General features: G+C 42.5%; 1 protein-coding gene and 1 pseudogene across 1 annotated transcript; one reads left to right on the plus strand and one right to left on the minus strand.

The window, feature by feature from the left end:
• Positions 1 to 16,148: 16,148 nt before the first annotated feature.
• Positions 16,149 to 86,697, plus strand: LOC115077582 (olfactory receptor 5V1-like). Its single transcript, XM_029579879.1, has 4 exons — positions 16,149 to 16,176; positions 16,390 to 16,625; positions 38,845 to 39,009; positions 85,729 to 86,697. The coding sequence occupies exons 1-4, from the start codon at positions 16,149 to 16,151 to the stop codon at positions 86,695 to 86,697; spliced, it is 1,398 nt and encodes a 465-aa protein (XP_029435739.1).
• Positions 86,698 to 128,108: 41,411 nt separating this feature from the next.
• LOC115077583 lies at positions 128,109 to 129,062 on the minus strand (annotated as a pseudogene).
• Positions 129,063 to 144,179: the final 15,117 nt, after the last annotated feature.

Raw genomic sequence — 144,179 nt, forward strand, 5'->3', positions numbered from 1 at the left:
TATTTTCGGAAGTATGTCTCTTGTCTAGCACTTGAGCATGCAGTAAAGCCCAATGGTATCCTGGCGAAACCTTTTTGGAGCTGCTGCCACTGCCACTGCCAATGCTGCTAGTGCTTACAGGTATTAATGCCTCATCCAGCTGCCACCAATGTGCTGTTAGAGATAAATATGCATGCATTGCATTCATACTAGTCCAAACATCAGTGGTGAGATGGATGCTCCTCCCCTTTGCCCTTGCCATCATAATCTGCATTTCAGCACGACATTTTCTGTATAGGGAAGGAAGCACCTGACGGCTAAATGTACTTCTTGAAGGAAGTTTGTAGTAAGGGGCGAAATAATGGAGCATCCGCTTAAATCCCTCATTTTCTACAATCTGCAGCGGCTGATCATCCAAAGCAATCATTAGAGCAATATGTCGTGTACCCACTTTAGACATTGCCTGCTTCCTGCTCTGTGACATTGCAGAAGAACACCACCCCATCTGCTCCATGGTAGCTTGCCGCTGCTGCTGGGGATGAGGAAGAGGAGACTGCTGCTTCTGCAGATGCACACAATCTGTATCTTCTTTATCTTTAGTACTACTACTTTCCTTCTGTGGCTGCTTCCCTGTTGCTTTACTTGAAGCCTGGGCAAGCACAGTGGGACCAGCTTCTTCTGCAAGCAACAGTGCTCTATGTTCTCTTTCAAGGTGATATTTCATGTTGCTGTTAGTAAGATGTCCAATAATTCTTCCACGGCTCACCATCTTTTTACAATGGATACATTGTCCAAATCTCTGGTCAGCCACAACATGATAATGATTCCAAATCTTTGATGTCCTTGTACTGTTCCTTACTCTAGGCTGGATACTTGTCATTTTCATACTAGTAGTAGAAATAGTAGTAGTAGTAGTAGTCACACGTGGATGTTCAAATGGTGTAGGGGACAGGGTACCAGCAATACTGCTGGCACTGGCAGTAGTTGTTTGTTTTGCAATCTGACTAACATTGTCATTGCTTCTGTTCTCCTCCTCCTCCTTCTCCTCAGAATGTTTACTAGCCAAAAACTCCTGATCATCCTCCTCCTCCTCCTCCTCCTCCTCCTCCTCCTCCTCAATATCTGATTCATCATCATCATCCAATACTTTCTGTAGCACCATTCTTTCATCTAATCTTTTCACCTTTCCCTCAAATTTTGCTCGTTCCTTCCCTTGCAACAAGTTTCCTTGCACTTCTACATCCTCTTTCTTCTCAAAAAATCGCAGTTTTTTCCTAGGGACTGGCAGACAGCTCTTTCCAGTAGCACTATCACTAGCAACACGTTTTTTTCCAGAGGGTACTGGTAGGGGCATTATGATTCTGTGGTCAAAGAAATATATAATAAATATAGTACATTAAACAAGTTAATAAATTAGTTTGGTATTCATTTTTAAAACTTTATTGAGCTAATAGCATTAGCTAGCTAGCTATTGCTAAGGCTACCCCCAGACCACAGGACAAAGAAGGATATAGTGATTATTTATTAGTCAGTGAGTGACACTGACAATTGATAATTTGATATAGTATACTTACTAATATATTATATTGCAATTTATACCATGCATTGGCCAGAGCATCAAACTGCAGCAGACTGAGACTGAAACTAGGCTGCAATACTTCAGTTCACTCATTACACTAGCCTCCTGGCAGGACTGGCTAGTGGCTAGGCTTTTCTGCATTGAGGTTAGAGAAGTCCTATTCCTATTTTTTCATATCCTTTTCAGGCCTATTCTGTTCTTTGAACTAAAATAACTTCTCCCTCCCACTTCAAGTCTTACCCACAAATCTCACACAAGGAGCAGAAGCCTCAAGCCAAGCACAAGATACGTAATATAGGATATTGGACAGACTATTGGCCAATTATAGGTTTAGTAGTAGAATTGATTTGATAGTAGTGACTCACTGGCTTTAATAGCTAGCCAATATAGCCAGTGACACTAGGCTAATAGCCAAGCTAGCTATTAGCCTAGTGTCACTGGCTATGGCTAGCTAGCTATAAACACTATTAGTGATAAATCTGGTAGATTACACATACATCTATATAATATTGATAAATATTATATAATTTTATATCTTTATAAATCTATTAAAACTCTACTGCTGCAATGTTCAGAAAGCAATCAACGCACCTACCTTAGTACCTTCACCTTGTCCTTTATAAGCAAGCACTGCTGCTGGACTGGAGTGCTGGTGCCTGCCTATGCCTAGGCTAGGAATGCTGCGAACGAAGAGCTCACTCAAGAAACAGAAAAAAAGAGTAGAGCTCAGCTCAGCTCACTGGTTGTGGCTATTGGCTATTTTGGCTAGTGGCTTGGCTGCTACCAGTAGCTAGCTATATGCTACTGTGGCTAGTGGCAATGGCTGGCTACTGGCTGGCTGCTAGTATCATAGGCTGATACTAGTATCAGCTAGCTAAGCCAGCTAGCAGCTAGTACCCCTTAATAACAATAAAGGCTGTATAATATTAACTAACTATCAAATCAACAGCTGCAGCTAGCTATAAACTGATTGACTGATGTTTTCTCCTCAAACCCACAAAACAAAAGCAACACATAAGCAGAGCACCCCTTATTATATAGCTATTATTGCTACCTATTGACTAAAAGTAGGAGGGAAAATAAACCTATTAATTTAAGTGGCCAATTCAAAAATGATGCAAATGAATATTATGCATAATATATCAAACAAATTCTAGTCACATGATTGATGACATAATCACAATATCCACAGACACACTACTACAGTAGGATTAGAACTTCAAGCTAATAGCTCTATCCCCCATTCCCATTCCCCATCCCCCATATAAAACAATCTGTAAAAAACAGCACCTTGGCTGTTGGTAACCTTGGTAATGAATAAAAAAACAAGAAGACACCCAATAGGAATACATATTCAACCTTCAATTTTAAAAAAAGTGTCAATTTAGTATCAATTTACGTTAGTGCGCACTAACATATATCACTGCGCACTGCCATGTACCTAGTGCGCACTAATAATCCGTTAGTGCGCAGTACGGTGAGGCGCCATGTACTGCGCACTACGTCCAGCGACTGCGCGCTAACGGATAGTCCATGCGCACTAACATCCGTTAGTGCGCAGTAATAAAAAACCGACTTTAACCCGAAAATTCGTGGAATTTTGATTCTTTTTCCCAACTTCCCCAACAATGACGATTTAGACAATGTCGTTGGCATTGGCTAAATCGTGAAAAACGAAGGCACATCTCTAGTAGCTATACGAGCTTGCACATATAAGCCACCAGCTCACTGTGGCCAAATATGACGGTTGCTTGGGAATACATATAGAGTTCTTTTTCTATAACCAAATCTTATTTTCTTGTTTGTTGTGGATTTTTGGTTATTCTTGAGTCTTTTGGTATTACTATTGTTTTGTTTTACAGCAGGATGCCCTGTATTTTAAAATGAAACAAATGGCAATGAGTGAAATTTATTCATTTTTCTTTCATTTTGTTTTCAAAATAAAAGAAAAGAAACAGAACATTTAGTTAACATTTCCTGTTTTTGTTTCAACTGATGCACATCCCGAGTATCTTCTGGTAGGAGGAAATTAAGAGGCCATTAGTATGTGAGACTGTAGGCCATAACTCATTGAGGGCAGGTAGAGTTGCCAGCATCTTATAGACCATTCTTAGCTAAAGCAGAAGACAATTATTAAAGGCAGCTTCCTAGCTAATTACACTCTGAGAAGCAGAGGAACTGAAGGATTTCATACAGAAAAGCCAGGCAAATCTCTTGAATAATATTCAGTCAATGAAAGAGGGCTAGGAAACCCTCCATCAATTTTCTCACCATAGAGAGAGAAAAAGAGAAAGACAGAAAAAGGATTAATGGCTTATAGGCCAGCTTTCAAAACTGTCCAAGGTATACAATTTGAATATGTAAGTAGGCCCGCACAGATTTATGCAAGCTTTTTTTTTTTTTTTAAATTCCTTATTTATGAATTTTTCAATAAATCACAAAAAATGATTTACAGAAACAGAAAAATAATGGTTTCAGGTAACCAAACAGATAGCTTAACTAAAAAAAAACAAACAAAAGTATTCAATATAAATACATTACGTTACACTAAACCATACCTTATTTCAAATCAACCTTGAGAGATATGCAGGAATATCAGAAATTACAGGGAGATTATTAAATTAAGTTTCATAATCAAATAGGGCTAATACAGAAACTGGATATATTTCAGTTATTATTAGACACTGGGGATGAGGTTGTGATCTTCCGTTGTTCTATAAAGTTTTTTAAATGTTCAGGAGCAAAAAAAATAAAAGCTTCATCTTGCTTTGATATTAAACATTTACAGGGAAATCTTAGAACAAAAGAGAAACCCAAAGCAATGACCTCTTGACGGTAACCCAAAAAGGATTTCCGCCTCTGCTGTGTAGATGCAGCCAAATCTGGGAATACCTTAATATCTTTGCCCAGATAGCTGATAGGGAATTTGGCAAAATATTTTTTCATCACAAGATTTATATCATTAATAGAGGAAAAATTTTCCAACAATGTACCCCTATCAATTACCTGTGCTGAAGAATCCTCAAGAAAATTGGTTAAATCTCCTTGAAAAATTTGATCAGATGGTTGTAATAACTGATTCCTTGGTTTAGGCAAATAATAGAAGTTAATTACCACTGGGGAGTCCTCTAAAACAAATCCAAGACGTTCAATTAGAAATTTCTTAAGGGAAATTAAAGGAGCTTCCCCAATTATCCTGGGGAAGTTCAGGAATCTCAAATTTAGACGTTTGGAGTTGTTTTCGAGGTTTTCAACTCTCTTTGTAATATTATCTCTATCTTTCAAGACTGCTATTTGGAAATCTTGATTTTTCTTATCTTCCAATTCTAAACTTTTAATCTTTTCACCAGATTCTTTTATTTGTTTTTGAATTTGAAGAACATCTTTTTAATTCCCAGTATTCATTGCTTCTACCTTATTCTCCAAACTTTTTATATTATTGAGCACTCCCGCCGTCATGTCCCATAAAGTGTCTAATGTAACCACCTCGGGGCGGTTCAATGGGATAGGGGATGTCCTGTTGGCCAGCTGTGTCCCAAAACCCTCCTGGGGGGACAACATCTCTAATCCTCCTACTGCACCTTCAACATCCACAGCTTCTTTGTAGTTACCTACAGAGGCTTCTCCTAATGTCCCATATCCGGGACTGCAAGCTTTTTTTTATAAACTGTGTGATGGGAGCCCTCTGGGGATAGGGAAATGCCTACAGTACCTGAATGTAATACACTTTGAGGTGCTGAAAGGTTGAATAGAAATCAAATTAAATCAAATCAAATCAATACAATAACATACCAGGTATTTCTGCCCCAAAAGTACACATATGTTTATGTACATAGGTAGATTTGTAATGCAGAAACAAGTATACTTTCTCTATTCATTTGGAAAAAGATAGACACATTTTATACATGAAATAATGTTATACATAAAATAATTATAATAATTTGTGTTTAATAACTCACAATTAAATGTGGAGGAAGGTATATTGTAAAGTAATTGCATACCATTCTGAAAGCATTTGGTAGTGTGCCTGAGATTGAGATCAACATGGAGACAGCAACTGGCCCATAATCCTCTGCTAACTTAGCCTTTCTGGCTATGTGAACTTTAATGCCCTACTGAGGCTGACCTGGAGAAATTCCAAGGACACCTGGACAGCAGTTGAAGCTGGCGACAATTTGTGATGCCTAATTATAGGGTCACAAGAGCAGAAGGCAAAGGTCAGAACTTCAGGCTAGAATGTCGATTACAGGGGCATCTATATCAGAAGCATCATAAGCGTGTTTGGCGCATAACAGTGCATACTTGGAATCACTAGTTCATCCAGACCATTATTTCACGTAGACCTCTAGCACTTTACTAGGAACTCCCACCAGTTCACCCAGACCTCCCACCCAAAAGCTACAAACAACAGACAAGCATCATTCCAATAGCATGAGTGCATGATGTCAAATTCCAGTGTATGTGCACTTGCACGCGCATACATGCATATACAGGCACCTGTGTGCTCGTCTGAAAGTTACCATCTGTATTAGTAGTTGCAAATCTCTATATTTCAGTAGAGGAACAGGAAACTGGAAAATGTACTGAAGAGTTAGATGAATGCCAGCTGAGCAGCTATTATGTAGAGATTTCATCAGACTGACAATCTTTCCTCTGACCAGCAAGTAAATTAATTTCTTAAGACAATGAAACATAGAAACATAGAAATGACAGCAGAAGAAGACCAAACGGCCCATCCAGTCTGCCCAGCAAGCTATGCACTTTTTTTTTCCATCTTGTTACTCTTGGCTCTTAGTACCTTTTAGTTCTATTTCCCTTCCACCCCACCATTAATGTAGAGAGCAGTGCTGGAACTGCATCCAAGTGAATATGTAGCTTAGTTAGTGGTAGTAACCGCCGCAATAGGCAAGCCACACCCATGCTTTTGTTTACCTGACTATGTAATTCAGTCCTTGTTGGTTGTTATCTACATATAGATCCCCTCCTCTACATTCCCCCTGCCGTTGAAGCAGAGAGCCATGCTGGATATGCGTTGAAAGTGAAGTATCAGACTTTCTCCCCTGCCATTGAAGCAGAGAGCTATGCTGGATATGCGTTGAAAGTGAAGTAATAGACTTTCTCCCCTGCCGTTGAAGCAGAGAGCTATGCTGCTATGCTTTGAAAGTGAAGTATCAGACTTCCTCCCCTGCTGTTGAAGCAGAGAGCTATGCTGGCTATGCTTTGAAAGTGAAGTGATACTTCACTTTCAAAAAATGATACCCTCCTCCCACTTCACTTTCAAAAAATGTGTGAACTTTAATGCCCTACTGAGGCTGACCTGGAGGAATTCCAAGGACACCTGGACAGCAGTTGACACCTGGACAGCAAGGACACCTGGACAGCACTACACTTTCAAAAAATACCCTCCTCCCACTTCACTTTTAAAAAATGATACCCTCCTCTCATCCCTCTGAAACCATTCCCACCAAACTCCTCCTAGCTATCCCCAAAGTCATTGCCAAACCTCTCTCATCTATCTGCAGCTGTTCCTTAGAACAAGGCACAGTCCCCAATATTCTAAAACAGGCTGTGGTGAAACCCATCCTTAAAAAACCTAGCCTTGATCCTGCCATCTTAGCCAATTTCAGACCTATCTCTTACCTCCCATTCCTATCTAAGATCTTGGAAAAACTAGTCAACTCTCGCCTTTCTGACTACCTAGAAAAACACAACATCCTTTCAGCCACACAATACGGCTTCCGTAAAAATCTGAGCACTGAAAAATTGTTTCTATCCCTGACTGACACCATTATCAGAGGATTTGACTCTGGGAACTCATTTCTTCTTGCCATGTTAGACATTTCTGCTGCATTTGATACCGTTAACCATATCATATTAATCAACATTCTCAGTAACATCGGAATCTCCGGCACCGCTCTCTCCTGGATCAAATCATACTTACAAGATCGTCACTACACAGTTTCCACTGGCAATAATGAATCCGACCCAATAGCCTTGACCGAGGTGTTCCCCAGGGCTCCTCTCTATCCTCCACCCTATTTAACATTTACATGCTCCCCCTCACCACCCTCCTTACCAATCTTTATCTAGCAGATGACGTCCAAATTCTTTTCTCCTTCACCGATTCCCTCCAAACCGCTCTTCAAAACTGGGAATCATGCCTGTCTGCAATCAACCAACTACTCACTGACATGCACCTCGCTCTCAATCCACAAAAAACAGAACTCATTATCATCTCCAACAAACATCCCTCTCCCTCCATTCCCCTTGCGTACTCCACCACCTCATTCCCCCCTCACACCCTTAGCCTTCGTGTCCTTATTGACAACCAGCTCTCTCTTAAACCCTTCATTAAATCTATCCTAAGTGACTGCTATTTCACTGCAAACCATCAAGAAACTCAGACCCCTCCTATACTTCACTGATTTTCGTACAGTACTACAATCTATTATCTTTTCTAAAATGGATTACTGTAACGCACTCTTCCTTGGCCTTCCTGCCACACACACAAGACCATTACAACTCTTGCAGAATGCCTCAGCTCGTATCCTCACCAACTCCAGAAAACGTGACCACATCACTCCTACCCTCATCGACCTCCACTGGTTGCCAATACAATCCCGCATCATTTTCAAAGGTCTTTTCCTTATACATAAAAGCATTACCAATGAAAACACTGACTGGATAAACACCCCACTTCTTCTTCGCACCTCTACTAGACCAACCCTTACTACCCTCCAAGGAACTCTACGTACCTCCTCTATCAAATCCACTAAACTAATCACCACAATGAACAGAGCCTTTTCCTTGTCTGGCCCCACCCTATGGAACTTCATGCCCCCAGATTTATGCACTGAAACCTCTACACCCAAATTTTAAAAAAAGCTAAAAACCTGGCTGTTTCTACAGGCCTACCCTTCCTACGAAAACCACCCCCCTGACGACCCACTCAGCTGCGGCTAGCACCTTTACATTGTATTACCTTTTACAATATGCTTCTACCTCCCCTCGTGTTAATACCTAGTTAAACTACTCATCCCGCTCCTCTCTCCCCCTTCTACTAAAACCTTTGGAACATCCTTCTGTTGCCATATTGTTCAATCGCAAATCCTGTAATTTTCTTTGCCTACCCAGATCCTCAATCATTTTATGGACTCCTTTTCTAATCTGTTTATGGACGATATACCACTGAATCCTGTAAATAGTTACTAGTTTTTCCAGGTTATTTTGTTAGTTCTTGTACGCATAGTTCCTGTTCCATGTAAAGGCATTGCCGAATAGTCACAAGTTATATGTAAACTGATTCGATGTGCAAACGGTTGTCGGTATATAAAAAACTTTAAATAAAATAAAAAAATAAATAAATAAGTATCAGACTTTCTCCCCTGCCATTGAAGCAGAGAGCTATGCTGTATATGCATTGAAAGTGAAGTATCAGACTTTCTCCCCTGCCGTTGAAGCAGAGAGCTATGCGTTGGAAGTGAAGTATCAGACTTTCTCTCCTGCCATTGAAGCAGAGAGCAATGCTGGCTCTGAGTTGAAAGTAATGTATCAGGCTTATTTGGTTTGGGGGTAGTAACTGCCATAACAAGCCAGCTACACCCCGCTTTTTTGTGAATGCAAATCCTTTTTTTTTCCACATTTCCTCTTACCGTTGAAGCTTAGAGCAATGTTGGAGTCGCATTAACCATGTGTATGTATATTGAATAAGGGTATTATCTCCAGGTAGTAGCCTTCATTCCCACAAGTCATCCCCTCTTCATTCACGTCCTCTAGACTTGATGGATCCACAGTGTTTATCCCACGCCCCTTTGAAGTCCTTCACAGTTCTGGTCTTTACCACTTCCACCGGAAGGGCATTCCAGGCATCCACCACCCTCTCCGTGAAGAAATACTTCCTGACATTGGTTCTGAGTCTTCCTCCTTGGAGCTTCAGCTCGTGACCCCTGGTTCTGCTGATTTTTTTTCTGATGGAAAAGGTTTGTCGTTGTCTTTGGATCGTTAAAACCTTTCAAGTATCTGAAAATTTGAATCATATCACCCCTGCTCCTCCTTTCTTCCAGGGTATGCATATTTAGATTCTTCAATCTCTCCTCATAAGTCATTTGATGAAGACCCTCCACCTTTCTGGTCGCCCTTCTCTGTACCGCTTCCATCTTGTTTCTGTCTTTTTGTAGATAGGTCTCCAGAACTGAACACAGTACTCCAGGTGAGGCCTCACCAAGGACCTGTACAAGGGGATAATCACTTCCCTTTTCTTACTCGATATTCCTCTCTCTATGCAGCCCAGTATTCTTCTGGCTTTTGCTATCGCCTTGTTACATTGCTTCACCAACTTCAGATCATTAGACACTATCACCCCAAGGTCTCTCTCCTGCTCCGTGCACATCAGCCTTTCCCCCCCATCGAATACAGTTCATTCGGATTTCCACTCCCCATATGCAGGTTATCTTCCCTTGGTGCACATGAAATATAGCACTAACTCCCTTTTCACCACTGATCACCTCCAAACCACTCATACGTCTGGGATTCCAGGAAGATTCCAAAACTCCTGGAGACCCTGGAACTCCACTGTGGAGTCTCTGGAATGCTACACTGGAGTCTCAGCCACCTTCTTAGGATAATGGAAGAGAAGAAAGGTAAGGGTGCTAAAGTGGGTCCCTCTCCACAAGACACCCCTGCATTGGGAGTGTCTGATAGCAATTATACCCTTTACACATCAGTGACTGTGAAGACACAGATGCTTTTATTGAAGACACTTTTAGAATCATCCTTACATCAGTTTCCAGCCATTGAATGTAACTGCAGGTTTGTCATCAAATGTATTTATTAGCATTTACAACCTGCCAGTGACAAAGCCCTAGGTGGTGAACAATTTTACATATATAAGCAATAAAAGAAACCAAACAGACTAAAACAGAATCAGATGAACAATATAAACTGATGGAGAGAACTTTACTGTGACAAATTGTTACAATGCATGCCTGAACACATAGATTTTTAATAATTCCTTGAAACTCTTAGTGCAAGTTCTCAATTGCAGTTTCTGATGGAGGGAGGGCCACAATAGTGGGAGCCACAATGGAAAAATCTTGTTCTCTAGTCTCTGCCAGGTGGGCTAGGCAAATAGTAGGAATGTTCAACAGCCCTCTTTGAAAAGAACATAGCCACCTTGATGGGTTGTAAACCAGAAGCAGAGCATTCACCCATGCCACGAGTTAAGTGCCAACAGTTTATGCTCCATATAGCCACTTCATAGGTTATGTGCCATTGAAGAGGCAGCCAATGAAGCTCAGATAGCACAAGGGAAATGTGGTTCCTCAGACTTCAATCAGAAATAAGCTGTGCGATCGCAATTCTGCAAAAGTTAAAGTGTCCTCCTGGATTGCTGAGCATGCAGAGTCCCCTGTTTAGTCAGACTCAGTACCCTCCCCTCCCCTGTGTAATCACAAGTTCAGCATCAATTCAAACAACCATCACACAAGCACAGCCATGTCCCTAACATCTGGCCACCCAGGTCTACATGGCCTTTAGAGAGCTTACCCTGTCATACCGACCTGAACATGAGGATCTCATAGCTTGCCAGTCAGAGCTGATTCTCTGAACCCTTCTTAATTATGTTCCATTTAGCCTACACTATCCAATCCAGAACATCATTCCATGCATCCGCCACTCTCTACATAAAAAATACCTCTTGATGTTGCTCCTCAAGCTAAAGTCTTGGAACCTCATGTCTTGACCCCCTTGTTCTAGAACTTCCTTTCCATTGAATAAGCTTTGTTCCTGAGTTGTATTGATACCTTTCAGGTATTTGAATGTCTCTGCCATATCTCCTCTGTCCCTCCTCTCTCCTAGGTTGTACATTTCTGTTATTTTTAAGCCACAATTCATAGGAATTCTTTCATGGACCCCACACTATTTTGGCTGCCCTTTTCTGTATCTCCTATACACTATAAAATCATGGAAAACTTATATAAAGCAACTTTATTATTGATGCTTTACATCAGATGATCATAATAAAATGACCTACCCCATAGGGCTGTAGGACCAGGAACAATAAACATTAACCTAAAGAAAAGATACATAGCAAAGACAATGCATCATGGGGTCATGGCCCAAATGGATTTAGCAGCCAACTTAATCATTCCCAACTCAACAGATTCTTCATTCCAATGATGCAAAAGCCATCACCAAGAAATTAAATGAAGAGCTTAAATTGTAGTTCAGAGTCGGTACCAAGGGTCTTCCTTCTCTTAGCAATCTTCAGAACCTGCATTTTTCATTTCTGCAAATTGTGAATAGGTATTTATTTATTTATTTAAATAATTTATATACCGGAGGTTCCTGTATAATATACATATCACCCCGGTTCACAAAGAACAGTAACTATTGCTACAAATAGCGGTTTACATAGAACAGAATAAAAGAAGTTTTGCATTGAAACAAGAACTAAGTAACAAGTTTTTACATTGAAGTCAGCATGTGTAAATTTCTGATTAACAAAGGAAGAAAAAAAAATAGATCTGAATAACTCGTTGTGGGCTTGAAAAGACTTTACTTCGTGTTCTTGGTTCTAGGGGAAAGCTTGTTTGAAAAGCCAAGTCTTAAGTTTCCCTTTAAATGTAGAGTGGCATGGCTCCAAGCGAAGGTCTGGAGGGAAATGAGGTATATGAGATTCTTTGGCTCGACTGAAAGTCTGAAGTGTGAATAAATCCCTTCTAACTAGATCCATTCTGCAATTGCTCAGCTGAGAAATTGGTTCTTTCTGCTTTGAAGTCAAGGCTGTATATAATACTGAAGATTGTGGATGGTGTGCTGTCTGCATTTAACTTGCCTGTTCTGCATCCATCAAGGAAGTTGCACCATTTCAGTTTGATCTGTATCGTACATAGGACTGAGGATTCTTCTCTTTCAGTGATACAAGTTTTATTTCACCTCGCAAACTCTGGGATACATTTTGCAAGCCTTAGTCAGGATTTATTTCTGAAGCATAAGGAATTTTTCTGGTAGGTGGGCTGGATTTTCAGACTCCTAAAAGTGTGTGTGTACTTTCACAATGCATGTACGTTTAGAGACATTAAAATGAGGCATTCTTACTATATTATTCATTTCAAAAATAATATCAGTAAATGTAAGGAAAAATCTTCTTTGCCTGGACGGATCGACAGCAGTGAAGGCCTGTGCGATCGGCGCCCGGGACCCATCGGGTTAAGGCCTTGCTTAATTGCTCTCTTACCACGAGGGGGCCCGCGCACCGACCACGAGGCTCTCCTTACCGTCCACACGACCGCTGCCGGACCTCCTACTCCTTCGGGTCTTCGTCCCACCTCTTCCGCAGAAATGACCAATGCACGGAGGCGGGGACAACCGGCCAATCGAAACAGCCCTCACTGGGCTTTAAATTTCCAGCCCAGCTAGGTGCCACGCGCCGAGCGTCACACACCGAAGGAGTGCGTCAAAGGGGCTCGCCCCTTCGTGCACCTTTGTGCACCCCTTTGTGCACCCCTACAATAAAAGATAAGTGTTGTTGTCAAATTGGAATTCCATGAATACCCAAAAAATTCCCATTCTCAAATACTCCAACTATGCTCTTAATTCTATGAGAATTAAACACAATCCAACTTCCTACAACTCTCTAATCCCTATCATGGCCTCCCCCTTTAATCAAATCTTAGGTTTAATGACATTCTCTATTCTACTACTGAATTCTAAATCTAACCTGAAAAAGGTTTCTCTCATTTGTGATATCCTGACTGACGAATCCCCTGATATTTGTGCAATAACAGAAACATGGCTAAGGAACACAGATACAGCCATAATAAACCAATTACCTACTGATTCATACAATGTTTTCTCCATTCCTAGAAGTAAAAGGAAAGGAGGTGGACTCCTCCTGGCTGCCAAAAAGAAATTCAACCTCACTCTACAATCCATCTCACCGCCTAACAAGATTGAAATTGGCCTCTTCAAATCTAAGGTCTTACAAATCTGCCTAATCTATGCTCCCCCAGGCATTCTAGAAAACAACCCTTCACCACTTACGGAATACATCTCTAAATACATAGCCATTAACACCCCTGCCATCATCCTAGGAGACTTAAATCTCCACTTTGACTGCTCTCCACTCTCACCATCCTGCGAAGCCACCCTGACCTCCTTAAATGCACTAGGATTTAAACAACATATTTCAAACCCCACCCACAAAGCAGGACACACCTTGGATGTTATTTTTACAAATTCCCTCATTCAAACAGACTCTCCTAAATGCACTCCCATTTCGTGGTCTGACCATTACCGGATTGACACATCTGCACTATGAAGCTTTCCCTCCACCCTCCTCGCCATAATAAAAAGACCATTACATTGCAAACCTGAAGATATTATTGACCCTATAACAATAGGTCTAAGGAATTTAGACCTCTCTGATGCCAACTCAGCTGTTTCCTCATGGCACCAAATCACCAGTGATATAGCAAATAAGCTCTGCCCTCTTCTTACTAAAGAAATCTCCTCAGAGAAGAAAGATAAAAAACCTGGGTACTCTCCTGAGCTTAGAAATATGAAATCCAAACTACGAAAAACAGAAAAGAAATGGTGTAGATACCAAACAGCATCATTACTTTCAAAATTCCGATCACATCTACACGAATACCGTAAAACCACAGACAAAGCTAAGAAAGACTACTATTCGTCAAGGATCCATAAATACCAGTTCAACCCACGTGCTCTTTTCCAATATGTATCTAGCTTCATCACCCCCCCTTGCAAATATTAATGCAGAAAATGAGGGTAAGAACAAATGTGAGAATCTAGCCGCTTATTTTCATGACAAAATTGATACACTTATGGCATGTTTTAATAGCTTGCCCTCTACCACCATTGCTGCAGATACCAACACACACATTAACTCCCCCACGCACTACTCTCCCACACACAATCCCTACCAAACTTTACATTTCTCAGCTACCCTTTCTAACTTTGAAACCACTAGTGTAATAGAAATCGAAGCAATCCTCAAGAAGATCAAACCAGCAACGCACCCCTTTGATACCATGCCTACAACAACTCTCCTTGCTATTCCTACTATGATAGCCAAACCGATCTCTGATATCATTAACAAATCTATCACCACTGGACTGGTACCTACACAACTTAAACATGCCAAGTAAAGCAGACTCTCAAGAAATTGGATTTGGACCCTACTGAACCTTCTAACTTTCGTCCAGTCTCAAACCTCCCTTTTCTATCTAAAATAATAGAAAAAATTATCAATAAGCAACTTATAGAATTTCTAGATGAAAATCAACTACTCTACCCCTCCCAGTATGGATTCCGCAAGTACCATAGCACTGAAACCCTCCTTCTATCACTCTCAGAAACCATCCTAAAAGCCCTTGACACTGGTCACTCTTACATTCTAGCGCTACTTGACATATCTTCTGCATTCGATACGATTAACCACAATACCCTTAACCGCCTCGCCCAGATTGGCATTACTGGCTCCACCCTTTATTTATTTATTTATTTATTTAGGGTTTTTATATACCGACTTTCTCGATATATATATATATCAAATCAAGTCGGTTTCCATATAACACAACTGTCGCCGGGGGGCGTTACATTAAACAACAAACATAGTATTGAACAGAGAACGTGTAGCGTTACATTAAACAAGCAACAGAATATTGAACAAAAAATGTAAATCAATTCATATTAAGTATTAAATGTAAAATAAAATATATAAATGTAAAATAGACGACAAAAAATTTGATTAATAACCTGAATAAATGGTACGAATACTGCAAGATAATTGGTAGATAAGATTGAATTGTACAGGTAGAGTATACAGGAGACAGTGTTCAATGTTGAAAGACATAACCATGGGAAGGGGATCATAGCAGGTGGGCAATAAGTTCCTGAGGGTCCTGAGGGTGTAAGGTTGGTGGTGGACTTTATATTGCGCTATTTTGTTCTTTGACCTGTGTCGAAGTGTTCCTGCATTTCTGGAAAGGCTTGCCAGAAGAGCCATGTTTTAAGGTTTTTCTTGAAGGTTAGATGGCAGGTTTCCAGTCGAAGATCTGGCGGCAGTGAGTTCCAAAGGGTGGGCCCGGCTGTGGAGAGTGCTCGTTTGGCTAGCGAGGTTTTAATCGGGGGAGTATGTAGAGAACCTTTATAGTTATATCTGATAGGTCTTTTTGATGTGTGAAGGCGGAGTTGCGAGGTAAGATTTAAGTGGGCGCTTCCCATAATATCCTTGTGGATCATTGATAGTGTCTTGAAGGTGATTCTAGCTTTTATGGGAAGCCAGTGGAGGTAAAGCAGAATTGGAGTGATGTGGTCTCTTTTGTTGGTGTTGGTGAGTAGCCTCGCCGTGGCGTTTTGTACCATCTGTAAGGGTTTTATGGATGATAGCGGAAGACCTAGCAGGAGAGAATTGCAGTAGTCTAACTTGGACAGAATTAAAGACTGAACTACTAAGTGGAAGTCTTTGAAGTGAAGGAGTGGTTTCAGATATTTTAGTACTTGTAGTTTGAAGTAACATTCCTCGGTTGTGTTGTGGATGAAAGATTTAAGGTTGAATTGATTGTCGATGCGTACCCCTAAGCCTCTGACTGAAGGTGAGTGGTTGATAGGTGGTATTATGGATTGTGTTGTACTTTGGACGTTGAAGCTACAATCATTTCTGAGTGACAGGAAATACAGTGTAAAAATTGGCCGCCACAAATCTAAACCCAAAAAACTGCAACAAGGAGTACCTCAAGGTTCCTCTCTTTCTTCAACCCTGTTCAATATCTACCTCACCCCCCTCTGTCAACTCTTGAATAAACTAGGTTTTCTGAACTTCATATACGCTGAGGACGTGCAAATCCTCATTCCCATTAATGACTCCCTACCTAATGCCCTGAAACTCTGGGATGCTGCTCTTACTGAAATAAAGAATCTACTCACGGAAAACTTCCTGGCAGTAAACACTACTAAAACAGAACTACTCATTATTACTCCGCAGAACAATGCGTCCATCAATTCTTTTCATACGTTACAAACCAGCCCTGCCATGGTACAGCAGGTACGCAGCCTCGGCATATTCATTGACAACCATTTCTCTTTAAAACAATTCATATCGGCCACAGTCAAAAATGGATTCTTCAAACTACATACGCTGAAAAGAATTAAATCTCTTCTACACCCACACGACCTCCGAACAGTCCTACAAGCCACAATTCTATCAAAACTCGACTACTGCAACTCGATCCTCCTAGGACTGCCTAAAAATTCGCTACAACCATTACAGATGCTACAAAATGCAGCTGCACGTATACTCACCAATCCACACCGCCACGAACACATCATGCCTGCACTTCAATCCCTGCACTGGTTACCTGTAGCATCCAGGATATTGTACAAAGTACTTACCCTAATTCACAAATCTATCTATATCAAAGATATGCAATAGTTCTCTGATCATTTCACATTTCATAAATCAAATAGACCAACAAGAACAATTCACCAAACCAAACTCCAAACTCCCACTCTCAAGCATATGAAGCATGTCTCAACGAGGGAACGCTCATTTACTATTGCAGGTACTAACATTTGGAATAAAATGCCTTCCGACCTGCGCCAGGAGCCCTGCCATAAGAAGTTTAAACAAAACCTCAAAACCTGGCTATTTAAACAAGCTTACCCAGTATAAGAATGTCCTTAATCTGAACTGCTAATCTTTCCACCCCCTTTGTTATCCACATTTCCTCATAATTTCATCCTCTGGCAATCCTTTGTAAGCTATTTGTGTCCCCTAAATACAATCTCATTCTACAAATAGAATGCAATCTTGGACTCACCCGACTCATATTGTTTGAATATACCTAGATATTTATACTTACCTTCTATTTTACTACCCATTTTAGACTTGTTCAAGTTGCACTATTTGTTTCTATTTTACTTTGACTTAATTGTACTTGTTTTGTTCTATGGTGATTAGAATGTAAAGCTAGTTGCTGAATTATTGTTTACTGTAAACCGAGGTGATGTTTTCAACGTGCCGCGGTATATAAAAATTTATAAATAAATAAATAAATAAAATTATATAGAGAAAAAAGACCTGAAATAAACAAATGTAGGAAATATTCAAACCATGAATTGCAAATGCTCCAATAAAAAATGTAGGGGTAAGAGAAGAGATGTTACAAGATAGTGAAGCCTACCAAATTCAAAGGCTGGGGTCTTGAAAAGAAGATACATGCCCCCACAGTGCAAACCAAAGTAATCTAGCCATTCTGATCAGGGCATTTGGGGTCCATCCTTAGAAACTCTTTGTTTCAAAAATGTATATGAGTAGTACGCATAGTATTAATGCATTTACTATTTTCCATCATTCAATGTCACTTCAGTCTGTACATTACTTTAGGCCAGTCCTCAAATGCAATGGGACGTATTTTAAAAGTGTTACACGCGTAAATCCAGTGGATGTAACCCTCATCATGGAGGATTTACGCTATTTTAGAAAGGCCCGGTGACATGCGTAAAGCCCCGGGACATGTGTAAGTCCCGGGGCTTTACAAAAGGGGTGGTCCAGGGGTGGGGTGGGGCAGGGATGGGCAGTCCAGAGGCGGGGCCGAAGGCCTCCGACAGAGCAGCCATTGCCTCTATGTTGGAGGATCATGTGCCGGCAGCCTGCCGGTGCACATGACTTGTGCCTGCCCAGAGGCAGGCTCAAAAGGTAAGACAAAGGACAGGGTGGGGATTAGAGTAGGGCTGGGGGGGGGGGGGGCAAGGTTAGGGGAAGGGGGTGGGAAGGTCAGGTTAGGGGGAAGGGAAGATCCTTTCCAGGCCACTCTGAATTTGGAGCGGCCTGAGAGGGAAAGAGGAAAGGCAGCGCGGCTCGGCGTGCGCAATGTGCTCAATTGTGCACTCCCTTGTGCGCGCTGAGCCCTGATTTTATAACTTACGTGCGCCTGCGTGGGCAAGTTATAAAATCAGGTGTACATGTGCGCGCGCCAGGTAGCGCACGCATATGTAGGCTGTGTGCGCTTCTTTTAAAATATACCCCAATGTCTGCAGGTACCTTGTATTGAAAAATCAGCTGGGAATGTGTGGGATGAAGATTACACAAGCACCATTCAAGTTAGATGCTCTGTTAAAATTGTATCCTTCTGTATAGTTTGGTGCACTGTTGCCTGTACAAAGCAATTGGGTTAATGTATTTCTTTCTTTCTCTCGGTACTTTGCTGATGCCTTCATCCAAGGTGCTTTAGAAAGCAACATAGTACAATGAGGTTTGAAGATAGGTAGTCAAAGAATATCAAGTAAGAGGAGTTAAAGGAGTAAAGTAATGAAGTGCATGATGTGCATCTGTTCAATTTGTCTTCAAGCATGTACAATTTTTACAGAACCACAATGAAGTTTTATGCACATAAAATGGAATTTACACGTGTAACTTAATCTGTCCATGCAGCAGTGGCGTAGCCAGAATTGATTTTTTGGGTGGGCACAAGGTTAACATAGGTGGGCACAAGGCATGCAGGTCTACTAGTTGTTTTCTTACTGATAAATAATGCCATATACTGCACCCTAGAATGGCTTTCTAAGTAGTTTGCAACAGCCATTATGTGTCATGTATGAAACTTTAAAATAATTTACTTCAATTATTTCAAGTATAGAAAACAATCAAATCCAATCATATAATAAAACAAAAATTAATGCATTCTTTCATGAACCATCTTTGCAGAAACCCAGAAATCTACATAAATACAATAAAATATAATTAATCATCAGAACAGGTGCAGCGCAAAGCTAGGGCAATTCACATTACAAGTAACATGAAAAAAAAATTCAAATTCTGGTGTAATCTCAGCAAAAAATAACCCTCACTGCTATTTTGTGAAGTAACAAACTCTTGCAAAGAAAGAGGCATCTGGAACCTTGCCAAACAATCACAGCACTGACTCTCAGGATTCAAACAGCAACCTTATGAAAAAGCAGCAATGCAAATACTACACCAGGCCCTAGAACATTAATACATCACCTACGGGAATAACAGAACAGGCTGGACTACTACTACAGAGAAACTATATGCTAGAAATACTCATTTCTGTCACAAACAGGCAAAACTGAGACCGACCCTTACCTAATATAGAAATAAGAGACTATAAATTAGAAACAGAAACATGTAGATAAAGCCAAAATAGAAAGCCTGAGAAACTAAAATGTCTGAACAGTGGAATACTTAAGAAAGAGCAAAATACAAAAATATAAGAATGCACATTCCCAAAGATGACATATTTAAATTGCTAACATCTCTCTCTCTCTCTCTCTCTCTCTCTATATATATATATCAAAAAAACCCCTACATTAAAAAATGTGGGGGAAACCTAGCACCTTAATGACTTCAATAAACTTATTTCAAAAATGAAGTATTGATTTTAAATAATCACTCCTTTATTGAAAACTAGAACATTTATCAAGAATTACATATAGTGAATTTTCAACATATCACAAAATACATACACATTTAAAATTTACATATAGTCCACTAAAGTATATCCCTCAAATCTCTCCTACTGCTTCCCTGAATCTTACCCTAAGCGGACCTTATATATCCTCATCCCATTGATGTTAATGTAGGTCTTTATTAATGAATACACCGCTAACATCAAACACCTTATATAAGTTTCTCAGATGGAAATCCTGTATACATTCAATAAACATGTATCCCTGGTGTATTCCATACTCCCAGTTCTATTATTCATCCCGACAAGGACCTCGTTTCGCCATTGCTGGCTTCTTCAGGGGAATACTCTTGTTAAGACCACCCATCAACAGATACCCAAAACTCCCGCCACTCGTGTCTACAATACATAAGATAATGTTAAAAAAAGAGAGAAAAACAATTTTATTTCATACTATAGTGTTTATATATAATTTAATCACATACATCCATTTAATCATAGCCATTATTAAAACATTAAATGTATTCAAATATTAATTTATGTTACCTAAACAGTAATGAACAACGCTGTGATTTATAAACACATTATCCTGAATCCCACTCCTACCTAAACTTGAAGGAGCGGATTCAGACAAAGCACACTCAATTCACTCCGGCTCAATGACTCCCATTGTTCATTATAAAAAACTCCCGAATATGAGTGCTTTCCTGTAAATTGAGTCAAACAAAAAATTCTTTTATTTAAACCTTCTCTTTGAACTAAATTTCAATAAAAACTCTCAAAACTTCATTACATGTACAATTCTAAGTCGGGTTTAGTCTTGAGATGCTCCCACATCGAAAAACATTATTACTTTACCTCTCCACTCCGTCACAAAACCGGCTTCCGCTCTTCTCCCCCCCCCCCCCCCCCAGGAAGATCGGTCGGCTGTACGCAGGAGGCCAGTGGCAGCAGGAGAGGCCAGCCGATCTTCCTGCTCTGGGGGGAGGAAGCGGAAACTGTGCGCGGCGCTTCCGCTCTCCCCCCCCCCCCCCAAACAGGAAGATCGGTCGGCCATACGGCCCGAAGATAGCAGGAGAGGCCAGCTGATCTTCCTGCTTTGGGGGGAGGAAGTGGAAGCTGTGCACGGCGCTTCCGCTCCGCCCCTCCCCCCCGCAAACAGGAAGATCGGTCGGCCATATGGCTATAGGACCGCTTCCCCACGTGTGCCGTGATGGCGTGCCAAGCATGGGTTCTCCTCTTCACTGTCGCGGGGATGGGATCCCGCGACAGCCTTGCAGTTCTGGTGTCAGTTGGGTGGGCCTGGGTCTAAATTGGGTGGGCAGCTGCCCACCCAGGCCCACCCGTGGCTACGCCACTGCCATGCAGTATTCATATTTTGCTTGTATCAGTGTGATTCTTAAGAAAATAAGAACATAGGAACATAAGAAATTGCCATACTGGGTCAGTCTGAAGGTCTATCAAACCCAGCATCCTGTTTCCAAAATTGGTCAATCCAGGTTACAAGTACCTGGCAAGTACCCAAACATTAAGTAAATCCCATGCTACTAATGGTAGCAATAGCAGTGGCTATTCACTAAGTCAATTTGATTAATTGCAATTAATGGACTTTTTTAAATCAGCTACACTAACTGTACTAATCACATCCTCTGGCAACAAGTCCCAGAGCTTAATTGTGCATAAGACACACTTTTTTTCCCCAAAAGTGGGGGGAAAATGTCTGTGCGTCTTATGGAGTGAATATAAAAAAAAATTAAAATCTAACAAAACCCCCGTCCCCTCCTGACCCCCCAGACCTTCCAAATTAATTTACTATAACCCTCAACCCTCCTGACCCCCCCCCCCCCAAGACCTGCCATAAGTCCCTGGTAGTCCAACGGGGGTGCAGGAGTGGTTCGGGAGCGATCTCCTGGACTTGGGCCATCAGCTGCCAGCAATCAAAATGGCGCCAATGACCCTATGCCCTTACTATGTCACCGACCATCGGCCCCTGTGACATAGTGAGGGCGAAGGTAGCGCCGGTGCCATTTTGAATACTGGCAATACGGCCCGAATGCAGGAGGTCGCTCCCAGACCCCCGCTGGACTTTTGGCAAGTCTTGTGGGGGTCAGGAGGCCCCTCACAAGCTGGCCAAAAGTCCCTGGGGGTCCAGCAGGGGTCCGGGAGCAATCTCCTACACTCGTGCCGTCTGGTGCCAGGAATCAAAATGGTGCCGATAGCCTTGCCCTTACTATGTCACAGGGGCTACCGGTGCCATTGGTCATCCCCTGTCACATGGTAGGAGCACAAGATGGCGCCGATGGCCATGTGACAGGGGCTGGCCAATGGCACCGGTAGCCCCTGTGACATAGTAGGTCAAAGGCTATCGGCACCATTTTGAGCTAGTACCAAAGGTGTGAGAGTGCAGGGGATGCTTCCCGGACCCCCTGCTGGACCACCAGGGAGTTTTAGTAAGTCCTGGGGGGGTCAGGAGGGTGGGGGGTTGTAGTAAATTTAATTTTAGCTGGGTAACAAATAGGATTAGGCGTATAACAGTGTTGGGGCGCGATACAGACGTATGCAACGTATCTGCCCCCCGATGAATACGTATCCCGAATGCAACGTATGGCGTCCCTCTGCACATCCCTAAAGGACATTGCAGAATCTTGTAGTTATTGAAAGTGCACTGATTCCTATAGAAAACAGCTCAGCTCAAAGGGCTGAACTGGTAGGATTAACTCAAGCATGGATTTTAGTGAAGGATCTTGGGGCCACTATTCACAAAATCACAATATTTGTCTGGGGTTATTCATGATTTTGTGATTATTTGGAAAAGTAGGGGATTTTTAACTTCTTCAGGAAGTCTTACTAGAAATAGCACATATGATAATTCTTTATTAGGCTTTATTTCTTCTCAAACAGTTAGCTATAGCAGTGTGCTAGACTTTCCAAAGAGACTCGTTTGAAGCAAAAAAGAAATGCAATGGCAAATGCAGCTGCTCGCCAAGTGCTGCTGACAGGGGACCTTCTTTTCCTCCTTCTGAAATAACACAACTGCTTTCCTTATAGATACCAGAGCCGATCACTGAAAAGGATCTTATCAGGTTACAAAGAGAAGCTACTGAAGACCATCTATCCTGGTAACACCAGGGATGCATTTGCACCCCCACTGGACTGTGGCTTGGACCAAATCAAGTCCTTTTTGTCACTATCTCCATTGTTCTTTACTTTGCCAGAGAGGTTCATTTCATTTCTCACTCTGGACAATTTTGGACCATTAGTGGGCACCAAATATGGGAAAAATAGTTCTAGCAATAACACAGAGATGTTCCACTTGTGCTTTTTATAATGTGGGGGAGGGATTATGAGTTGCACCCTCACATTTTCCTGCCCCTTGGGGTTCATTTGTGCACTGAAAAGGATTTCATAACCATGCCACAGGTAGTGAATTTAAGGCACATTTTAATAGTGGTCTGTATTTTTACTAGAACATTAAAAGCATTGCCAACCACTAAGGTGAATTCACAGACTATAGAAAAAAGAGAAATAAAACTGTTGATAGCAATCATTCCAAGATTTGGAATTCTAGAGGGGATTGAAAGTGATAGAGGCCCCCATTTCATTGGAGAGATAATGCAAGATTTGGGGATTACCCTGGGTATAAAGTTACATTTTCATACACTGTATATACCACAGGCCAGCAGATTGCTGGAGAGATGTAATCATATTTTAAAGAGTAAAGTAGAAAAATTACTCAAGAAACATCTTGGAAGTGGCCTGATGCTTTGCCTTTGGCTTTAATAAGCATAAGAAACACGCCTAACTGTATGCATGGACTCATTTCCCATGAGATATTGTTTGGTAGCCCTGTGCCTGTGCCTATATGCCGAAGTTGAGATGAACTTTCTGCAAGAGGAATTAATTCTACATTTTGTGTTACAATTGCATCTTCTGAAGAAAAAGGGGTAGATTTTAAATGTCCTGCGCGCATAAATCCTACCGGATTTACGTGCGCAGGGCACTCGCTCACCGGCGGCCTATTTTGTATAGGCCGCCGGTGCATGCAAAGCCCCGGAACATGCGTATGTACCGGGGCTTTGCTTGGGGGGCGTGTCGGGGGCGTGTCGAAAGCAACGCGGTGTTTGCGGCGGGTCCGGGAGCGTGGCCACGGGGGTGATTTCAGTCCGGGGGCATTCCGGGGGGCATGGCCGCGGCCTTCGGACCAGCCCCCCGGACCAGAACATGGCCGCCAGCAGCCTGATCGCGTGCGCATATTACGCCTGCCTTGGGCAGGCATAACTCGCGGAACAAAGGTAGGGGATAGTTTAGATAGGGCTGGGGGGTGGGTTAGGGAGGGAAAGGTGGGGGGGACAAAAAAAGAAGTTCCCTTCGAGGCCGCTCTGATTTCGGCAAAATCGGCAGCCTGCGTGCGCTTACCCCGGATTTTAAAAGATATGCGTGTCTACATGCGTATCTTTTAAAATCCGGCGTACTTTTGTTCGAGCGTGCGCGTACTTTTTAAAAATCAGCTCCAAAGGTTGTTGAACGGATTTCTATGGTATTCCAAGGACCGCTGAACACAGACTTTCTGGATATTTTATTTATTTATTTATTTATTTATTTATTTATTTATTATTTTAATGCTTTTGTTAACTGGTATTCGTCGAAACATCACATCGGTATCCAACCAGGGGACTTTGTATGCTACAAAGATTTTAAAAGAAAGCACTGTTTACAGGCAAGGTAGAAGGGAAATCATCAAGTACTGTTGGTGAGTGACTCTGCATTAAATAGTATAAGGCCCTGACTGTTGGGTGCACTTTAGCCATTGTGAGAAAGCTTATGAACTTTCCACAGTGAATGATTTTCATCAACCAGAGACTCGGCGGCAGTTCTCTGAGACTATTGATAAAGTCAGTGAACAGCCTACCTCCCACATCCACATGGGTGCAGAGCCCTCCAAGTGAGGTTGTGCTTTGGGGGACTGTCCAGCAGAATTATAGAGAACATCATCAACGACAGCGAGGCACGCCCAGCCCTGCAGACATTTAAACATGCTGGTACATCTTCAAGTCCTCACTTGTACCCTCATGGGAGTTTCAAGAAAATGGTCCTTCTTGTACATCTGAATTGGTTTTAAACTTAAGTAAAGTCCCAGTGCTAGTTCCATGAGCAGCCTCTCCCCTCTCCACCATCCTGCCTTGTGGCCAGAAGGCCGTCAACTCCTTCTCCATGCAGCCTGGAGGCCGCCACATTTTCCTTGCCATGCAGTGGCAGGGAGCAGCCGCCATTCCATCGCAGGGCTTGGACATCACCGCTGTTCCTCTAACAGTGGCAGCTTGCACCGCCGTGCTCTCTCCCCCCTCCCCCCTTACCGCATCACCATCCATCAACCACACATAACTCCAATATTGGTGAAAATAGGCCGCAGCTTTTATTAATTATTAATATAAAACCAAACTTTCGGTACCCGAGTATTAGTGCGTTCGTCAAATATGACCATACCGGGCTTCGTACCGGCGTCCGCCATTTTAGCCAGTCCGCCATACGCTCTGACCGGCCCCCCGCCATGTCCAAGCCATGGGGCCATCCCCCGGGCAGCCCACGCCCACCTCTACGCACTTTCCTTCACCTGTGACCACGGTTTGTCCACCGTGTCCTCTGGGCCCCTCCTGGCCCCCCCCTAACTCAGGTACCCCCGCCAACCCTGATTACTGCGACAATTGTACATTTGGCAATTCTCTTACTAACATTATCTTCTGACTATCTCCTCCTTACTGTCCCTCGTCCCCCCTCTCTTGCTCTTAGTTGGGTGGGTGGAAATGTGAGCGCCGGCCAGCGAAAAGGGCCTGGTCCGGCGCTTGCCCTGCCTTTAAGTCCCGAGGTCTCGCCCGAAGTCCCGCGAGACCCCGGGCCAGGATTCGCGCGCCTGCGTGCGCCCGCCCGATGACGTCACCGCGCCGCAGCGCGATGACGTCATCGCCCTCGATGCGCCGGTCCCTGAGGTCTCCGGCCGGCTTCGGCGCTCCATCCCTTGCGGCGTTTGCTCCCACCCGACCCCCCTCCACCCGGCCGCCGCGGTAAGACGACTCCGCGGGTGGGGGGGGTAGTGGGAGGGGGCAGTCGCTCTGCCGGCAAGCGCCCTGTTAAGGGGGCCCTCCCCGCAGGCGCTTGTCGATCCTTTATTTTGCAGCCAGGAGGCCGCCCACATCTTTCTCCTGCATGGCGGGCTGTGCCACTGTGCTTCCATGCAGCCTGGAGGCCGCTGACATCACCTTTTCCCCTGCACGGGGTACCTCAACATTCTGCTTCCTCCTCTGTGGCATGGAGCCAGCCCAGCCTCCTTTCTGCGGCCTGGAAGTCACCACTAACGCTGGGTCCTGGCTTTGCGGCCTAGTGTCACTTCTGCTCTGCCTCTGTGGCATGGTCACTTCTTTCCCTGGTCCTGCCTCCTTAGGCGCGTGGTCGCACCTCTCCTGTCTTCTTAAAGGGCCCGTGATGGGAGTAGTCCCACGGCCCCTCCTGATGATGTCATCCTAGGTGTTCCACTTAGGTCCTATAAAGAGGGCCCTTCATCGGTTCTTCACTGCCTTTGGAAAGAGCCAGTCCGCTCCTGGACTTCACTTCATTGACAGCTGCTTCAAGGCATTCTGTTCTTTATGAAAATTCCCTCATCTTCTTCTGTGTTCCTGGTCTTTCATCAGATCCTGTGCCTTCATCTCATCAGTTCCAGATGTCTTTGCCTTGATGTGCCTGATGTTTCAGATGTCTTGTTCGCCAGATGTTCTGATGCCCAGACATTCTGTCTCTCAGTGCCTCCAATGCTCTTGACTGATTGTCCTGGGGGTCTGAAGTCCAGATGTCCTGATGTTCCAGGTGTCCTGTTCTCCAAATATTCTGATGCCCAGATATTCTGTCTCTCAGTGCCTCCTTGATGCTCTTGAATGAGTGTCCTGGGGATCCGAAGTCCTAGAATCCAGATGTCTCAGTATTCAGATGTCCTTGTATCCAGATGTTCTAGTATCTGGATGTCCTTGTTTCTGGCATTGCCCTAGGCTCCCCCCGGCGGCTTGGGCTTGCAGTGTATCTGCCATCTCGCAGGTTGTGTCAGGTCTCTGAATTCTCTACTCTGGCCGGAACCCCCGGAAGACTGGGCTTGCAGGTATCTACCATGTCACAGGTTGCACTAGGTCACTGAAGTCTCTACTCCATCCAGAACCTGCTTTGAGTGTTGCCCGGATTCCATCGCATCCTGAGTTTTAACCCTGCTGTCCTTGTTCTCTCATCAAGTGTATTGCCTTATGTCTAGCCTGACCTTCTTTCCAAGTACCTTAATTTTGACCATGTCTACTTCATCTTGTTCCAGTACCATCACCTGTCCTTGACCTCTGTACGTCCTGTCGCATCTGCCATTCCAGGCGGCAGGTCTGAAAGGGCTCTTGAGTGGCCAGAGGGCTACCCCAGAGACCAGCATTGCATTGTTGGGTCTCTCTCGATGCGCTCAGGTTTGGCAGAGGTCAGGGCTCCTGCACTTCAGCATGTCTGCCCATGCTTGAACAAACCTTGCCTGCCTCAGCACTTCCTTGGAGCTCCTCTGCAGTCACGCCATGGTCTAAAGTCACACTACCTCTCCAGAATGGGGACTGCTCCTTAGTGCTCCCCTTAACACTCCCACAGCTGAGATTAGAATGGGAGGTTAATTTTTTTTTTTTTTGATCGTAAGTTAAGATCAACAGTTCCTTTTTATTAAAAAAAAATCTATGTTCTGCCACTGGGCCAAGTCTCACCCCTTGCCCTCTCCCCCAAATTCCATCAAATGATATGTAAGAGGGTAGAGAAGAGATTCAATTCTGGTACCAGTAATCCCTGGGTTTAGTGTCAGCTAATTTGGTACAGGATGAGGAATGGGGAGGTTCCTTTCAAACATAGCCCCTTCTTCTGTGGGGTCTGGAGTAGCCATCATACTTGTAATAGTAAATAACAGCTCCCTAGCTGCAGCTCAGGCTACAGGCCTTTATGGTTAATACGAAGTACAGTGGTAGAGAAAGAGGTTAATATATTGTTGTTTTGCAGGCCTAGTAAGAGAAGCCAAGCAAGCCCTGTTTCAGTGGTCCTGACCAGGGTCAGAATAGATCTTTCCATCCCAGTTCACAACATGGCTGGTTTGGATTGTTTCCTTTGGGTCCATTTTTTTAGACTTAAACTTTTTGATTGGTAGGAGCCTTACTGGAGACTGCATACTTCCTGGGCCCAGGCAACGGGGAACCCTGGGTATGGAATGTGCAAGGTTAGGGAAGACCTGCCCTGAAGTGGTGGTGACCTGCTGTAAGGAGACCCTCCATTGGTAATTTCAGTTTTTGAATAAATTAAGTTCAAGATCCAGGAGGAAGTTTTGACTGCCCTTCCTTCTTGCTTGAAGCCCAGAGAATCTGCTTCAGGCATCCCTCATATCAGGGATCACATCAAAAAAGGAAAAGATCTCCTTCTGAGAAGTCAACTAAGTAAAAGGCCAAGCTGAGTAAAAGGCAATGCTTCAATTGACCCTGGGGGGAGAGAGAGATTATCTCTCTGTGCAGAGACAGTCATTTGGTATTTAAGCCAGTTGGAAGGGGTGATCCAGCCATAAAAAAAAAATGTACCATCTGGGACTCTATTTGTCAAAAGCCTTGGAAGGTAGTATGTCCCTTGGCACTGGGACACATATTCCTGTACAGATCGAGGAATAGAGATTTCCATTATTTTATCATGAATTAGGCAAGTTCAACAAAATTGCCTAATTCGTCCTGGTTCGAGGGGACCCGAACCCCGAAACGGATTTTCCCTGAACTTTGGGGAAAATTCATTTTTTTGGGTTAGTGCTGGGGGGAGGGGAACATTTATTGAAAAAAAAACCACCCCAACCCTTCAATTTTACTTTATTAAAACCCTCCACCATCCTGATCCCTCCCCAAGACTTACTAAAAGCCCTGGTGGTCCAGTGGGGTCCCACCAGCGATGTCTCCCTCTCGGGCCATTGGGCCTACCACAAATCAAAATGGCACCAGTGCCCTTTGCCCTTACCATGTGACAGGGGCTACAAGTGCCATTGGTCGCCCTGTCACATGGAAGGAGAAATGGATGGCCCATGCCATTTTCTAAGATGGTGCCGGCTGTCCATTGCGCCTACCATGTGACAGGGGCTGTCCAATGGCACGGTAGCCCCTGTCACATGGTAAGGGCAAATGGGCACCGGTGCCATTTTGATTCATGGTAGGCCCGACGGCCTGAGAGGGAGACATCACTCGCAGGACCCTGCTGGACCACCAGGGCTTTTAGTAAGTCTTGGGGAGGGATCAGGATGGTGGTGGTGGTGGTGGGGGAGGGGGAGTTGTAATAAAGTAAAATTGAAGGATTGGGGTGTTTTTTTTCTGATTTGGTTTTTTTTTATTCGTTTTTCGGGTTCATTATCCCGATTCGTACCGCTGAAAAATGACCCATGGGAAAATGAAATTTTCCCATGAAGCACCCAAACCGAAATCTGACCTGACACAGAAAAATGAAGCTCATCTCTATTGAGGTGAAACCTGTAAAGAACATATTAAGTTGGGCTGTGGACCAGTGTTGTGACATTCTACTACAATTTGCAACATTAAAAATGTATTTGGACACTAATAAATTAGTTCCAGTTACTTCTTTGTAACTTTCAGCACATACAGTATCAGTAACTGTCATATCATTCAGGGGAGTCAGGAGAGGGGATTAGTCACCCTATACTGGGTCCAAGAGGACTTCTTTCCCTCCCAAGTTGAATGAACCTATACCCTGGGAAGGAAGGGAGATGGTACAGATAGCCAAGGTTCCTGCTCCAAAGAGTTACGAATTAGTTTATGGTCTTACCCATGCTGGGAATGCACACCTGTTGTGGGACTGGGCTGTGTCCCGGTCCCTCCACTCACCTTGGGGCCGGCCCGACAAGTGCGAGTTTGTCTTCGGCCTCCTGGGCCCTTTCCGCGACCTGCGGCGGCATCTCCACTGCGAGGGAGACGCCGTCAATCCCCCTTTGCTGGCCACGCCCCCTAGGCATGCACACGCTCAGGAGCTCTCCTCTTAAAGGGGCCAGCGTGGGAAAACTGTGGACAGCTCCAGGATGACGTCAGACGCTGCAGGGTATATTACCCTGCAGCTGGGATAGATCCTTGCCTTGCAACGAGGTTCTCAGGAGTTCCTGTTTTGCTAGTTGCTGTCTGCTCTTGGATTGCTTCTGTTTCCGACCCGGCTTGTTCCTGACTCCGTCTCCTGCCTCCGCCCCTTGGTTCTGGTTTCAACGTCCGTCTCCTGGCATCTGACCTCTGGCTCCGTCCCCGACTTCGTCTTCTGCTGCTGTTCCTGGCTTGGTACTGTCTCTGACCTCTGGCTCCGTCCCCGACTTCATCTTCTGCTGCTGTTCCTGGCTTGGTACTGTCTCTGACCTCTGGCTCCATCCCCAACTTCATCTTCGGCTGCTGTTCCTGGCTTGGTACTGTCTCTGACCTCTGGCTCCGTCCCCGACTTCGTCTTCGGCTGCTGTTCCTGGCTTTGTACTGTCTCTGACCTCTGGCTCCGACCTGGTTCCATCCACGACTCCGTCTTCTGCCTCATCCTTGATTTGGTCTCTCCTCCGACCCCCGGCTTCCGACTCAGCTGTCTTCCTGGTCTTCACTGGCCCAGAAGGTTCACCTAAGTCCCAGCGGCCGGGCCCCTACGGGCGCCTCCTGGGAGGGCTCCGGCTTCCAGGGCAAATCTCCAAAAGTCCCAGCGGCTGGGCTCCTACAGGTTCCTCCTGGGGGAGTACCGGCTTCCAGGGTGAAGACTTGTCAGTCACCAGGGCCCAACGTCGTCCGTCCTTTCAGCCTTCGCCGAGTCCTTGGTCGCATAGGACTCCACCGTGTCTCAGGGTCGAAGCCTTCTCTGAGCCTTCCGTGCCGCCTCCCGGTTGGGACGTGTGCTTGGTTCTCTACAGCATACCATCTTCTGCTCCAACCGGCCCAAGGGTCCACAACCGTAACAACACCAGAGTGGGGTTACATATATTTTCCAGTGTCCCCCCACCAACACACTCACCTCTAACAAACCTACATATTCCACCCTCCTGGAACCTTATTTTTCAGTGGCCTACTTCAATCCAGACCCTTGACTTCTGTTGTTGCTTATCACCTACAGTAGAAGCATAACTACCTCACTATAGCATATACTGAAGAAAAAATTGCCTGACTAAATAAGTACTGCTTTTTCTAGAACCATAGCAATAGAACAAAGGATAAAAATGTTCTTATAACTGGCAAACCTGTCAAATGGTAGGTTATCCTTCTCAAGAATGGGTTGACCTGTGGCTTTATAAGAGGCTTTCTTCAAGGAATCAGTAACCAAAAGTTCTGTGAATGAAATATTCAATATATCAATAAGAATTAAATAAAAATCCCAATCTTCATGTAGATAATCTAAAAAAGGTGAATACAAAGCCCTCAGTTTTGACATAATATTTTTAATCTCAATCTTAGAGACATATTCAAAACTCTCCCAATGGCTATCTTTGGACATGTGACAGGGTTGCCATTAAGTACCCTCTTTCATATGAGTCAATTAATGTTTGCATTTTACCCCCACAAAAATGAAAATAGAATTTTCAAAAGTATATTTATAATTTTTCCAGAAAAAATCTGCAGTAAAATTAGCAAGTTAATTGTAGGGTGACTTTCAAAGTGAAAATTTGCATGTACAGTGGTGGGGCCGCTTGGCAATAGTGATCATAATATGATCAAATTTGAATTAATTACTGGAAGAGGGACTGTAAGCAAATTCACGGCTCTCGTGCTAAACTTACAAAATGGAAACTTTGATAAAATGAGAAAAAATGTTAGAAAAAATTAAAGAAGCAGCTACAAAAGTAAAAAGTGTGCAAGAGGCGTAGTCATTGTTAAAAAATACCATCCTAGAAGCACAATCCAGATGTATTCCACACATTAAGGGGCGGATTTTCAGCGCCCTGCTCGCCGGTATGCCTACATTCAAAGAGGCCTACCGGCGTGCGCAGACCCCGGGACTCGCGTAAGTCCCGGGGTTTTCGGAGGGGGGCGTATCGGGGGCGGGCCCGGTCGTCGCGGCGTTTCGGGGGCGTGTTGGCAGTGTTTTGGGGGCGGGTACGGGGGCGTGGCTACGGCCCGGGGCAGTCCGGGGGCGTGGCCACGCCCTCCATACCCGCCCCCAGGTCACGGCCCGGCGCGCAGGAGGCCCGCTGGCGCGCGGGGATTTACTTCTCCCTCTGGGAGGCGTAAATCCCCGGAGAAAGGTAAGGGGGGGTGTAGACAGGGCTGGGCGGGTGGGTTAGATAGAGGAAGGGAGGGGATGATGAGGGGAGGGTGTTAGAGGATTCCCTCCAAGGCCGCTCCGATTTCGGAGCGGCCTTGGAGGGAACGGGGGTAGGCAGCGCGGCTTGGCGCGCGCCGGCTATACAAAATCAATAGCCTTGCGCGCGCCGATCCAGGATTTTAGTGGATATGCTCGGCTCCACGCGTATCTACTAAAATCCAGCGTACTTTTGCTTGAGTCTGATGCGCAAGCAAAAGTAGGCCAATTCGCGCTTTTTGAAAATCTACCCCTAAGAAAGGTAGAAAGAAGCCAAAACGATTACCGGCATAGTTAAAAGGGGAGATGAAAGAAGCTATTTTAGCCAAAAGATCTTCATTCAAAAATTGGAAGAAGGATCCAACAGAAGAAAATAGGATAATGCATAAACGTTGGCAAGTTAAATGTAATACGTTGATAAGACAGGCTAAGAGAGAATTTGAAAAGAAGTTGGCTGTAGAGGCAAAAATTCACCGTAAAAACATTTTTAAAGATATCCAAAACAGAAAGCCTGTGATGGAGTCAGTTGGACCGTTAGATGATCAAAGAGTTAAAGGGGCACTTAGAGAAGATAAGGCCATCGAGGAAAGATGAAATGATTTCTTTACTTCGGTGTTTACTGAAGAGGATGTTGGGGAGGTACCAGTACTGGAGAAGGTTTTCATGGGTAATGATTCAGATGGACTGAACCAAATGACGTTGAACCTGGAAGATGTGGTAAACCTGATTAAAGTAGTAAATCACCTGGACCAGATGGTATACACCCCAAAGTTCTGAAGGAACTAAAAAATGAAATTTCAGACCTATTAGTAAAAATTTGTAACTTATCATTAAAATCATCCATTGTACCTGAAGACTGGAGGATAGCTAATTAACCCCAATATGTAAAAAGGGCTCCAGGGGCGATCCGGGAAACTACAGACCAGTTAGATTGACTTCAGTGCCAGGAAAAATAGTGGAAAGTGTTCTAAAATTCAAAATCACAGAACATATAGAAAGACATCGTTTAATGGAACAAAGTCAGCATGGCTTTACCCAAGGCAAGTCTTGCCTCACAAATCTGCTTCACTTTTTTGACGGCGTTAATAAACATGTGGATAAAGGTGAACCGGTAGATGTACTATACTTGGATTTTCAGAAGGTGTTTGACAAAGTTCTTCATGAGAGGCTTCTAAGAAAAGTAAAAAGTCATGGGATAGATGGCGATGTCCTTTTGTGGATTACAAACTGGCTAAAAGACAGGAAACAGAGAGTAGGTTTAAATAGACAATTTTCTCAGTGGAAGGGAGTGGGAGGTGGAGTGCCTCAGGGATCTGTATTGGGACCCTTACTTTTCAATTTATTTATAAATGATCTGGAAAGAAATACGATGAGTCAGATAAAATTTGCAGATGATACAAAATAGTTCAGAGTACTTAAATCACAAGCAGATTGTGATAAATTGCAGGAGGACCTTGTGAGACTGGAAAATTGGTCATCAAAATGGCAGATGAAATTTAATGTGTATAAGTGCAAGGTGATGCATATAGGGAAAAATAACCCATGCTATAATTAATAAAACAATGTTAGGTTCCATATTAGGTGCTGCAACCCAAGAATGAGATCTAGGCATCATAGTGGATAACAAATTGAAATTGCGGTTCAGTGTGCTGTGGCAGTCAAAAAAGCAAACAGAATGTTGGGAATTATTAGAAAGGGAATGGTGAATAAAACGGAAAATGTCATAATGTCTCTGTATTGCTCCATAGTGAGACCGCACCTTGAATACTGTGTACAATTCTAGTCACCGAATCTCAAAAAAAAATATAATTACAATGGAGAAGGTACAGAGAAGGGCTTCCAAAATGATAAGGGGAATGGAACAGCTCCCCTATTAGGAAAGACTAAAGAGGTTAGGACTTTTCAGCTTGGAGAAGAGACGACTGAGGGGGGATATGATAGAGGTGTTTAAAATCATGAGAGGTCTAGAATGGGTAAATGTGAATCGGTTATTTACTCTTTCGGATAATAGAAAGACTAGGGGGCACTCCATGAAGTTAACATGTGGCACATTTAAAACTAATCGGAGAAAGTTATTTTTCACTCAGCGCACAATTAAACTCTGGAATTTGTTGCCAGAGAATGTGGTTAGTGCAGTTAGTATAGCTGTGTTTAAAAAAGGATTGGATAAGTTCTTGGAGGAGAAGTCCATTACCTGCTTTTAATTGAGTTGACTTAGAAAATAGCCACTGCTATTACTAGCAATGGTAACATGGAATAGACTTTGTTTTTGGGTACTTTCAAGATTCTTATGGCCTGAATTGGCCACTGTTGGAAACAGGATGCTGGGCTTGATGGACCCTTGGTCTGACCCAGTATGGCATGTTTTTATGTTTGTATGTTCTTACATTCCCTATGAAAGCTGACATAAAATCTGTGAATACTTGCTTTCCAAATTATGCAGTAAATGTAGAATGTTATTCTTATGAGTCAGAAGAGAATTAACAAGGTCTAGTTATCCAGGGATCAAATCCCAAAGAATCTATCAACCAATATATTCACTTCCAGCTAATCAGGCAATTCATGCCAGTGCTGCAAAAACTGTTGGCCAAGAAAGTAAGTGATTGTAATCTGTGCTAATGTTTTCCAGTATGATGTACCCTCAGTTTATAAATGCTTTCCTGTGGAATGTGCTTGACATCTAAGTCTTTGATATGATAATCCTGAAGTATGAATGATGTACTGTAACTGGATAAATTTCGCGCAAATTCATCATTGCTAATGTTCTCATCACTCCCAGAGAAAAATGTACAAAATATTTTCTGCTGTTGTCATAATATCTTTTGAGAGGAAGTTAAAATGTAGACCCAAGTGCTATACTAGACATTAAAAGTAATGGATAGAGTGGCTCGATCTGAGATGTGATTAAGGATGGCTCAAAATATGGCAAACCCCTGAAAAAACATCATCAGCTTAAAAATATGAAAGAAGGGGGATTTTAGTCTTTATTAAATGATTTGAAATCTCTTGAAAATTAAGGGCAAAATCCTGAAAATTACTGAAAAGCTAGTGTAAAAGCCTGGCATTAGATTACATAAAGAAAGGTAATAAAAACTAAGCTCTAATATTTTCCAGGATTTTCAAATAGAAGCAGCACTTAATACTCTAAAAGTTAGCATTTCAAGAACATTTTACATTCTTTTTGAAAGGAAAGGAATAAAGGAATGAAGTGCCCATGTTTGGTCATCTGTCTGTACCCATCTGTCTGCAGCTGAACACCACCCGGGATGTAAGGAACCCATTTGGAAGTTCTGTGTAATCTCAGATGGACTTAATGTTCTGTTCTGTGGTGCCACAGATGCAGAGAAGGCAATAAGAGCAGGTTTCACAAAACCTTCAATATTTATGTCATGAATTAAATAAAAATGAAAAACAACAAAGAAGGATCGTAGGTGCAAATTTTCCATAAGCAGCTTAGTGGAAAGAATCATGGTTACATTTGTACCTGCAAAAATAAAGCACATTTTAAATGGGAAGCAGACCAGGGATTTCCTTCCTCACATCCCACCAAAAGTTAAACAGGTACAAAAGTACCAGTGAATATTTATACCGGCTAGGATTGAAATGGATTTACATGAGGAAACATTCACATGCACATCTGAAACTTCAATGAATGTGCAGACTTTCCTCCATCAATGTAAACATATCTGCATGAGCTCTTCTTTTTATGCTGCTTCAAGTATGCACATCGTGAAATACTTTTTAGCAGCTTCACGATGGTGCATTTTGAGATAGCGTTCTTAACCTGCACACATCTGGATCTACACAGGTAATATCCTACACAGCTTTTGAATATATACCTCAGTAATGATCTCGTATAATTACAAAGAGAATTGTTCATCATATTTTTAAGACTCAATTTAAATAAATATATTTTCAATAAATGTAAAGTATCTAAAATATAGCTTTCAATTTTATTTTCCTAGGCACGCTTGCAAAAAAAAAAAAAAAGAAGGAAAACAACAAAAATGTGAAAAACAGTTACAATATAAGTGTGACTGTGTGAGCGTGTAACACAATACATTTGTAAATTTATATTTGTAATCATTCAACTGTTTCACTGTGATATGGTGATATATAACTATGTAACTCTGTACTGTAACTTTGCAAAATCTCTCTCAGACTGCTCAGTTATGTAAGTAGATGACAACATAAGTGTATTAATGTATAATTGTACAGATGTCCTGCTATGACTCCATAACTATTTGATTCTGTGAGTATGGGATTGTATTAAAGTGTTAATGTGTCAGTCTCTGACTGTGGGATTTCAGTCCCTCGGGAGATTTAGGCTGAAAAGGTTGATGGCAGTTTTTAGAGCTCTTTAAGATGATGGTCCTGTCTCCATATCCTGTAGGTTACAAGATATGTTCCTGGGAGAGCTCTAAGGTCAGCTGACAAGGGTCTCCTTCAGATACCCACCAGCAAAGAGCACATCATCAGGCCATACATAGTAGGGCATTCTCTATCACTGGCCATAGCCTGAGGAAAAAGTTACAGCAAATTACTGAACTGAAGCTCTTCAGAAAAAGTAAAGGCTCATTATATTCATTTAGCCTTCCCTTGAACCATTCTGTGTTTTAGTTACATCTGCCTCATCTGTTTTATTGTTTTTTTGAACTTTTATGCTACTTTATATTGTCAATCACTGCCTTTGTTTTATTGTATTATTGAATATTTATGCCATGTTTTACATTTTAATTGCTTTCTTATGATGCACTGTTGAGTATACTGCTTAGCTTTGATTTTTTTTCAAAATAAGCGATATATCATCATTTTCAAATAAGTAAATAAATAAAACATAATGATGTGCTCAGGAGATACTAAAGGCAGATGGATGGTAGAAAGTCAAATTTCCCACACATGCTTAAGTAGTTCTTTAGAAGAGTTTGCATAAGATAAAATTTATAGGGATGTGAATCGTTTTTTGATGATTTAAAATATTGTCCGATATATTTTAAATCGTCAAAAATCGTTAGAACCGCGATACAATAACAATTCCCCCGATTTATCGTCAAAAAATCATAAATCGGGGGAAGGGGGAGGGCGGGAAAACCGGCACACTAAAACAACCCTAAAACCCACCCCGACCCTTTAAAATAAATCCCCCACCCTCCCGAACCCCCCCAAAATGCCTTAAATTACCTGGGGTCCAGAGGAAGGGTCCCAGTGTGATCTTTTACTCTCGGACCTCCGTTGCGTTGTAGAAATGGCGCCGGCGCTACCTTTGCCTTGTCATATGACAGGTCAAAGGTAGCGCCGGCGCCATTTTGTTTTTTGTCCCTCGATGTCAGGAGCATAGGAGATCGCTCCCGGACCCCCGCTGGACCCCCAGGGTCTTTTGGCCAGCTTGGGGGGGCCTCCTGACCCCCACAAGACTTGCCAAAAGTCCAGCGGGGGTCCGGGAACGACTTCCTGCACGCAAATTGTTTTTCCGTATGGAAAAACGATTCGCGGTAGGAGATCGCTCCCGGACCCCTGCTGTACCCCCAGGGACTTTTGGCCAGCTTGGGGGGGCCTCCTGACCCCCACAAGACTTGCCAAAAGTCCAGGGTGGGTCCGGAACGACCTCCTGAAGTTGAATGGGGTGAGTTTTAGGGTTGTTTTAGTGTGCCGGTTTTCCCGCCCTCCCCCTTACCCTCCCCCCCACTGGACCCCAGGTAATTTAAGGCATTTTGGGGGGGTTCGGGAGGGTGGGGGATTTATTTTAAAGGGTCGGGGTGGGTTTTAGGGATGTTTTAGTGTGCCGGTTTTCGATTTACACGATATTTAAGAAACCCAAACTGCGACGATCCGATTCCCTCCCCCTCCCAGCCGAAATCGATCGTTAAGACGATCGATCACACGATTCACATCTCTAAAAATGTATCATCTCTTAGGTCCAGTAGATCAAAAACAGTGCAAAATGCCCTGATGCCAAATTGGTGGGCACTAAAACCTAAGATATGCATTTTATTTTGTTGTATATACATTTTATTGGACTCAGGGCTGCCTAGTTCTAGGGATGTGAATCATTTATCTGACGATCTTTAAAAATGACGTGGACCATCCAGTGCTCCTACCATGTGATAGGGGCTGGCCAATGGCACGGATACCCTGTCACATGCTAAGGGCAAAGGACCATCAACGCCATTTTGTTTACTGGCAGCCGACAGCCCAAGAGCAGAAGAATGTCCCCGGGACCCCCACTGGACCAACTGGTACTTAAACATTTTTGTTGGGGGGGTTGGAGGGTGCAGGAGGGTGCAGGATACTAAAGAAATAATTTTAAAGGGTCGGTCTGTGTGTTTGGATTATCAGCTTGGCGCAGCCACTAAAAAAATAAACAACGATTGGACCGTGGGAAAAATATTTTCCCAATGGTCCACGAATCTGAAACCGGAACCGATTCTGGTTTGATTCACATCTCTACCTAGTTCCTATTTGTTTCTCTTTCATTCTTTGTCTTCTTTTTCTCTTCAGCACATGATGGAGCATAAACAATGGGAAACTGGAAATCACAGCCGTGTGACAGAATTCCTGCTTCTGGGGTTCTCAGAGTTCCCAGAGCTGCAGCTCCCTCTCTTCACTATTTTCTCACTCCTCTACCTGATGGCCATCATGGGGAACCTCCTTGTTATCTGCATAGTATGTGCTGATCCACACCTGCACACACCCATGTATTTCTTCTTGGCCAACTTGTCTATCCTTGACATCACTTCCCTCGCGGTCACTGTGCCAAAATTACTTTTAGTCCTTCTGTCAGAGAGTAATATTATTTCTTTCACTGCATGCATTATACAACTGTATTGTTTTATAGCTTGTGTGGGGATAGAATTTTCACTTCTTGCTGCCATGGCTTATGATCGTTATGTTGCAATATGCAATCCCCTGCGTTATACCATAGTCATGAATAAGAGGGTCTGTGCTCTTCTGGCAGTTGTCTCATGGCTTGCAGGTTTAATAAATTCATTGCCAGAGACTATCTTTACATCCCAGTTTTCTTTCTGTCACTCCAATGTAATCAATCATTTCTTCTGTGAACTCACTGCACTACAGGAAATTACCTGCACAGACACCTCAAATATTCTAACTTTGACTTATATAGAGTCGGTTTTTGCAGGCTTCACCCCATTTCTCCTTACCCTGACATCCTACATCTTTATCATTTCTGCTATCCTGAGAATCCAATCTAGAGAGGGGAAAAGCAAGGCCTTCTCTACCTGCTCCTCCCACCTTACAGTCCTCATTCTGTTATATGGGACTATGATCGGTGTGTATCTGCAGCCCGGCTCAGCAAGTTCTCTGAAATCAAACAAGCTGGCTAATGCAGTGTATATAGTCACTCTCCCACTGCTAAACCCTTTGATTTACAGCTTGAGAAGTAAAGAGTTAAATGTGGCTCTGAAGAAAGCTTTAAACAGGAAATCAACATTGTCAGATACTAAACAGTATTCAAGCTATTTAAATCAAAATTGTTTTCAAGTAAACATGAGGTTAACCAAAACAATTACTCCTTGATCTTTCTTTTGTTTTATGGTTTTCAGATCCTGCCCTTCTTAATGAAATGTAGCAGGAGGATTTTTATATCTGAAGTGCCTGATTTTATACTTTAAAGCATTAAAATTCCCAGTTTCACACTATGGCCTGGATTCACTAATGCCGCAAGGCTTAGTGAACCCCTGAGATAACGGTGGGAGGAGGGGGGGTGAAGCAGGGGGAGGTTTTCCGCTAGCCAGCAGTGATCACACCTCCACGGTGCGATCGCTGCCGGCGTTGCGCCGAATAACTACACCATAAAAGGTGTAGTTATTTGGCGCAAAATAGGCAGCGAAAAGGCTCCTTACCTTTTCGCTGTCTACGCCGTCTTCATGGAGTCAGCCCCGGTGACGCCCCATCTCCTCCTCTTCCGGGGATGACTCCGCCTTGATGTCCCCTTCGTAGGCATGCGCTATGATTTCTATCTATCGCACGCTTGTGCTGGTAGCATAAGCGTGCGATAGCCTTAGAAAATGAGGCCCTATATGTCATGCTAGTTGTTGCAGAGTTTGTGACATTTAGGTTTTATGGGTGATGTTTATCAATGGTTTGTGTCCTTTATTATTGTAAGAGGTCAGAAATGGTCAGAAATGTTCAGGTTTGTTTCCTGATTTAGCTGGAGGGCCTCAGGGGTCTGTTGTGTCCTCAACCCTTTTCATTATTTATCCAAGGCTCCTATGTGACATCCTGGATGATGCATTCATATTTTATCACATTTATGTAGATGACATAGGGATATTCTTTTCGGTTCAGACAGAGATTCTAGAAAGATTAGAGTGGGTAACATCCATTATAGGATTGATAAAATCATGGGTGACTGAGAACCACCTAATGCTTAATTTTAGTAAAACCGATGCGTATGACTCTCATGTAAACTTCCTCCCCTGTAATGGCAATAACAATTCCCTTTTCTGAGCACTTAAGTGATTTGAGATTTTAATTAGACTTAGCCTTGACATGTAATAACCGTATTAGATGCACAAATGCACACAGTGCAAATCTCCAGGAATTGGTATCAGATCATCAGCGTGCTTAGGAACGTAATCCACAGACTCCTCCCACAATGGGCTGCAGACTGTATCATGTAGAAAGCACTGCAGGCAATGTCATTTACCAATTCCCAACCTACCAACTGTTTTGTGGGAGGAGGAATGGCCTAGTGATTAGATCAGTGGCCTATGAACCAGGAGACCAGCATTTGAATCCTGTTGTTGCTCCTTGTGACCTTGGGCAAGTCACTTTACCCTCCATTGCCTCAGGTACAAAAATTTAGATTGTAAGCTCTCTGGGGATAGGGAAATACCTACAGTACCTGAATGTAAACCAATGTGATATCTCGATTGAGATTAAATGTCTGTATATAAAAATAATAAATATATAAGCCTTTAATATTTATCAATAGAGAAACCATATCCAACTGTTTTATAATTAAATTTTGTACTTATCTCATTAGAAGTGATAAAAAGAATAGTACAGGGAAAAAAAACTATGATCATGTAGATGACCACTTCAGTGCTCAAATAAAAAAGGGCCTGGTCTTGATTTCTGCGCTGATGAACTTATTGCTTGTGGGATTGCCCAAATGTCAATTATGAGCTCTGATGATGCTATTGTATCCAATGTCCCAGTTGGTTAATTTGAGGGCATTCTGGGGGCATAACTGAGAAGAGGTGAGTTAGCTGGAGAAATTATCTGGCTAACTTTGATATTCAGAATTATCCAGGAAACTTATCCAGCTAACTCTGGTGTCCCAAATAGCTGTCCTAATGTTAGCCAGATAAACTTATATGGATAGCTTTAATGGCTAATCCACTGATATATGGGCTAAGTTAAGAGAATACATTTATTAAGCTAAATGGCCAAGCTGTACTGCTAACTAGCTGAGGCGCTGAATGTAAACCTCTTAATTGTTATTCACTTAGCACAGTTCCTCTGTTATAGCTGGATTATTGTCAAATAAATAAATAAAACTCACTTTCCAAGTCCTTGAGCATTTATTCAGTGTTTTCCTGTCCCATTTAATTGTTTAACCCTTCCCACATGTGGATGATGTTACAGTTTTTTGGTATTATCTGAAAACGAGCACACACTTCTCTTGTCCCTCTACAGTATTGCTAACAATGATATGGAAAAGAACAGGTACTAGCACCGAGCACTGCATAACCCAACTGATCACTTTAACTTCACCAGATTGGGCTTCATTAATTACCACTGTCTGCATTTGGTTACTAGGCCTGGAGCTACCGGATGTGCAAACTGTGCCACTGCATGAGACGGCACACCTGGAGGGGAAGAGGGGGTGGCAGGATCGATGGTCAACTGCAGGTGGAGGCAGAGAAAAAGATGTTGTCCATCTCCGGCAATCAAAAATGAAAACTCTGAATCCATCTTACCCTATTTGCAGGTCTAAATTTTCTAAACGGGGTAGGATTGATCCTCCAGCAGCTGCCCTACCTTCTGATTTGTAAATATAGCATCAGCTGACCAAATTGCAGGTGTCATGTTGTTATGCAGAGTTACCTCTGCACTTCTGCAATTCCAGACAAAAGAAATGGCACTGGCACAGGACAGCTGGTACCTTTTTACATACTGGCAGTTGGGATAGGACTGCCTGAATATTCTTCCTGCTCCATTTAGACATTTTGGAGCCCTGGATATGGTAAGCTGGATTTTAGGGGGTGTCATAGTTTAAAATTTGGATCACTAGTGGGAGATGGATTCTTTTCGATGTGGATGGGCCTTGGACACTGGACTTACATTGTGTAAAAGATAAAGCTACTGAAACATAGTTATAGTTTGCTTATTCAGGGGATATAATAGCTAGGGAGCTCATATGATTAGAAAGGGCACAAACAGCACTAGCTCAGGTTATTTTGGGGGACACCACTTCCCATGCACACCAAACTATACCTATGTGAGACAGTGTCAGATGCTGGAGTTGGGGTTGTGGGAATGAGGGACACTACCTCTGTACTATTTTAATGAAAAGGGGGGGTTCAAGGTGACTTGTTTGTGGGACTTCCTCAATTGGCAGCCCCAGGATGGGGATAGGGGTCAAGTTAGATCCCCCAGTGACATTTTTTACCTTATTGGGACGTTCATTTGGGTTGCAGGGACCATTAAATCTACCACAGGAACATTGGGACCCCCCTTGCCCAACCCTGTCCATATTGATATTACACTCCTGAAAATGCTCAGGAACGAGGACTCTGTAAACAAGCATTGCCTTCATGATATATTTGGACCATTTCATCTGCAAGTTGATGGATGAACTCCATCTAGTCATCGATGACTATCACTGTATCGAAGGTATATAGCTATGACAATGTTGTGGACTCAGTCCAATTTGCAGTGGATATAAAAAAATAATTTAAAAAAATTAGCTAGCTGTAGTTCAGTGGTTATAAAGTTAAAGTACAACTATGGAATTGATCCTGAGATCCCAGTTCTGGAAGAAGCAGATACTGAACCACTTACAAATGTTTGGCCTTGGGGTTGAGTCATTCTTGATTGCATTGTTGCAATAATTCATGCATGCAGCTGCCCAAATCTGGTAAGCTATTCCTAGAATTATGTGTGAAATAACAATGCAACACTCACGCTAATTCTATAGTGTTTTTATTTAACTTAAATTTAGTAACCACCCTTTTAAATTAGATGTATATTTACTACTAATGGTATCCAGGCTCTCAGCAGCTCACTCAACTAGCATCTCACTCTGTGAGAAGGTTTTTCCACTCAAGGTACCATCACTCAAAGGGGCAGCAAAATCAATTCATGGTCCTATACCAATCCACCCCATCCTACCCCAGTACCTACTCATTGTACTGTTTCAGTTGCTGTAGGTATCACTAAATGTAAAAATATCCAGATCAATGCCAGTCAGAAGATCTCCACTTGCACTTTAATAATTCCTAATTGCATTCTTATGCCTTACCTGCAAAAAACAGTTTTATTTCACAGCATCCCCCAATCTGGGCTGTATAAAAACTCCTAGCACAGACCCATATAACAGAATGATGACTGTAAGGTAGGAGGAGCAGGTGGGCCAGAAGGGCACAGACCCTCTTATTCATGAGGATGGTCTATCGTAGGTGAATGCATATCGCAACATAAAAATCTTATGCCATTGCAGTGAGAAGAAGTATGGATGGGCGTTCGTGAAAAATGAAATAGGAAATTAGATGAAGTTTCCTATTTTGTTTAATTTCATTATCAAGGTGAAAGTTTGAAAATTCAATGAAATTTCATTGTTTTTCTCATTTTGTTTTGAAAACAAAATTGATTTGTTGGGCCTAGGCCCAGGTCTGATGCTGGGGTCGTGGTGGAGGCCCAAGCTGAAAGCCATGGAATTGACCAATACCCCAAAATGAAAAATAAAAACCTACCTGCACCATCATGGATCCAGTATCATAGTCCAGACCATGCCATGCAAGTTGGTTAAAAGACAGGAAAGACAGGAAACAGAGAGTAGGATTAAATGGTCAGTTTTCACAGTGGAAAAAGATAAACAGTGGAGTGCCTCAGGGATCTGTACTTGGACCTGTGTTTTTTGATATATTTATAAATGATCTGGAAAGGCGTATTATGAGTGAGGTGATTGAATTTGCGGATGACACAAAATTATGCAGAGTAGTTAAATCTCAAGCGAATTGTGATGAATTGCAGAACTTTATGAGACTGTTAGTTGGGGCTTCCAAATGGCAGATGAAATTTAACATGGGCAAATGCGGTGATGCATATAAGGAAAAATAACCCTTGCTGTAGTTATATAATGTTAGGTTCTACTTAGGAGCTACCACCCAGGAAAGAGATCTAGGTGTCATAGTGGATAATACATTGAAATTGTCAGCCCAGTGTGCTGTGGTGATCAAAAAAGCAAACAGAATGTAAGGAATTATTAGGAAGGGAATGGAAAATAAAACAGAGGATGTCATAATGCCTCTGTATTGCTCCATGGTGAGATTGCACCTTGAATACTCTGTGCTAGGGATGTGAATCGTTTTATGATGAATTAATATATCGTTCGATAAATGATCACATTTTCCCTGAATTTTTGTGAAAAACTATTTTTTACTAAAAAAAAAAATGCCGATCCATGGGAATACAAGATTTTACCGTGGCCACACAAACCTGAAAGCGCAAACGATTGGGCACCCATGAACATTCCTACTGTGTACAATTCTGGTCACCGTATTTCAAAAAGGATATAGCTGTACTGGAGAAAGTACAGAGAAGGGCGACCAAAAATGATAAGGGGCATGGAATGGCTGCCCTGTGAAGAAAAGCTAAAGAATTTAGGGCTGTTCAGTGTGGAGGAGGGATTTGATAAAAGTCTACAAAATCATGAAAGGACTTGAACAAGTTATGGTAAATCGGTTATTTACTCTCTCAAATAATACTAGGGCCAGGGGCACTCCATTAAGTCAGCAAGTAGCTCATTTAAAACAAATCAAAGAAAAGTATTTTTCAATCACTGTATAGTAGACATGCTGTTTGGGCTTCGGTTTTGGCCCATGATGGGAAATTTCATTTTTCCCGCGGTTCGTGCTTTTTTTTTTTCAGGGAACACAAAATTTAATTGAAATTGACTAATTCATCCAAAACTAACGCAAATCCCTAGTGCATAGTTAAACTATGGAATTCATTGTCAAAGGAGATGGTTTCAGCAGTTAGTGTAACCGGGTTTACAGAGTCTACTTGTTCCTGAGCATTTTCAGGAGTGTATTATCAATATGGACACGGTTGGGCGAGGGGAGTCCCAATGTTCCTGTGGTAGATTTAATGGATTCTGCAACCCAAATGAACATTGCCCCAATAAGGTAAAAGATGTCATTGGTGGATCTAACTTGTGTTATGCTTGCCACCCGCAGCAGCCCCGCATTACGACCCTCTCACCTCTTTACACAGTCTTCAGGCTCCAGCTCTCCATCACTAGTGGCAGTGGGCCGCAAGCCCCAACCTAGGACTTCCGCCAACGCCTCCGGCCCTGCTCCACTTCCCGGCACCTCCAGCCAAGATGCCTCCATCCGTCGGGCCTCTCTGCGGGGTTCGAGGAGAGATGCCACCACCAGCGCCGTGCCCCTTTCTAGGTGCACGTATCAATGAACCTTTTAAAGGGCCCACAGCGAGAACCAGGCCACATAACCGGTTACTGACATCAGATTCTTCAGCGCATAAATGCTCAGGCCACGCACAGTAACATTGCCTTTGCAACAGGTCTCCTTGGTGTCCTGTTCCAGGTTACTGAGTATTCATTGCCTCTGTGCTTGTCTTGTTCATGTTCCTGTGGATTCCTGGTTCCTGATTCTGTGTTTGTCTCATCTCTGTGCTGATTGACTTTCTGGTTCTGACCATGTCTGCCTTCTCTGTGCCTTGACCATTGCTTTGCCTGAACACGCCTGCCCTCTCCAAGCCTTGACCATTGCTACGTCTGACCACGCCTGCCCTCTCCAAGCCTCGATCATTGCTACGTCTGACCATGCCTGCTTTCTCCTGTCCTGACCATTGCTATGAACGACTATGCTACAGACTTTGAGTCCAGAGTTCCACGTTCCGATTTCCGCCAGCTTCCACTCAACCTTGACAGTGACGCCTCTGTCCCTATCCTCTGGACACGGATTTTTATTTTTATTTATTTAGGTTTTTTCTATACCGGCATTCATGAGCAGATCACATCATGCCGGTTTACATTAGAACAAGGGGTGCATAGAACAATAAAACTATAACTGGTGCATCAGTTATATTAAGTTATATTAGTTACATTAAGTTATATTAAGGCTTCGCCCTTCCTTTGCTCAGGCACCTTCAGTCTCTCCTTGTTCCTTGGTGCTTGAGTTCCTGTTCCACATCCCATCTGGGATAGAACTACGCCATCTGCTGTCTCTGGGCTGAACCACCTATTACCTGTACCTAACCTTGAGGCCCGCCTAAGTCCCGCCAGCCCCGGCACCCAAAGGCTCAACCCGAGGGGAATGTGGGCTGGTATAGGTGAAGCTCAAATGGCCTCTAGTTTCTGCCCACTCCACCTGCTGACAGTGGGGACCCATAGGTCCTTGCTTATGGGTTGCCTCAACCCCACCTCAGTCCAGGAATCCACCTCCTAGGTAACACTTGACCCCCATCCCCATCCTGGGGCTGCCAATTGAGGAAGCCTCACAAACAAGTCACCTTGGCCCCCCTTTTCATTAACATAGTACAGAGGTAGTGTCCCTCCCACCCCCACCCCCAACTCTAGCCTCTGATGTGCATGGGAAGTGCTGTTTGTGCCCTTCCTAATCATATGAGCTCCCTAGCTATTGCATACCCCAAATAAGCAAAACATACCTATGATGTCTCAGTAACTCTATCTCTTAAACACATGACAAATGATCTTAGATCAGTTCTGCACCATTGCCTGATTATCTTGAAGCTGACAATAATGTATGAATACAGGGAAATAGAAAATCACAGCCATGTGACAGAATTCCTGTTTCGGGGTTTTCAGAATTCCCAGAGCTGCATCTCCCTCTCTTCACTCTCTTCTCATTCCTCTGCCTGATGGCCGTGCTGAGGAACCTCCTCGTTATCTGCATAGTATCTGTCAATCCACACCTGCACCTTCTCATATATTTCTTATTGGTCAACTTGTCCATCCTTGACATCTTACGTGTTTCCAAAGGATCAGCCTGTCTTATCACGTCCGGAAGCATGCTCTCCCTCTCTCTAGCTGCTATTTCTCCTTATACATTAAGGGCCAGATTTTAAAACTTATGTGCGGGCATAGATTTGTTCGTGCAACCCGGCGCATAAGCATTTCACAGTGTAAAACAGTAAATATGAGTTCATCCAAAGGCTGGCCTATCTGTGGCTGGGTGAGAACTCAGAATCCACATAGCTCAACCTCCACACAAATCCTCAGCCAAAGTAGCAAAAAATGACTCCAGCACTTGCTTTTTTAGAACATAAGAACATAAGAAAATGCCATACTGGGTCAGACCAAGGGTCCATCAAGCCCAGCATCCTGTTTCCAACAGTGGCCAATCCAGGCCGCAAGTATCCAAAAACTAAGTCTATTCCATGTAACCATTGCTAATGGCAGTGGCTATTCTCTAAGTGAACTTAATAGCAGGTAATGGACTTCTCCTCCAAGAACTTACTGTTTAATATATTTATAAATGATTTGGAAAGAAATACGACGAGTGAGATAATCAAATTTGCAGATGACACAAAATTGTTCAGAGTAGTTAAATCACAAACAGATTGTGATAAATTGCAGGAAGACCTTGTGAGACTGGAAAATTGGGCATCCAAATGGCAGATGAAATTTAATGTGGATAAGTGCAAGGTGATGCATATAGGGAAAAATAACCCATGCTATAATTACACAATGTTGGGTTCCATATTAGGTGCTACAACCCAAGAAAGAGATCTAGGTGTCATAGTGGATAACACATTGAAATTGTCAGTTCAGTGTGCTGTGGCAGTCAAAAAAGCAAACAGAATGTTGGGAATTATTAGAAAAGGAATGGTGAATAAAACGGAAAATGGCATAATGCCTCTGTATCACTCCATGGGTTTGGGATGTGCAAGGTTAGGGAATACTTGCCCTGAAGTGGTGGTGACCTGCTGTAAGGAGATACTCCACAGATAATTTCAGTTTTTGAAGAAATGAAGTTGAAGATCCAGGAGGTTTTGACTGCCCCTCCTTCCTGCTTGAAGCCCAGAGAATCTGCTTCAGGGATCCCTCATATCAGGGATTACATAAAAAAAGGAAAAGATCTGCAACTGAGAATTCAGCTAACTGAGTAAAAGGCCAAGCCTAACATCAGTCACTTATCCAGTGCTTCAATTGACCCTGGGGAGAGAGAGAGAGAGCTTATCTGTCTGTGTATTCAAGCCAGTTGGAAGGGGTGACCCAGCCATCAAAAAGACCCGTGTACCATCTGGGACTCTATTTGTCCAAAGCCCTGAAAGGTAGTATGTCCCTTGGCACTGGCCCATATATTCCTGTCAGATTAAGGAGAATCCTGTAAAGAACATATTAAGTGGTGCTGTGGACCAGTGTTGTGACATTCTACTACAATTTGAAACAGTACACATTTATTTGGACACTAATAAAGCGGTTCCAGTGACTTCTTTGGAACTTTTAGCACATACAGTATCAGTAACTGTCATATCATTCAGGGTAGTCGAGAGAGGAGAGTTAGTCCCCCTGTACTGGGTCCAAGAGGACTCCTTTCATCCCCCAGCTGAATGAACCTATACCCTGGGAAGGAAGGGAGTCAGTACAGATAGCCAAGGTTCCTGCTCCAAAGAGTTTGAAATTAGTTTATGCACTCACCCATCCTGGGAATGCACACCAGGGTGGGGTTACATATATTTTCCAGCCCACCCCCCCACCCCACCAACACACTTACCTCTACCAAACCTACATACTCCCACCCTCCTGGTATTTTATTTTTCAGTGGCTACTGCAATCCAGACCCTTGGCTTCTGTTGATGCTTAGCACCTACAGTAGAAGCATAACTACTAGAGATGTGAATCGTGTGATCGATCGTCTTAACGATCGATTTCGGCTGGGGGGGAGGGAATTGGATCGTTGTGGTTTTGTTTTTTTAAATATCGTGTAAATCGTAAATCGGGGGAGGACGGGAAAACCGGCACACTAAAACATCCCTAAAACCCACCCCGACCCTTTAAAATAAATCCCCCACCCTCCCGAACCCCCCCAAAATGCCTTAAATTACCTGGGGTCCAGAGGGGGGGTCCCGGTGTGATATTTTACTCTTGGGCCTCCGGTGCATTGTAGAAATGGCACCGGCACCATTTTGTTTTTTGTCCCCCGACGTCAGGAGCGTAGGAGATCGCTCCCGGACCCCCGCTGGACCCCCAGGGACTTTTGGCCAGCTTGGGGGGGCCTCCTGACCCCCACAAGACTTGCAAAAGTCCAGTGGGGGTCCGGGAGCGACCTCCTGCACTCAAATCATTTTGCCGTACAAAATGGTGCCTGCCATACGGCGTATGGACGGTGCCATTTTGCACGGCAAAACGACGTCAGGAGCGTAGGAGATCACTCCTGGACCCCCGCTGGACCCCCATGGACTTTTGGCCAGCTTGGGGGGGGGGGGGTCAGGAGGCCAAAATGGCACCGGCGCTACCTTTGACCTGTCATATGACAGGGCAAAGGTAGCGCCAGCGCCATTTCTACAACGCACCGCAGGCCCGAGAGTAAAAGATCACACCGGGACCCCCCCCCACTGGACCCCAGGTAATTTAAGGTATTTTGGGGGGGTTCGGGAGGGTGGGGGATTTATTTTAAAGGGTCGGGGTGGGTTTTAGTGTGCCGGTTTTCCCGCCTTCCCCTCCCCCTTCCCCCGATTTTTGACCATAAATCGGGGGAATTCCTATTAAATATCGCCTCTAACGAGTTTTGACGATTTAAAATATATCGGACGATATTTTAAATCGTCAAAAAACGATTCACATCCCTAATAACTACCTCGTTGTAGCATATATTGAAGAAAAGAATTGTCTGACTGAATCAGCATTGCTTTTTCTAGAAACTTAGTAATAGAACATAGGATGAAAATGATCGTAAAACTGGCAATCTTGTCAACTAGTAGCTTATCCTTCTCAAGAATGGGATGACTTGTGGCTTTCTTCAAAGAATCAGGAACCAAATGCTCTATGAATGAAATATTCAATAAATCAATCAGAATTTAAATAAAAATCCCCATCATTTTTATGTATTTGTTTATGTAATTGTTCGATTTTACATATCACATCGGTTTACATTTAAACAAAATTTGCAGGAACTCATGAGTTATCTTTGTCAAATACATTAAACATTAAACATTTAAATATGGGGATTGTTAACAAGGGATATAAAAGAACAAGGGGAATGGCTAACACTATGGGATGCACGAAGGGGTGCACAAAGGGGAGTACCCCTTTGTCGTGCCCCTTCGGCGCGCGACACACGGTGAGTGACGCCTGGTGTTCTGGCGCCATTTAACGTCCGTCACAGTCCTCAGAGGGAGTGGGTCTCCCAATTGAGGATCACTCACCGCCCCTCCCCTCTCAGTTCCAGATGGATTCTTTCACCTTTTTTTTTCTTGTTTTCTGTCTCTCAGTAGATAATCTAAAAAAGGTGAATACAAAACCCTCAGTTTTGACATAATGTTTTTAATCTCAATTTTAGAGACATATTCAAAACTCTCCCAATGACTATCTTGGGACATGTGACAGGGTTGTCATTAAGTACCCCCTTTCATATGAGCCAATTAATATTTGCATTGTATTCCCACAAAACAGAAAATAGTATTTTCAAATGTATATTTATAATTTTTTCCAGAAAAAAAAATTGCAGTAAAATTAGCAAGTTAATTCTATGCTGGGAGCTTTGGTAGGGTAACTTTCAAAGGGGAAATTTGCATGTACATTCCCTCTGAATGCTGGCATAAAATCTGTGAATACTTGCTTTCCAAATTATGCAGATTTTATCCAAAATTATGCCATAAATATAGAATATTATTCTTAAGAGTCAGAAGATAATTATTAACAAGATCTAGGTATCCAGGGATCAAATCCCAAAGAATCTATCAACCAATATAATCACTTCCAGCTCATGAGACAATTCATGCCAGAGATGCAGAAACCGTTCGCCAAGAAAGTAAGTGATTGTAATCTGTGCTAATGTTCTCCAGTATGATGTAACCTCAGTTTATAAATGCTTTCCTGGGGAATGTGCTTGACATCTAAGTCTTTAATATGATAGTAATCCTGAAGTATGAATGATGAACTCTAACTGCATAATTATGGGGCAAGTTCATCATTGCTAACATTCTCATTACTCCCAGAGAAAAATGTACAAAATATTTTCTGCTTTTCTTACAATATCTTTTGAGAGGAAGTTCAAATGTTGACCCAACTGCTCTACTAGATATATTGACAAGATACATAATTACATTTGTACCTGCAAAAATAAAGCAAATTTTAAATGAGAAGCAGACCAGGGAGTTTCTCACATCTCACCAAAAGTTAAACAAGCAAAAATGTACTAGTGAATATTTATAACGGCTATGATTGAGATGGACTTACATGAGGAAACATTCACAGGCATATCTATAACTTCAATGTATGTGCAGAATTTCCTCCATTAATTTAAACATTTCTGCATGAGCTATTATTTTCATGTTGCTTCAAGTACGCACATCATGAAATACTTTTAGCCACTTCACAAGGGTGCATTTTGAGTTATTTATTTATTTTATTAAGGGTTTTTTATATACCGAGGCATGTTTACAAAACATCACCTCGGTTCACAATGTAACATAACTTAGCAACAAGCTTTACAATAATAGCATTTTTTTTTTAACAGGGAGAGGGTTAACAAGGGCAGGAGTAGATAAAACTACTTTGTACATATGTATATAATTCTCGTATTAACAAGTGAGTTCATCAAAGCAGTCAGAATAATTAGCAGGGGAAAGTATTAAAGGGGAGGGGAAGAGGGGAGTAAACCCACAGAGGGTGGAGGGTAGGGAGAGTAAGTAGATGGGGCGATAGTCAGAACACATCTGGATCTACACAGGAAATATCCTACACAGCTGTTGAATATAAACCCCAGTAACGATCTCCTATAACTGCAAAGAGAATTGTTCATCATATTTTTAAGACACAATTTAAATAAATATATTTTCATTAAATAAAAAGTATCTTAAAATATAGCTTTTGATTTTATTTTCTAGACGTGCTTGCAAAACAAACAAGGAAGACTTAGCAAAAATGTGAAAACAATTACAATATAACTGTGACTGTGTGAGAGTGTAACACAATACTTTGTAAATTTCTATTTTAATCATACAACTGTTTCACTGTGATCTCATGATTTTATCATTATGTAACTCTGTGCTGTAACATTATAAATCTCTCTCAGACTGCTCAGTTATGTAGGTAAATGACAATATAAATGGATTTATGTATAATTGTACAGATGTCCTGCTATGACTCCATGACTATTTGATTCTGTGAGTATGGGATTGTATTAAAGTGTTAATGTGTCAGTCTCTGACTGTGGGATTTCTGTCCCTCAGGAGATTTAGGCTGAAAAGTTGATGGCAGTTTTTAGAGCTCTTTAAGATGATGGTCCTGTCTCCATATCCTGTAGGTTATAAGATATGATCCTGGGAGTGCTCTAAGGTCAGCTGACAAGTATCTCCTTCAGATACCCACAGGCAAAGAGCACATCATCAGGCCATACATAGTAGGGCATTCTCTATCACTGGCCATAGCCTGAGGAAAAAGCTACGGCACATTCTTGAACTGCAACTCTTCAGAAAAAGCTAAAGGCTCATTATTTTCAGTTAGACTTCTCTTGAGCCATTCTATGTTTTAGTTACATCTGCCCCATCTGTTTTATTGTTTTTTTGAACTTTTATGCTATTTTCTATTGTCAATCGCTTCCTTTGTTTTATTGTATTATTGAATGTTTATGCCATGTTTTACATTTTAATTGCTTTCTTATGATGAGTATACTGCTTAGCATTGATTTGTGTGAAAATAATTGATATAGCATCACTTTCAAATAAGTAAATAAATAAAAGATAATGATGTGTACAGGAGAAGCTAAAGGCAGATAGAGCGGAAGTAGTTCTTTAGAATAGTTGGCACAAGATCAAATTTATCATCATTTATGTCCAGTAGATCAAAAACTGAGTGCTAAATGCCCTGATGCCAAATTGGTGGCCACTATAACCTAAGAGATGCATTTTATATATATATATATATATATATATATATATATATATATAATTGGACTCAGTGCTACCTAGTTCCCATTTGTTTCTCTATCATTCTTTATCTTCTTTTTGTCTTCAGCACACTACGAAGCACAAACGATGGGAAACTGGAAATCACAGCCGTGTGACAGAATTCCTGCTTCTGGGGTTCTCAGAGTTCCCAGAGCTGCAGCTCCCTCTCTTCACTCTCTTCTCTCTCCTCTACCTGATGGCCGTGCTGGGGAACCTCCTCGTTATCTGCATAGTATGTGCTGATCCACACCTGCACACCCCCATGTATTTCTTCTTGGTAAACCTGTCTGTCCTTGATATCTCTTCCCTGACGGTCACTGTACCAAAATTACTCTTAGTCCTTCTGTCAGAGAGTAATATTATCTCTTTCACTGCATGCATTATACAGATGTATTGTTTTCTAGCTTGTGCAGGGACAGAAATTACCCTTCTTACTGCCATGGCATATGATCGTTATGTTGCAATATGCAATCCCCTGCGTTATAACACAGTTATGAATAAGAGAGTATGTGCTCTTCTGGCAGCTGTGTCATGGCTTGCAGGTTTAATAGACTCATTGCCACATGCTATCTTTACATCCCAGTTTTCTTTCTGTGACTCCAATATAATCAATCACTTCTTCTGTGAACTCACAGCACTGCAGGAAATTTCCTGCACAGACACCTCAATCATGCTAACTATCAGTTATATACAGTTCGTGTTTGCAGCCTTTACCCCATTTCTCCTGACCCTGACATCCTACACCTTTATCATCTCCACAATCCTGAGAATCCGATCTAGAGAGGGGAAAAGCAAGGCCTTCTCTACTTGCTCCTCCCACCTTACAGTCCTTATTCTGTTATATGGGACTATGATGGGAATTTATATGCAGCCCCGCTCAGCAAGTTCTGTGAAATCAAACAAGCTGGTTACTGTAGCGTATATACTCACTCTCCCACTGCTAAACCCTCTGATTTACAGCTTGAGAAGCAAAGAGTTAAATGTGGCCCTGAAAAAAGCTTTAAACAGGAAGTCAACATTGTAAGTTACTAAACAGTATTCAAGCTATTTAAATCAAAATTGCATTAAAGTAAACATGAGATCAACCGAAACTATTAGTCCTTGATCTCTCTCTTGTTTTACGGTTTTCAGATCCTGTCCTTCTTAATGAAATATAGCAGGTAGACTTAGCCTTGACATGTAATAACCGTATTAGATGCACACATACCATTTCCTGGAGATTTGCACTGTGTGTATCAGATCTCCTTCCACAATGGGCTGCATACTGAATCAGTTAGAAAACACTGCAGGTAATGTCATTTACCAATTCCCATCCTACCAAAGGTTTTATAACAACCTTTAATATTTAATAGAGAAACCGTATCCAATTAGAAAGTAATTTTAAATAAAGAAATTCAACTGTCTTATAAATACATTTTGTACTTATCTCATTAGAAGTGATTCACAAAAAAAAAATAACTCTGATCATTAGATGACCACTTCAGTGCTCAAATCAAAAAGGGCCTGGTCTTGCTTTCAGCACTGATGAAGTTATTGCGTGTGGGATTGCCCAAATGTCAGTTATGAGCTCTAATGATGGTACAGTATCCAATGGTTCTGTTTGTTACTGGGAGTAAATTAAGATAAAACATTTCTCCAATGCACAAGAAATTTCATTGGCTGCCAATCAATAAAAGAATGGCATTTAAAATACCTTTACTGGTTTGAAGGCACAGAGGACTCCAGATATTTGTCAGGGCTTGTTTTTCTGATGATTTATTCATAATAGTTCCTGGTATTAAGCAAATATATTTTCAGGTCCCAATTGGCCAAAACATGTGCAATGCATTCCCGAGGGATTTACCCTCTATTTGGGATATCAAAATATTTGGTCATAATTTAACAGCTCTACTCTTCCTGGAGGCATGAAATTGATATGGCAGCTTGCAGAGTAAATGCTTATGCATTTTAAATTAATCAATTCATGTTTTATTGTTTGTTTTGTCTACTGTTTTCTTTAGTATTGTTTTATGTATTCTATGAATGTTAGTATTTTAGAGGTCCATATTCAAAAGCATGAGCCAAATAACTCTAAAGTTATCCAGTTAAATTAAGCTTTTGGGCACTTATCTGGCTAAATTCTAGATGCATGATAAGTTATCTGGCTAGAATTTAGATGGATTAGTTAGTGGTATTCCAAGGCATAACTTGGAAGTGTTGAGTTAGCCAGATAACTGATATTTCTCCTATAGAGGTCCCTGGTGAGACCTCATTTGGAATATTGTGGACAATTCTGGAGATCGCATCTTCAAAAGTATATAAACCGGATGAAGTTGGTCCAGAGGGTTGCTTCTAAAATCATCGGTGGTCTTCATTCTAAAGCATATGAGGTTAGACTTAAAAATCTAAACATGTGCAATTTGGAGGATAGGGGACATATGATAGAGACATTCAAGTATCTCAAAGGTTTCCCTGTGCAGAGGATGAGCCTCTTTCAACAGAATGGAGATTAGAAGAAAGTGCCATGCAATGAGGTTAACAATGGGTAGACTCAGAAATAATCTTAAGAAATATTTATAGATAGGGTGATGGAGGCATGGAACGGCCTCCTAGTGGAGGTGGCAAAGACAAAACCAGTATTTTAATTCAAGAAATCATGGAACAAATACAGGGAATCAGAAAGAAAGTGATGGGAATTATAATGCTACCGGAGCTCCATCAAATTTTCATAGATATAAACTTTATAAATAGTAATTGTGCCATAGATTCTTGGTATCAAATTACCAATACAATAGCAGAAGAAATTAACCCCCTTCGAGTTAAGGTAATCAAAAAACCATAAAACACACAAAGCATGGTACAATACCAACAAAAGAAACTGTAAAAGACTTCTTAAAAAAAAAAGAAAAAAACCTGGCGATGATGCCCCTCTAACAACAATTTAGGCGAATACAGATCATACCTCGCCTACTACAAGGCACTGACTAATCATACCAAGAAAGAATTGTACGCCAAAAAAATTAAAAAATGTATTAACATCCCCAAAACTTTATTTTCCATTGTCCAAACCTAACAAAAGGTAAAACTACTGATCAAAACAACTTATTACCGACTAAGAGATGTAATGAAATTGGTGAATTCTTTAAACATAAAATTGTTAACTTAACGACCATCATTAATCCTACTCATAACCAACAAATTAAGCTTACTCTGAGAGATAATGCCAAATGGTCTGCCTTCAATGAAACATCATCCTTGGAAATAGAGGCTTTAATTAAAAAAATTAACCCTGGTCCACACCCCTTAGACAATATTTCGATCTTATCCCTTAAACCAATAGTCCACACTATATCCACAGTCCTAGCTCCTATAATTAATCTCAATCTCAAGGAAGGAAATGTTCCCAATCTCTTAAAAAGTGCAATAATAAGACCTATACTAAAGAACACAACCTTGATCTTTCAAATTTAAATAATTATAGACTATTTATTTATTTAACATTTTTATATACCGCAATTCATGTAGCAAAGTTACATATCATTTCGGTTTACATTATAACAACAACAAGCATGTAAGAATGCAATTACATTAAAACAGGGGAGTGAACTAGGATAAGACTGAACAGGGTAATAAACCATAACTTATAAAATAATAGTTATATTGTGAACTGTCTATTGCACAGAGGGTGAAGTTGAAAGTGCTCACACTTGTATATAGAGCCTTACATGGACAGGGTCCTTCTTATTTGGCTAATTAGACTAATCTCAAGCCTTCCCTTTGACACTAAACTGTTAGAGAAGGTAGTACAAAAACAAATCACAGAACATCTTGAGCACTATAACATCTTATATCCAACACAATATGGGTCAGATTTTCAAAGGGTTATGCGCGTAACCCGCAAAAAGCTACCCCTTTCACCCCCTGCATGTGCCGAGCCTATCTTGCATAGGCTCAGCAGTATGCAAGCCCCAGGACACGCGTAAGTCCTGGAGCTTTCTGGGGGGGCGTGTCAGGGAGCGCGTCACAGCCGGCACGTCATGGCCAGCGAGTCGCGGCCAGCGCGTTATGGGGGGCATGGCTGTGGCCTCCGTACCAAACCCCGGACCGGAACATGGCGCGCTGGCAGTCGGCCGGCACATGCAAGTTACGCCTGCCTCGGGCAGGTATAACTTGTAAAATAAAGGTGTGGGGGGAATTAGTTAGGGCGGGGAAGGTGGGGGGGCCAGAAAAAAGTTCCCTCCGAGGCCGCTCCGATTTCGGAGCGGCCTCGGAGGGAACGGAAGATGGCGGCATGGCTCAGCGCTTGCAGGTTGCTGATTTTGCATGTCCTTGAGTGTGCCAGCCCTGTATTTTATAACATGCACGCGGCAGCGCACGCATGTTTTAAAATCGGGAGTAGATTTGTTCGCGCCAACAAATCTACTCCCGCGCGCACCTTTTAAAATCTACCCCTATGGCTTTAGAAATCATCTAAGCACTGAAATCCTATTATTAACCTTGCATGACACAATGCTTAGAGGCTTTGATAGTGGTCAAAAATTTCTGCTGGTGTTATTACATCTCTCTGCAGCATTTGATATGGTCGACCATACTATTCTAATAAACAGACTTATGGAAATTGGATTAGCAGATATAACCCTGCAATGAATCTCATCTTACTTAAACAGTTTTTTTTTAGGTAAAAATTCAAAACTCTACCTCAAAAAAAGTAAACCTAGAATCTATGGTGGCTCAAGGGTTTTCACTGTCTGCCACACTGTTTAACATCTATATGTTACCAATCTGCCATCTGTCAGGCTTGGGCATGACTTACTTAATTTATGCCGATGACATTCAGGTTTTGGTACTGATTCAGGATTCCATTGAAAAAGCACTTAAAACAACCTCTTTGTATTTATTAGTAATAAAGACGTTATTAAATCACCTGAAACTCATACTGAATATAAATAAAACAGAAATATTATTCCTGGATCAAAAAATGGTCATAAGCAACCTTCCATCACTCAAAGTTGACAACTACCACAATGAAATTGAATTAACAACTTTTTCCAGAGACCTAGGTATTTTCTTAGACAGTGAGCTTAACCTGAAAAAACACATTGTCCAAAAACTGAAGGACGGATACCACAAATTATTAAACCTGAGATGCCTAAGAGAAGATGGGAAAAACAAAATGGCATCATGAGGATAGGACATGGTCTGCCAGAGCTCTCGAGTCGCTGTTACTGAATTATTTCTTGTGAACCAAATATGCCTCACACTAAGAGGAAGGGGAAGGTAAAGGATGGAGCCTCGACCCCCCTTAAGCCTACCATGTTACAAACAATGATAAAATAATTCTGCACTGCAGCAGAGAATGCTTTGGGAGGGTCAGATGCAGCTTCGGAGGAGGAGCAAGCTCTGACACTGCTTGGAAAAACATCTCTGAGCCCTGGAGCACCGGCATCTTCCCCCCCGCCTATGCCAGCACGTTTGGGTCAGCCAGGAACCCAGGATGGAAGGCGTCCATGGGGGGAATGGCCTAGGAGGAAGGCCTATCCACGAATGGAGCAGGGCAAGACGGAGATGTTATGATCGTCTTGAAGGAACAAAACATCGGGACATTGAGTGGTTTTGGCAGTTTTTCACTAAAATTCAACCACCCCAGGAAGGAGGCAGAAGGAAACACCCAGGATTTGGAAGAACAACAGTTAACTTTACCGATAAATATATCTGCTAAGACTTTCTTGGTTAAACTAGCTGTTGTGACATTAGAAGCTTTGTGGAATGCAGTATCACTTCTGGAAAATGCTATTATTTCCTTAACATCTGTGTTAAGACTCATAGTATCAATTTAGTGCTGTGAATCCGATGGTGTTGACTCATTCTACTAAAATTGAAGAAATGTATTCTGAAATCTCCCAGATTCAAAACATACAAGCGGGCCTAATTCAAGGGGACTCTATATTGGAAAAAAGAGAGGAAAATTTGGAAAATAATATCAGATATCTGAACCTGAGAGTAGTAAACTTCGCCAAGTATAAATTGATTTCACCAAAGGAACAATTTAAGAAATATATGTTAGAAATGTTGCATTTAACAATTGGAGAACTGCCAATTATATCAAAAATTTAATTTGTCCCAGAAACCACCCAAGCAGGGGGAAATTTGAATTTCAATACTGATATTCCTGTGGAACCTGTTGAGAGTACATCTCCATTGATGAATTTATCAGAATTCCTGGAGACATCCTTAGAAGATCAAGTGGAGAAAATAACTTTAATGGTTAAATTTATGATGGCAGCAGATAGGGATAATATATTGAGATTGTTCCTTCAAAATAGAAATGTATTTTATTTGGGGCAAAAAATATGGATAAACCCAGGTATCATAAGAGTTACACAACATCGTTGAAAATTTTTTTTAGCAATGTGCCCTAGAGTCCGTCAATTAGGAACACAGATAGATTTCCAAGTAAATGTATTCTAAAAATGAATAATGCTAGATATGTGTTTATGGAACCTTCCCAACTGGAAGCATTTTTGAATTCGCATTCTGAACCTAGGGAAGAGCCTGATAATAATGTTGTTTTATAATAATTCCACTGCTTCCTCTTTCCTATTTAAAAACTGAGAAATTGCAATTATAATTGCTCCTGTGGAATTTTGTTATGCCCCCCAGTTTACATTGTAACTCAGGTTAGTGTTGTAAGAAATAGTGTATCTAAGAAAAGCTGTTGCGGTCTGCACCGCTTCCTCCCTCTCTCCCGTGACCAGCGCCTACCTCCGCGTCTGGAGACGCCGCACTCCACGGTCTCCGGGACCCAAGGACGCCCTCAGTTCCATGTGGCCACTTTGAGTGTCCAGAACCCGGAAGTCAAGTCCCGCCTGCGCTGGTGACGTCATGCTCTGAGACAGATATAACCGGCGTCCGGACATCCTCTCCTCGCAACGAGGTTCACTACAGTCCTGTAGTTCTGAGTTGCGCATCGTCTTGCTGTGTTCCTGCCGCCGACCTTGGAGTTCCTGACTACGCTCTGCCTGCTGCCTGCCTCGACCCCAGTTCATTCCTGACTATGCTCTGCCTGCTGCCTGCCTCGACCCCGGTTCATTCCTGACTACGCTCTGCCTGCTGCCTGCCTCAACCCCGGTCCGTCCCTGACTACGCTCTGCCTGCTGCCTGCCTCGATCCCGGCTCGTCTCTGTTCCTGCTTCAGCCTTGCCTTTACCTGCTGGCTGCGGACCCCGCTCCAGGTTTTACTTGCTCCTACTCACGCCTGCTCAGTTAGAGACTCTCTCTAGTACCCAAGTCCCCAAGGTGCCAGAACCCTACAGGCCCCTCCTGGGGGGTTCTGGGTACCCGGGTGAATATCTTGTGCTAGACTCATTACCATTGGACTTCCTAGTTCCCTGTTACTGGACTCTCTCTCTGGTACCTAAGTCCCAAGGAGCCAGGTCCCTAAGGGCTCCTCCTGGGGGGTTCCTGGTTCCCGGGCGTTCTCCTAGTGTACACTTTGAGCCTTGGCTCCGCCTCCCGGCCTACCCCGCCTCTCATGGTAAGTCGGCCCAAGGGTCCACTATTCCACAGCAGTGCCCAACCGCAACAAAAGCATATATATTTTCTTTGTATTACATGATTATATACACTACCTGTAATGTCTTGGGCATGCTAACTGCTGTCTGTACAGTTATATAAAAAACTTAATAAAGAAATAATTATAAAAAAAACCTGAGATGCCTAAAACCTGTACTACCTACAAATTATTTCAGGACTGTACTACAACTCTTAATCTTTGCCAATACTGATTGTTGCAGTTCCATGTTACTTGGTCTGCCCACTGCCACTTTACATCCCTTACAATTCCTACAGAATTTGGCAGCAAGATTTGAACAGGTAAACAGAATGTTGTGAATTCACTGTACATGGACCCTTGGGCCGGCCTGCTGGAGACTGGGAAAGGTGGACAATGTCTCCGGGTGATGGGGAGAAGGCCGGGTGGCAGATACTAGGCCGGAAGAAGGGGCTGGCCTTTACTCAGGGGGCTCGATATCCCTAGGAGGAGCCTGTGGGATTCGAGCTACTGGGGCCGGGAGGACAGATGAAGTGTCTTCACCCTGGAAGCCTGGACGGCCCCGGGAGGAGCCCATAGGATCCCGGCCGCTGGGACTTAGGAGAGTCACTGGAATCAGGCTGGAACTGAAGCAAGACATGGAAGCTGGAGTCAGGCTGAGACTGAAGCAGGATACTGAGGCAGGATCCTAGCTGGAACTGAAGCAGGATACTGAGGCAGGAACCTGCCTGGAACTGAAGCTGGATACTGAGGCAGGAACCTGGCTGGAACTGAAGTAGGATACTGAGGCAGGAACAAGTCTGGAACTGAAGCAGGACACAGAAGCAGGAACCAGGCTGGAACTGAAGCAAGACACGGAAGCAGGCTACAGGCAAGAAGTTAGTAACCTCCCAGGCACACAGCAACTAGGAACCCCAAGGTAACCTCGTTGCAAGGTGTCTGCTGGAAGCAGGCGCCAAACTTACATAGTCGCCGGGGTCTGACGTCACGGCAGCAGGCGGAGCATCGAGTGGCGGGAAAGGCCCTATATCTGTAGCTCCCTTGCGCACGCACCTAGGAGGAGGGCGTCAGACTTGGGCGTCCCGATGGCATTGCCCCCGCGGGGACGCCACCGAACAGGCCCAGAACCCAGCGAACCCCGACCGTGAGGCAGGACCCGATAGCTGGTGATGAGAAGTAAGGCTCCAGTCGCGAGTGCCGCGACCAGGACCACAACAGTACCTCCCCTCTTAGCAAGGCCTGGTTTACCTGGGTGCTGATGATGGAATTCTCATAGAAGTTTCTTATCCAGGATGTTGCGGGCTGGTTCCCATGTGTTGTCCTTGGGACCACAGCCTTCCCAGGCAAGCACATACTCCCAGCGTCGGTGAAGGAACCGTACGTCTAGGACTTCTCGGACTTGGTAGGTAGGTTCATCAGGCACAGAGGGATCCGTAGAAGCAGGTACTCTAGGATGATACCTGGAGAGAACAAGAGGCTTGAACAAGGACACATGGAATACATTGTGTATATGCATGGAGGAAGGTAGGCGTAACCGATACGAAACAGCCCCTATGCGTTCTGCAATGTGGAAGGGTCCACAAAATCTTGGAGCTAGTCTTCTGGACAGGATGCGAAGCTGAAGATTTTTTGTGCTAAGCCAGACCCGGTCTCCAGGAAGGAAGATAGGAGCTGGTTGCCGGTGCTTGTCGGCCCATCTCTTAGTGGCTTTGGCTGATTTGGCAAGTTTTGTTTGGACGGACGTCCATTGTGAAAGTAACTGTCGGGCGGAAAGTTGCACAGTGGGCAAGGCACTAGGCTGAGGCAGAGGTAGTGGCGGTCGCAACTGTTTCCCATAAACAATTAGGAAGGGGGAGCTTCCCGTGGCAAAGTGTGTGTGATTATTATGAGAACTCCGCCCACGGCATTAACTTTGCCCAATTGTCCTGTCTTTCATTGACAAATGAACGAAGAAACATTTTCAGGGTCCGGTTGGTACGTTCCGTTTGCCCATTGCTCTGGGGGTGGAATGCTGAGGACAGGCTGAGTTGTACGTTGAATCTCTTACACAGGGCTCTCCAGTACCGGGAGGTGAACTGGGGACTTCGGTCCAACACTATGACAAATGAACGAAAGCATTATGCAAGAAGTTCGATATAGCCCTCAACTTCACATCGGCATATCATCCTCAGTCCAACGACCAAACAGAAAGGATGAACTGGACACTCAAACAGTTCATTCATGCTTACGTGAACACCCAACAGAATGATTGGAGCTAACTGTTGCCATGGGCAGAATTTGCCATAAACTCTCATCCAGCAACATCTACTGGATCAACACCATTCGAAGTGGTCTATGGACGACTACCACTACAACCACTGCCACTTCCGTTATCAGTGTCATCCCAGCAGCACAGACAACTACTACTGATATCCATCAACTCTGGACTCAGACTAAAGAGATGCTTATGAAAGCAGGAATACAAGCCAAGAAAGGATACAATGCTCATCATCGCAAAGCTCCAGACTTCAAACCTGGTGACAAGGTCTGGCTTTCAACAAAACATTTAAAACTCAAACTTCCTTCAGATCGATTCGCTCCTCACTTCATTGGACCAGCTACTCTAAAGATCCACAATGCATTCCACATCTCACTTTTGAAACCAGTGATACTCAGTGAATTTTCCAACAAGATACCCGACTCTACTCCAGTAGATGCAAAAGAAGACATTGAATACAAAGTTGGCGCAGTTATCGATGTAAAAACGCAAGGCAGAGTATGGGAATACCTCCTGTCTTGGGATGCTGATAGCCCAGAAGACAACTCTTGGACTCTAATGTCCAGTATCTTGGATAAGAAGATGCTACAGGATTTCCATCATCTACATCCACAAAAACCTAGACCTGGTAGGTCACAGCGTGGACGCCCTTTGAAGGGGGGCACTGTTGTGTCCGTAGGTCTTTGACGGCTTCGCCCCACTTGTTGCACCCCTATATCATCTCCTCCCGCTTACCTGGGCAAGATGACTACCACAGCGTCATCAAGCCAACCTCTCTGGCATCCCCGGAATGGCTATGGTGCAGCCATATGACATTGTTCCTCCCAGGTACCTGCTAGGATGTGCACGCATGCGCAACCCACATCTAAGTACGCCCAGTGGTGTGAACCTTGAGGGCGTTCCCTCATCTGAGGTCACGCCAATCCGGGTATATCTACTTCTCAAGATTGCTAGCTCATTGACTTGGCAAAGGCTTGAATAGGCTTGAATAGACTTGATCTGTTCCTGTCTGTGCTACTCTGCCTCTTTCCTGCTGCCTGCGGGAAGCTCTCCTTCTGCCCTTCGGGGTTTTACTACTAACTTGGGAACCCACTCCTTGGGGACCCTCAGTTCTATTTCAGGTGCCATTCAGGGAATAGGTAGTCGCTCCTTGAGGGCCTGCTCTCGCTGCCTCAGTGCCTGTACCTACGACAACTATCTGGTGGATTTGCATCCATAACAGCTAACACCGAGTGAGTACTCTAATCTCTCATCTGTCTCATCCACAGTAACCCTTGCTGCAGAACCTCCTGACGTCACCTAGGAGAGAAGGGCTCCCTCTGCTGAGGTCCTTGAGACTACAACTCACCACTGCCACCTGGTGGCTACTTCAAGCTGTATAATAAAATAGTTCTTCCATTGTTTTGTGTCTGAGAGTCTAGCCCAGTGTTGTGGCTCCTCACGGAGCTCCTCCCCATGGGCGTGGTCATCTCCACAGTACCCAAGGATCCACAAAAACACACGAAATAACATCAAATTGTATGGATGGGCAGACTTAATGAGTCATGTGGACTTTTTCTGCCAAGATGTTTCTATATTTCTATGACCTGGTAATAAAAGTGACAACTTCACCTATATTGCCATGTACCTGAAAGCAAAGCTGTATATATTCTGTGTAAAATGTAAAGATAAGTCCAAGCTCATCCATCAAAACAGATAAATGTTGCAAAGATATATTAGTGGTAAGAAAAAGGCTGACCCTTGAGGTACTCCACCTGAAAATCATCGCAGTCAGATTGACTATCAGTCAATCAAATGTCTATCAGAGGCCCCAATAGAAACGAATGCAATACATTTGTGACCTTTCCATAAATGCCAATTCCACACAGCCTGTCAAGCAAGTTAGTGTGACTTAGAATATGGGATAAGATATGCCATACTGTGTCAGAGCAAGGGTCCAACAAGCGTGGACAATAGAGATGTGAATCGTGTCCTCGATCGTCTTAACGATCGATTTCGGCTGGGAGGGGGAGGGAATCGTATTGTTGCCGTTTGGGTGTTTAGAGTATCGTTAAAATCGTTAAAATCGTGAACCGGCACACTAAAACCCCCTAAAACCCACCCCCGACCCTTTAAATTAAATCCCCCACCCCAAATGCCTTAAATTACCTGGGGGTCCGTAGAGGCGGTCCATAGCTTAAATTACCCCCGGGTCCGTAGCTAAATCGGGGAAGGGGGAGAGCAGGAAATCCGGCACACTAAAACGTGGTGTCTTCAGCCGGCGCCATTTTGCAAAATGGTCGCCGCAAAATGGCGGCGGCCATAGACCAATACGATTCGACGCAGGAGGTCGTTCCGGACCCCCGCTGGACTTTTGGCAAGTCTTGTGGGGGTCAGGAGGCCCCCCCAAGCTGGCCAAAAGTTCCTGGGGGTCCAGCGGGGGCCCTGGAGCGATCTCCTGCCGCGAATCGTTTCCGTACGGAAAATGGCGTCGGCAGGAGATCGACTGCAGGAGGTCGTTCAGCGAGGGTTCCCGACCCCCGCTGAACGACCTCCTGCAGTCGATCTCCTGCCGATGCCATTTTCCGTACGGAAACGATTCGCGGCAGGAGATCGCTCCAGGGCCCCCGCTGGACCCCCAGGAACTTTTGGCCAGCTTGGGGGGGCCTCCTGACCCCCACAAGACTTGCCAAAAGTCCAGCGGGGGTCCGGAACGACCTCCTGCGTCGAATCGTATTGGTCTATGGCCGCCGCCATTTTGCGGCGACCATTTTGCAAAATGGCGCCGGCTGAAGACACCACGTTTTAGTGTGCCGGATTTCCTGCTCTCCCCCTTCCCCGATTTAGCTACGGACCCGGGGGTAATTTAAGCTACGGACCGCCGCTACGGACCCCCAGGTAATTTAAGGCATTTGGGGTGGGGATTTAATTTAAAGGGTCGGGGTGGGTTTTAGTGTGCTGGGGGTGGGTTTTAGGGGGTTTTAGTGTGCCGCTGGACCCCCAGGTAATTTAAGGCATTTGGGGAGGGTGGGGGATTTAATTTAAAGGGTCGGGGTGGGTTTTAGTGTGCCTGTTTTCCTGCCCTCCCCCTTCCCCCGATTTACGATTTTTTGACGATAAATCGGGGGAATTGGTATTGTATCGTGGCCCTAACGATTTTTGACGATTTAAAATATATCGGACGATATTTTAAATCGTCAAAAAACGATTCACATCCCTAGACAATCCAAGTCACAAGTACCTGGCAAGTACCACAAAATTAAGTAGATCCCATGCTACTAATGCCGGCAACAAGCAGTGGCTATTCCCAATTAATTAATAGCAGTTTATGGAACTCCAGGAACTTATTCAAACCTTTTTAAACCCAGCTACACTAACCGTCTTAACAACTTCCTGTGGCAATGAATTCCAGAGCGTAATTGTGCATTGAGTGAAAAAGAATTTTGTCCTATTTCTTTTAAATGTGCTACTTGCTAACATCATTGAGTGTCCCCCTAGTCTTTTTATTATCTGAAAGAGTGAATAACCATTTCACATTTACTTGCTCAAGTCTTTTTGAAATGATTTCAAATCTCCTGAATATCAAGTGTAAAATTCTGAAAATTACTGAAAATAAAGTGTAAAATCCTGGCATTAGATTACATAAAGAATGGTAATAAAAATTAAGCTCTAATCTTTTTCAGGATTCTCTAATAGAAGCAGCACTTATTTTAAAATAATACTTTCAATGTAAGCATTCGTTTGTTTCCTAAGCATTTTGGGGTTCTTTGTGAAAGGAAAGGAATAAATTAACCTGGTGACCAGGTTTGTTCATCTGTCTTTCCCCGCATGCAGGAAGTTCTGTGCATTCTCAGATAGAGCAAACCTATCTCTAATCCTGACTTAATGTTTTGTTATGTGATGCCAGAGATAAGAGCAGGTTTCAAATCTATGTAATACATGTGTCATGAATTAAATATAAATGAAATACAACAAAGAAGGCTCTTAGGACAAATGTCCCATAAGTCGCTTAGTGGTAAGGTACAGGATTACATTTGTACCTGCAAACATAAAGCACATTTTAAAAGAGAAGTAGACCAGGGAGTTTCTCTCTCACATCCCACCAAAAGTTAAACAGATGCAAAAGTACCAGTGAATATTAATACCAGATACATTTGAGGAAGGACTTACATGAGGAAACATTCACATGCATATCTGAAACGTCAATGCATGTGCATAATTTCCTCCATCAATTTAACCAGAATCCCTGGAACTCTTATTTTTATGATGCATTAAGTACTATTTACATCGTGAAATACTTTTTAGTTCATATGTGTGCTAAAGGTTAAGTTAGACATATTTATTAGAGATGTGAATCGGTACCGGAGTTGTTTCCAATATCGTGTTCGTAACAGTGGGAAATCCTCATTTCCCGTGGGTCTAACTGCTTTTTTTTTGGCTGTCCTGAGCCGGAAAAAAAAAAAAAAAAAACCTTCACCCCAACCCTTTAAATCTAATTATTTAGTATCCCCCACCCTCCCGACCCCCCTCAGAACTTTCCTAAAGTACCTGCTGGTCCAGCAGAGGTTCCGGGAGCGATCTCCCAATCTCGGGCCGTTGGCTGCCAGTAAACAAAATGGTGCCGATGGCCCTTTGCTCTTACCATGTGACAGGGGCTATATGTGCCATCTTAAAAAATGGTGCAGGCCATCCATTGCTCCTACCATGTGATAGGGGCCGGCCAAAGGCTCCAATAGCCCCTGTCACATGGTAAGGGCAAAGGGCCATCGGCGCCATTTTAATTAGTGGCAGCAGACTGCCCGAGAGTGGGAGATCGCTCCTGGGATGCCCGCTGGAACACCAGGTACTTTAAGAAAGTTTTGGGGAAGTTGGGAGGGTGGGGGATTCTAAATAATTTGATTTATAGGGTAGGGGTGGGTTTGGGGGTTGTTTTTCTGTGTGCCCTTTGTTCTCGCGCCCCCCCCCCCCCCCAAAAAAAAAAAACAAATATAAGAAAACCACATGAAAATTTTGTGGGGTTTCCCCAATTGCTTTCAGGGAACCCCTGATATCTGATGAATTAGAAAATATCATACGATATTTTCATCTGTCAGAAAAATGATTCACATTCTATTATTTATGCACAAAACTCTGGACCCACGAGGGAAAATCTAACAAAAACATTTGAAAATGTTCCCCATTAATGTCCTTCTAAAGCTGACAACTGAATTATTCAGTATAATTTTTAATATATAATTTAAATACTACTACTAAGCTACTGCGTATGTTAATATGTTCTCTGTACACTGATGTGATATCTCGATAAGCGGCGGTATATAAAAACCAATAAACAAATAAATAAATAAATAAAATAAACACATTTTCAATAAATGAAAAGTACCTTAAAATATAATTTCGAATTCTGTTTTGAAAGGTTCACTTGCAAAAATAAAATCAAATCTAGCAAAAATGTGAAAACCAGCAACAATATAACTAACTGTGTAACTATGTGACCTGGGGAGCTTATAACTCTGTAACTCTGTTCTGTAATTTTATAAACCTCTCTCAGACTGTGTAGTAGATAACATAAGGGTATTATTGTATAATTGCATAGATGCCATGCTGTGACTCCCCGACTCATTGATTGCGTGAGTATGTGACAGTATAAAAGTGCAAATGTGTCATTCTCTGACTGTGGAATTTCAGTCTCACAGATTTAGGATGAAAAGCTAATGCTTGTGATCAAGGGAAGCTAAAAGCAGATGGCTGGTAAAAAGTCATACATTTTCCACATTTTATGAAGTATAAATTTACAATTGTTGAGGTAATATAAACAAATAAAAATAAATAAATAAATAAATACATATTATACAAGTACAATTTATTATTTCTTATGTCTGGCAGCCAGAAATATGAGAGGGCCAACTGGAAGTCAATATGACCTGATAAATCAGAAAAAAAACAGAAATAAAATGTGTCTATCAGTTCAGCAATTGTGGGAATATTGTATGATATATTTTATTGGACTCAGCACTGCACTGCCCAGTTCCTATTTGTTTTTCTTTCATTCTTTCTGTTTCCACTACTCTATGAAGCACAAACAATGGGAAACAGGAAATCACAGCAGTGTGACAGAATTTCTGCTTCTCAGGTTCTCAGAGTTCCCAGAGCTGCAGCTCCCTCTATTCACTCTCTTCTCACTCCTCTACCTGTTGGCCATACTTCTTGTTATCTGCTTAGTATGTGCTGATCAGCACCTACACAACGTGTCTTTCCTAGACCTCTTTTCTGGCAGCTGTCTCATGGGTAACAGGTTTAATAGAGTTATCATCTCCCATGATCATTATATCCCAGTTCTCTTTCTATGACTCCAATATAATCAATCATTTCTTCTGTGAACCCAAAACACTGTTGAAAATGTCCTGCACAGACACCACAGTCATTGACTCTATAACTTTTGCAGAAACAATGTTTTCTGGCTTCACCCCATTTCTCCTGACCCTGACATCCTATGTGTTTATCACCTCCACCATCCTGAAAATTTGTTCTAGCAGGGGAAAGGCAAGGCCTTCTCTACCTGCTCCTCCCACCTCATGGTCATCATCCTCTTATATGGGACAATGTTGGGAGTGTATCTGCAGCCAAGATCAGCAAGTTCATTGAAATCAAACAAGCTGCCTATTGCAATGCACATAGTCCTTCGCCCACTGTTAAACATAATGGGGTAGATCTTAAAAGCCCTGCACGCATAAATCCTGCTGGATTTACGTGCACAGGACACTTGCGCGTACCGTGGCCTATTTTGTATAGGCCACGGTACGCGCAAAGCCCCGGGACATGCATACGTCCCGGGGCTTTGCTTGGGGGCATGTCAGGGGGGCATGTCGGGGGTGGCGTGGCATTCGGGGGTGGGGCCGGGGGCGTGGTGGTGGTACGGGGCATGGCCGAAGGCGTGATGTGGTATGGGGGCGGGGCCGTGTGCTCCAGCAAAGCGGCCTGTGCCGGGGCAGGGAGCTGGCGACGCACGTAAGTTACTCAAAGAATTAAGGTAGGGGAGGGGGATTTAGTTAGGGCTGGGCGGTGGGTTAGATAGGGGAAGGGAGGGAAAGGTGGGGTTGACAAAAAAAAAAATTTCCCTCTGAGGCCGCTCTGATTTTGGAGCGGCCTCAGAGGGAACGGAGGCAGGTTGCTTGCAGGCTGCCGATTTTGCGCAGCCTTGCAAGCACTGACCCTGGATTTTAAAAGCTACTTGCGGCTACGCGCGTATCTTTTAAAATCTGGTGTACTTTTTTCAAATCTGCCCCAGTGAATGTAATCTTCAGGTCATCTGAGACATCTACTACATGATCTCTGTCTTGATTTACAGTTTTTCCCCTTCACAATGAAATGTAGGAGGCGGATTTCTGTACTTCAAGTTCCTCATTTTCACTTTTTAACATTAGAACTCATTTTCTGACCCCTTGAACATTCTTTCAGTGTTTTCCTATCCTCTTTCATTTTTTAACTCTTCCTGCATATCTATGCTGTTTTAGTTTTGTGTTATCTTTAAATGAGCATAGTTTTCATTTCTCCCTCTAGACGACTGATAATAAAGATATGGAAAAGAACCTGTTTGAGCACTACATAACCCAGCTGGTCACTTTAACTGGTCATCAGATGGGGCTTCATTAGTTACCAGTGTGCATTCTCTTACCAGGCCTGGCACTAGTGGGGGTGCAACCTGTGCAAGTGCATGAGGCAGCATACACGGGGATTCAAGAGGATTCACAAGTGACCTGACAAACTATTGACAGAACAGCAGTACATGTTTGCAGCTTAGGAATACAGAGGGGAAAGAAAGTCTTTCACTGGTGATGCAGCACGTCAAATGTCCTGAAAATCAAATGCAAAAACTGAAATTATGTGAATATATGTGTGATGCTTTCACCGGTGTCGCTTGGAAACTCAAAATAGCAATTTAGCCATATTTATCTTACAAGTCCCCAAGTGGGGATCAAACCCTCACCACCTGGATGGAAGGCTGATGCCTTCCCCACTGAGCCAGCAACTCACTGTCCAGCTACTGGCTTCAGAAGTCCCTCTCAATGTCCATAGTTCAAGAGTCCAGCCCCACTGAGCCTAACTGCCACCTCACCTTCCTTGTGATAGTGGTTGCAGTCCTTCACACTGTCGGGGATATCCAGTGTCCAAGTTTCCCAGAGCAGCCAGGCAGCCCGTTCCTTCCTCCTTAGTCCCCAGCAGGAGACTGAGACTGCTCTCCCAGGGAGTCCTTTTTGTTCTGTGGAGGCTCCTCCTCCACTCGCAGGTGGTTGGCTCCTTTAGCCACACCCTCAACTTCCCACACCTGTGGTTCCTCTGTTCTTATAACATCCGGGGGAAGGAACCAAGGGACGTCTCTTGCCTGGGGTTGCTATATTTTCCTTCCCCCCCCCCTTCCCTTGAATCTTTGGTTCCTGGGTCTTTCTCTGACGGTTCTGGTCTAGCATAGTGACCCCGTCACAATACGGAAGTCAGAAAAATTAATCAAAATAAGCATATAGTTGTGTGGGGTTTTTTGCAATCACAATTTATTTTTAAACAATGCTTTCCATAAAAAGCAAATGTTCCATTATCTGGCAATATCTTTTAACTTCAGTCTCAAACATAAGAACAAAATATATGCCATACTGGGTCAGAGCCTGTTTCCAATAGTGGCCATCCCAGGTCATAAGTGCCTGGCGGGATTGCAAAGGGTTAATAGATTCTATGCTGCTTATCCCAGGGATAAGGATTTCTGGAAATCCAATTTAATAATGTTTTATGGACCTTTCCTCCAGGTATTGGTCCAAATCTATTTCACACTCAGTTACATGAGCAGGTTTCACCACATCCTCTGTTAAAAAATCTTCAGAGCTCAAAAAATATTTCTACTTGTCTTAAATGTATCACCTAGCAATTCCTTTGCTTGTCCCCCTAGTCTTTGTACATTTTGAGAGAATAAACTAATTTATATTCCACTTCAGTCATTATTTTATAGACCTCTGACATATCTCCCCTCAGTCTCCAACTAAAGAGCCATAACCTCTTTAGCCTTTCTTCGTAAAGGTATCATTTTATTCCCTTTAGCATTTTGGTCACTAGTATCTTTGCTAATTCCACTATATCTTTTTTGAAATGTAGTGACCAGAATTACACACAATATTTAAGGTGTGGTCATACCAAAGAGTGATACATAGACATTATGTTATTCTCTATTTTATTCTCCATTCCTTTCCTAATAATTATATTTGCTGTCTTTACTATCACTGCACACTGAGCAGAGAATTTCAATATATTATATGTAATGACACCTAGATCCTTTTTCTAGGTGGTGACTCCCAATGTGTAACCTTTCATAGAGTAACTGTTATATGGGTTGCTCATCCCCATTTACATCAATTTGCTTTTGTCCACATTAATATCACCTGTCCTTTGGATGCAAATCATTTGCATGCCATTTTTGAAAGGTCTTCTTGCAATGTCTTGTGATTTAACAGTTTTGAATAATTTTTCTATCATCAGCAAATTTGATCACCTGACAGTCCTTTCCCATCTCTAGGTCATTTATAATTCAGACAAAAAGCACAGAACAGCAGATACCCCTTTTGAAAAGAGGAGTCCATTGATATCAGGAATTTTGCGTCTTTTAAGATCTGCCCAAAAATCAAGTTCATATAAATTCAAGTTGGCTTGCATGGTGCTGTGTTATCCGAACATCTCTCTATCCTACTGGATCTGTCCTATTGAGGAGGGTGCACTGTTTCCTACTGCAGCGTACAGAATGTTTCTTGAACTCAGTGACACTGGGAGATCCTTTGTTAAGTTTTACAGACTCAAGGTAGCTCATAATGACACAGACAAGGGGTGAGATGAAAACATTTGTCATAAATTTTGCAGCAGAGAATTACATTGTACACAAACCAACTTGTATTGGCTATGGAAGGATTGATTACTTCGCAAGATTTAAAAATTAAAGCTTTGGAAACTAAAGCTTCCTCATATGAAAAGATTTAGCAAGGTTTGGTGCATTCTGAGATTATCTATTCAAAGAAAATTGAGAATATAGAGAATTCTTTAAGAAGTTTGAACTTAAGGTTCTCAATTTCCCAGTACTTAACTCTATATCACCAATGGACTTCTTCAAAATTTATATTCTGAATATGCTTAATATTTCACCTAATGCAATGCCCCTTATAACAAAGGCCTATTATCTACCTTGAGAGGAGCCAGAACCATTAGGAAAAGTGTCTCAAGATCAACATTCTATGGATATTACAGATCTATTGGAATTCTCTCAAGAGATGGAAATTACTCAAAATGGAACTATGTTAATTTCCTTTGCTTTCATGAGTGAAAGGAATACTGTCCTAAGGTTTTTCCTATGAAATAGGAGCCTTACTTTTCATGAAAAACAGGTTTGTATTTATCCAGATGTTACATGAGCAACACAAGAATGATGAAATAAATTTGTGTCTATGAGAATTGAGATTCTTGCTCGTGGGGGGCAATATTTGTTACCTTACCCCTGTAAATGTTTAGTGAACTATTCAGGTGTTAACTATGTATTCTTTGAACCATGCAGCTTAGGGCTTTTCTGGACTCTTACTCTTAAAGATCACTTATGTAGTCTTGGCGGTAAAGATGTAACATAGGCATGCTCTCATTTTCTTTTAACGATAATTCATTGGAAGTTTCACTCCATAATCTTTCTTGGTCTCTCCAAATTTCTTTAACTTTTGAGGAATGTCAATAATAGTTTCTTTTTTGATTAATAAGTGAAATTACTTAAAATTGTATTTCTATAATGTTTCTATTACTGCTACAAGATATATTGTGTTTATTGTAAATTCAATTAAAAAGAAATAAAAAATAAATTTGCAGCAGACAATACTTAAAAGCACTCAAAATAACAATCCTATGAAAAAAAAATGTTATGAACAACTAAATGGTATGACTAAATGCAAACAATCTAAATGTTGTGAACATACCTTGTGACTGTGGATTCAGTTATGAATGCACCCAGGGAGCTCTGTGAAAGGGCGTGGAGGCATGATCGCGTGCTCCTGTGAGAAAGTGACCCCTGCTCCACAAGACTACTCAGGGAGGATCCCCAAGATACCCTGAGGATAGGCAAGCAAGTATGAGCATGGACACAGTACGAACTCCGGTAAAGTGGAAATGGAACAGGGAACTGCTGAACCAGAGAGCTAAAGAGTAAGAGTTCATAAGGGACTCCTGGAACTTGGACTAGATGAGGACTCCTGGACATGGATGAAAAAGAGGTGTACTCTTGAAGATGAAGACAAGACAAGACTCTTGGAGACATTGAACAGACAAGACAAGAATATCGGAGATGATGAAGAGGAATACTCTTGGAGACAATGAAGAGATGAGACTCTTGGAGACATTGAAGAGACAAGATTCTTGGAGATGTTGAAGAGGGACACTCTTATGAAGACAGATGCAAAGATGAGACCCTTGGAGACAATGAAGAGGAACACTCTTGTGTACGAAGAAGAGACGAGGCTCTTGGAGTAGAGTAGAGATGAAGTTCTTGGAGTTGGGGAGTGCTATCCATCAGGGCTCCCTACACAGCTGCCAAGGACTGGTCACAAATCATCCTGTTCCGCTACGCACCCTACACAACCCCAAAGGTTAGTCATGGACCACACTGGGAGCGGGAGAAGCACTACATGGAGAGGAGTCAGGCAGCACTTGAGGAAAGTCCAACCAGAGAGATTCCATTCTATCAAATGTCAGACTGATTGGGGCAAGTCCAGGGGATGACAAGAACTGCTGACGTGTTCTCCAGGGATGAGAAGTGAAGCAAAGAAAGAGGTATGCAAGAGAGTGGTACCTCAGGCGCAAGCCATCTGGACATCAGAAAACCTGGACATCTGGATCGAGGGAATAGACTTCTGGATGCTAGGACCTTTGGATGTCTGAAGAGATGGATGACTGAAGGAGAGGACTTCTGGATGAGGAAGGATCTGAACGTCTTTAGAGAAGAAGACGAACGGACATCAGGACAGAGGACGTCAGGACACCAGGATATCTGGAACTCAGAATAGGTGGACAACTGGACATCAGGACCTGGAGACATCAGAACATCTGGGACATCTAGGAGCAGGCAAGGAATCCCATGGCTTACAGGTACGGAACCCGAGGACTGGAACATACCACGAGGAAGGTCGACAACAGAAGAGACCTGGAATGTCGGATGAAGACATCAAGAAGAGATATCATGAAGAGTGAAGACTTGGAACATGAAGTCTTCCTGACAGGAGCAGCAAGATGAACCACGTTGTAACCGTGGAACTCCGAGGATGGAACTTGGAGATGATGGAACTCTGAAGATGGACTCTCTGCAGGGTGTTACTCCCTGTGGAGGATGTTACTCCATCTGAAGGCACTGAGGAACTGAAGCAGTGCCTATTTGTAGAGCAGGAGCAGGAAGAGCCCTGAAGATGTCATCAGGAGGGTTGAAGAGGAACTCCCTGTAGTTGGCCCTTTAAATGACAGAAGAAGCTGCGTGGCCAGCCCCTAGAAGGAGCCCTGGAGCACAGGGGGCAGAGCCAAGGCCTGCAGTGACGTCTAGGAGCCTGAAGAAGGCCATAGGCGGCTCCTGCTGCTGAAGAGGAGCTGCGCTGGGCCTGGCAATGGCCCTGAAGAGGATACAGCAGTGGTGGCTCTCTGCCGTGAAGAGGAGTCGGCGGCAGCACTTGGGCCACAGTAAAGGGAATCCCCATTAGGGGATACCCACAACAGAGGAGCACTCCAGCAGCAACGCTCGAACTGTGAGGAGAAGAGGATTTCCCTTCCAAAGAGGACAACGACAGCGCGGCTCCAGCCGCGCAGGAGAGAGGCACAGGAGTGGCAGCCTCCGCTGCATGAAGGAACGACAGTGGAGGTCCAGGCTGCGGGGAAGGCTGCAGCCCGTCAGCTACAAGGCAAGGTGAAGGTGAGGCCCTGTCCGCGGAAGCAGGCCGTGGGCAGGGGCACAACACTAAAGCTTTGATTTTTATAGCTCTGTAGTGTCATTTTTAAGCTAATTTTCCATGGAGAAATCTGTTGCTGCAACCTTTTAAAATATTCACTAAAGAAACAGTTGAATGTGAGCAGGTTAATTAATAACAAGAATGTGCCTTCTTACATCAGAGTGTAACATGTAAGTAATTTATGATGTAACACTTTACATTTTTTATTTTGATCATACTTCCTTATTTTAAATATGCCTCAATGATTCCATTTTCAGCTGTCACTGCTGTATTTATGTTTTATGTTTATAACTGTGATACCTGCATGGGGCTCTGATGAGGATCTGATGTTCAGCTCTCCATGCTCTTCATACTTTACTCATATCAGTGAAAGGATTGCAGGAGATCTGATGAAGACCTGCTGTTCAGCTGCCTGTGCTATATTCCTGTTTTATCTGAATCACTGTGATGCCTGCATTGTGATATAATGAAAATCATCTCTTCAGCTCTCTGTGCTGTATTCATTTGTACATTTATTAGTGTAAGGGTTGCACGGGGCTCTTATGAAGATTTGCTCGTCGACTGTGTGTGCTGTATTCATTTTTACATGATTTGGTGAGACTCTTGCTTGGGATTCTTCTCATTTTCAGCACAGAAGTGTACATATTAGTCAGAATGTTAGATGCAAGTATCTTAATTAAATATGGCATTTTAGCATTGAAATCTCTTTATTATGAAAGATTACATATTCATACAGCAAATTCAATATTTAAATTACTCCTGCACACCCAGATAGAACATCAGCAAGCCTCAATGGTTCAACAACAATAAAAAAAAAAAAATAATAATAAAAAATAAAATAAAAACAGAGGGAAAACACTGGTTTTGATTAAGTTTGATATTTTATGTAAAAGAAAGCCCCAACACTATAGGAGGATACCTTCCTAGCCATCAGCCTGGAGTCAGCATTCATTTTAACACAAGAGCTTTCAGGAAAAGGAACTTCTCTACCATTGATTCCAGTGCTCCCATTATCAGGTCAGTGGATTCTGAGTAAAGGGAGGTGACACATTGCCATCTGGATCCATTTATTTCAGGACAGTTTGAGCCAATCCAGGATTCACCCCATGGCATGCTGGCACTTGTAGTCTGGTAGTTCTTATTCTTAGGGATATCTGATCTCTAAGCCCACATATATACAAGGGGCTGGTACTAGGACTGGACTGAACGTGAGAGATTTGGTATCTGCAGTGTATCTGGACATTTAATTTCTAAATTGTTAAAATTGCTCCAAGGAAGGAACAATAATAAAATTTTACAGAAATAAAATATTTGCATAAAATAAAACATAAAACACAAATATGGGCAAATCATAAACCCACTGATTAATTAGAACAACATATTTCACTAACAAGTGGTTCCATACAAATAAGAACAAACCTGAGCAGTTCTGAGATTCCCTGTATCATCCCCATCAGCAGGTCATTGGTGGAATGCTCCATGTCATGAACATGAACTTCATGACCTCTCCTAACTTTAAAATTGTGGAACTACAAGTAGTAATGATGACGCTTTGTGACTGCCTAATAGTATGACTGTGAATTATATATCTGTAATTATATACCTGTGTATCTTTGTTAATGTGTATCTGTGTGGGCTATGAACTCTACCTCTATGGGATTGTTTCATTGTCTGTCTGCCAGTGGGGTAAATTTCAAGAACTCACGTGCGTGCACTGCATGTGCCAAGCCCGGATTTTATACATGTGCGCAATGGCACGTGCATGTTATAAAATCGTGTGCCCATGTGTGTGTGCCGGGTGGCACACACACATGGATACGCATGCAAGTGTTTAAAATCTACCCCTTAGTGTACAACTGTTTGACCATTTGGCTGTATAACTGTGTTTTTGTTCAAATATGTCACTAGTGTGAATGTGCAGTTCTGTGATACTTTTTGTATTCTTACATAGTTTATTTTTTAAAATGTGCTTCCAGTCTTTCACTTTTTTTAAATTTTCTCAGCACATACTGAAGAATGAATCTTGTGAAATGTGAATTCCTGCTTCTGGGGTTCTCAGAGTTCCCAGAGCTGCAGCTCCCTCTCTTCGCTCTCTTCTCTCTCCTCTACCTGATGGCCGTGCAGGGGGAACCTCCTTATTTTCTGCATAATCAGTGCTGATCCACACCTGCACACCCCCATGTATTTCTTCTTGGCTAATTTGTCTGTCCTAGACATCTCTTCTATGACAGTCTTTGTGCCAAAATCACTGGCAGCCCAAAAGAAAAGTAACACCATATATCTGAGTGAGTGTATTACTCAGATGAATTGTTCTATGGCCTGTGCTGAGGTAGAATTTCTGCTTCTCACTGCCATGGCCTATGACCGTTATGTTGCAAGATGCAATCCCCTGTGTTACACCATCGTCATGAATAAGTTGGCCTATTCTCTTCTTGCAGCTTTCTCCTGGGTAACAGGTTTAATAGTTTTGCCACACACTCTTATTATATCCCAGTTTTATTTCTGTGAATCTATTTTAATTAATCACTTCTGTGAATTCACAGCACTAGCTAAACTCTAATGCACAGACACCTCTCTCATTAAACCTCTGACTGTTGCTGCACTGGTGTTAACAGTCTTCACCCCATTTCTCCTCACCCTGACATCCTATCTGTTTATCATCACCACCATCCTGAAAATCCGTTCTCGAGAGGGGAAAAACAAGGACTTCTCTACCTGCTCCTCCCACCTCACAGTTATCATTATGTCATATGGAACAGTAATAGGATTGTTTATTCAGCCTGGAACAGGGGAATCTGTGAATTCACAAAGTTGCCTTGTGCAATATACATAGTCACTCTCCCGCTGTTAAATCCCCTCATTTATAGCTTGAGAAGTAAAGAGTTAAATGAGGCTTTGAGAAAAGCAATAATCAGGAAGTCAGCATTTTGAGCCTCTAAAGAATTTTGAAAACCTGACTAACTTAAACGATTCTGCAAAGGATGATTTTGAATTTGTTGCTGCACTTAAGATTATGGGTACCTGTTTACTAAGCCACGCTAAAATCTGCTCAGTTATAATTTTGTCATTGTTCTACCACTGGATTTTTTAAAAAAAGATTTAGACTATAGTAAATTCAGCATTAAAACCAGAGTCTAATCAAATACATTTCTGACACAGGTACTGCATTGTACATTATCATCTCCAGGAATGCATCTACATTTCCAGCCCACCAGCATCCCAGCATATAACACTACCCTGAATTATCATCCCTTATTCAGCAATGTAGCCTCTCTTATCCCTTTGGAGATCTTTCAGTCAAGCACATGGGGCACAGGAGCATCTGAAATCAAATTGCCCCCTTTCAGCTGTCAGACCTAATAGAGCAGGAAGGAGAAGTATTCCATAATTCCCTCGATATTTGGTTGAAACACCTCAGAGTGAGCAGGGAAAAGTTGGAGGTGTTGGCCTGGAGGGGCTGCACTGAAGACTCTAGGGTTAGGGAGATTGGTCCAAGGGGCTGTATTGTTGGTTGGGGGCAGGGAACAGGCATCTTGGTTGACATCTTAGGTTACAAAGATGACTAAACAAATGTAAACAGCAACTCTAGTGGTATAGGTAAGTTGGGCCCAAACTTGAAAGACGGCCATTAAGTAACATAACCAGATATGACTTTTCTGGTTATGTTTGAAGGGGTATTCAGCGGCATGGATATGCCGCTGAATATCCCAGTACAAGCCATTACTTTGCTGGATAAGTTATAACTGCTTGTTGGCAGGTATAACTTATCCAGCTAAAGCCAAATATCGCTACTTAGCCAGGAAAGTTATCCAACCTAGTAGCATCACCCAGATCTACCCATTGCCCGCCCACTTTCAAGCCAGCTAAGAGATAGCTGAATATTGAGCGGCCCTCTAGATAGCCAGATAAGTCCTATTTATCGAGTTCTGAATGCATTTTCATATTGGACCCATTTTGTCTGTCCTTGTAGATAAATACAAATCATATTCAGTAATGCCATTTATACTAATCACATATGAATATTAAAAAGGTGCAAAGCATCACAGTTCAATATGTCAGAAGTGTTTTGAGCTGATGGTCAGATTATTGCACAGGACATACTGTTCCCCACTAACTTTGCTGCCATCTTTCTATACTTGAGTCCAGAATTCTGGTGAGCCTGGATCATATTTACGTATGTGGTGGCAGTGTCTGGAAGTTCAGAGGTTTTGACTTGGTGTAACTCAGGAGGTAGCTAATATCTTAAAATTTCCAGTGAATATCCTGCCCCTGGCTGGTCTGCTGGAAAGAAGAGCTGGTTCAGGAATTCCAGTTCATATTAGAGGATTAGTTGGTCAGTTATTGCTGGTTTTACAGTAGCCACATTGTGCAAGCAGAAACTTTGCTAAAATTACTTGAGATGTGAATCTTTTTTTGTGTTCGTGTCATTCTTCATTTTTCGGCCGCCACAGGAAATGTCATTTTTTTGCGGTTCAGGTCTTTTATTTTTGCGAAAAATCATTTTTTGAGTTAGTGCACGCTAACTCCCCGTTAGTGTGTGCTAACTCCCATTGGTGAGCGCTAACGCCCCGTTAGTGCGCACTAACAAAAACCGTTAGATCTTGTTACTTTTTGTTAGTTTTTGTTAGTGTACGCTAATGGGAGTTTTGCATGCAAAAAGCACCATAACACATGCTAATATGGAAAAGTTCTATCTTCACAGTGTAAATAACGTCACCTTTTTTGTTAGGCTGTGCAATATCACACTTTTCAATCTTTTTATAAGGAGAGAGAGAGAGAGAGAAACTAGCTATAAGGCTCTTATAGTAGTCAAGTATTTATACCTCTATATGAGGCCCACCTAGTAAATCAAGGTGAGGTTTAGGTATGGCATAGGGGTTAGGGGCCACTTTGACATTCAGAGTGACTTGTACGAACAGAACAGAGTCTGAGTGAGGAAACTCACTCAAAGATGAGATTTGTAAAATTTTCTCTCAACATAGCTTGATGTTACCTAGGTAGAGATTCCATCAAACTAGGTTGAGAGAACATTGTACAAATCTTATCTGTATGTGAGTTTCCTCATTCCGAAGGACATGACATCTTCACAAGTGTATACTGTTCGTTTGTATGTCTCACTCTGAATGTCAAAGTGGCCCCTAACCCCTACCTAAACCTCACCTCGAGTAATTAGGTGAGCCTCATATAGAGGTATAAATACCTAACTACTATAAAGTCCTTATAGCTAGTTTATCTCTCTCTCTCTTTCTCTCTCATTGTGGCACTTACTACAAAAAGTTATTGTACTCTGTGGTAAAACATATACAAAGTGCTATCTTAGAACCCTTTGTGCTGAATAGGTTATTACCATCAAACATGCCCCTCTTCCTATTGCATGTGATAGTTTGATGAATCCTGGCCTATGTTTGGATACAGTTGGATAGGTTTTCAAGTAATGTGGCTCAATAACATTCTACTTAACAGGGTGTTGGTTATATAGCTGTCACTCAAAAAATGATATGGGCCTGTTTCCCAGTTGTGAGCTTTCCCCTCCCACCGGTTATACATACACTGATCTGTCACCCCCCAGCAGCCCCAAACCAACACTGATCCCACCACGCCTGCTGCCGCTGGTTTCACAGCAAGATATTCATACACTTATGTGAGCATGTGGGTTGCTTTTAAACTTGGGTAGACATGCACATATCCTCCATGTGCACATTTCTCCTGATATTGGTATGTGCTTGGCTTCTAAAATTCACCTTTTAGTCAGGATCTATTTAGACTATCAAGAAAGGAGGAAGGAAATGCACCAGGAGGTTTTGGCTCTTGGTGCATCCTTCCTTCTCAGACACCTTAGTTGACCAAGGCAGACTGTTATATTCTCTTAGGAAGGTTTTTGGAAGCTAGAGCTGGGAACTTGCCTCAGGTACTTAATGTCATTGTTGACTATCAATTTAGTATTATAGGGATTGGATATTGATTCTGTTAATGTAGTTTCCTTGATTTTTGGTGTTTATTACTCCTCATTTTCTTGTTTATTTGTCCCCAATATTTTTGGTTTGTCTGTAAATGGAAGTTTGTTTTCTTTTGTAGTTTCATAAAAGCAATTTATCTGCATTGCTCCCTTGTTGTTTCTGTGCAAATATTTTTCTTTGTATTTTATTTAAAATAAATCTCTCCCAGGCTCTAACAGACCTGAAAAGGTGATATAAGTTAATATTTTTAATCCCAACCTTTGAAACATATTCAAAACTCTCCAACTTACTATCTTGGGACACTACAAGAGAGCTCAAATGAGGAAATTAATTTTTGCACTTTATCCCAAAACTATAAGCAGCAGTTTCAAAGGTATATTTATCAATTTTCCCATAAAACAACTGCACACAAATTAGCAAATATATTGTATGTTCGGTAACTTGCAAAGGGAAAATGTACATATACGTTCCCTTTGAAAACTGACATAAAGTCTGTGAATACTTGCCGTCAAATTTATACCCTATGATTTATTTATTTATTTATTTATTTATTTATTTATGTATGTATGTATTTAACATTTTTCTATACCGGCCTTCATGAAAAAGATTCATATCAAATCGGTTTACATGGAACTTAGAGACTAAATGAATATCCATATAACAAGAAGGCAATAGCAAGTTACATATCATAAGGAGATAGAACTTAGGGGGCTAGAATAGCTGGGAAGTAGAAGGACAGCAAAAACTTGAGGGTAAATATATATTTATATACTGAGATTAGTCCGAGAGTCTAGTTAGTTGGGCGGATCCTGTTTGAGAGGTATATTGACATTTTAGAGTTTAGGGGAAGGCTTGGAGGAAAAGCCAAGTCTTAAGTTTTTTTCGGAAGGTTAGAAGGCAGGGTTCCAATCTAAGGTCAGTTGGCAAATTGTTCCAAATGACAGGGCCCGCTGTGGAGAATGCATGATCTTTGGTGGATGTTAGATGCGTGTATTTAGTTGGAGGGACTTGAAGAGTTCCTTTGTATGCTTCTCTGATGGGTCTTGCGGATGAGTAGAGTTTGAATGGGATCTGAAGGTCTAGTGGTAACTAGATGGTAACTATGATGGTAACTTTCAAATGGATGTGCTGGCGCATATATATGTGCATGTGTGGGTGCATCACCAGATACACAGCAATGTTATATCCTGTGTATGAACAAATGCACATATGTTATAAAATATCCCCGGTGTGCATATATGTGCCCCATATTTTACAAGTCAGCTTTTAGCTACAAAGTGAGATAATTTTATAACAGGTTCATGACCATGTAATGACCAGTTTCACCAGTTTGTCCACCAGTTCACACAGTCTAAAGCTAAGTTCTCCAAATCCCTTTGGATCATTTGCCTGCACTCCCCCCAGTTAACCCAGACACCTCTAACAATTCAGAGATACCTGAAGTGTATATATATATATGAATATTTATACCTCTTGCATACCAGAAAATAAATTTGCACTCAAATATACCTGGGCGTACACCGGGCGCATCGGTACTTATGCACACATCTCTAGGTCCTGTCCAGAACACCCGCACCCACAGCCTGCTCATATCTCATACCTTTTTTTCTGATATGAGATAGTCACACATCGGGACTTGTACATGCATGTGAATGGCTTATAAAATCAGCAGAACACATGCATGTCCTATATCCGCACACACCTCCCAATTTTGATGTGCACCAGGCTTTTAAAATGTACCTTTAAACGTAGAATATTATTTATAAGATTCAGAATGCAATTAACCAGGCCTGAGTGTCTAGAGATCATATCTCAAGAGTCTATCAACCAATATAAGCACTTCCAGCTCATCAGGCAATTCATGCCAGAGATGCAGAAACCATTGGAAAGTAAGTGATTTGAATCTGTACTAATGTTCTCCAGTATGGTATATCCTCAGTTTCAAAATGCTTTCCTGCAAATTGTGATTGTCATGTAAGTCTTTGATATGTTAGTAATCCTGAAGTATAGAGGATCTACTTTGACTCGACCATTTTGGGGCAAGTTTATCAAAGAGCCAGAATATCAAAGTGTTCTCATCACACCCAGAGTAAAATGTGTACATTTTCTGCTTTTGTGTTTTGGGAGGAAGTTCAAAATGATGACTCCACTGCTTCGATAAACATTTGAAGTTGGTAAAGGTCAGAGTGGCACGATCTGAAGTTTGTTTCAGGAAGGCTCAAAACCAATCTCACAAACTCTTAATAGAACATCAGCAGCTTAAAAATACAGGGGGGAGGGGAATTAGTCTTTATGAAATGAGTTCAAATCTCCTGAAAGAAAGATCATAAAAATTAAGGTCTAATCTTTTCCACGATTTACAAATAGAAGCAGTACCTATTTTAAAATGATACTTTAAAAGTAAGCATCCCTTTGCCTCAAGAGCATTTTGTGTTCTTTGTGAAAGGAAAGGAATAATTGAACGAGGTGGCCTATTCGGTCATCTGTCTGTCCCCACATGCAGGCAGACGAACAGCACCCGGGATCTAAAGAACCCATTTGGAAGATCTGAGGAATCTCAGATGGAGCAAACCTCACTAAATATGATTTAATGTTCAGTTATGTGGCGCTTTCTCTGCAGAGTTATGTGGTACAGAGAAGGCAATAAGAGCAGGTTTCAAACCCCTTTAATACTTTAAATAAAAATGAAAAACAAGAAAGAAGGATCTTAGGTGCACATTTTCCATAAACTGCTCAGCTGCATGATAAATGATTACATTTGAACCTGCAATAATAGAGCAAATATTAAGAGAGAAACAGCCCAGGGAGTTTCCTTCTGAAATTCCACTAAAAAGTTAAACAAGTGAAACATACCGGTGAATATTCCAACCATCTACTTTTGTTTTATTGTATCATTGAATGTTTATATGTTGTTTTGTTAAGATGCACTGTTAGCATTGATCATTGTTGAAATAAGCAGTGTATCATCACTTTCAAATAAGTAAATAAATAAAAGGTACCCACAGGGCTTAGGAGAAGCTACAGGCAGATGACGGGCAGAAAGTCACAAATTTCCCACGCTGACATAATACTTTAGAATAGCTGGCATAAGATAAAATGTATCATCAACTATATCCTGTAGATTGAAAACTGAGAAGGTCAAATGCCTGGATGCCAAATTGGTTCTCACTATGACCTAACAGACATGTTGTATTTCCCTTTCTTCTAATTTATTAGTTCAACACTTGTGGGAAATTTTTAAAATATATTTTATTGGAGTCAGTGCTGCCTAGTTCCTATTTGTTTCTCTTTCATTCTTTGTCATCTTTTTCTCTTCAGCACACTATGGAGCACAAACAATGGGAACCTAGAAATCTCAGCGCTGTGACAGAATTCCTGCTTCTGGGGTTCTCAGAGTTCCCAGAGCTGCAGCTCCCTCTCTTCACTCTCTTCTCACTGCTCTACCTGATGGGCGTGCTGGGGAACCTCCTCGTTATCTGCATAGTATGTGCCTATCCACACCTGCACACCCCCATGTATTTCTTCTTGGTCAACCTGTCTGCCCTTGACATCTCTTCCCTGACAGTCACTGTGCCAAAATTTGTCCTTCTGTCAGAGAGTAATATTATTTCTTTCACTGCATGCATTATACAACTGTATTGTTTTATAGCTTGTGTGGGGACAGAAATTACCCTTCTTGCTGCCATGGCTTATGATCGTTATGTTGCGATATGCAATCCCCTGCGTTATACCACCATCATGAATAAGAGGGTCTGTGCTCTTCTGGCAGCTGTGTCATGGCTTGCAGGTTTAATAGACTCATTGCCACAGGCTATCTTTACATCCCAGTTTTCTTTCTGTGACTCCAATGTAATCAATCACTTCTTCTGTGAACTCACAGCGCTGCAGGAAATTTCCTGCACAGACACCTCAGTCATTCTAACTATGAGTTATATAGAGTCCGTTTTTGCAGGCCTTACCCCATTTCTCCTGACCCTGACATCCTACACCTTTATCATCTCCACAATCTTGAGAATCCGATCGAGAGAGGGGAAAAGCAAGGCCTTCTCCACCTGCTCCTCCCACCTTACAGTCCTCATTCTGTTATATGGGACTATGTTGGGAATTTATATGCAGCCCCGCTCAGCAAGTTCTCTGAAATCAAACAAGCTGGTTACTGCAGCGTATATCCTCACTCTCCCACTGCTAAACCCTCTGATTTACAGCTTGAGAAGCAAAGAGTTAAATGTGGCCCTGAAAAAAGCTTTAAACAGGAAGTCAACATTGTCAGTTACCAAACACTTCTGAAGCTATTTAAAGCAAAACTGTGTTAAAGTAAACATGAGGTCAACCAACACAATTACTCCTTAATCTCTCTCCTGTTTTACAGTTTTCAATTCCTGTCCTTCTTAATGAAATGTAGCAGGAGGATTTTTATATCTGAAGTGCCTGATTTTATACTTTAAAGCATTAAAATTCCATGTTTGCACTATATGTTATGTCAAGTTGTTGCAGAGTGTGACATTTAGGTATTTGGGGTGATGTTTATCAATGGTTTGTCTCCTTTTTGACAGCAATGGGTCAGAAATGGTCAGAAAAGTTTGGATTGGTTTCCTGTGTTAGCTGGAGGGCCTCAGGGGTCTGTTGTGTCCTCGACCCTTTTCAAAATTTATCTAAGGCTCCTCTGTGACATCCTGGATGAAGCCTTCTTATTTTATCACATTTATGTAGATGACATAAGGCTTTTCTTTTTGGTTGAGACAGAGATTCCAGCAACATTAGAACGGGTAACATCCTTTATAGGATTGATAAAATGACTGAGAACTACCTAATTCTTAATTTTGGTAATACATGTTTATGACTCTCATGTAAACTTCCTCCCCTGAAATAGCAATAACAATAGAGGCTAATTAATTGCACTTTTCTGAGTCCTTAAGTGATTTGATATTTCAGTGGGACTTAGACTTGACATGTAATAACCATATTAGAAGCTCACATACACACAGTGCAAATCTTCAGGAAATGGTATCAGATCATCATCGGGCTTAGGAACTTAATCCAGTGTCTCTTGCCTGCTATTTAGAAAGCACTGAAGGTAATTTCATCTTCCAACTCTAAACCTACCAAAAGTTTTAATAATAATCTTTAATATGTATTATTAGATAAACCTTCTCCAATTGGAAAATCTATTTTTTAATAAAAATAAAAATTCAAGTATCATAATTAAAGTTTGTACTTATCTCATTAGAAGGGATAAACAAAAAATATAGTACAGGGAAAAATCTCTGATCATGTAGGTGACCACTTCAGTGCTCACTAGGGATGTGCAGCCAAAAAGTTTTCATTGCATTCGTGATTCAGATTCGTCGGGGCGCAAATGCGTTACATTTGGCCGTATGGTGCCCCGATGCGTTAATACGGCGAGTTAAATTCGTGTCCCAGCTAAAATTAAAATTAACTACGACCCCCCACCCTCCTGACCCCCCAAGACTTTCCAAAACTCCCTGGTGGTCCAGCGTGGAGTCCAGAAGCCATCCCTGCACTCGTTTGCCAGTTTCATCATGGCGCCGATAGCCTGTGTCACAGGGGCTACCGGTGCCATTGGTCAGCCCCTGTCACATGGTCATCGGCGCCATCTTGTGCTCCTACTATGTGACAGGGGCTGACCAATGGCACCGGTAGCCCCTGTGACATAGTATGGGCAAAGGCTATCGGCGCCATTTTGAGTCCTGCATCGGCCGGCCGGCATGCAGGAGGTCTCTCCGGAACCCCCGTTGGACCCATAGGGACATTTGGCCAGCTTGGGGGGGCCTCCTGACCCCCACAAGACTTACCAAAAGTCCAGCAGAGGTCCGGGAGCGACCTCCTGCACGCCGGCCGGCCGATGCCAATACTCAAAATGGCACCGATTGCCTTTGCCCTCACTATGTGTGCCATTTTGAGTATTGGCATCGGACGGCCGGCGTGCAGGAGGTCGCTCCCAGACCCCCGCTGGACTTTTGGCAAGTCTTGTGGGGGTCAGGAGGGCACCCCCAAGCTGCCCAAATGTCCCTGTGGGTCCAACGGGGGTCCCGGAGCGACCTCCTGCACGCCGGCCGTCTGATGCCAGGACTCAAAATGGCGCCAATAGCCTTTGCCCATACTATGTCACAGGGGCTACCGGTGCCATTGGTCAGCCCCTGTCACATAGTAGGAGCACAAGATGGCGCCGATGACCATGTGACAGGGGCTGACCAATGGCACCGGTAGCCCCTGTGACACAGGCTATCGGCGCCATGATGAAACCGGCAAACAAGTGCAGGGATGAATTCTGGACTCCATGCTGGACCACCAGGGAGTTTTGGTAAGTCTTGGGGGGTCAGGAGGGTGGGGGTGGGGTTAAATTTTTATTTAGGAGGCCGAATAAAACAGAAATCTGTTAAATACGTGAGGAGTCGCGATGTGTTTTGCCTCCCCACGTATTTAACAGATAGGACAAAATAAGTTGCGGATTACAAATACATGGAAAATGGATGCACACCTCTAGTGCTCACTGCTCATATCAAAAAGGGCCTGGGGTTTTGATCTGAGCACTAAAGTATTCAATGCCTGTGGGATTCCCCAAAAGTCAGTCACAAGTTCTGATGATGCTTCAGTATCCAATGGCCCAGTATTAAAATGAGATAACACATTACTCCCATGCACAGGCAGTTTCATTGACTGCCAATCATTCAAAGAATTGCATTTAATATACTTTTATTGGTTTGAAGGTGAGGAGGACCCCAGACATTTGTCAGGTCACAACACTCCCGATATCAGGGATAGGGCACTGTGTGCAGGAAGTTCACAACACTCCCTGTATCAGGGATAGGGCACTGCATGCAGGCAGATCACAACACCCCTGGTATCAGGGATAGGGAACTGTGTGCAGGAAGATCACAACACTCCTGGTATCAGGGATAGGGCACTGTGTGCAGGAAGATCACAACACCCCTGGTATCAGGGATAGGGCACTGTGTGCAGGAAGATCACAACACTCCCTGTATCAGGGATATGGCACTGAGTGCAGGAAGATCACAACACTCCCTGTATCAGGGATAGGGCACTGAGTGCAGGAAGATCACAACACTCCCTGTATCAGGGTTAGGGCACTGTCTGCAGAAAGATCACAACACTCCCATTATCAGGGATATGGCACTGAGTGCAGGAAGATCACAACACTCCCAGTATCAGGGATATGGCACTGAGTGCAGGAAGATCACAACACTCCCTGTATCAGGGATAGGGCACTGTGTGTGGGAAGATCACAACACTCCCAGTATCAGGGATAGGGCACTGTGTGCAGGAAGATCACAACACTCCCGGTATTAGGGATAGGGCACTGCGTGCAGGAAGATCACAACACCCCTGGTATCAGGGATAGGGCACTGCATGCAGGAAGATCACAACACTCCCGGTATCAGGGATATGGCACTGAGTGCAGGAAGATCACAACACCCCCGGTATCAGGGATAGGGCACTGTGTGCAGGAAGATCACAACACTCCTGGTATCAGGGATAGGGCACTGTGTGCAGGAAGATCACAACACTCCTGGTATCAGGGTTAGGGCACTGTGTGCAGGAAGATCACAACACTCCCGGTATCAGGGATAGGACACTGTGTGCAGGAAGATCACAACACTCCTGGTATTAGGGATAGGGCACTGCATGCAGGAAGATCACAACACTCCCGGTATCAGGGCTAGTGCACAAGTTCTAGTCACATTGACTGATCACATTACTTTTTTTGTCAAGCTACCAACTGTTTCCATTTCTCATCCCCCTTATATTCTCAGTGGGAACCTTGGTAGCATCAATAAATAAGAGGGCAGCCAATAGGAATACATATTCATTCCTAAACTGACCCTAACTGACCTGAAAAGTGTACAATTGTATCATTTTCTGTTAGTGCACACTGACAATGGTTAGTGCGCACTAACTCCCGGTTAGTGCGCAATAACTCCCGTTAGTGCGCACTAATCGGAAAAACCGATTTTTTAGCTAAAAAATCGTGCCAAACACGATTTTCTTCTCCTGCCAGACGATTTCGATCGTTAAGACGATCGGGCACACGATTCACATCTCTAATAATTGCTTACAGTTCCTTCTCCAAAAGCGGCACATTTGAATTCAGTTAGGGATAGGACTTTGTCTTTGGCTGGTCCTAAAATTTGGAATTCCCTTCCTGTTGATATTAGAACGGAAACTTGTATCCAGAAATTTAAGAAATTGATAAAGACTTGGCTTTTTGAACAGGCTTTTTTAGAGTCAAGTTGAGTTATTTAACATCTTAGATTCTCTTATTGATTATATAGAATTTTAGTGTTATTGTTTTTTAAGTTAAATTAATCTATTTTTAGATGTTCTTAGTAATATTTTATGGGTTTTTTTTTTTTTTTAATACTTTATTTGTCAGTTTGAAAGTTAACACAAATATAACTTCAATATTAAACAGAAATCGATTTTGCAAACATTATTGGTCGGACAAAGCAAAAATCACTTATTAACAGTGTTAAAATAACCTAACATTATATTTTCTCGTCCTATACCAATCTCTATATAAATCAAACTTGAGAGAGCTGCATGGAAAATAGAAATTAAGGGAGAATATTTACCACAATTAACAAACAGGGCAATATTAACTGGGTATTCCTTTTTTTTTTTTCACTTCAGTTATGACAGTGGGGATGAGGTGGTTAATTTACGTTGTTCTATGAAATTCTTCAAATGGTCGGGCATAAAGAAAATAAAAATCTCGTCTTGCTTTGAGATTAAACATTTGCATGGAAACCTTAAAACAAATTTATAACCCAAAGCAATGACTTCTGTTCGGAAAGCCAAAAAGGCTTTCCGCCTTTGTTGAGTTGTTGCAGCTAAATCAGGAAAGATTTTCATTTCCTTGCCAAGGTAATTGATTGGGAATTTAGTAAAATATTTTTTCATAATTAGATTTACATCTTCAATAGATGTAAAAGTTGCCATTAGTGTTCCCCTATCAATTATCTGAGCCATGGAATTTTCTAAAAAATTGGTAAGATCTCCTTGAAACATTTGATCTTCTAAAGGAATTGGATTACTAGATTTAGGTAGAAAGTAACAATTAGTAATCACTGGAGAATTCTCTAATACAAACCCCAAACCCTCTATCAGAAATTTTTTTTTTTGTGAATTATATTTATTAGTTTTGCAAGAGTGGTAATATACATTTTAACTACAAGTAACAATAATAATGAGAGTACAAATAATGCGCAAACAAGTAATGCAGCAGAAACCATTGCAAAACAAGAGATTCAGTAACCAATGACAGCGAAAAGGACGCCAACACTTTCTGATATTCGGTTCCATTTCCAGGAAACCTTAAAATTTGTTAGAGGTTTACAATGGAACCCCTATATGGTAAACAGACACAGTTGAAGCAACAAGCTAAGAACAACAAATTGAAAGATAACAGTCGGTATTGTAACAGCGACCTAGCTCGCAGTCTTAAATGACAAAAAGATGATGCAAAGTTTCATAAGAGCATTTGATGTATATTCCTCCCTTTTACCCCCACCCCCCCTCCCTGGTCTCCCATGTAGCCCTTCCCCTCTTCCCTTCCCATTTCCCCTGAGTGCGTGTTCTGATTATCTAATGTAGGTAAGTTTCAACGGTGATACAAAAATCTGCCTTTAGAACAGGTAGTGCGTACTCTATAGGCCCGCGATGTTTGCCCAAAGGATTTCATGAGCGGTGGAAAATGGAAAGCTGCCCGTACTCTCAACCCTGTCAGAAAACCCCCAGAGGAGTAAGACATCCCCCGACCTACTGTATCAGTGACTACTAGCATATCTTGGGTGTCAGATAATCCGCTAAAGGCTTCCAAATATTATTCAACTCCAACTTCCTTTTCTCGGAAGCCACCTGCCCACTAGAATACTCAAGTGTGTATAAATGGATCAATAGTTTAAACCATGTTTCATAGTTCGGGCCTTCCGTAGATACCCAACATGCCAAGATAGATTTTTTCCCCGTCATACTAATTTTTTGAATAAATTTCATGCTGTATTTATTTGGGGTATGAGCAGAGGTCTTATTGATTCCAAATAACCATAACATGGGGTCTTTGGGTAGTTGTGTTTGAAGCAGCAGATTACATTTGCTTATAATTTGTCCCCAGAAGGTGTTGATCACTATACATGACCAAAAATTATGAGTGAAGGAACCCGTGTCAGACTTGCACTTCAAACACTCCGAAGTAGGTATGATGCCAGCTATATGTGCCATATCTGCCGCTAAGTAGAATCGCCTTAAAAATTTGAATTGCAATTCTCTGTATAATACGTTTTCTGACCACTCAGTCAATTCTCCATAGCAGCATCTATACTCAGAATCTGTCAATTGGAACTCTGGCCATTGGCGCCATTTAGATAATGTCTTTCGCAATTGTGTTATGTAACGCCTTACTATATATAGCAATAGTCGGTTTGCTAAGCTTCCTCGCTAAAACTATGTCATGTAGTGTCCAAAATTTTTGACTGGGCATTAGACACGTACCGCATGCTTGTATAAAGCTCCGTAACTGCATATATGCATACTGGTCAGTGGGGGAAAGGAGAAAAATTTGTTGCAGTTCAGAAAATGTATAGAGTTGCCCTGTCTCCTTAGAAAAACACTGATAAATCCACACCAGGCCCTTAGCTCTCCATTTATGAAAAACCGACAATGAAGCAGCAGGTGGAAAAAGGCCGTGATCGCATATTGAGAGGAAGGCAGTGAGCTGAGAGGGTAAGCACACCTGGGTGCAAAGGTAAGCCCATGCTTTCCGGCATGCTTGTATCAGTGGTTGCTGCCACATTTGGGCGGATAGTGAGGCTCTCGGGATCTGAAGCAAATGATTCAAGGATCGACATCCCCACCATACCTTTAAGAGATTCAGGGGGCTATAGTACGAAAAGTCTCCTACTATATCTGTAATATGTCGCAGTAGACACGCCAGATTGTACCAGCGCATGTTAGGACATCCCAATCCTCCTTTTGCCGGGAGTTGCATTAAGGCCTGAAGGGAAATACGCGCCCGACGCCCATTCCAAATGAATCTCCTAAAGGAGGCGTGTACTGCTCTGCAGTCCTTTCTAGTTAACCATAGGGATGACATTTGCATTATGTACAGCCATCTTGGTAGAATTAACATTTTTATAATCTGTATTCTGCCTGTAATAGAGAGAGGCAATCCCCGCCATTTCTGAAGTTTGTGTGCTGTGTCTTGTATTAGGGGATCTATATTAAGTCTATAAAAATCAGCTATGTCTGTAGGGATTTTAACTCCTAAATACTTCATAGCTGTGTCTACCCATTTCAAGGGGAACTCGCCCTGCCATAATGGTTTTACCCTCCCCCCTACATCCAAAGCCTCCGATTTGTCTTTGTTTATACGAAGGCCCGCAAATCTCCCATATTCCTCTTGTATGTCCAGTAAAGATTGTAACGATTGTTGGGGGTTTGTAAGGTAGATTAGAATATCATCAGCAAAAGCCGCGATTTTAAATGCATGGGGCTCTGCCCCGTGACCCCTAATCTCTGCCGTAGCTGCGATCTTACGAAGAAGAGGATCTATAGCTAAAATGTAGAGCAACGGGGAAAGAGGACATCCTTGGCGTACTCCTCTGTGAACCTGAAAGCCTTCGGACTTGAAACCATTCGCTACTATGTATGAGATGGGATGCGTATATAGCATGGAAATATAACTCAGAAAATTACCCTTCATCCCAAACCTTTTCAGAACTGAAAATAGGTAAGGCCAGGAGACCCGATCAAATGCCTTTTCAGAGTCAAACCCTATCGCCAGCGCACCAGTTTGTTGTGATAAAGACTGCGACATTGCCGTAAGCAGTTTGATAATGTTAGCACATGCCGGTCTATTCCTGACAAAGCCCACCTGGTGTTCTGAGATGAGCTGTGGGAGAATAGTACTTAATCTATCTGCCAATACCTTGGCTAAGATTTTGAGGTCGCAGTTGAGCAATGATATGGGTCTATAGGAACTAGGTACCAGTGGGTCTTTCCCTGGTTTGGGCAGAACTGTTATATAAGCCGAGTTAAAATGGACTGGAAGCGCATGTTTCTGAACAGCCTCATTGAAAAAACTAGTTAAATTGGGGGTTATATGGTGTTGTAAGATCTTGTAAAAGTCAAAGGAGAAGCCATCGGGTCCTGGGGCTTTCCCCGCTTTGCTAGTTGATATAGCCGCCAGAACTTCTATTGCAATGATGGGTCTATTTAAAAAAGATAACTGAGTAGCGGATAGTGCTGGAACATTCAAGTTTGTGAAAAAGGCTTCCTCCTCTAATGCTCCCCCTGTAACATCATCTGTATAAAGTTCTTCGTAAAAACGTCGAAAAACTTCGCATATCTCTTTCCTTGATGTAACTGTCTTCCCCGAGATGGTTCTCATAGAGGGTATATGGGTCTTACCTTTGTGTATTCGGACTAGATTGGCCATATGTTTCCCCGCTTTGTTCCCATATTTGAAAAAGTTTCTATCCGCCACCTGAAACGCTTTTTGGGTCCGCTGGTGAATAATGCTGTTGAGATCCCTCAAAACACTAAAGTATTCCAATTGCGGTTGTGTATTAGGGTGAGCTATCAAGGCACGCTTTAACTGTCCCAGCTTATCCTCCAATGATAACAGCTGCTGGTGTAACCTTTTTTTTCGGTATGCTATATACGATATAATTTCCCCTCTGATTACTGACTTAGCAGTTTCCCAATATAATTGAGGGTTAGAAACGTGCTGAGAGTTATGCGTGGCAAATTCCTCCCATTTCGTTCTCAGAAAGGCTTGAAATAACGCATCCGTGCGTAAGTAACTAGGAAACCGCCAGAACCTTTCTTCCGGTTCCCATTTTTGGAATCTAAGTTCTACCCAAACTATTGCATGGTCAGATACGCCCTGAGCACCTATGACTGCTTTCGTGAGTGATTGTAACCCATCTCTGGGAATTAATATATAATCTATTCTGGAAAGGGAAACATGTGCCCTGGATATATGCGTGAAGTCTTTTTCTGTGGGATGAAGTGTGCGCCAGGAATCTAACAGTGAGAGTTCTGAACATAGAAAGGAAACCCCCTTCCCATCCCTGGAAGCCTCGGCCGGACCCGGAGGATTTTTGTCTAAAGTGGGATCCGCCGGAAGATTGAAGTCTCCGGCTACTACCAAGTATCCCGTCGCGTGTGCTACCAATTGGGAAAGGATATATGTGTAAAAACCATGCGAGTAGGCATTAGGCGCGTATAAACAACATATAGTGATGTCCCTGCCATTTAGATTGCCCACAACCATTACCATTCGTCCTTCGGGGTCATTGAGGACTTTCATTGTAGTGAAAGAGGCATCCTTATGAATTAAAATAGCCACTCCCTCTTTTTTCCCTACAGCTGGGGTGTAGTGACAGGTTCCCACCCAGTCTTTTTTTAATTTTTGACTTTCCAGCGCATTTAAGTGTGTTTCTTGAATACAAGCTATCGTGGGATGAGAAGACTTAAGTTGCTTCAGAACCTTATATCTCTTTACTGGTGAGCCTAGGCCATTCACGTTCCAAGAGAGAATCCTGTAATCACCCGCCATTAACCTGTGCGTGTTTGTCAAATGTGCAGACCACTGTACATAAACTCCTGAGTATATGCGAAAACCTTAATCTTAATGAACGCCATGTTCGCCCGCAGCCATCTCCCTTCAGGCTGACCTTCACCTCACATATTCCCCATACGAGAATCCTAGTCCAAAACAGTTTACCATAGTTTGGTGTACATAACACTGTGGAAGTTCTCCAGATTTGTTCACACATTACTGCCTCCTCATAGACTCTACCCTGTCCTTTTTGAATCATGCATACATAGTTCACACACACACTCCCCTCCCCATGCCGCCCTTCCCCCCCTGTAAATCTGCTATCCCGGAACCCAAACCCCTCCCCACCCCCTTGATCCCCCATCCTCTTTACCCTCCTCTGAAAGGTAAACCTCAGAATTTTACGCCCCTAAATTGGGGTAGAGATCACTCTACATGTGATCGGGTGCTCCGCTCCACCGAATAATATGGCCAAGGGGAAAGCACGCTGATACTCTAGCTTCCCCCTTTTTCTCTCTTTTTCCTTGTGATGCCAAAGTTTTGTCTTGGCCTCTAATACCAATAAATACTGCCAACAGTAATTTCTTTCCTAGAGACTGTATCACTTCTCCCAATACATGGCCTGAGCCATTTGTTAGCCCTCACAACGAAAAGTAAGTGCTAGAGAATGATACAAGGGAGTGATGGGAGGTGTACCTTTCATTAGACAGCCAGAGGTATTGAACTGGTTCATCGCTGCTTGTACCCTTCCAATATGCAGATACTAACATGTTAATTAAAGACAAATACAGTGCACAGAAAATGACTCGATTCTAAAACATAAATGGTAGGAAGCCTTCTAAAGCAGTACCCTCAAAGTTTGTAGAAAAAGAAGCCAAAAATGAAACCCAAATACTGCAGAAGAAAACGACCCCGTGGAGATCCAAAAAATAAAAAAAGGAAAGAAAATTGTCATAGTTCGAATTAAATGTAAATTGGTCCTTCAAAATAATACGAAGAAACCATGTCGCTGAGATTTGCTTGTAGTCTACATCACCGCCAGATCTAAAGACTAATCAGGCAGATGCCGCAAGTTATGCCCGATTAGCTTCCCAATAACCAGTTCAGCCAGTCAGTCGAAAGAAAGATTTCGAGCCAGAACAGTATATAACAGCAAAGATAAACTCCAAACCTGCACAGCCCAGGGTAGAAGAAGGAGCATGTACTCGATCCTGCTGCGCCATGCCGTTGTCTGGAAAAAAAAAAAAAAAAACGACAAGATGGCCGCTTGTTCTTCTCTTCGCTATCCACTCACTTCACAATTGAAGCCATGAATTTTCGCGCTGCCTCTGGCTCGTCAAAAGTGGATGTTTGTTTGTCGTGCCAAATTTTTAATCGTGCTGGGAATTGAAGTGTAAATCGAACCTGTTTGTCATAGAGTGCTGAACATATAGGGGAAAAGCTTCTTCGGAGACCTGAAACTTTAGCTGAATAGTCTTGAAAGATTCTAATTCTTTTACCCTCATAAGCCAGATCCGGAATTTTTCTGTAGGCTTGGAGGAGTGTCTGCTTATGGGAGAAGTTTAGTATCTTCGCTATTACAAGCCGTGGACGACTTTCCCCTTCCCTACGCTGCCCCAGTCTGTGTGCTCTCTCCACGTGGAACACTGGGGAGATTTCCGGCACATGTAAGGCATCAGGAAGCCAGGTTTCCAGAAAGCTGCTCAGGTTATTCTCTATTAGCGTTTCTGGCAACCCCATCAGACGGATGTTGGACCGTCTGGCCCTGTTCTCCAAATCGTCCAGCTTGTTAGTTTGGGACTCAACCTGCTTTTCCAGCGCCGTTATCTTACTCGTAAGGGAGAGATTGTCGTCCTCCAGCAGGCTGACTCTCCCCTCGATCCGCTCAAATCTCGGGTTGATATCGTCTAGGGCTGTACTAACTTCAGAGATTTGGGTCGATATTGCAGCAAGCTTTAAATCGAGGGTTTCCATAAGAATCGCCTTAAAACTTTCAGTAGTCGTGGAATTTAAGGCCAGAGATTCCGTCGGAGATTCACTCGCCGCCATCTTAGGTTCCCCTGTCTTTGTCTTCTCTCTCTCCTTCCTACCAACTCGTATTGGCATGCCGGGTGAAGAGCGGTTCATATAATTTGTAATGGACATGAACCCTTGCGATCTCCGATGAATTTGTAAAAGTTTATGCCGTTGAACGAGCAGATTAATGGCAAATTCGGAGCGGGGCACCCGGAGCTCTCCTAGACCCAACCACCTCCGCTCATCACATCACGTGACCTCTCTATCAGAAATTTTTTAAGGGAAATCAAAGATACTTCCCCCACCACCCTGGGGAAGTTTAAAAATCTAAGGTTTAACCGTTTGGCGTTGTTTTCGAGATTTTCCAGTCTTTTTGAGATATTTTCTCGGTCTTTGACCACCGCAACTTGAAAATCTGTATTCTTCTTTCCATTTATCTCCAATAGCTTAATTTTCTCTGCTGATTCTTTTAACTGTTTTTGAGTTTGGAGAAGATCCATTTGATATCCTGCATTTATTGCATCAACTTTATTTTCCAACCTTTGGATATTATTTAAGGTTCCAGCCATCATATCTAAAGTGACCACCGCAGGGCGGGTTACTGGGATAGGGGGTGTCCTGTTGGTCAGCTTTTCACCACTCTCCGCTTGGGGGGGGTGTTTGTTATACTCTCTCCATTAATTACAACACCCTCAGCTGCTCCTGGATCTTCTCCAATTGTCCCGTTCCCTTCCCTCTGTGCCGGTGGCAGCCCAGCATTTGGGCTGAGGGAGGCCTCCTCTGCAGGCGCTGCCAATCCTCCCTGATTGGCAGGCACACCAGATTCTTTGACACCTAACCCGTCTACCCCAGTAGCAAGCATAAAACGGCTAATATCCAATTGAATTGGAGAGGGTAAGGGGAGAGATGGAAATACTCTCACCCTTCCTTTCCTCTTCGGAGGCATTACTAATTAGAACTAAAGGAAAATATAAGCCGTTCTGCACTTTAATATTGCCTATATTCCCCAGCAGATGTTTCACGGGAGGATTAAGTAGAGAAAAAAGGAAAAACTTTTACCTCCAATCGAATATAAGAAAGTCCCAGGTGTCCAGGCGATCCGGGCGAAGCCGGGCAAAGCCGACCTGACGCGCGCCCCTTAGGCGCGCGCGGCTTTGGCGACGCGCCAGCTCTGCTGCGCGCCGCACGCAGTTAGCTTTTCACTGCTTCCTGCCTCCTCTCGCCGGGTCCGCCCCCTGACGTCGGCAGTCACGCTGATGGTCAGGTCGGGTCTGCAGGTGCTCCCACTCACTCCGGATGGCTCAGGTCAGCCTCAGATTGTGTTTCTCTGCTTCCCTTCTCCGCCTCTCTCAGCGTTCTCTCTCCCGCAGCCAGCTTTTCACTGCTTCCTGCCTCCTCTCGCCGGGTCCGCCCCCTGACGTCGGCAGTCACGCTGATGGTCAGGTCGGGTCTGCAGGTGCTCCCACTCACTCCGGATGGCTCAGGTCAGCCTCAGATTGTGTTTCTCTGCTTCCCTTCTCCGCCTCTCTCTATATTTTATGTTTTAAGATGTATTACATGTGTATTAAATAGACTTAGAAATGTCTTTTATAGAGATTATAAATGTATGATTTATTTTATTATTGATGTTAATTGACAAAAATGTGCGTCTCTATGATCGTATAGATCTGTATTGATGTTTTACTCTGTTAACCGTCTTGATTTCTTTTTGAGGAAAGTCGGTATACAAAGATTTGTAAATAAAAAAATAAAATAAATAAGAAAAATGTATCTTCTGGGGAGTTTCAGTGGTGAGAAGAGAGAGAAGTCTGGGACCTCCCTTTCCCCTGCAAAGATGGCACAGATTAAAGGGCAGAACGTCAGCTTTTGCTGTTTAAATAACTTAACCTTCCCCCACTGAAACAGCTGAAGGAGTTCTGAAGAGAGTGAGTGGGGTGTGGCTACTGGCTCCTTAAATCTCCCGGCAGGGTGGCGCTCCACCACCAGCAGCATGTCACCTAAGCTGCATGCGCCAAAGGGGCACGCATCTTTGTTAGGCTTTGTCTGGATTCGTCTGGTTTATCTGGCTCATTCTTTTCTGTACAACAAACAAAAAGGATCTCGTATGCAAAATATATAAACAGCTGATGTCGTCAGAAAAATTATTAACTGTTGAAAAAATCTATTGTGTTGAAAAATATTTTTATGAAACCGCATCAGCAAGCCTGACAACGTGCAGTGCCAAAAGCAGAGCGGTCCGGTCTTCTAATCATTTGCGGTTTTTGAATAGGCAAATAAATTTGCTTCCAACCAATGTTTATCAGTGAATTTTTAAGACATAAGTCCATCTGTGCTCGTGTAAACAGATTATATAATAGACCCACCCAAACATTTTTTTTTATCAGCATGGAAAGTGGGCAGTTCCTAGACAGAAAATATAAATGGATAAAATGTTTTAGGTCCACAGAAATGTCTTTGAAAATTGCATTAATATACAATATTCTGCTTCAGTGTTGGTCAATAGAAACCTATCACACAAAACTCCAAAGGGTGGGTCTATTATATACTCTGTTTACACAGGCACAGACGACTTATCTCTTAAAAATTCACTGATAAACATTGGTTGGAAGCAAATTTATTTGCTTATTCAAAAACCGCAAATGATTAGAGCAGACGGCTCTTCTTTTGGCATTGCACGTTGTCAGACTTGCTGATGCGGTTTCATAAAAATATTTTTTCAACACAATAGATTTTTTCAACAATTAATAATTTTTCTGACAGCATCAGCTGTTTGTATATTTTGCATACGAGATCCTTTTTGTTGGTTGTTCATTAAATATATTGGATCATGTTTGGCTCATTGTTGTGTTTGTCATTCTTTTCTGTATCAGATTTCCTTTTGAAGATTCTTGATTATTGGTTAAAATGGAGAAGAAAAGGAAGGCTAGATTAATAGCCTCCTTCCCCAAATCACAAATACTCCAAGGCCCCATGGATGCACATGTGATCAGGGTGAATGAAGCACCATTGACAGAATGCAAATTGGAAGCTGTATCAGCAACCTTGAGTCCAGGCGCAGGACCTTCTTCTCCCCAACAGCCAAGTGCTCCAGTTAACAGTGAAGTAGAGGTAAAACAAACTGGGGTAGATTTTCAAACCGCGCGATTTGGCCTACTTTTGCTGGCGCATCAGGCGCAAGCAAAAGTACGCTGGATTTTAGTAGATACGCACGGAGCCGCGCGTATCCGCTAAAATCTGGGATCGGCGCGCGCAAGGCTATGGATTCTGTATAGCCGGCGCGCGCCGAGCCGCGCAGCCTACCTCCGTTCCCTCCGAGGCCGCTCCGCAATCGGAGCGGCATCGGAGGGAACTTTCTTTTGCCCTCCCCTCACCTTCCCCTCCCTTCCCCTACCTAACCCACCCGCCCGGCCCTGTCTAAACCCCATCCTTACCTTTGTTGAGGGATTAAATCCCCGCACGCCAGCAGGCCGCTAGCACACCGGGACGCGACCTGGGGGCGGGTACAGAGGGCGCGGCCACGCCCCCGGGCCATAACCACGCCCCCGTACCCCCCCCAAAATGCTGCCGACACGCCCCCTAAACGCCGCGACGACCGGGCCCGCCCCGACACGCCCCCCTCGGAGAACCCCGGGACTTACGCGAGTCCCGGGGCTCTGCGTGCGCCGGTGAGCCTATGTAAAATAGGCTCACCGGCGCGCAGGGCTCTTAAAATCCGCCCCACTATGTTTACCGGTAATGAAAGTACTTTACAAATATAACACCGGTAGAACTTGTACCAACAAACCTGTCTTACTCCTCTATTGAGGGAAGTACAACTGTACACATAATCAGAGCACAACCATCTGCTGAACCTCCACCTAATGTTACACTTGCTTATCTTTGGGGACTGATATAAAAACTAGATTTGAATGTTTCACAGATGAATACACATCTGTCATCATTAGTAAATGCAAATAGATCTGCTATAGATGAGCAAAATAGGAAAATCTCTAGTTTAGAAACCACTGTGGGCTTAATAACTTCTAAACATCAATTAATTCAAAATTCACAAATTTTGTATGTTAAAGATAATTTAATTTTACATAGTGAAATTAATTATATTGAAAACTTGATAAGTTCAAAAAATTTACACAGTCAATTTTCCACAAACTCGCTTGATTTCACCATATGAAATGTTTAAGGAATTTCTTAAGGGAATTTTTTTGTATAATGATCATGATATTCCTCAAATTTCAAATATCTTTTATTTCCCTAAACAAACTCTAACTATGGGGGAAGGACAGAATGGGGATGTTAATAACATATCCACCTTCCTAGAGTAATTGATAGATATCATCAATAATAGAACAAATTTATTTATTTCATTTTTGCTCCAATCAGATAAGGAACAGGTGTTTAAGAATTTTTTTAAGAACAGAGATGTTAAAATTTGTGGTCAGAACATTTTTTATGTTTCCTGATATCTCCAAAGCAACACAGGCAAGAAGGAGACAATTTCCTGCTTTGAAGAGTAAATAATGGCTATTGGTGCAACTTTTTTCCTCAAATTTCCCTGTCTGTGCCATATTACTTTTCAAGCAAAAAAAATATTTTTTTCTGACCCATTGCTACTGGAAACATTCTTGAAAGACAAATCTAGTTTATGTGAGAATACAGCTTAGATATATTTAGAACAAGGTCAAATGTGAAAAATTGATTAACTCCTCTCTCTAAGTATTTGTGGTAATGTTATTTTTTCCTTTCTCCCCATATTATATGTTAGCAATGTTGGTAGATCTTTGTTTTTCTGAATAATGTTATGGTGATTATTGCACTGGAACATTTGTTTTCCTTGCTAAAAGTGTGTAAACATTTAAAATGCAATAAAGATAACATTATAAAAAAAAATGTATCTTCTCTCTGCTTCAGGGGAATTCAGCTCTTTTCAAAAAGATCATTTTTTTTCTGGAACGGAAATCACAACCTGTTATAAGCTCCACAGTTTAAGCATTAGCTACATCACTGTCCATTCTTGCTAATCAAATGATCTCAAACCAATCCAATGATTTGTTTAACCCTTGACGTGCCACTGTGTCTAGTTTTTATATCCAATAAGCTTCCCTTGTAAATAGGTTTTTTGATCTAAAGGCATATTCCCTTGTAGCCAACATTTTTGGTCATCAAGCAGGCAAATTTAAGTGCCAGATTTTCTGAAAGACCACAATCATTAAAATATATTGAGAAAAAAGATGAACAGTCATTAGTATGTGCGTTCCTTTATATGGAAAGGAGAACAGAAGTAGAATCCATTATACATAGACACTGGCATGTGATGACAATGCATCAGGTATTTAAAAATTGTCCTCATTTTGGGCGGATTTTTAAAAGCCCTGCTCGCGTAAATCCGCCCAGATTTACGCGAGCAGGGCCGTGCGCGCCGGTGCGCCTATGTTCCATAACGCGCACCGGCGCGCGCGCAGAGCCCGGGACTCGCGTAAGTCCTGGGGTTTTTTGAGGGGGGCGTGGCCGAGCGGCAAGGCATTTTGGGGGCGAGACGTGGCGTTTCGGGGCGGGCCCGGGGCGTGGTTTCGGCCTGGGGCGGTCCGGGGGCGTGGCCGTGCCCTCCGGAACTGCCCCCAGGTCTTGTCTCGGCTCGCTAGCGGCCCACTGGCGCGCGGGGATTTACTTCTCCCTCTGGGAGGCGTAAATCCCCCGACAAAGGTAGGGGGGGGGTTTAGACAGGGCCGGGGGGGTGGGTTAGGTAGAGGAAGGGAGGGGAAGGTGAGGGGAGGGCGAAAGAGAATTCCCTTCGAGGCCGCTCCGATTTCGGAGCGGCCTCGGAGGGAACGGAGGTAGGCTGCGCGGCTCGGCGCGCGCCGGCTACACGAAATCGGCAGCCTTGCGCGCGCCGATCCAGGATTTTAGCGGATACGCGCGGCTACGCGCGTATCTACTAAAATCCAGCGTACTTTTGTTTGCGCTTGATGCGCCAACAAAAGTACGCGAAGGCGCACTTTTCTTAAATCTACCCCTTTGTGTGTATATAAGAGGCAAAGGCATCCATGATTGCGGAGTTCACTCAGCATTATCCTCAGCCATGAGAGTATAAATGTGCAGAAGGATTCGTAAAGCAGATGCGGGTCCTGTGCTCATATTGGGGTAGATTTTAAAAGGTGCACGTGGATGTCCATGGGAGCGCACTTCCCAGTGCGTACACATGGATGTGCCGATTTTATAACATGCACATGCTGGAACATGCATGTTATGAAATCCCATGGCCACGTGCACATGTGCGCCGGATTTTATAATCCGTGCGCGCACGTGCGGGCGGCACGCGCAGGGGCCCAATTTTGTAAGATTATGCACGGCGACGCAATCTGGGCCTACCCGAGTTCCCTCCCAGTCCGCTCCGATTAAGGAGCGGGACTGGGAGGGAACTTCCTTACTCCCCTACCTGTACTCCCTCCCTCTTCCCCTCTCCTTCTCATCCCCTAAACCCTTTTGCCTACCTTTCTTTTTTTTTTGTTTTATTGCTTACTGCTAGGAGCAGAAGCAACTTGCGCACACCAGCCAACTGCTGACGTGTGCTTCTCCGGGACAGCAGCTAATGGCCGCTGGCTCAGCCAGCCTCCGTGCCACAGCACCCCGCCCTGCCCAGAACACGCCCCCCCCAGCCCGCCCCTTCGAAGAGGCCCTGCACTTATTCATGCATCGGCCTTTACGCGCGTGGCCGGACCTCTTTGAAAATTCGTCCAGCGAGCTCAAGGCCCGGCCACGTGCGTAAAGGCTGGAATTTGTGCACGTAGGGCTTTTATAATCCAGCTGTGTATTTTCAAAAGCATTTACATGCTTAGAATTGGGTATTCCATGTGTAAATGCATTCTACCTGTGCAGGTGGACTTTTGAAGAATGCTGCAATACTTGCCATTGAACTATCCATAGGTTCTGCCACGATAAGTGCACCCACAGAACCACCAGAGACCTGGTATATCACACAGAAAATATGCCACATTGTTTTATGTAACTTTAGATAAGATTCAGTCAATAATGTAAAATATGTGAAAGTGGGACAGATATTACTGGGGTATAATTCACTCTGAGGGGCTGATGCAATACAGTGCGCAATAAGGGGATTCGTGCCAATTCAACGCGCGTCCAACACGGAGTGAGTCTAATAGTGCTAATCACATGCAAATGCATGATTGAGGCTATTAGCATTCACTCCAGATGCAAAAAAAAAGTGCATCTAAGAAGCACATTTAATGCTCAACAATTAACTCCTGCCTGGTGTTTTGTTTTCCTAACCGGCAGATGGCGAATAGGAAACCGATCGGGGTCACATTAGCAAGGAGGTGCTAGGGGCGCGCAATGCCCCTAGCTCCTCCTTGGTAACACGACCCTCCTAATTAAATATTGCATGGCGCCCCCCCCCCTTGAGAGTGCCTGGGGTACGTTAAGAAAGCGGGCACAAATTTATTGCATTGGCCCCCTGAGTGTAATTATGACGAAGAGGCAGGTTTTGTGCTGATATGAAGTGCTGAGGGGTTTTAAACATTTTTTCATAAGTTTAGCAAAGTGTTCCCCTGAGACAGGAAATGGATCATTGATGAAACCGTTGACTTTGGGATTGAAATCTACTACTACCCTTCCTTCACCCAGTTGACATCTTGGACAGTATCCTTTGGATGGCTGCTCTGGACATCAGACTTGTGCATATATGAAGTTTTTTTTTTAATTCTCTAATACATTCTGGATGTGAATTATGTGGACATAAACATTTTTTTTTTTACAATTTCTTGAACAATAATTTGGACATAAAAATACACATTTTAATAAATTTTGGACATTTGATTCAAAAAATTATATTCTTGTGCATAAGTGCTGCAACAAGCTTTACAGCAATTGTCTAGCATGATTGTACCCCACCAAAAAATGAATGTCTCATAGTTAATAATGTAAAAGAAGGAGAGACAATTGAAGATGCCAATGTATTAGACACTAAAAAGTAAACATAATCTAAAGAACATTAAAAGGTGTCAGCCAGCCAGCCAGTGACTCATGAGTCAACTAGCTTCTTAATCAAAAAAAGGTTAAAAACCTGGCTCTTCAGGCAAGCGTTCCAATTCCCAGAGTGTAACTAGGCACCTCCTCATGACTTTCAGATCCAACCTTTGCAGGGTGTCACTAACCACCTTGACACTTAATTTTATACCCGTACTTGCTTATTCGCATGTCTATTAACAGTCATTATTCACCTTTATATTACCGCTTACTGCAGACCATTTACGCTACTAAGTTTCCTTGTAAAAAGGTGAACACACACATACTATTCAATACACGAATAAGGTTATTTGTTATTTGTTTAAATATTTGTTTAAAATCTGTTTAAATATTATTGTTACTTTCAATGTTCCTTGTAATAATGTTCAATGGTGATTAGTTATTGTTCAATGTTCTATGTAAAATAACCCCGGTCTAACCTCCCAGACCAGGGCAACCTTTTCGTTACTTGTAAACCGGATTGATTTGTATTGCATACAGGAATTCCGGTATATAAAAATTAAAAATAAATAAATAAAATAAATCATCCACCTTATACAGGAGACTTTCACTATTAATGTTCCACAATACTTTAAACACAAGTATAGAAAGCCCCCTCAAAATCACATCACAATGGGGTAGATTTTCAAAGGGATACGCGCATACCCCCCGAAAACCTACCCCAAACACCCCCTGCGCGCGCCGAGCCTATTTTGCATAGGCTCAGCAGTGCGCGCAAGCCATGGGACGCGCGTAAGTCCTGGGGCTTGCATGGAGGGGCGTGTCGGGGGCCGTGTCAGGGGTGTGCCGGGAGTGACGCGGCGTTTCGGGGGGGTGTCGCAAGTGACGCGGCGTTTCGGGGGTGGTGCCGCGGGCGTGGTTTCGGCCTGGGGCGTTCCGGGGACGTGGCCGCGGCCTCCGGACCAGCCCCCAGACCGGAACATGGAGCACGGCAGCCGGACCGGCGTGCGCAAAGGTAGGGGGGGTTAGATAGGGCCGGGGGGGGGGTGGGTTAGGTAGGGGGAAGGGAAGGGAAGGTGCGGGGGGGGGGGTGAAGGAAAGTTCCCTCCGAGGCCTCTCCGAAATCGGAGCGGCCTCGGAGGGAACGGAGGCAGGCTGCGCGGCTCGGCACGCGCAGGCTGCCGATTTTGGGCAGCCTTGTGCGCGCCGACCCCGGATTTTAATGGATATGCGTGGCTACGTGCGTATCTATTAAAATCCCGTGTACTCTTGTTCGCGCCTGTTGCGCGAACAAAAGTACGTGTGTGCGCAGATTTATAAAATCTGCCCCCCCCCCCCTGTTTTATTATTATTATATGGATATATGTTTGATTATTTGTCCCACCCTCATTGCTTTGATGAGATTCAGACAAGGATTGCACTCATCAAATTATTTATGGGATGATATCTAACAGAAGTATCTTGGCAGGAGGCTCCTGCTTGACATCAAAGTTTTGCATTTACTAAACAGCAAACGGATGGATTACTATGGGAATCAGAAGATGATCAACAAGGTTTCTGTGTCCAGGGATCCTGTCCCAAATGAGCCTCTCAACCAACTTAAACACTCCTAGCTCTCCAGGCTTTTTATGCTAGAGATGCAGAAACCTCGAGACGCAAGTAAGTGATGGGATCAGATCTCCCCTTACTCCGTACTATTCCATTGATCCTCTGATTCTCTTTGAAAATCTTCTTTCGATCAATGAGCATGTGATGTTATTCTTTAGTATATATATAATCCTAAAGTTTGGAGGATCTACTCTGTTTTAGTTGCAAATGAATTATGTTACACTGTACCTTGTTTAGAATGGCTGTTCCATTATACGCAGTATCTTTGAAATTTAAAATAAATTAGATAAATTCCAGAAGAAATCATCATTTGGCAAATATAAAAAAATAGGAAATAAAAAGATCTAGAAAAAGTAGAAAAGTTGCAACATATCTTTAATGCAATTCAAAATAAAAGTCACTTATACACTTCTAACGATAGAAAGTGAAAGAAAATAGAAAAAGTTGAAAAATATACAAATCCTCTCAGCAAGATAAATTGCTTTCCACAATTGCAGATTATTTTAATTGAATGGGTCACAGCTTTTTTTACTTTTAATGTTAATAATTATCCTCCCTGAATCACCCTTTGGTTTTCTGTGCTTTCCTCACGTTTTCTGGGCATTTGTGTAAAGATCTGCTCATTACGTGTCTGGGCTGTATTCATACTTAACGTGCATTAGGGTGATTCCTGCATGGGGTTCTAATGATGAGCACTACCACAGCACTCCTCTTAATATATATTGTACCAAAAACGTAATAAAAATGTTTAAAAAGACTATTTTCATCTAATTAAAAATATGCAAAATTAGCTATATTTTTAAATCCCCTAAAACTGATATTTTTGCTAAAAAAAATGGCCATGCTGGGGATTGTTTTAGAGTTTTAGCTCTCACCAGTTTGTAACTTTTTGGTTTATTGTTTGAAATTGTCATAATTATTTTTATAATTATTATTCCTCCTTTTGAGGGCCATTATTACACACAGGCATATTTTATATGAGGGAGAGTCCTTCCTTCCCTTCATGTGATTGTTGAACAGTTCTCTCCCCAATATTTTCTTGATCTAGCGCAGCAGCAACACCTGTCCTGAATTTTCTTTACTTTTGCTGTAATATTGTTTTCTATTAGTTATTTCATAACAGTCTCAAAGTGTACAAGGGAACCGCATTTCTCAGTCCTAATTATGCATTAAATACCAGACATCCCTCCATGCAGTAAGGACAAACTCAAATGACAAGACCTGAATGGTGTTCTTAAAAAAGCGTGCAAGTTATTATGAGAAAAGAAAATCAAGAGGAGAAGGAAACACAGAAGAAAGAGGGTGAGGAAGCTTTTTGGAATCTGAAAGCCACTAGAGAGTCAACAAATATAACTGTGGACTGCAGAATTAAAAATGTTTTTAACATGTGATTAAATATAAAATGAAAAAAAAAAATCCCACCTTATAATTTGGGGATTTGTTTGAAATGTGCATCTCTCTAAAAATGGAAAAAAAAAAAAAAAAAAAACCTTACAAAAACAGTAACAATGCAACCCTTAAGCAGCACAGTGTCATTTTGCGTCTCTCGCCATGAAACTGTCAGGCAGTGTCCCGGAGAGATTGGAATGCTGTATTGGTAACTTGCAAATCTCTCTCTCCGTCTGTGCACTTTGGTGGGAAGGAGACCACACAATGTGCTGGAGATAGGTTGCAAATCTTCTGCCTTGATGCAAAGCTCGTGCATGATTTTCTAGCCCCTGGACTGAAAACATTTGATCCTCATGTTTCTGATGAGCTTTTTCTCCCCTGGACTTAAGCCTGTGACCGCTAATCACACCTCAACTCAATGCGGCTGAAAGAACTTCTGCTGTAGAAAAAAAAAAACATTTTGACTGTTGGATGGATAATTTTCAGACAGATAATTAAGGGGGTCGTTTTCGTAGCATATTGCACAAGAAAAGGGACTTTTCGTGTGCGATAGCTAAATAGGGGCGCAGTCGGGGCGGCATCGGCACCGGAAGAGGAGGAGTCGGGGCGGGCGTCAGGGCGGACGCTATGGAAACTTTGCTGGCAGCGATAAGGTAAGACCCGTTATCACCGCCAGTAGTGCGCCCAATAGCACCACCTTTCACGATGGCGCTATTGGGTGCGAAACCGGCAGCGATAACACCGTGGTGGTGCGATCGCTGCCGCATTTGCATGCCTGCCCCCTGCTTCACCCCACCCCCTGTTACCACCGGGATTCAGTAATCCCTGCGATATTAGAAAATTCAGCCTTAAGTTAGGAAAATGTTTTTGGCTGCCTAACTGGCTTTGCAAACTGCCCTCTTTATTTTGCAATTCAGTGTAAATTACTTGACCCCCATCTGCGCGTGTAATGGTTTTTGACTCCGTGACTGTGTTGTTGTGAGATTCTGTGACTGTGTAACTGATGAAGTGTCACCATGTCAGCCTGGGACTAAGATTTAGGCTGAAAAAAGATTGATGGTGGCTAAGGAGAAGCCAAAAGCTGATTGAGAGGTATAAACTTTCCATGCTCATTGAAGAAATAATCTAGAAGAGCTGGTTAAATTATAAGTAAAATCCTGTACATCCTTTACTACATCAGAAAACATTGAGGACTAATTTCCCCAGTGCCAATTTTCTGATCACTCCGGCATAAGCACAGATTTTACTTATATTTTCTACTGACAATTCTGAATTTACACTTCTGTATTAGTGGAAAGCTTTTTCAGATTTTTGTTTTCTGACATTCGAAACATGGACCCATGTCAGGCTGTTCTGGTATCATATAAAGTTAAAGAGAATTAATGGCATCAAATCTTAAGCTAAGTTTTAAACATTTGAACACATTAGGAATTTATATTTGGTTTCAAAAAGTATTTAAAAAAATATAAAAAAGATACCATCATCATTATTGACTGATGATTAAAGATAAGGCAGAGTAATGTGAGGATGCCTATTATGATGGTCAAATTTAATTGATAGAAGCATCTATTTAAATTTATTGTTTAAAAGCTTGTCATTATAACAGTGAGAAAATTTAATTATATCACTATGTAATCTATGTCTGAATGCCTGTGATCTGTGTTTAATAATCTACTTGTCTTAAAACTATGTGGCTGTGTGTGGTCACACAACTGTATTACTATGCAACTGTGTTACCTTGTGTGAATGTATTGTTGTGTTATTCTATAACTGAAATTTTGTAATCCTGATCCCTTTTAATATCATTTTCAGTTTTTACATAGCTTCTTTTTGATTGGTTCTCTTTCATATATCAGCACACAATGTCATCTGACTCCAGGGAATTGGGAAATCGCAGCAGTGTGACAGAATTCCTGCTTCTGGGGTTCTCAGAGTTCCCAGAACTGCAACTCCCTCTCTTCACGCTCTTCTCACTCCTCTACCTGATGGCCATGCTGGGGAACCTCCTCGTTATCTGCATAGTATGTGCTGATCCACACCTGCACACCCCCATGTATTTCTTCCTGGCCAACTTGTCCATCCTTGACATCTCTTCCCTGACAGTCACTGTGCCAAAATTACTGGTAATCCTCCTGACACAGAGAAATACCATACCTTTCAATCATTGTATTGTACAGCTGTATTTTTTTGTGGCCTTTAATGAGGTAGAATTTATGATTTTAACAGCCATGGCATATGATCGTTATGTTGCAATATGCCATCCTTTGCGTTACACCAACATCATGAATTTGAAGTTCTGTGCTCTGCTGGCAGCGGTTTCTTTCATAAAAGGTTTATTGGAGCCATTACCGCACATTCTGGTTATATCCCAATTTTATTTCTGTGACTCCAATATAATCAATCATTTTTCTGTGACATCCCAGCCTCTGCTGAAACTTTCCTGCACAGACACCTCTGGTATTGAACCTCTCTTACTTATGGAATGTCAGTGTTCACAGCCTTCATTCCTTTTATTCTAACCCTGACATCCTACGTGTTCATCATCTCCACCATCCTGAAAATCCGTTCTACAGAGGGGAAACGCAAGGCCTTCTCCACCTGCTCCTCCCACCTCACAGTCATCATTCTTTCGTATGGGACTATAATAGGAGTGTATATACTGCCCAAGCCAGGGGACTCTGTGAAGTCAAACAAGCTGGTCACTTCATTGTACATAGTCACTCTCCCATTGTTAAACCCTCTGATTTATAGCCTGAGAAGCAAGGAGTTAAATGTGGCCCTGAAAAAAGCCATAGGAAGGAAATCATCATTATCAGCCTCCAATCACTTTCAGAAGCCTAGCACAAATATTCAATTTGGTAAGGAATGTGGTTAATTTTAAGGTCACACAAAATACGCCCGTAGACCCAACGTATTCCAGAACCCTCACACACTGTAAACACAACTCAAAAGAAGGGGGTATCACTGGTCACAAATAATACACAGTAAAGAATAACCAACTATGCAGTGCTAGTTACATTTGTTTGTAGGACCTACAACTTGATGAGTTTGGCTGTCATTCAATCTCATGCTGTATGTAAAAGGTCTATTTGCTTTAATTTAAACACTCAATTTGTAGGGGTTTTTTTGTTATTTAAACTCAACCGAGTTTCTTTTAAATAAAATTCTGTGTCAATGAACTGAGGCTGCCACACAAAATACTTAATAAGTCACAACTTTCTGAGACAAATGCCTCCCAACGATAATATGACCTCTGTCTGCTTGGGAAAAGAGTCTCATGAATATATATTGAAGACACATCAAATCACCAGATAATTAAAAGAATACTCATCTTTGCCATTGAAAACAAAAGCTCCATTGTGAAAGAGTCCCGACACGTTCGTTGTTTCGGACCCACACTGGGTCCTGCTTCAGGGGCAAACAACTCTTGGAGGTTGCTCTTCATTACCCAATGCAAAGTTCAGTACAGCTTCATTTCTTCATTCTCCGAAACGCAACGCTTTAATGGTTGAATCCACTGTTATACGGCGTGGTCTGCATTTCAAACCGCCAATTAAACAAAAAACATGGCGGTCCCTTGGATTTTATACGTTCAAACCTGAAATGCTGTTATGTCATCAAAAGTTCTCAACCAGTAGTATTTTCAGCAGGGCCAAAAATGAAAAAGAGAAATGAAAAAATTGAAAACCCCAAAAAATGAAAATCTATTCTGCACACACCAATTATATATCCATCAATCCAGAAAAGCAAGGTATCAAACGTTACCCAACTGCTCTTAATAAAATCCAAATGGCACACTATACGTTAAGGATGCAGCTTGAAAACATATTCCTAAGGCAGTTCTCAACTAGGTCCATCTAAGAAGACAGGGATTCAAATCAGAGAATACCAGTTTATCTTCTATTCAGCCCCTGGGGATGTATAGCACAAAGCTTGTAAATCCAGAAATGTTCACGGCAATTAAGGCGAGCTTGAATATCTCCCACACTGGATACGCTTCTGAAGTTTCTCTAGCACTGTCCAACGTTAGATCTGTAAAGGTATGCCCAGTCTGTAAACAATGTTGGACAAGGGGCGCAGTCAGTTTGGCAGTTTTAATACAACTTCTATGCTCAGTGAGTCTCGTCCTGATTTTCCTCTTTGTGCAACCCACATAAATCTTATCACAAGGAATTGAATTACATAGATGACACAATCAGATTCGCAGTGGTTAAAGCTGTCTGTTGCACTACAAAGCTTGAGTTAGGAAAACTCCAATGAGTCCCCGTGATAGCAGGGCACACATCTCACATTTTCCACAAATTTGATGTCCACCCATGTCACAAATAGCCCGTGTAGATTCAAACGCGGAACGTACCACTAGATCCTAAATATTAGATGCCCATGAATATGCAAACCTGGGGGTAGACTGGAACACACTATGTAAGGCCAACACTTGCCAATGTGATCTCACAATATTCACCTCTTCATCACTGAAGGAAGAGTACTGCAAGACACATGTCAAATCCTGACTATTAAGTTTTTGCTGATATTGAAGCAAGAGGTCCCGTTTCGCAAACAGAGCATGTTTCAAGGATTTTTTGATAACAGATTTAGGGTACCCTTTTTTGGATAAACCGTTCACTAAGATCCACAGCTTGTTTCAAAAAGTCTGCCTTTTTCGAGCATATCCTTCTCAACAGTAGGAACTGGGAGATGGGAAGACCATCTTTAAGTTTCTTGGGATGGTAGCTTGAGTAGCGGAGAAAATGATTGCGATCAATTGCTTTCTTAAATAATGTAGTCATCAATTTACAACCATCACGCTGGATCAAAATATCCAAAAACGATACAGTATATTGATGAAAATGTGCAGTAAATTGAAGATGAAGATTTTGCTTGTTAAGCCACTGTAAAAAAATCTATCAAATCTTCTTTAGAGGTCTTTCAGAAAATTGAGAACATGGAGAATTATTCTCGTATATTAAATTTGCGGGTTATTAATTTTCCTATTATAGGAAAATGAATGCAATTAGAACTATTTAGATCTTATATCACTCAAGTATTAAAAATACCGGATCAGATTATGCCAACTATAGTAAAAGCTTTTTATATTAATATTTCCTTAAAATTGAAAGATCAAACTAAGATGAAAACACAAAATAAGGAATTGGAAGTTCAGAAAATAGATGCTGAGTTATCAATAGATCTGACAGCCCTCCTTGAAAAATCTCAGGATGAGTTGGTAATAGAGAAAAGGGGAAATGTGTTGGTAACATTAGCATTTGTGTCAGATAGAGATAACATACTGAAATTTTTTTTTGAAATATGTCAAAAACATTCTATGGCTATAAGGTATGGATTTACCCTGATCTTGTGAAGGTTACTCAGCTCAGGAGGAAGAGTTTTCTTGCATTAAGAAAGTATGTCCTTGAAAAAGGTAGACAATTTATACTCCGGTACCCTTGTAAATGTACAATAAAATTGAATGGACAGAGATATCAATACACTGATCCTGAACACCTTAGAGTACTCTTGGGGGTTGAAAATAATGGCAAATAAATGTAAATGGGGAATTAATCTACAAAATTTCAAACCAGTTATTTCAAAAATAAATGCTCTAATTTGGATATACTTCTCTTTTTGCTTGTTAAATAATACAGAATATGTTATAGAAAAATGATTGTAATATTATACAATTTTCTTATTTTTCTTTTTTTTTTTCAGATACATATATCCGTAATTTCAGTTGCAAGTTTGATACTTGTTTTGTAAATTAAAACTTGATACATTAAAAAAAATCTTAGAGAATTATATATAGTTCTCAATGCTGGGTCTCACCGATGGGTTATTTTTCCCTATATTTTTCCCTATATTCATCACCTTGCATGTACCCACATTAAATTTTATCTGCCATTTGGATGCCCAATCTTCCAGTTTGCAGGTCCTCCTTTAATATATCACAATCTGCTTGTGATTTTAACTACACTAAATAATTTTGGTAGCATCCACAAATTTGATAACCTCTAGAGATGTGAATCGTGTCATCGATCGTCTTAACGATCGATTCGGCTGGGAGGGGGGAGGGAATCATATCGCCGTTTGGGTTTTTTAAAATATCGTGAAAATCATGAAAATCGTGAACCGGCACACTAAAACATTCCTAAAACCCACCCCGACCCTTTAAAATAAATCCCCCACCCTCCCGAACCCCCCCAAAATGCCTTAAATTACCTTGGGTCCAGCGGGGGGTCCAGAACAACCTCCTGCAATCGAATCATGTTGTCTTCAGCCGGCCGCCATTTTGTGCCGCCATTTTGCAAAATGGCGGCGCAAAATGGCGCCGGCCGTAGACAACACGATTCGACTGCAGGAGGTCGTTCTGGATCCCTGCTGGACTTTTGGCAAGTCTTGTGGGGGTCAGGAGGCCCCCCCAAGCTGGCCAAAAGTCCCTGGGGTCCAGCGGGGGTCCGGGAGAGCGATCTCCCACCGCAAATCATTTTTCCGTACGGAAAATGTCGCCGGCAGGAGATCGACTGCAGGAGGTCGTTCCGGACCCCCGCTGGACTTTTGGCAAGTCTTGTGGGGGTCAGGAGGACCCCCCAAGCTGGCCAAAAGTCCCTGGGGGTCCAGGGAGCGATCTCCTGCAGTCGATCTCCTGCCGGCGACATGTTCCGTACGGAAAAATGATTTGCGGTGGGAGATCGCTCCCGGACCCCCGCTGGACCCCCAGGGACCTTTGGCCAGCTTGGGGGGGCCTCCTGACCCCCACAAAGACTTGCCCAAAAGTCCATTTCGTGTTGTCTACGGCCAATTTCATTTCAAATTCTCTCTTAGTGTGCCTTTTCAATATATATATAAATGATCTGGAAAGGAATACGACGAGTGAGGTTATCAAATTTGCGGAGTAGTTAAATCACAGGCAGACTGTGATTCATTACAGGAGGACCTTGCAAGACTGGAGGATTGGGCATCCAAATGGCAGATGAAATGTAATGTGGACAAATGCAAGGTGTTGCATATAGGGAAAAATAACCCTTGCTGTAGTTACACGATGTTAGGTTCCATATTGGGAGCTACCACCCAGGAGAAAGATCTAGGCATCATAGTGGATAATACTTAAAATCGTCGGTTCAGTGTGCTGCAGCAGTCAAAAAAGCAAATAGAATGTTGGGAATTATTAGGAAGGGAATGGTTAATAGAACGGAAAATGTCATAATGTCTCTGTATCGCTCCATGGTGAGACCGCACCTTGAATACTGTGTACAATTCTGGTCGCTGTATCTCAAAAAAGATATAGTTGCGATGGAGAAGGTACAGAGAAGGGCGACCAAAATGATAAAGGGGATGGAACAGCTCCCCTATGAGGAAAGCTGAAGAGGTTAGGGCTGTTCAGCTTGGAGAAGAGATGGCTGAGGGGGGATATGATAGAGGTCTTTAAGATCATGAGAGGTCTTGAACGAGTAGATGTGACTCGGTTATTTACACTTTCGAATAATAGAAGGAATAGGGGGCATGCCATGAAGTTAGTAAGTAGCACATTTAAGACTAATCGGAGAAAATTATTTTTCACTCAACGCACAATAAAGCTCTGGAATTTGTTGCCAGAGGAGGTGGTTAGTGCAGTTAGTGTAGCTGGGTTCAAAAAAGGATTGGATAAGTTCTTGGAGGAGAAGTCCATTAACGGCTATTAATCGAGTTTACTTAGGGAATAGCCACTGCTATTAATTGCATCAGTAGCATGGGTTCTTCTTAGTGTTTGGGTAATTGCCAGGTTCTTGTGGCCTGGTTTTTGGCCTCTGTTGGAAACAGGATGTTGGGCTTGATGGACCCTTGGTCTGACCCAGCATGGCAATTTCTTATGTTCTTATGTGCTTAACAATGTTTCACACTTAACTTGACAATGCTTATGCTTGTCCTATTTTCTTCAGATGGATCCTTATTCCAATTTTTGAAGGATTTTTTTTTTGTTTAAGCACTAAGGGTTAGATTCTCAAAGATTTTCAAAGATGTGCTCATGTTATAAAATTGGGGGTCAGTGCACACAAGGGGGTGAACACATGAGGCTTTCCTCAGTTCCCTCCCAGTCCACTCCAATTTCGGAGAGACTGGAAGGGAACTTCTCAACCCCCTATACTAATCTCCCTTCCCCTTCCCCTTACCTACCTACCCCGTAGCCTTAACCTAGCGCCCCCAAAATCTTTATTTTACCTTTTGCACCTGCCTAGGGGTAGGCGCAGTTTGTGCACGCTGGCACCCTGCCGGCATGTGATCCACCAGCACAGTGGCAAATGGTCACTGTGCCGGGGGCCTCTAGCCTGCCCTGCCTCGCCCAGACCACTCCACCCCCACCTCCGCCCCTTTCCCGAGACCCCAGGACTTATGTGTATCCCGGAGATTTTACATGCCTGACCCGGCCCTTGAAAATTGACCTGGTATGCGTAAGGCTGGTCACGCATGTAAGTCCCCGGTATTTACGAGCATAAAACTTCGAAAATCTTCCCCTAAGGATTTTTAGTTTCTAAGATGTGAAAAAACAAATAAACAGAGATTATCTGGGTTTTCTGGAATTGTCAGAGGAAGTAAATTTGAAAAGCAAGACGGTCCTTATAGTCTTTGCTTCCCATCATATTCCATGATTCTGAAAATCTATATGTCACATGCAATTTAACACCCCTTCTCTTGCATGTGTCCGGCCTTCTCATGCAATGCCACATCTCTACATGTATCATCTTTCCTCTTGTTGGCCATCATCTGTCTATGATCCTCCATTCAATGTTTCTGGCCAACCGCTACCCTGCCTGTGTCCTCTCTACTGCAGATGTTCTTCTCATGTGAATAAAATGGATGTTCAATACGCAATGGACAGAATCCTGTTCCTCATTAGTATGCAGAAAGCTCCTAAATTGAATGGGTGAGTCAAAGGTCATGTGAAAGTGAATGTGCTTTTGCAAAGCTACATCAGGTTTTTACCATATGTCATTTGTCTAAATATCTTTGCTTGATAGTGAGAAAGAAAATCAAACAGGTTACTTCCTTTTGTGATGTATTATATGGATATACAAAATCCATGCACCCACCAGTGATCCTAATAATAATATTTTTTTCTTATTTATATTCTACCTTTTGTGGCAATTCAAAATGGATTAGATTCAGGAACTCTAGATATTTCTCTATCCTAAGAAGGCTTACAATCAGTGTAAGTGCATTTTTTAGATTTTTATATTCATTCAAATTGTTGCTTCCTTTTCCTTGCAACATTGACTTCAAAATGATAATAGACATCTGACAGCTTTCTGAAATCCCTTTTGAAGTTAGGAATGCTAAATGGGTGAGACCCCAAATGTTGTTTTGAAAGATGAAAGTGTAATCGACTGGGTTTATAGTGGTCTGGTTCCCTGAGAAAACTTGATATGTCACAATGAGGGCATCTTTGGCTGGAAGTCAGTGCTACATTATTTGCTAGAGAGCTGAGCCATCCAGTGGACATTACTGGAAAGGTTTGAAACTGGAATTTATAATTTAACTATGAGAAATGGATTATAAGTGAAAGGATGAATGATATATCTTTATATCAGAGCTTGGTTGGGCAATACCTGCCTGGAGCAGGGATGGATTGCTAATGAACCTTTTAAATTAGTTATACAATGTGGGGTAGATTTTCAAAGGGGTACGCGTAGGCCCTCAAAACCTACCCCAAACCCCCCCCTGCCCGCGCCGAGCCTATTTTGCATAGGCTCGGCAGCGCGCGCAAGCCCCGGAACACGTGTAAGTCCCAGGGCTTGCATGAAGGGGCGTGCCGGGGGCGTGTCAGGGGCGTGGCCAGAGTGACGCAGCATGTCGGGGGCGTGTCACGCGTGAAGCGATGTTTCGAGGGCGGTACCGTGAGCGTGGTTTCGGCCCCGGGGGCATTCAGGGGGCGTGGCCGTGCCCTCCGGAACAGCCCCCGGGTCGGGTCTTGGCGCACCAGCAGCCCGCTGGCACACACAGATTTATGTCTGCCTCCGGCAGGCATAAATCCATGGATAAAGGTAGGGGGGGGGGGTTAGATAGGGCTGGGGGGGTGGGTTAGGTAGGGGAAGGGAGGGGAAGGTGAGGGGGGGGCGAAATAAAGTTCCCTCCGAGGCCGCTCAGATTTCGGAGCGGCCTCGGAGGGAATGGAGGCAGGCTGCGTGGCTCGGCGCGCGCAGGCTGCGTGGCTCGGCACGCGTATCTATTGAAATCCCGCATACGCTGTTCGCGCCTGCTGCGCGAACAAAAGTACGCGCTCGCACAAAATTAGAAAATCTACCCCTGTGGTTTCCTTTTGTTTAGATGGACTGGGAGGGAGAAATACATGGAGGTATTCATACATGAGACTGTTTATTTGCAGCCTGAGGGAAAAGTAGTTTCTTTTTGTTGCTTACCTATTCTGCCAGTAAGAACAAGCATAGACTTTTTAGTTTGTTTTTTTTTGACAAGAGAATGAAAGTGATTTTGTTTTGTTTAGACTTATTTAGCTGCAGGGAATTTCAGAAGACATGATGATTTTCTTTAGAATTGGGTTGGAATATTATCTGTTTTGTATGTGAGTTTGGACATTTTATTCATGAGAAAAGTTGACCCTGAATTATACATAGCACTGGACCCCAAGCATCAGCAGCTACTTCATCAACCCTTAGGACTGCAGATCATTTCATATAAAAAAAATTCAACACGCATGTGAGATTAAATTGAGAATTTATGCTAATATTCTGGCCAGAATTGAGAAGGGACTTTTTGAAACCACAATAATTTTTAATATTCTAAAAGTGAACTAAACTGAGATTTAGGGTGGGATGAATGGTTTTCTGTTTTGACTTATAAAAGGCTAATTTTCTTAATGTCCAATGCTAATAAACCCTCCATTTACTATAATGTTATGTGCTTCTATTTCCTTTAGAGCAGGGATGTCCAACTACAGTCCTCAAGAGTCACAAACATGCTGCATTTTCAGGCTTTCCACAATGAATATTCATGCAGTAGATTTGCAAGCACTGCCACCAATGTATGCAAATCCATGTCATGCATATTCATTATGGATAGCCGGAAAACTTGGCCTGCTTGCTGTTTTCGAGGACTAGAGTTGGCCATCCTTGCTATAGAGCATGGGTGATGAACTCCGGTCCTCAAGGACCCCAAACAGGCCAGGCTTTCAGGATAACCCCAATGAATATGCATGAGATAGGTTTGCATACATTGGAGGCAGAGCATGCAGATCTATCTCATGCATATTCATTGTGGATAGCTTGAAATCCTGGCCTGTTTGTGGCCCTCGAGGACCGGAGTTTGCCACCTGTGCTATAGAGTATGAGAATCTAAATATGTTAAGTAGATGTGCAAGAAGTGATTTTGCTATATTACTTGCAATGGCAATATTGTGTGTTTATTTTATTGGTGTTCTTACCTTTTGCTCCAGCCTCTCCTCTCCAACCCTAGGAGAACCTTTAGTTGTGGGGCTTGCACCCATGTCTATTCTAAACACACACCTGGGAGGTGGAGTTATTTAAGTGGCTCCACTTATGCATTGCTTATAACTGAAGCAAAAGAGCAAGGGTGGCCAACTCCGGTCCTCAAGTGCCAGAAACAGGTCTGGTTTTCAGGTTATCCACAATAAATATGCACAAGAAAGATTTGCATGACTGCCTTTGTTGTATGCAAATCTATCTCCTGCATATTCATTGCAGATATCCTGAAAACCTGGCCTGTTTCTGGCACTTGAGGACCAGAGTTGGCCATCCCTGCAATAGAGGGTGAAGAAGCTTTCCCAAAGTCACAAGAAGTGGAATTTGAATCTTGGCTTTCCTGGTTTGTAGTCACCTGCTGTAACCTCTCGGCTACTCCTCCACTTGTGGGACACTGCTCTTTACCTTTCTTTTCTTTAGAAAATGACTATTTAATCTAAGCCTTTTTTTTTTAATCATTCAACCATATTTTATTCAGGAAATGAATTTTCATCTCTTTCCATAACACCTTAGTTTATTTAAGAATCTGTCCTGATCAACTTTGTCAAAACCTTTCTGAAAATCCAACTGGACCTCCCATTTTTGATGTTCTAAAAGAACTCCAAAGTAAAAGTGAGATGTGACCTTCATCTCTTTACAGAAGTTCCGTGTATATTGCATCCAAGTTGTCACATGACATATATGATAAGAAAGTAGTTGAAGGTTCTTCTTTTGGCTGCTTAGCAGAGCTTCTATCCTCAGACTTAAACGATAAAAGATCTAATATTTGATACATTATTTCCTTGGCTTGATTGAAGTTTGGGTTTGAATCATTTTAGTTCTTTTTGTTTGCTGTAACAAAGTAAATAAATATTGCAGATGAATAAATCGATTAGTGAATAATAGCATTAATTTGAAATGCTTCTGTCAGTGTACTTTAGGATCAGAACAAATTAAAGATGGTGAGGTCCATATTCGAAAGCATTTAGCTGGCTAAATCAGAAGTTAGTAAGCTTGCAGGGTCAGTCAACAAAATGTGATATGGTGTTAACATAGAAATGAAATGAAACATAGACATGATGGCAGAAGAAGACCAAACGGCCCATCCAGTGTGCCCAGCAAGCTTTCACACTTATTTTTCTCATACTTATCTGTTACTCTGACAGCTGAGGTCAGGGCCCTTATTGGTAACTTTTTGGTTCTAATTTCCTTCCACCCCTGCCATTGATGTAGAGAGCATTGCTGGAGCTGCATCAAATTGAAGTATCAAGCCTAATTGGTTAGGGGTAGTAACTGCCACAATAAGAAAGCTACTCCCATGCTTATTTGTTTACCCAGCCTGTGCAATTTAGTCCTTGTTGGTTGTTGTCTGAATATAAATCCTCTGTTCTTCATTCCCCCTGCCGTTGAAGCAATGAGCTGCGCTATATATGTATTCAAAGTGAAGATTCAGGCTTAATTGGTTTGGGGTAGTAACTGCCGCAACAAGCGAGCTACTCCCACGCTTATTTGTTTACCCAGACTATGCAATTATAGAAACATAGAAACATAGAAATGACGGCAGAAGAAGACCGAATGGCTCATCCAGTCTGCCCAGCAAGCTTCACACATTTTTTCTCTCATACTTATCTGTTTCTCTTAGCTCTTGGTTCTATTTCCCTTCCACCCCCACCATTAATGTAGAGAGCAGTGATGGAGCTGCATCCAAGTGAAATATCTAGCTTGATTAGTTAGGGGTAGTAGGGGTAGTAACCGCCGCAATAAGCAAGCTACACCCATGCTTATTTGTTTTACCTAGACTATGTTGTACAGCCCTTGTTGGTTGTTTTTTCTTCTCCCCTGCTGTTGAAGCAGGGAGCTATGCTGGATATGCGTGAAGTAGCAGTTGTTTTTTTTTCCCCTGCCAACCGACGTAACAAGCCAGCTACTCCCCGCTTTGTGATTGTGAATCCTTTTTTTCTTCACCCCTGTTGTTGAAGCTATGCAGGATATGCGTGAAGCATCAGGTTGTTTTTTTTTCCCCTGCTGTTGAAGCAGAGAGCTATGCTGGAAATGCGTGATGTATCAGTCTATCTCCCATGCCGTTGAAGCAGAGAGCCATGCTGGATATGCATGGAAAGTGAAGTATCAGGCACATTTGGTTTGGGGTAGTAACCGCCGTAACAAGCCAGCTACTCCCCACTTTGTGAGTGCGAATTCAGTCCTTGTTGGTAGTTGTCTGACTGTAAATCATCTTATCTTCATTCCCCCATGCTGTTGAAGCAGAGAGCTATGCTGGATATGAATTGAAAGTGAAGTATTAGTCTTATTTGGTTTGGGGTAGTAACCACCGCAACAAGCAAGCTGCACCCAAGCTTATTTGTGAATGCAAATCCTTTTCCCCACATTTCCTTTTGCCGTTGAAGCATAGAGCAATATTGAAGTTGCATTAACCGTGTGTATGTTTATTGAATAAGGGTATTATTCATCAGGTAGTAACTGACATTACCGCAAGTCTCTTCTCTTCATTCACTCATTCCTCAAGACTTTATGGATCCCATAGTGTTTATCCCATGCCCCTTTGAAATCTTTCACAGTTTTAGTCTTCACACTTCCTCAAGAAGGGCGTTCCAAGGCATCCACCCACCCTCTCTGTGAAGAAATACTTCACTGACATTGGTTCTGAGTCTTCTTTCCTGGAGTTTTTAAATTGTGACCCCCTGTTCTGCTGATTTTTTTTCCAATGGTTCCACGCGTTAACGTGGTGCTTTAGTGCCATATTCACTTATGATAATAACAGTTCTGCATAGCACCAAATGCAACATTTTTGGAAGGAGTGGATTAAGGATGAGTTTGGGTGGGATTTATTAAAATGAGGGCAATAATGCATGGTTTTAACTATACCTTTCTAAAGAACATAAGAACATAAGAAAATGCCATTACTGTGACAGACAAAGGGTCCTTCAAGCCCATGCATCCTGTTTTCCAAACTGTTGGCCAATCCAGGGCCATAAGAACCTGGCAAGTACCCAAAAACTAAGGGGTAGATTTTTAAATAGCGCAAATTGGCCTACTTTTGCTGGCGCATCAGGCGCAAGCAAAAGTAAGCTGGATTTTAGTAGATACGTGCGGAGCCACGCGTATCTGCTAAAAACCTGGATCGGCGCGCGCAAGGCTATTGATTTTGTATAGCCGGCGCGTGCCGAGCCGCGCAGCCTACCCCCGTTCCCTCCGAGGCCGCTCCGAAATCGGAGTGGCCTCGGAGGGAACTTCCTTTTGCCCTCCCCTCACCTTCCCCTCCCTTCCCCTACCTAACCCACCCACCCGGCCCTGTCTAAGCCCCCCCCCTTACCTTTGTCGGGGGATTTACGCCTCCCAGAGGGAGGCGTAAATCCCTGCACACCAGCGGGCCTCTTGCGTGCCGGGACGTGACCTGGGGGCGGGTATGGAGGGCACGGCCACGCCCCCGGACCGCCCCGGGCCGTAGCCACGCCCCTGTACCCGCCCCCAAAACGCTGCCGACATGCCCCCTAAATGCCACGATGACCGGGCCCGCCCCCCCGACACGCCCCCGACACGTCCCCCTCGGAGAACCCCGGGACTTACGCGAGTCCCGGGGCTCTGCACGCGCCGGTAGGCCTATGTAAAATAGGCTCACCGGCGCGCAGGGCCCTGCTTGCCTAAATCCGCCCGGATTTGGGTGGATTTAGGCGAGCAGGGCTCTGAAAATCCGCCCCACAGTCTATTCCATGTTACCATTGCTAATGGCAGTGGCTATTCTCTAAGTGAACTTAATAGCAGGTAATGGACTTCTCCTCCAAGAACTTATCCAATCCTTTTTTAAACACAGCTATACTAACTGCACTAACCACATCCTCTGGCAACAATTTCCAGAGTTTAATTGTGCGCTGAGTAAAAAAGAACTTTCTCCGATTAGTTTTAAACGTGCCCCATGCTTACTTCATGGAGTGCCCCCTAGTCTTTCTACTATCCGAAAAAGTAAATAACCGATTCACAGCTACCCGTTCTAGACCTCTCATGATTTTAAACATCTCTATCATATCCCCCCTCAGTCGTCTCTTCTCCAAGCTGAAAAGTCCTAACCTCTTTAGTCTTTCCTCATAGGGGAGCTGTTCCATTCCCCTTATCATTTTGGTAGCCCTTCTCTGTACCCTTCTTGGTGTTAAGCTGTGCAGTATGCCTGAAATGGCTGTAATATAAATTGTGATACATTTTTAGAATATTTTGTCTATTTCTGGTCTTGAGAGGAGAGGGCGAGGGAGAGAGAGCCCCTCACAATGTGCAACTATTTATACCTCTATTGGAGGGCCATATAATAGCTCAAGGTGAGGTGTTGGTGGTGGTTTAGGGTTTAGGGGCCAGGTTCTCATGTAGAGGGAGACGTATGAACAGCACAGTACACCTCAGTGAAGATTTGACATCATTTGGAGTGAGGAAATTCTCACAAAGATAACATTTTGTACTATGTTATTTCACCCTAGCTTTATGGAACCCTGTTATAGAGTCCATCAAGCTAGGGTGAGAGAACATAGTAGAAATGGCATCTTTGTGAAACTTTCCTCACTCCAAATGATGTCAATTCGTCACCTAGGTCACAGGTGTACTGTGCTGTTCATATGTCTCACTCTACATGAGAATCAGGCCCCTAAACCCTAAACCACCACCAACACCTTACCTCAAGCTATTAGATGGCCCTCCTATAGAGATATAAATACTTGACTACTATGAAGGCCTTATAGATTCTCTCTCTCTCTCTCTCCATCTCTCTCATGCAAACATAGGAATTATCATGGGGTGTGAAGCAGAATGTTATCATCACATGGTGCAGTAATTTTAAAATTTCCATAAGCACACCCCTTTTTCTTATCACGGCCATTATCCATGTGTTTTTTAACGCATTTTGATGAATCTAGAGGTAAATGAATAGTTGGGCACATATGTGGCAAAATTCTAGCCGCTTAATAATTAAGGAGGCTAGAATTTAGCCAGCTAACCAGGTAATTTATCAAGGTCAGTAAGGGCCCTATGGCCCTATGGCCCTATTTTACCCATTGTAAACCGTTTTGACAAAATTTACTTTTATAAAACGGTATATAAATACTTTTAAATAAATAAAATAAATAAATGATAAATGGGGTCTAAGCACAATAACTGTGCATTGTTTATCGTGTTGCGTATTTACAAAATTTGATAATGAGTATGCAAAACCTGGAAAATTATGTAAATATGTGACTCCTACCACATTTTGCGAACATTTTACACACACTAACATAGGATTAAATATCAGAAATAACTTTTTTTTTACAGTAGAGGGAAAAACTATTTTTATGATACCATAATGGCTATTATTGCGGTTATTATCACAAGTGATAAAATGAGAGCATTTCTTACGCACTCCTACACAGCCCTGCTGAGCCAATGAAAACCTTTTCTTACCTGCCCTGTCTTCCTAATTCTTCCATGTTAGGGGGAAGTGTACTAGTAGTTAGGGATGTGAATCATTTTTTGACGATTTAAAATATTGTCCGATATATTTTAAATCGTCAAAAAATCGTTAGAGGCGATATACAATAGGAATTCCCCCATTTATCATCAAAAATCATAAATCGGGGGAAGGGGGAGGGGAAGGGGGAGGGCGGGAAAACTGGCACACTAAAACAACCCTAAAACCCACCCCGACCCTTTAAAATAAATCTCCCACCCTCCCGAACCCCCCCCCAAAATGTCTTAAATTACCTGGGGTCAAGTGGGGGGGTCCCGGTGTGATCTTCCACTCTCAGGCCACGGGTGCATTAATAGAAATGGCGCTGGCGCCATTTCTATTAACGCACCCGTGGCCTGAGAGTGGAAGATCACTCCCGGACCCCTGCTAGACCCCCAGGGACTTTTGGCCAACTTGGCGGGGCCTCCTGACCCCCACAAGACTTGCCAAAATCCAGCGGGGGTCCGGAAGCGACCTCCTGCACTCGAATCGTATTGCCGTATTGCAAAATGGCAATATGGCCATATGGCTGGCGCCATTTTGCATAAATGGCGCCGGCCGTATGGCCATATTCTAGCTTGTTGTTGGCCAGGTGGAGTGTCCATCAAGCTAGTTTGAGAGAAAATTGCCCAAATCTCATCTTGGAGTGAGTTTCCTCACTCCGAAGGCCATCAAATCTTCACAAGAGACCACTGTTCTGTTCGTACGTCTCACGTTGAATGTGAAAGTGGCCCCCAACCCCCTACACTCATACCTAATCCCCACCTCGAGTTACTAGGTGAGCCTCTCATAGGGATACAAATACCTGTCTAGGGAAGAGACACTATAGCAAGTCTCTCTCTCTCTCTCTCTCTCTCTCTCTCTCTCTCTCTCTCTCTCTCTCTCTCTCTCTCTCTCTCTCTCTCTCTCTCTCTCTCTCTCTCTCTCTCTCTCTCAACACTGAAACAGGATGGCCAGAAACATTGTGAACTGCGCTAAACCTTTACCAGCCTCTAGCGCACAACGTGCTAACACTGCGCCACATGATAACTATTTCCTACTTAACATATGCTCTGCCCCCTGAATACTAAATTAAAAGTTTACAATCGCATTAACGGCTGTTAGCACGATTTGCGGAATTATCTCCTGCGGTAACTCCTTGGAAAATGACCCCCTTAGGCAGCTAGCACGGATTTTCAGTATTAGCTTTCTAATGGGAAACCTCTACAATACCTGAACCCAATCTGCTTTCAAGTGCCAAAAGGGGAATTCTATATCGGAAGTGTGTACTGTAGCAACAATAGATTTGCGTGGGAAGAGCCCATGAACCTGTTTGCAGTCTGCTCTTCTCTGTGGAATTTGTTCTCTTTCAGGTTAGCAAGAAACTAAAACCTTGGTAAAAAAAAAAGAGCTGTATCAAAAGCATGCAAGCAAAGTTTCAGTCTGTTTGCATTCATTTGCCTTAATTTACCCCATAAGAACATAAGAAATTGCCATCCTGGGTCAGACCAAGGGTCCATCAAGCCCAGCATCCTGTTTCCAACAGGGGACAATCCAGGCCATAAGAACCTGGCAAGTACCCCCATGCTTTAAATCTGGTGTTACATAGGAAACTCAGTGTCTTGCATGAAAAGCAGGCTATGGAATTGAGGCAATGAATAATAAAACAGAAATGACAATCTACATTAAAATGCTTTGCATTAAATCACCCTGGGAAGTTGCTCTATGACAATCAGCCTGAGTAATACAAGTTTAAGAATATAATAACAAGAACTGCCATACTGGGTCAGACCAAGCACAATATCCTCTTTCCAACAATGGCCAATCCAGGACATAAGTACCTGGCAAGATTCCATGCAATAAATATTATCCATGTTACTAACACGCAGTGATAGGTGGTGGCTATTTCTCAAGTCTACCTGATTAATAACAGTTTATGGACTTTTCTTCCAGGAATTTGTCCAAATCATTTTTAAACCCGGCCTTAACCAATTCCTCTGGCAATGAATTCCAGAGCTAAATTATTTTATTTCAGAGATGGAACAGTAATCCCAGGCAGGACACAGGTTGCTGTTAGCATGCAGGAAACCCACACAAATGTGAGTATTATGATACAGAAGAAATTGTTAAGCTGTCAAGATACTCAGAATTCAAAAATAAGATGGTGGATATGAATCCAGTGACATGGAACTTTTATGAATTATATTAACAATTTATCAAAAAATGCTTTTCTGAGCATTGATCTTCTGAAGGAGCTTTTTACCTCTTTGTTCCTCAGAGTATAGATAATGGGGTTCAAAGTTGGGGTTAAGACTGTGAAGAAAATTGCAGAAACTTTATCTTGTTCAAGTGAATGCTCAGAAGAGGGGTCTCAGGTACGTAGTGAATGCTGTGCCTATAGTAGAAAAGAACAACAGTCAAGATGGGAGGCACAAGTAGAGATGGCTTTCTGTCTTCCATGGACTGAACGCATTTTGAGAATAGACGAGGTTATATAAGCATAAGATGTCATGATTAACATAAAGGAGCTAAGTGCTATGAATCCAGTAATAAGGGTCACCAGGCGCTCATTGAGTTGAGTGTTGGTGCATGCAAGTTTCAACAGGGGTTTAATATCACAGTAGAAGTGACTTATTTTATTGTATTGACAAAAAGGTAACCTGGATGTTAACACAGTATGTAACAATGAATAGAGGAACCCAGTTATCCAAGTAGCTGCTGACATAAGAATACAGACTTTTCGATTCATAAGAATGGAATACCGCAAGGGATTACAGATTGCCACATAGCGGTCATATGACATAGCACCAAGAATCATTGCCTCTGCACTCCCAAAGAAATGGAAGAAATGTAGCTGTGTGATGCACCCCTGGAAGGTGATGGTTTTACTTTCTGACAGGAAGTTCACCAAAAGTTTAGGAACTGTGACAGTTGAATAGAAGATATCCAGCAAGGACAAGTTAGCCAGGAGAAAGTACATGGGGCTGTGCAGGTGGGGATCCGTGATCACCAACATGACTATAGTGAGATTACCCACCAAGGTGATCAGGTAGAAAAGAGAAAACAGTGCGAAGAGAAACTTCTGCAACTCTGGCACATCTGTGAATCCCAGGAGAATGAATTCTGTCACTGCAGTTCTATTTCCTATTTCCATTGACTTGCATTCTATGGAGAAAAAAAATAGAAGAAAGTGTTTGTACTAAATGAAACCAATATAGAGAAAACTTGTACTATTACACTTGCAAATAATAACATGAATAACTGATAAAAATCACGGGTCTCCCCAATTGAGAATACACTTAATGAACAGTTTAACTTAGCTGCACATTTGAGATCAATTAAGAAGTGCATTTCTTTTTTTTTTTCAACCTGCACATTCGCTACTCCACATTCATGTACAGGAAGAGAAAGCTTTAATAAAAATGTGACAACAAACAGAAAACAAAGCAGGGAGCACCCAACAATCACTGACCAGCCAATTTTGTTTTTGCATCTAAGGACCATCTATAGCCCCCAGTTTCTCCCAAAGTGTTTTCTGATAATTTGCAGAGATCTGCAAGAATCCCAGAGGCAGACAGGAAGAAAGAAAATCTGTGGATTGATTCCTAAGGATCAGTTGTGTTTCCCTGTTATCCCTGCTGGAAAACAAGAAATTCTGACATTGGAACAGATCTGATAGAATACAATTTCATTGGCCATCAGCTGCAGGGATGATCTTAGGCCCAGAAAGCTTCACTGTCATGAACCTTAGCCCCATGGTGATGGGGACACAGAGAAGGGCCTCCAACTAGGAGGAGGGATAGACTAGGACACGGACAGAACAGCAAGGAAATGAGCGACTTTTCTTTTTAGCCATGGGGGTAAATCATGTCAGAATAAAACTCAACCAAATCTTGGTGCAATCTGCTCTTGATATAATTGAAGGAGAGAATGGGGAAAGAGGAAGCCATGATTAATGTAAGAAAGATCTCATTTTTTATTTTACTTTGGGCAAGAACATCAAAAGCACACATTCAACTCCCTAATTCTAATAGACTTAGTTTTTGGGTACTTGCCAGGTTCTTATGGCCTGGATTGGCCACTGTTGGAAACAGGATGCTGGGCTTGATGGACCCTTGGTCTGACCCAGTATGGCATTGTTCTTATGTTCTTCTTACCAGAGAAGGAGTGGCCCTAGTAGTTAGAATAAGGTGCTGAGAACCACTTCCCCCACTGATGACCATGGACAAGTCATTTGAGTCTCATATTTGCTGAAAACTTGAATATATGCATTTAAGTAAGATGCATATATTCAAAAGGTATAGGGGCCTGCAAAATGTGCTTGAATTGAATTTGAATGGGCTGAAGTTAGGTGCTGTGCACAACAAAGGAAATCAGTGCTGTGCACCTAATTTGGGCTCCCACTTTGTGATTTAAGGAGCGTAAGTTTAGGAACGAAGTCCATGGAAATGCTTAAATTCAAAGGTCTAGGTGCCTAGATATTTTAAATATCAGGCACGTTATCTCTCTTGTTACTTTCACTTAGACTGTATGCTCTTTAGGGTAGAGACATTGCCGCAAAATTACTAACAATGCTGAAAATGTAAATAATAATTATTATCATTCCAATCGCAGAGGCTAGCGTCATTGAATGAACATCATGAAAACAGAAACAAGATCAAGTCCAAAGTTTCAGTGGGGACAAAAAAAAAAAGTTAACTTTTTACTTTTTTTTACAGTCTTTTCCACTGTTCCAGATCCTTGTCCTCTCAACCCTTGGAGGAAGCTTACGCAGAGTTATGTTTGACCAGGAGTTGAATGCTTAAACAACAAATGCAAACAAAAACAACTTAGGAGAGTAGCTAGTCCATAGGAATGTAAGTGTTTGCAATGAGAAACAGCTGCCATACACCCACAGAAAAAACATGTGAACAATATTGGGAATCACATCCATCCCTTATATCTCAGCTACAGCCACATTTCAGCAAGGGAAGCCACACAACAGAGTGCAAAGGAGCTGTACTTGGCCTGGGCTATGCTGGAATTAATCAGCAATGCCACCTAGTGTTTTTTGCATTTATATTCTTTGTCCCTTTCCAGAGATAATTAATTATATATCTTCCCTGATTCTAAACCTCTGCACAATGTGGATATACCTGAGGAAGTAGAAAAAAATGGCAATTATTCTTGCAAAGCTTGTGGAATGACAGAGAGTTTGGCAGCGAAGAAGAATCCATAAAAGCATACAACCAATATTTGGGATTGTAGCAGATCAAAGGAGTGAGTTCTGAATGTTGCACCAGTCAAACAAACAGATTTCAATATGATCTCTAGGGATGTGAATCGTTTTTAGGACGATTAAAATTATCGTCCGATAATTTTAATATCGTCTTAAACCGTTATGGAACAACAATACAATACAGATTCTAACGATTTATCGTTATAAATCGTTAGAATCGTGAGCCGGCACACTAAAACCCCCTAAAACCCACCCCCGACCCTTTAAATTAAATCCCCCACCCTCCCGAACCCCCCCCCCAAATAACTTAAATAACCTGCGGGTCCAGCGGCGGTCCGGAACGGCAGCGGTCCGGAACGGGCTCCTGCTCCTGAATCTTGTTGTCTTCAGCCGGCGCCATTTTCCCAAAATGGCGCCGAAAAATGGCGGCGGCCATAGACGAAAAAAGATTGGACGGCAGGAGGTCCTTCCGGACCCCCGCTGGACTTTTGGCAAGTCTCATGGGGGTCAGGAGGCCCCCCACAAGCTGGCCAAAAGTTCCTGGAGGTCCAGCGGGGGTCAGGGAGCGATTTCCCGCCGCGAATCGTTTTCGTACGGAAAATGGCGCCGGCAGGAGATCGACTGCAGGAGGTCGTTCAGCGAGGCGCCGGAACCCCTCGCTGAACGACCTCCTGCAGTCGATCTCCTGCGGCGCCATTTTCCGTACGAAAACGATTCGCGGCGGGAAATCGCTCCCTGACCCCCGCTGGACCTCCAGGAACTTTTGGCCAGCTTTGTGGGGGGCCTCCTGACCCCCACGAGACTTGCCAAAAGTCCAGCGGGGGTCCGGAAGGACCTCCTGCCGTCCAATCTTTTTTCGTCTATGGCCGCCGCCATTTTCGGCGCCATTTTGGAAATGGCGCCGGCTGAAGACAACAAGATTCAGGAGCAGGAGCCCGTTCCGGACCGCTGCCGTTCCGGACCGCCGCTGAACCCGCAGGTTATTTAAGTTATTTGGGGGGGGGTTCGGGAGGGTGGGGGATTTAATTTAAAGGGTCGGGGGTGGGTTTTAGGGGGTTTTAATGTGCCGGTTTTTTCGATTTTTCGATTTTTCGATTTTTAACGATTTTTCACGATTTTTCACGATTTTTCACGATATTTTACCCCCCAAACGGCAACAATACGATTCCCTCCCCCTCCCAGCCGAAATCGATCGTTAAGACGATCGAGGACACGATTCACATCCCTAATGATCTCATCAAGTTTGCAAAACTGTTCAACAAGGTAGTGGCTAGAGCTAGATAAGTGCAGGAAGGAATATGTAGAGGTATTACCAGGAAAAGTAAGGAGGTGATAGTGCTTCCGAACAGATCATTGATGAGACCTCATCAGAGTATTAGGTCCAGTTTTAGAGGCAAACCTCTACAGAGTAAAAAGCAGGTCCAGAAAGAGTTATCAAAATATTGGAGTCTACATGAAAAGTCTTATGAAATGAGACTTCTAAGGTCCTGAGAAACAGTTCTTGCCTCACATCTGGTCAATCCTTTCATATTCTTGACCCACACTTTCCAATGGCAGTCATCTTGTTTCCTATCTGCTGAAGAATAAGGCCTATGATATACCACATAGTATTTGGGATTGGGGTCAACATTTAAGAGACTTATGTATGTAGATTTGGCAATTTGCATAATTGGTATCCCTGCTAATTATCTTGTGTAAGTGGTACCACATGTATCTATTGTGTAATATTAGGCTAGGGTTTTGATGACCTGGAAAAGGACTGGCAAACTGGTGGAGGTTAATGGTAAAACAATTTCAATTACACATGTATGTTTTAAAATATACTGACTTATGTGCATAAATCGATTTTTATGCAACTAAGTCTTATTCATTTTCACATTACTTCTTAAATCATTTTATATGCATTTTTTAAAAATATGTAGGGCAATTACAATTCAGTGCTTTGAAACATTCACTTTGAATGCATCATATGTATTCATGCATAAGCATACCTACATGCATATGTTGCAGGATAGAGATATGCGTACTTTAGAATATGCACCAGTCTAATATGCATGGGTTATAAAATATAATTGTAAATCTATATGTGCCCATATATGAGCATATATGATCTATGCATAGTTATAGGAAAAGTATCCTCTCTGGTGTGTAGATCAGTGAAATAAACTGCTTTAATGCATTTTGGTTTGTATTTTTAGACAGCAGAATGTGAAAAATGTACAAGGGTTGAAAACTTTTATAAGGAATTGTAAGTAGACCTATTCATGCTCCTCCTCTAAGATAGTATATCTTAAACAATATTAAAATATAGAGAGGCTACGTAGACAATATAAGCCAAATGTTAAAGAAAAGAACAAATGTATACACACACAAGATCACACATTACAAAAAGAAGAGTAAGGGAACATTTTGGACCAGATCACTGTATCAAATTTATAATCAAGATAATAGAAGGCAAATTCAGAACCATCCATTCAGAATGACTTTTATTTTCTGTCACTCTGCAGATAGGGATGGTAACTTTCAAAGTGGCACACAGGTGCACATGGGTATGTTCACTGGCTCGCCCCCAGGGATGCAGCCATTTTATTAAACGCGCATGTAACAATATAGGCTGACGGTGCGCACTTGTGCACCACTTTAAGTGAATGTGGGCCTATGCGTTCAAATGTCACTAAGTGGGGGGATTTTAATAGACACAAGCGCCAATGTCATTACCAGTTTTCCCAGTTTGTTCACCCAGATAAGGGATAGGACTTCCAACCCCCAAACCCCCCCCCCAGTTTAATATCCTCCCATTCTCCCCTGTAAGCCCCGATCTTTAAAATCCCACTGATCTACCTAGAAGTTTTTGTTTTACACGTTACATGTCATCCACAGCAGAAGTAATGTTACATGGCAGGGGACCCTGGTGCTCGCTTGTGCACTAATTTCAATGTAAAATGCAGGAATGTCCCATGCCCTGCCCAGACCACGCCCATGCCTGCCCCTTTTTGAAAAAAAAAATTGTGCATGCAGTGGGAGATTTGCGCATATCCGGCAGCTTTTAAAATTAGCTTGGCGTGCACCGGCCCCAAAATATTTGCATCTCCTTAATTGATGCACTTTACGGGCTTTTAAAATTCAACTGCTAGGCATCAACCACTCCACTCTTTCCTCTGACACTATGTTCAGGCCACAGTAGATTTTTGTTTTAGAAGGCTCGTTTTGTTTTGATTGATGAAGGAAGTGTTGCTCTCTAAATCTAGCTAAGAAATGTATTTAGTTGGTTCAGTAAAAAAAACCCCAAAAAAACATATTCATGAGCTGGTTCATCATGGTCTTCTCTTTTTTTTTTTTTTTTAAGTTGACAATTGTTTATTAAAGTTTATAACAAAACAACCAGGGTACGTACAGTGGAAGTACAAGTCACTATATATGATCAATCAAAGTGAATAATACAAATGTCGGGACTGTAAACATAACTCGCAAATGTTCGTGGGTAGGAAGAAAAAAAAAGAATACAGTATAAATAAAAAAAAAGAATCTGAAAAGAGACAAGTAGAAAATAGTCAAAAAATATAAGAAAAGAAAAAAGAGAGGAAAAGAGAAAACAGACAAGAGAAAAAAGGAGGAATGCATCTTATTGAGATGATCATGCCAGAGGGTAATACACAGATACAGTAGCTGGTAAACATTACATTGAATTTATATAGGCGTCTAATGGTTTCCAGACCTGGGACCAAGTTCCTAAGCGGCCACATTTGACAGCCATAGCCTTCTCATACTGAGTATATAAACAGACAGTATTCCACCACAAATGTTCAGATAATAACTCACTTCTCTTCCAGTTAGACATAATATTGTGCTGAGCAATAGTCAAAGAAAAATCTACTAATTTTCGATGTGGCAAGGAGAGAATAAGAGACGGATGTGCTCCTTTAGAATGGTTATTGAATATGATAAGGGGATAGTAAAATTCAGAATATTGGAAATTTTTACCCCAAACCTGTCTCCAGAACGTAAGGACAAAGGGGCATTCGTATAACATATTGCGTTAATGAGGCCTTCAAAGCCGAACATGACCAGCACGCATGAGTCTCCAACAGACCAGCTCTATGTAATTTCCATGGAGTCCAGACTGCTTTATGAAGAATAAAAAAGGAAGTTTGCGTCAGGCTGGAAGAAGGAAAGTGAAACCCGTGAAGAAAACATTCCAAATATATGTCCACATAGAGGAGGAGATTGGAGTACCAATATCCGACTCCCATGTGGAATGCATCATGTGCAATCTATGTGGTGTTCTAAGCTTCTTAATCATTTTATATAAACGGGACGCTAAATGACCTTTGTCCCCCTGTGTCTGATAAAAGACCCATAGATAAGGAGAATGATCAAATTGAGTAGTGCGTGTACTATGAGAATGTATAGCCACTTTTAATTGTTGCCAAGCATAATGTTGAGTATCAGGTAACCCATAGCGTTCTTCTGCCAACTGAGAGTATGGTATCATCTTACCATTTTTAAAAATGGAGGAAATCAGCCAGATATTACACCGAGACCATATGGGCCAAAACGGCGTAGTGTTCCCAATCTGAAGTGACGTGTTATGCCATAAGGGTGCCATCTCAGAAGACCGCCAATCTAAAAAGCGATCTGGTCTTCTGGAGTCCAATTCAGTAAAAGCTCTATGCAAGGATCTTACAATATGGTTGGCGTTCATGTGGGTGGAGGGAGAAAATACCAGGAAAACAAAACAAAGGAAAGGGTGCTAAAACATTCTGTTCAATGCAAAGCCATCGGGGAGGAACTTTATCCAAGTGCCCAAAATCAAAATAATAATACCCTTGCTGCAATTAAAAGCTAAATGATAAGAATAAAAATCTGGGAAGTTCACTCCACCACTACTCCGAACAGCCTTTAATTTAGAAAGGGCAATACGTGGGGTTTTATTGTGCCATAAAAAACGGACTAATATTCCATCTACCTGTTTATAAAACTCAGAGGAAAAAAAAATAGGTATCATGTTTCAGGATATACGTAATTTTAGGCGCCAATACCATCTTAATAGTGTCTAGTCTTCCCCACCACGTAAGATGAAGGGGAGACCAGTGCAAAGTAATATCCTTTAACATACGGATGATAGTAGACTCACTATGAGTAATAGTGTCTAAGGGGTCCATAAAAAAATAGACGCCCAAAATACTTTAATTTGGAGGATTTGGTCTGGACAGGGGAGAGTGGTAAGATCCATAACTGAGGCGGAATGATTAAGTGGCAACAGTTCGGTTTTATTCCAATTTATTTTATATCCAGATAAAGAAGAATATGCGGATATTAGCTCGAATAAGGGTGGTAGTGACTTCTCAGGTTTCTGGCAAAAATAAGAGAACATCATCAGCGTAAGCTGAAAGTTTATACACTTCAGAGCCCACTGAAATACCATGAATTGCAGGGGACTGTCTAATAGCTGATAGCAGAGGTTCCAAAGCCAGGTTGAATAATAGTGGAGAAAGTGGGCAGCCTTGACGCGTGCCCCTATATAAAGAGGAAGGAAGGAGACATTTGTTGGTTTGATATAGAGGAATGCCGTAGGAGAAGTATATAAATATTGGATCCAGGCAATAAACACAGGACCAAGCCCATACCATTGTAATGTGTTCAAAAGGAATGGCCACTCGACTCGATCAACGCTTTTTCAAGCGTCTAAAGAGACGGCCACTGATGGAACAGATGAGAGAAAAACCGAATGTTGGATATGAAGAAAGAGTCTGGCATTGTTGGAGGATAAGGCGATCTTTAATAAATCAGATTGATCCGGATCAATCAAGAAACCCAGGAATCATGGTCCTTCTCTTAATTTATTTATATCCTGTCTAAAAACCCATCCCTTTTGTGGATGCTTTTTAAAATCTTAATCCCTGATTGCCCTCTTGCAGTATCATTTATTTTTAAACCTATTCTTATACATGAAACTCCCAAAATCTTTTTCACTCTGTATGTCTTGATTAGGTTGCAAGCTCTACTCATCAGGGACTGTCTCTTATATATTTTTGTACAGCACTTGTGAATGTTAGGTAGCCCTCCAGAAGTGTTAATTAGCAGTAGTATTAGAATGTTTCAGCCAGACTAGGTTAGGACATTCAAGTCTCATGGTCTGTATTGGGTTCAAGATCAAATCATAGTGACTGACAGTGCAAAAGATACTAACCCTGCAAGCCAGAGACAAAGTATGCAGATTGTTAGTGTATATAACAATGCTTAGTTAAATAACTCCTTCATATATCAGGGGTCAGATGATTAATAAAGTAAAATTGCAAATTTTAGAAAAAATTCATTAAAATGTTTTAGAAAAATAAAGATGAAAAACTGTACTTATAATGTAGAATCTCAATACCTGAAAGAGTTGCAGAGTAAGTCTACATATTATGGACATCAAATGATACAGTTTGTTTGTTTTTTTTACTGTAATACATGGATAAAAGAAAATAAGAATTATAGATTGGAAGAGAAAGAGAGAGACAATAATACTCATCAGATTTTTCTGCTTGCACTGTACCTGCAGATTTACTAGCACTGATATTCAAGATGTGCTTCTACCCGAGCAGGGTGATGAGATTCTTCTGGTCCTAAAGGATGTTAAATCAGATGAAGATGAAAGTGAAGCTTTGTATATTGCACCCTGACAAAAACATATTATACTTTCTGTACATGTAGAAAGAATCACAGGCGGCATCATCTTTTTGCAATGTATATCAGCATTCTGCATCTTTCTACAGACACTAATTTCTACAGGTTAAGGAACAAGAAGGCTTAAAAAGCTTTTAACTGAAATTCCCTGTAGTAACGTCCCTGATGACCTTATATGTTGTTTCTGAGATGTTCCTAACTGTGGACATCTTACACTTGAGCTACAATCTATTTGCTTCTCTTTGGAGGTATCAACATGGGACCAATTAAAGCCGGCTGTAATGGTACTGTTTAATGATGTGTGGAATTCTATCTACTCTGGGATTTGCATGGATAGAAAAAAAGACAAAGAAAACTAGTTTACTTTCCTTCCTATTTATTTTGCCTACTATGGCCTCTATCCTACTCCTTCCCAGAGGCTTTGTTTGGATAACCGTTTATAACCATCTTATATTGACATTTCAGAATAATAAAGTTACCTCATAGAAACAAAGAAATGACAGGAGGAAAGGACCTAATGATCCACCCAGTCTGCCCAGCAAGCTTATGCATATGTTAGTATCGGCTGCAACTGTTCAGGTAACTCCCATACTTATCAGTTTCCCAGACCATAAAAGTCAGGGCCCTTGTTGGATGCTGTTTGAATCCAAATTCCCTTAAACATTGTCATTGGGGGGGGAGGAGTCAAGATGGGCCCGCGGCTTGAGGACGCTGAGTTGCACTGCTCCGCCATCTGGTATTTTTCCTCGATACTTCTAAGTTTGAATAAAGGCTATTCCCTTTGAATGCCTCATAAGAGGAAGGGCAAGGTGAGGATCTTCCTCCCGGACTCACCCGGCCAGGTGGGGACAGCGTTATATCACCGGACCTTCGCCACCATCTCTCCATTGGTGGGGGACTACGAGCGCTGCTGCGGGAGAACCGAGAGAAGTGGCTCTCTCGCCAGGCGAAATCACCTTGAGCCCACCAGAACCTCGAGGTCCGCTGTGCAGCCTCTCCCTCCCGCGTCATTGAAGGAGCTGGACTCCCCGGCGCAACGTTAGCGCGGAAGAGATCAGCGTGGAGGGTCCGTTGATCACGCGAGGAGTTGGGGCTTCCCTACCACCCCTATCTGAGGCTCAGGAAATTCCTGCGAGGTTGTTTGGATGGTACAGGAATGAACCCCTGGAGACAACAAGAGAGAGATCACAGGAGGAGGTAGGAGAAAACATGCTTGACCCCTTGGAGTTTGAGAAACAGCGGAAATTACACTAGAAGCCATATGGATCTAATGGCTGTAATGGCCCGTACCCTTAAGATTCAGTCCCAACAGTTGTGGTAAATTTGAGAATAAATTGGATACTGTGGAAAAAAACATTCTCAGAAAATTCAAGACCACTCTAACAGCATACAGTACTTAAACTGTGAAATTAAATCAGGCTCACTCTTTCAATTCATCCATTATGAAGGATTGTATTATATCATAGAGAAGACTAGAGTCTGTAAGAAAATTATCTTCGGTATTTAAATGTTAGACTGATTAATTTTCCAAAGGTTTTGGGGAGAACCAGCCCTAGTGACTTTCAAACGTTTTGTAACTGAATCCCTAAAGATTGATATAGAAAATGTGCCTTCTGTGAAGAAATTATTCTTTCTAACACCTCGAAGGAATAGTTTACGGATTACCTCTAGAGGACAATAGGGATGATTTCAATAATTTAACACAGTATTTGGAAAACTCTAATATGGAAGTCACAGAAAGGGCAACTCTTTTTGTCCAGTTTTTTCACGGAAAGCGGAGAAAAGAACAGTCGATGAAAGCATATTTCCAAAATATAAAATATTGCATTTATGGGAGGAGTAGTGAGGGTCTATCCAGACCTCTCACGGCCCACTCAACAGCGTAGGGAAAATGTTTATAGCTATGCGCCCTGAGGTTTTGGCTAAGGAGCAAGTTCCTCCTTCAATTTCCTTGCAAATGTTTTGTGAAATCAGCTGGTAATTTATATATCTTTTTTCTGCCTGAACAGTTGAGACAGTTTCTGGATGGGGGGGGGGGGGGGGCAATAAGTTTGTGTTAAACGGGGGCAATATGATAGAGTTACAAGCCTGTATTTAGTAACTTATTATTCCTTGAGCACTTCTCTTGATTTTTCCTTATCTCCTCCCTCCCTCAATTTCCAATGAAAAACAGCTGAGAATGTTATGCTTTTTCTTTCTATTATATACATATGTAAATTTCCTTGATAACCTTTTTCTGTATTTCCACGCAAGGTTTGTTCCTTGTAATATATTTTGAAAAACTTATAAATAAAGAGAGTTAAAAAACAAACAAAAAAAACCCCCATTGTCATTGAAGCAGAGAGCAATGTTGGAGTTTGCATCAAAAGTATCAGATTTATTGATTAAGGGTAGTAAAAGCCGCATCAGCAAGTTACCCCCATGTTTATTTTTTCCCCAAACCATAAGTCGGGCCCTCATCAGTTGCTGCCTGAATCCAATTCCCCTTTTCCCACTGCTGTTGAAGCAGAGAACAATGATGGAGTTGCATTAACAGTACTGAACTCGTTTTACTGATTATCTATTGCTTAGCCTTACTGAATTTTAGTTGATAGATTACTGAGATTAAAATATAATTGTTGATATTAAAAGTGTTGATTGCTAAGTCAATCATAGTATACTGTTTTGCTATACTGCCTTTCAAAAATACAAATGGTTTAAAATTATGTCATCATAACAATCATTCTATACATAAAACCAAACACAAATAACATAAACTAGTACAAAAAATGAATCAATAATTAACAATATTAAATACAATAATTCATACATCCAATAAAAACAAAAAGTTATAAAATAACATTCAGACTGCCTATCCTAAAGCAGAATAGGATACAGAAAAAAATCAGTTTTTATCTTTGGTTAAGGATTTCACATAAAGGCTTGATTTAAAATAAATAATAAACTGTTTTAACTCCCTTATGAAATCTAAGATAAATTAATGCCCTATGAATTTCAAAATGATGAATTCCAAAGAATAGGCCCCTGATAATTAATAGCTACTTGTCTCATACCTTCAAATCTCATTCTGGCCATACCCAAATCTCTAATTAGCCCTGTTGTGATGATAGTAAGGTCCTAATAAGACAGTAAGGGATTAAAAAGGCTTGAAAAGTATGTTGGACAATGTCTGTGCAAGGTCTTAGAAACCCGAAAACACATATATTGACAACTCTGAGGTCTCTAAGACGTGGTATTTATGAGATGGAAAGAGGAAGTTCCAGAGGCAAATTGATGTCCTGTCTTATTTGACTGGACAAGTGGGTGAATGGAAGAAACCTAACCTGTTCCAACCTGAAGAAGGCCCAAGAAAAATAGCATTTGTATTATGACTGTACGGTGCAGGAAAACCATCCCCCAACAAGCTCCTTGGAAAATGGAGGGGGTCAAGAGAATGTGGGACCTCTCAACCACCAAGTTAGACTTGGACCTAACCATGTTCAGATATATAATATTAATATAAACCCTGAATATAACGAGAAACCTTGCTAATCTTCCCATATGATGCTGAGGAGATGGTTTTGGGGCCCCAAGCCACTTAATATGGGAAAGAGAAAAAGCAAGCATAGCTCAGGGACTCTTCATTAAGCAGCATGACCAAGCCATGTGCAATTTATTTATTTATTTATTTATTTATTTATAAGATTTTATACACCGACATTCGTGTGGAACATCATGCCGGTTTACAATTAACAATTAAATTGAACATGGAAGGGGGAAGGGGAGAAGGCTAGAAGGAGAGAGAGGAAGAGTGAAGAAGGAAAAAGAGCTGGCGATGGAAAATTAGATGAACATTATATATAATAAAACTGCTATAAGTGATTACCAATACCAGAAATGAGTATAAGCAAAAATTAGAATATATACAATCTAATAATTACAAAATAGTCATTGATACAAAATAGCCAAGGATACCTAAGAGCAATCTTATACAATGTACTATCTTATGTGGACGCAGTTTTCGAATACTAGGCGGGGAGGAAGGCAGGGGGCAGCGGAGGGATAATTGAAGGGGGGATGGGTGGTTGGCTGAGGGAGAGAGGTAGGTAAGGATTAGACTAGGATTGGTTCGAATCGGGGGAGGCCTGTTTGAACAGCCATGTTTTGATTCCTTTTTTGAAATTACAGAGGGAAGGCTCTAGACGTAGATTGGTGGGTAGAGAATTCCAAAGGGTAGGGTCAGAGATGGAGAAAGCCCTTTGCCTAGTGAAGGTATGGTGTGCGGTTTTGAGTGTTGGGCAGTAAAGGGTACCTGCTAGGGAGGTTCTGGATGGTCGGTTGGAGGTGCGGAAATGTGGCATTTCCTCAAGCCAGGTGTGGTTGTGTTTGTACAGCGTGTTGTGTAGAATGGTGAGGGTTTTGTATTGAATACGGAAGTGTATGGGCAGCCAGTGCAGGTCCTTTAGCACGGGGGTGGTATGGTCCCTTTTACGTGTGTTAATTAAAATTCTAGCCATGGCGTTCTGCAGGATTTGTAGGGGTTTGATGGTGGATGAGGGAAGACCCAGGAGAAGGGAATTACACTAATCCAGTTTAGATAGGAGGGTGGTCTGGAGTACTAGGGATGTGCAGACAAAATGTTTATGTTCATAAGTCCATAAGTCGAAGGTGAGGGTCAATTTCGGTCAATATGGACATATGTAGAATTCCATAAGTTGAGGCTATGTCCATACGTGCACCGGTTCCCTAAATAAAAATTTAAACCCCTCACCCTCCTTAATCCCCCCCCCCCCCCGCAAGACTTACCAAAACTCCCTGGTGGTCCAGCGGGGAGTCAGGAAGCCATTCCTGTATTCCTTTGCGAGGAGCACGTGACGTCGGCGTCACGTCGGAGTGACGCGGACGTCACGTGGTCCACCGCGCCTCCGCTCCCGGACCCCTCGTTGGACCCAACCAGAACTTTTGGCCAGCTTGGGGGGCCTCCTGACCCCCCCAAGCTGGCCAAAAGTTCCGGTTGTGTCCAGCGGGGGTCCGGGAGCGGAGGCGCGGTGAATCACGTGAGGTCGGCGTCACTCCGACGTGACGCCGACGTCACGTGATTCACCCTGCCTCCGCTCCCGGACCCCCCGTTGGACCACCAGGGAGTTTTGGTAAGTCTTGGGGGGTCAGGAGGGTGGGGGGGGTGTTTTTAATTGGGTCCTATAGATGGCCAAATAATTTGGAGGATTTGGTGTATTCGTGGGGAATCGAGATACGTTTCACTTCCCCACGAATACAACGAATAGGGCCCTATACGTTGCGGATGAGAAATACGTTAGAAACGAATGTACACCCCTAGAATTCAGCCTGTAAATGAATTCCTCTGGGACAGGTTTAGGAACTGTCCTGTCCTGTTGCAACTATTCCAAGGGGAAGAACACCCAGTTATGAATCTAAATCATAACTGTTGAACCATGAGTATAACTATGCTACTATTAAGAAAGAATGTCTGACCATAAAATGGGCAACTGAATCTTTACATTATTATTTATTATGTCTGATACTAGCTGATCAGGCCTCTATAAAGTGGCTTCATCAAATGAAAGGTACTAACAACTGTCTAAAACACTGGTATTTGGCATTGCAGGCCTATAATGTTTACATTATACACTGGGCTTGGAAACATCACGCTAATGCCAAGACATAAGGGGTAAGATGGGCAGTAATTTTGAAAGGAGGGGTGTATATGGTAAGGGATGGGAGTCTATTTAAGCCAGTGCACCTCATAGATTTATTTATATATACTGATATTTGATCCGAGATATCACATCGGTTTATATTCAGGTACTGTAGGGATTTCCCTATCCGCAGGGGGCTTACAATCTAAGTTTGTATCTGAGGCAATGGAGGGTAAAGTGACTTGCTCAAGGTCACAAGGAGTGACAGCGGGACTTGAACCCTGGTTCGTAGCCCACTGCTACTAGGCTATTCCTCTATTCCACAAACAAACAAATAGAGTGTGTATAAGGCCCAGATACCCCAGGGAAAAGAAACGCATTGAATAGCATTTCCCATATTCTTAGTGAGAAGCTAGAACTATGGGGCTCTGTGAGAGCAGAGAGAACAGGAGCTCAAAACTCACCAGACACACAGTTCAGATAAATTGGGAAGGATTAAGTTTGCAAGGAGAGGAAGGAAGGGTTAGTCTACTGCCACTGTCGGAGCTGATGGGGATAGAAAAAATTGAGTTCCCTGATGGGGTGGTGTGCCAATGGACATATCACAGACATTAGATTAGAGCCTCTAAGCATGAAAATCAATTGAAGGCGGGCTCTATCAAGCTTTTATTACAGAAAACTACTGCAGCTAAAAAACTGTGTGAACTCTTTCACTGCAGGGGAAGAGTACAGAGAAGAGCAATATGGT

Source organism: Rhinatrema bivittatum, chromosome 16, assembly GCF_901001135.1.
Source record: "Rhinatrema bivittatum chromosome 16, aRhiBiv1.1, whole genome shotgun sequence".
Classification (NCBI taxonomy): Eukaryota; Metazoa; Chordata; class Amphibia; order Gymnophiona; family Rhinatrematidae; genus Rhinatrema; species Rhinatrema bivittatum.

What these genes read in the sequence shown, in the direction of transcription:
- LOC115077582 (XM_029579879.1), top strand. Translation starts at nt 16,149, where the DNA reads ATGCGTACCCCTAAGCCTCTGACTGAAG. An exon ending in CCCTAAGCCTCTGACTGAAG is followed by an intron (nt 16,177 to 16,389) that starts GTGAGTGGTTGA and finishes TGAATAAACTAG; the next exon opens with GTTTTCTGAACTTCATATAC. An exon ending in GCCCTGCCATGGTACAGCAG is followed by an intron (nt 16,626 to 38,844) that starts GTACGCAGCCTC and finishes TTTTCTCTTCAG; the next exon opens with CACATGATGGAGCATAAACA.